The sequence below is a fragment of the Carcharhinus amblyrhynchos genome, chromosome 7 (assembly GCF_965287045.1).
Source record: "Carcharhinus amblyrhynchos chromosome 7, sCarAmb.v2.hapA, whole genome shotgun sequence".
Lineage (NCBI taxonomy): Eukaryota > Metazoa > Chordata > Chondrichthyes > Carcharhiniformes > Carcharhinidae > Carcharhinus > Carcharhinus amblyrhynchos.
This window is the reverse complement of record NC_137330.1, coordinates 78522182-78666360: the sequence shown is the minus strand read 5'-3', so window position 1 is coordinate 78666360 and position 144179 is coordinate 78522182. Positions and strand designations below refer to the sequence as shown.

The 144179-nt window shown below is 42.3% G+C and overlaps 1 protein-coding gene across 1 annotated transcript; it reads right to left on the bottom strand.

Moving 5' to 3' along the window:
- Nucleotides 1-67512: 67512 nt before the first annotated feature.
- LOC145345514 (four and a half LIM domains protein 2-like) lies at nucleotides 67513-143824 on the bottom strand. Its single transcript, XM_080193339.1, has 6 exons — nucleotides 143772-143824; nucleotides 81408-81582; nucleotides 80860-81034; nucleotides 75418-75587; nucleotides 71523-71709; nucleotides 67513-68264 (listed from the first exon to the last, which is right to left on the bottom strand). The coding sequence occupies exons 2-6, from the start codon at nucleotides 81561-81563 to the stop codon at nucleotides 68113-68115; spliced, it is 840 nt and encodes a 279-aa protein (XP_080049465.1). The 5' UTR covers nucleotides 81564-81582; nucleotides 143772-143824; the 3' UTR covers nucleotides 67513-68112.
- Nucleotides 143825-144179: the final 355 nt, after the last annotated feature.

The following is a 144179-nucleotide window of genomic DNA, read 5'->3' as shown; positions in this document are numbered from 1 at the left end:
AGTTCTTATCATCAGCATTGGCACAAAGTATGCTTTAAAGAAGTTGAATCGACAGGATTATGGCAACTGTGGCACGAGAGTAACTGGTCTTACATTTAAGTTGGCACTAATGGATTTTTTGCAAAAATGCAGTTCAGATTAGTTTCTGTGTGGCATAGTAATGGTAGTAATAATTAATTAATTGTCCTACCCCTCCCCCCCTTCTTTCAGTATAAAAAAGTACATGCACAACCTTGTACAAAGCACTTCCTGCAGCAGTTCTTTCTAGTAATATGTCAAATATAGTTCCTAACATGTTAAAGATATAAATAGTACTTGTCCCAATGTTACGATTTCCCATCAGAAAAAAAATTTGACACTATTTTAACAAACCATTCTCACGCGATTTTAAGCTTGCATTTAATATATGGAGTTAGTTTTGAACATTGTTTGTTTGAAACACCCCTTTGATTTGAGAGCTTTGATTTTACTGCAGTTCTCAAAGTCGAGCTTTATTGGTAGGCTCCAGAAGGTGATATTGATTGCTTTTGTCTCAATATGCATACATGTCACAGAATGACAGAATGGTAACAAAGCAGAAGCAGGCCATTCAGCCCATTATGTCTGTTCTGGCTCTCTGAAGGAGCGATTTACCTAATGCCACTCCCCTTTCTTCTCCTCATAACCCAGTATATTCTTTCTTTTCCGATAATAATACAATTCCCCCTTGAATGCCTTGATTGAATATGCCTCTATCACATTCTCAGACAAATCATTCCAGATCTTAACCACTTGCTGTACGTAAAAGTTTTCCCTCATGCCTCCAGTCTTATTTTTCCCTAATTACTTTAAATCATTTGCCATCTTTCCACCAGCGGGAAAGGTCTTCCCCTATCTACTCTATCCAGACCCCTCCAGATTTTGAATACTTCAACAAAATCTTCTGCCGAACCTTCTGTTCACCAGGGAAACAGTCCCAACTTTTCTAATGCACACAATCTATTTTATTAACTGAAGTTCCTCATCTTCGTATCATACACAAATTTTGAAATTGTGTCCTGTATACCAAGGTCTAGATCATTAATATATTCCGGGAAAAGCAAGGGTCTGAAAACCGTCCCCGGGACACTCAGCTACAAACTTTTCTCCAGTCTGGGAAACATACATTAACCGTGCTTAAAACTTTTAAATGAAGATCTTTTATTTAAGTAGCATGAAGCATGATGTGCTGAGGTTTTGGTATGTCAAAAGGAACCTGGTTTACTTGAGTACTCTTGTCAAGTTGCAGTTTATTTTTAATAATAGCTGCCTCTGTCTTTTTCAGGTGATTGAATTATTTTTCTAGATGACTCTTAAAGGCTTTGAAAATCAAAGCAATATTTTACTTTCTGTCTTTCCAGCTGAACGCTTCCTGTCTTATATGGGGTTAGAAGGACCAGGAATACAATTTTCGTGAGCTGTTTCAGAAATTTTGATGCTAGAATCATGGTAGACAGAAATTATGAAGAACCCAGAAAGAATTAGAAATGTATTGCCAGAACTGAGCATGTGTCTAGAGTTGGTGAAGCTGGTCTACCAGACTCTTTCACATTATTCTCATCACTGTATTTCTATTTTTGTTTCAGTATCCCTCTAAGATCTTGCATTGATCTTGCTTCAAATCAGTGTAAGTTCAACTGGCGTCACTTTTTATCCAGTGATTGGTGACTTTGCTGGTTCCCATGTGCCATCATACTTTCTAGTGACTGAACAGAACTGACTCAGAGTATGAAGTCTTGGCACATATCATCCATAGTGATGCAAATGGACAGTGTGATTGCTTGCTCACTGTTTGCCTTGCTACACATCTGTTGCTGGTAGTGTACAGCTAAGTGCAATTTGATGACAGTAAAATAGATATGACATTCACACGACACTGATAATTAGAGAATAATGAGGCATTAAAATGACCTACTTAGATGGACAAATGACAGATTTGCATTTGTAAGGGGCTAAACTCTATGCATTAGTTTTGCTATTTAAAGATGCCTTCCATGTAACACACATCAGTGAAAACAACGATTATTATTGCAGAAATTTGCATTCAAGAAAAATTCATTTTAAATAAATATTGCCCTTTTTGGGGGAAAATACATTCTCAATACTGCACTATAAAGTTCTGGAAAACGTTCATCTCCTAACTCACTGAGAGAGTGTCCTGTAAATAACTATTTTTCATGCAATGATTGAATTCCCAAGAACATTCGTGAAAATGCAGGGGCTGATGAAAATGTGTTTGGCCATTTCTTGTAATTTCCTTATAAACATGAAACTGTAACATTAATCTAGTGAAATTGTACCTGTGGCAGGATCCGATCTTGTCTGTTCTTGCCCTGCTGCCATGGAGAATGGAGAGTTTGACACTCAAGACAAAATGCCATTCACTGCAGTGGCACTGGAGAATCCCAGCCACAGATGAGTTTGGAGGATTTCAGTGTGTGTGTAATTTCTGTGCATTATTGACATAGCAGAGATAGTGCACAATCCACAAAATGGCCCTTTCTCCATCTCCAGCAATCAAACATGTTTCTTCTCAACTTCCATGATAATGTTACTCAACATTAATTTCACAAGAGGATTTTCTTAACTATGCTTTATGATCATCTCGTAGTCAACAACTTGATTATTTGTATCAAACCCAGCCAAGTGATCTGGTAATGATTATACCATCTCACACTTTTGGCTATGTCTATGTACAAATATCTTGCTTAAGTGATTGAATTACTTGGTAGTTATAATTCATAGAAACCTATCGTGCAGAAGAAGGCCATTCAGCCCATTGAGTCTGTACCTTCCACATTCCCACCTATCCTCATTTACCCTAGCTAGTCCCCCTGACATTAAGGGGCAATTTAGCATGGCTAATCCACCTAACCCACACATCTTTGGACTAAAACTACTGGGAAGAGGATAGCTTTGGAGTAGACATGTCCTGTATGATAGAATATGCTGGAGAGCTACTGCTAGTTTAAGCATTAAAATCTATGTAAATTAACATGGGATTAAGTGATTTACAGTTGGAGGGATGGAATGTGGGTGGGGGCAGGGGGAATAGTACATAACTCCTTTCTTTTAGACATGCTCTGTGCTGTGTCAGGAGCTCTAGGGCACTACTGGTATCCTGAATAACCGCATTTTCAGTAATTGCTGTCAGCTGGAGGAGATCGAACTTTGGTTTTTGGAGCTTGAAGAGCAGTTAACATCACTGCAGTGCATTGTAAGACTGGGAGCTGCTTGGATAGTATGTTTCACAGGGTGCTCAACATGCAGCTTGAATGTGCAGGCAGAGAGTAAATAGACAGCTGCTAGACACAAAAAGAGGGGCAGACAGGTGCTGCAACTGGCTCTCAGAATACCACCGTATTCCATCCTGAGAGCCACAGCCTAGTTCATTCCCCACATGTAGCTCAGTTTACAGCCTGGAGTCACATCTGCTGCCATAGAAGCATCTGCCTGCTCCTGTAGCTGTTGAATCCCCTGTGATGCTTGTTTTCTGACTTTCCTCTTTTCCCCACAGTACAATTCTGTTTATTTACTCTTACCTCCAATTTCTTCTGTGTGTGTGTGTGTGTGTGTGTGTGTGTGTGTGTGTGTGTGTGTGTGTTGGGGGGGGGCACTGGGAGTAATCTGGAGATCATTAGCTTTGAAGTTCAGTTTATTCATTTCCTTCCGAGCTCCCTAAAATCTGTTTGCACAGCCTCATCCTTCTTTCAAAGAATCATAGAATCTTACAGTGCAGAAGGAGGCCATTCGACCCATCAAGTCTGCACTGACCACAATCCTACACAGGCACGAACCCAAAGCCCCATGCATTTAGCCTAGCTAATCCCCGCTGACACTATTTTAGCAATGGCCAATTTTAGCATGGCCAATCCACCTAACCAGCACATCTTTGGGCTGTGGGACGAAACAGGAACACCCGGAGGAAACCCACGCAGACGTGGGGAGAATGAGCAAACTCTGCATAGACAATGACCCAAGCCAGGAATCGAATCCAGGTTCCTGGTGCTGGGAGGCAGCAGTGCTAACCACTGTGCTACTGTGTTCCCTACCACCCCCCCTCCCCCTTTCTACCCTTATTGTTGGCATGGATATGGATCATAACTGCCAGCTGTTCACCCTCCCCTAAGTGACGTTCTTGACACCAGCACAAGGGAGACAACACATTGGCCTGGATTCATATCTTTTGCCACAGAAATATCTATCTCTTCTAACTGTAAAGTTCCCTATTAGTTCTGCATTCCTCATCCTCCTCCTTTGAAACTTTCTTTAGAAATGTGCTATTTGCAAAACTGGATGCAAACTGAAGATGCCACCTGCTGCTACTCGAACACTGAAATCTAGAGCTCAATCTCCATCAGAGAGTTGGATGGGATAAGTGGAGTGAAGGCAGAAATATTCAGAGATTTAACATCCTTGAAATGGATAAAACACTGGGCTTTAGTGAAATGGTTTCCAAGCTGTAAGAGAATTAAGGATAAAAATAGTGCACCATCATCTTCCAATCCCCTTTAGCTGTAGGTCAGCTATTGGAATGCTGCTGACTCTTGTTTAAAAAGGGAGAAATGGATGAAGCAAGGAATCAAAGGCTAGTCAGTCATGAGCAAATCATTGAAAAATAATTCTGAGCAACAATATCAATCCAGGAAGATACAGATTAAACAGTCAATGTTCACTTTTAAAGGAAGATATATTTATTATATGACTAACTTGATGGATTTTTTTTGAGGAGCTATTGAAGGGGATTGATGAGGGGTAGTGTTTTTGATGTAGTCTGTATGGCATGGATTTTAGCAAGAAATTTGGCAGAATACCACCTGGCAATCTGGTCAGAAAAGTAAAAACCCATGGAATCCAAGGGAAAATGGGCAAATTGGATTCAGAATTGGCTTAGTGGCAGGAAGCAAAGGGCAATCATTGACAAATGCTTTTATGACTGCAAGGCTGCATGCAGTGGGGCTCCAAGGGCTCAAGGCTAGTTCTCTTTCTTTTCAAGATATAGATCAATGGTTTGGATTTAGATAGGAGGTATCATTTTTTAGCTAACAGATTATGTAAAAATTGGCCATGTAGTTGATAATGAGACCGCAATCGATTATCAATGCACTGATCAAATGGATAGAAAGTGGCAAATGGAATTTAGTCCAGAGAAATGAGAGGCAATGTGTTTGGTAAGGGCAAACAATGTAAGGGAGAATACATAATAAATGTTAGGCAATGTGTAGAGGACATGAAGGATCTTGGAGTGCAAATCCACAGATCCATGAATCCTACAGTGCAGAACAAGGCCATAAGGCCCATTGGTTCTCTACTGACCCTCTGACAGAGCATTTTCCCCAGGCCCTGTTCCCATAATCCCACATTGTACCCTGCTAATCCCTCTAACTTGCATATCTTGGAACACACAGGGGCAATTTAGCATGGTCAGTAAACTTAAGCTACACATCCTTGGACTGCAGGGATTGGTGCTGGGGCCTCAACTGTTTACCATATACATAGACGATCTGGAGGAGGGGGCTGAGTGTAGGGTAACAAAGTTTGCTGATGACACAAAGATGAGTGGAAAACCAAATTGCGTGGAGGACGTGGAAAGTCTGCAGAGAGATTTGGATAGGCTGAGTGAGTGGGCGAGGACCTGGCAGATGGTGTATAACGTTGGCAAATGTGAGGTTATCCACTTTGGAAGAAATAATAGTGGGAAGGAATATTATTTAAATGGCGAAAAGCTGCAGCATGCTACTGTGCAGGGGGACCTGGGGGTCCTTGTGCACGAATTGCAAAAACCCAGTCTGCAGGTGCAGCAGGTGATCAAGAAGGCAAATGGAATGTTGGCCTTTATAGCGAGGGGGATAGAATATAAAAGCAGGGAGGTCTTGCTGCAACTGTACAAGACACTGGTGAGGCTGCAACTGGAGTACAGTGTGCAGTTTTGGTCCCCTCCTTTGCAAAAGGATATATTGGCCTTGGAGGGAGTACAGAGAAGGTTCATCAGGCTGATATCGGAGATGAAGTAGTTAGCTTATGAGGAGAGATTGAGTAGATTGGGCCTGTACTTGTTGGAGTTTAGAAGGCTGAGGGGGGATCTTATAGAGACATATAAGATAATGAAGGGGCTAGATAGGGTAGAGGTAGAGAGATTCTCTACACTTAGAAAGGAAACCAGAACTAGAGGACACAGCCTCAAAATAAGAGGGGGGTGGGTGCAGTTTAGAACAGAGTTCTAAACTGCACCCACTTCTCTCAGAGGGTGGTGAATCTCTGGAATTCTCTGCCCATTGAAGTAGTGGAGGCTAACTCGTTGAATATGTTTAAGTCACAGGTAGATAGATTTCTGATCGATAAGGGAATTAAGGGTTATGGGGAGCAGGTGGGTAAGTGGAACTGATCCGCCTCAGATCAGCCATGATCTTATTGAATGGCAGGGCAAGTTTGAAAGGCTAGATGGCCTACTCCTCCTATTTCTTACATTCTTATGTTCTTACAGTGTGAATGTAAGCCTATTTGTAACTAATAAATAAAAACTTTCTGTGCTGAGAACTCATCTTTTTCCACACTATCAACACTGTTAGAAACCTCATAAATGTTACAATTTGTTCAAATCCTTGCATTTTTAATGAATACCTGAGTGATAACTTTTACAGTGTAACTGATCTGGCCTTAATAAAAATAATTTTATATTTATAGAATGTTGTTAAAAATGTCTCAATTATGATTAACTATTCCAGGTTTTTTTTTAAACTCAATGTTTTAAGATAACTTAAACGAGAAGCTTTCTCGTGGTATTTCTGCTTCTGTCTTTATCCGTGAGTACGTCCCAATCATTATTTTGCTTTATGTAAAATTGATTTCGGTGCTTCTCATTTCCAGACTAACTGTCTGTGAATGTGATTGGCTGCTTTGATGGCTCAATTACATACCTACACTGGCAATCCCCTGAGTGGCAATAAGGTGCTCATTACAGGGGTCTCCAGATCTCTTCAGTGAGCTTTCTGTCTTCAAGGTCAGGCACCCTTGCTTTAGTTTATACATTAATTCTAAAGCAGCTTAGATATAAATGCAAATTCTATCTTTTGGCTCTAAATTCCAGAGTTACGTGTGGCCTTTTTGAATCTGAATAATAATTTAGCACTAGTTCATTTTTAATTTATTGTACTTAATGTTGTACATATATAATCACTCAGAATACTTTTGAGTTTAGGGAGAAGATATTACTTCAGATTAGTTTGAATATCAATCTCAATTCCAGAGGCAAATGTCAAATTTCTGTATCACCCACTAATCTGGATGAAGTGATCGCTGGAGGAATTTATGGCATAGTTGATCATTTTAGTTTTGGTTATGTTTTTATGATTCATATTTCTTCTGTTTTTAAGCCCTATGTGACAGATAATGCACAAACAGGTGATCCATTTGAAAGCCGCTGCTGCTCTTAATCTAACTATTGAGTGTCTAGAGTTAATTCTCTCCTTATTTCCTCTTTTCTTGGGCCATTCCAGGCCTCCATTCTGTGCTGTCTTCTGCTAACTGACAATGGGAATTGCCTTTGCAAGGAAATCACAGCCTATCCACTCTTTGCTGGAATGTATTGGTGTTCCAATGCATAATGCCTTCACTCCTGGTGGAATCATACACCAAATGTACTTTCACTTGTATACTGTAATAACAATTCTCTGGATATGTTTTAGCACATTGGGGTGTCCCAACTTTTGGTCCAGAAGCTCCAGGTTCAAGTCTAACACCAAGACTTGATGGCCACAGAAGGAGCATTCATAATGTGGTTCAACAGGCTGATCATCAGTTCCAAAGGGGGAAAAAAACAGTGTCGGTGTGAAGACATGTTAAAAGAAAATTCTTTAGATTGCAATTTATTAGAGTCTGATTTCAGTGGTTTTAATTATAATATTGCAATTCAATTTCAAAACCCACTCTTCAGAATGCCAGAGACCGCAGTGTATCCACCATATCATCTAATCAACGGGATTTTAAATACAAACTTAGGACATTGGAACACTGATGTGAAAAGGTTTTGATTTGGTTTTGTTTGGCTTGATGAATCTAAAACAGGCAGAATTGTACTGCAGATGATCTGGGGTTAACTCTATTCTTATTTCTCTTCCTCCTTCTCACAATCAGGAAGCACTGCATTGTTTCTGATCTCAGTAACTGATATGGATGAAAGGAAACTGGCTTCTATATGGATTTCTGATTAGTAAATTGGAAAGTTATGAATTAAAAGGCTAATTAAAGGTCAGAAAAATTTGGATAACTAGGGATGTAACTGAGTTCAGACACAATTTGCAAAGTGAAAATATTTATATTAAATTTCAGACTTACAAAACATCGCACCACCATCACAACTATAATGAAGATATTTGGATGGGTTTTCTGAGGTGCAGTACATAGCCCAAACCATTAAAATTCACCTCGGAAACCTGAGTAAAAACCCCATTCCCCCATTCAATACCTGAGTAACACTGCCACTGATGGGCAGCATGGTGGCAGTGCGGTTAGCGCTGCTGTCTCACAACGGCAGGGACATGGGTTCAAATCTGGTCTTGGGTGACTGTGTTTGCATGTTCTCCCTGTGTCGGTGTGGATTTCCCCCGGGTGTTCCAGTTTCCTCCCACAGTCCAAAGATGTACAGGTTACATGCATTTGACATGCTAAATTGCCCCTTAGTGTCAGCCGGATTGGCCAGGCAAATATGTGGGATTATGGGGATGGGGTCCTGCTAAGATTGTTCTCAGTGCAGACTCGATGGGCTGAATGGCTTCCTTATGAACTGTAGGGATTCTATGATTCTATAATGATATATGGCTCTTCTGATGACTACACCTTGTATAAATTACATGAAAAAGAATGTTGGTCACCTTTGCATGCAAATGCCTTGCAATAGTTAATGGGTCCACACCAGGCAAATTACCACCAAGATTAAAAACTGACATTACAGGGTGCAATCTATTTTAAGAAGCAATTAGATATTGTGAATTGTTGCTGACTTTTTGATCACAAACATTCTTGCTGTTTCAGGGTTTGTAAAATGTCACTCATCTTTTACTTTCTTTTAGCGCTATGCCAACCTCCAATCCCTTTTGCAATATGACTTATTTGGAGGGGAAACAGCCACAAAACCCTTTGATTGTTGCTGAAGCTACTCTTCTGGCCTACTCCTTCTCCACTGACAGACATTTATCCTCCATGACTGCAGTACAATGCCTCTTACAATAAAATGATAAAAAGTCAGACCAGTATCTGTATCCTATTTCTGTCTCATCATTCTTCAGATCTACACTTGTTTTCCTTGTTTCTTCACCTACTTCTTGGCCTTTTTCCCTGTTCTCTCTAAAACACACTTCAGAGATGCATGGACTGCTGCTTAGGGTGGGGGGAGGTGGGGGGGGGCGCTGTCTTTTGGGTGGACTGATGCTTAGGGCACTATTGTCAATCTCGCCATGGCTTCGAACCACAACCAGATTCACAGGGGGTGGCACCTCCTTAAATCTGATGGTTGTCAACCTGCAATATAACAACTTCTGTTGGGCAGAAGTTACATTTAAAACTTCACACTGTTATCAGAAACAGTTCATATAAAAATTCTCTTCCAATTACCTGTCAATGTCCTTTAGGCTCTTTATGGAAGTTCCATTATACCTGCCCTTTTAAGGCACAGAGATCAGACTTCTTTATCCCAATGGGGCCTCCCTAGTGCATGCTAAAGGTGTTGCATTGTTGCAGAAAGGAAAATGAAGTATTACATTTGCTGAGCTTCACTCAGATTACCCCAGCACCATACTTGACAGAAAAGCTGACCTTATTAACTCTAACAATTTAACTTGAAAAATATTTCAAATATTCCCCTTTACTGCCCAGTATTGCTTGCTTTCAGATCTGGGCAGAATATTACAGTTCTCTAATTATACAACAATAACTTACACTAATGCTTAACTTTCAAAGGAAGAGACAGATTTTTATATTCCTGGATAAATAAAGCCCTGTGCAGCTCATTTTGTTACTGAGTCATTCAGATTTATTACAAAATATAATATTATCTTTACTTATATTCTCATTGAACCTCTTGTCAGTTCTCTCCCTAAGGGGCAGCCAATTCCTCATTAGTGATTACTATGGTTGCTATGCAGTTACTCAAAAAGAACCTTGTGACCAGGGAAATACTTTCTAATGATCATATTCTTGGTTAAATGAGTATGTTCCCAAAGGGAAAGATTTACTTTGCAATCTCATGCTCTAGTTGTAGCTCACAGACAACAATCAATCACACTGAATTCTATTAATTAAGGAGGAAGGGCTGTTACTAGAATGTGATGTCAAATTGTCTATCATAGAATCCCTACAGTGCAGAACATTTATATATATTTTGAGCAATGCAGGAAAGTGTATATTTCTTTTAAAATCAAAATTAGCCTATTAACATTGTGATTTCTTAAACTATATTGGTCTGTAATTAGTGGTCAAAATGTCAGTTAGCTTTGTTATTTATGCACGGTAATTTCAGGCGAGAGTAGTTACATGGGGAATCCAAAGATTTTTGCCCTAGAAACACCACTCCACTGTTACAGCTTCTCACCGTCCAGCTACCATTGGAATGCATTGACTGTGTTGACGTGGCTGTTGTTATACAATTGATGTGACCTCAGCTTGCCACAATGTTGAATCTTGGTCATTTCAGTCTCAGTATCCCTTTTCGCAATGTGCTGCATACTAATTACTGCTAGTTAATCATTCTGTCACTGAAAATTCATTTGTGTGATGTCTATTCTTTCGTGTATGAATTATTGGAGATTTAAAAACTAAAAATTGAACATTTAATTTTTACTTTTCCCTCTTTGCTTCTTTTTCTACAGTAGAACTACAGCATAGGAACAGGCCCTTCGGCTCATGATGTTGTGCCAAACATGATGCCAAATTAAGCTAATCCTTTCTCTCTGCCCTTGTTCCATATCCCTCTATTCCTTGCATATTCATGTGCTTATCTAAAAGACTGTTAAATGTTCGTATTGTATCTGCCTGCACCACCACCCTGACACCATATTCCAGACATCTACCATTCTCTGTGTAAAAACAAACTTGTTTCTCGCACCTCCCTTGAACTTTCCTCCTCTTATGCCTCCTAGTATTAGACATTTACAATCTGCGAAAAAGATTCTGACTATCAACCCTATCTATACCTCTCATTTTATAGGCTTCTATCAGGTCTCCCCTCAACCTCCACTACCCCAGAGAAAACAACCCTAGTTTGTCCAACCTCTCCTTATAGCTCATACCCCCTAATCCAGGCAGCATCCTGGTAAACTTCTACTGCACCCTCTCCAAAGCCTCCACGTCCTTCCTATAATGTGACAACCGGAATTGAAGACAATCCTGTAAGTGGCCCTGACCAATAAAGGCAAGCATGCCAAACATCTTCTTTACCACTCTAACTACTTGTGTGACCACTTTCAGAGAGCTATGGACTTGAACCCCAAGATCCCTCTGTACATCAGTGCTCTTCAGGGTGCTGCCATTAACTGCATACTTGCCCTTAACATTTGACCTTCCAAAATGCAGCACCTCACACTTGCCTGGATTAAACTCATCTGCTGTTTCTCTGCCCGTATCTGTAACTGACCTATATCTGTATCTTTTAGCAAGTTCCTGCATTATCCACAACTCCACCTATCTTCTTCTCTTAACTCAATTTTTCTTTCCTCTTTATTTTTCTGTGCTGAATTTGACTTTGAATTAATTTTATCTTGCAGTTTCTTCATCCTTGTTCTGTTACTTTCACAATTCCTCAGTAAATCCTAATAAAGGGGAGACACAGTTGCTGTTGACTGATGTTCCAGGTGTTTGGTTTTCCACACAGTGGTAAATTCAGCGCACGATTTCAGCAACTTGCCATATGAAAAATAAAACAAAACTCTAACTGCTGAAGGCTAAATCGAACTAATAGCAGGTGTCTTTAGATGCCCCATTTTAGTAAATTGTGGTCCACTGAATTTTTGATTAAAGAATAACCTTTCACATTATCAGGATGTACCAAAAAATTGCACAATGAGGTATTAGTAAAATACAGCCATTGTTGTAACACAGGCAGAAATGACCATCAATTTATACACAGCAAACACAGATGACTGAGCAGATAAAGGTCCAAACCTGATGACTGGAATGGCAAATTGTGGACTTACTTGCACGTCAGCACCATGTGGAACAAATATAGGATCTATTAGATTTAGGAGGAATAGCTACCTAGCTAACAGTCTCTATCAATTAGATAAATCTTGGAAGCAGCAGTTGGAGATTCTGCCATTTGCAAGGTACTGAAGAAACTCCCAGAATTAGTTTTAACCTGAATAGGTCAAACAATCAGCTCTGGACAATTTGCCTGTCTGCCACTAGAGGTGCAACAGGATAATGGCAGCCCCTCTGCAGAATTAATGCACCCTTATGATCAGTAGTCTCTACCTCCTTTTTTTGACTTTTATGCTCAGGGATCAATCTTTCTGAGGCTAAGTTTGTAAAATAGGCCTTCTAGTGTTATCCAGGCCATCAGTCAATTGTAAAGTAGCTTGTTGATACTCAGTGAACCAGAATTTGGACACTTTGGCTGAAACTGTATCACCTTGTCTGCCATGGAATTGGAGCGAGTGAGGGGCCGACCATGGAAATCTCCACTGATCTCGGGCAGGAATTTTCAGTTTTGTCTAAGTGAGGCTGTAAAATCCCACACAATGTGTCAGTCCTTTTTGGGTGCTTCGAGTGCCCATCAAGCCTTAAAATGGCCTCCATGGTGTGTGTGCATGTTTCTGGGAAAAACACATCAGATGCCTTATTGGTGATCTTTACACAGCTGAACATTTTATTTAGCAGCAGGAAGAAACCCCAACAATGCTATTCTAAGGGGTCAATTACATTCAGGCTAATTGCTGGTTGAGCATTTTTGGTTGTTGCTCTGATGGTACAAGTGGTTTCAGGTGTAAACATCCACAGAGAGTGCTTGTACAGATGTTAAAGGACTTTGTCCTGACTTCAGGGTTTCCCCACAAACTCTGACATGGGTGCACTTGTATGCATCCCATTGGAATACAGCTCAACTGTAAGAATGAACAGAGGGCACACCAAGGAGGACTAACTCTGGGAAGAGGAAACAGGAAGGAGAGAATGGCTGTCAGCTGGAAACCACATTCTTCCAAGACATTAAAGAAACAATTCTAAACACTTGAATCCCAGTGAGGATCAAGATGCAAAGCATCTGCCCTTCAATGAGGATATCCGCACTGAAATCCATCATGTGCTGCAATAACAATTGTAACTTAGAGCTGTGACTGTGAAGGAGATCGTGGCTTTGAATCTTTGTGTCTGAACTCTTTCAGACTGGAGCTGGAGGTATTTGCAAGATCTCGCAGTTTGCTGTTTACTGTTGCACAAGGGAGGCGACTGAGCTTCTCTACTCAGTGAGAAAGAACTACATTTCATTCTCTTTTGTCAGAGACAAGGAGGTGGAGTGAACAGATGGCTTTGGTGCTGTTAACTGCACACATGTCACTTTGAAGGAGTTGAAATATGTCTCCTCCAGTTTTCATGTCATAGCCACAAAACATACAGCACAATAACTTCTGCAGCAGAACCCATGTACAACCTTACTCTTCAGTGAGCTGGCACTGCACAATTCTTGTCCCGTGTCCTGGCTGCCCACTGCTCACACCTCGTGCCTCACTACTGGCAGTAGCTGCTGCTAATGTATTTTCTAAGTTATTCAGTTTCAGTATCTATACAGATGGCTGCAATGTGTGAAATCAAGTGAAGAGGGTGTGGCTTATTGGTATTCCTGTACTGCCAGGCCAGGCGTGTTTCCTGAGCTATTACAAGTACAAAGTCAAAAAATAAACTTATCTGTAAAATCTATATTATAATCTAACATTCATAATGAACATGACATAAATATGAAATAACAGGTAAACTGCAGTTTGAACACACCACATTGGGTATTGAATGCCAGATGTAGCAGAGCCAGATCAGCAACCGTGCCCCCCCCGCCACCCCGAGATGTAAGTAACCATGGTGAGTCACAGTATCTCATTAAACATCTGTCTCCCTCGTAAGAGATTTCAACTTCTCATTTTTGAAAATGTAGCTTCTGAATTCCTGTGAATGCTATCCCAACTCAGACAGTCTCAACAAGTGTTCACCTCCCAAAGGTTCAATCTCTCCTCCTTTCACTGCACTCCATGGGATGCACAACACTATAACTTCTGCCTCTAATTACTAGCACAATTTCAGCTCTTTCCCAGACTGTTAACTTCACTAAGCTGGCACTGCCCTGGATTTCTCCAAACTCCAGTCTCACAGCTGCATTCAACTATGCTCTCTCAATTCCCCTGATCCTTAACTGCCTCCAGCATAGAACCAGCATCCTTCTGCCACCTTCTCAGCTTTCCAGGACGTCTTTGAACCACATGAACCACAAACTAGATATATGTCACGCGCCCCCTGCTATGGAAAAATATGAAAATATGTCACAAATATGACGTGCTTTCATTTATCATTTGAAATATAAGAACTGAAAATGTTATATATCTTAAATGTGCAAAACACACTGAATGGCATGGTGGCACAGTGGTTAGCACTGCTGCCTCATAGAGCCCGGGACCCAGGTTCGATTCCCTGCTTGGGTCACTATCTGTGTGGAGTCCACACATTCTCCCTGTATCTGCATGGGTTTCCTCCGAGTGCTCCAGTCTCCTCCCACAGTCTGAAAGACATTCTGGTTAGGTGCATTGGCCATGCTAAATTCTCCCTCAGCGTACCCGGACAGGTGCTGTAGTGTGGCGACTAGGGGATTTTCACAGTAGCTTCATTGTAGTGTTTAAGTAAGCCAATTTGTGACACTAATAAACTTTAAATGTAATAATCCCCCCATTGTCCAATGGGATTCACAAATCCATCTGTGCTCATCAGGGAATATGAAAAGCTAGCAGCTAAATTAAGAAGCAGAACCAAAAAGGTAATCATCTCTGGATTACTATCTGAGCCATGAGCGAATTGGCAGAACGTCAATAAGATCAAGGAGGTAAATGCGTGGCTCAAAGATTCGTGTGGGAGGAATGGGTTTGAATTCATGGGACACTGGCATCAGTATTGGGGAAGACGGGACCTGTTCTGATGGGATGGTCTTCGTCTGAATTGTGCTGGGACCAGAGTCCTGGCGAATCGTATAGCTAGGGCTGTAGACAGGGCTTTATACTAAATAGTGGGGGAGAGGGTTCAGTGGTATGGAGAATTATAAAGTCAAAGGTAAAGGAGAGGATACGAGAGCAGGTTAATGATGAGGACTTTCAACTATTTAAAGGAGTTGAGGACTCAGGAGAGGTCAGTAACATTTCCAGCCCATGTAATAGGACAGAGAGTACAGAAGGTGGCAGGAATCTAACATGAGGCAGAGTAAAAAAGGTGATAAGCATGAAAAGGGAGGTGGTCAACGCAATGCAGGGAGATAGTCTGGGGAAGGATAACCAGTCTGTGACAGGAAGGAGCAGAGCGTGCAAACAAAAGAATGCACTAACAAATTGGGTCCAGATAAGAAAGGCTAACATAAAGACACTTTACCTGAATGCACATAACATTCGGAACAAAGCAAATGAGTTGATGGCACAAATCAGTACAAATGGGTGTGATCTATTGGCTATTACAGAAACGTGATTGCAGGGTGACCAGGGCTGGGGACTGAATATTCAGGGGTATCAGACATTTTGGAAGGATAAACAGGAAGGAAAAGGAAGTGGGGTAGCTCTGTTAATTATGGATAACATCAGGGTGGTAGTGAGAGATGATATGGGCTCTAAGGAGCAAAATGTGGAATCAATGTGGGTGAAGATAAGGAATAGTAAGGGGAAAAAGTCACTGGTGGGCATAGTCTATAGGCCCCCTAATAATAACTTTGAGGTGGGGCGGGCTATATATAAACAAGCAAATAACAGATGTATGTAAAAACGGAACAGCAATAATCATGGGGGATTTTAACCTACATATTGATTGGTCAACTCAAGTCGGATGCGGTGGACTTGAGGAAAAGTTCTTAGAATGCTGTTGAGAAAGTTTCCTCGAACAGTATGTTACAGAACCTACAAGGGAGCGAGCTATCTTGGATCTGGTCCTGTGTAATGAGACAGGTAAAATTAGTGATCTCCTTGTAAAGGATCCTCTTGGAATGAATGCTCACAATATGGTTGAATTTCCAATACAGATGGAGGGTGAGAATGTAGGGTCCCAAACCAGTGTCCTCTGCTTGAACAAGGGGGAGTACGATAGGATGAGGGCGGAGTTGGCTAATGTAGACTAGGAGTGCAGACTAGTTGGTGGGACAGCTGAGGAACAGTGGAGGATTTTTAAGGAGATTTTTCTCAGTACTCAGCAAAAATATATTCCAGTGAAAAAGAAGGAATGTAAGAAAAGGGATAACCAGCCATGGATAACTAAGGAAATAAAGGAGAGTATCAAATTAAAAACCAATGTATACAGAGTGGCCAAAATTAGTGGGAAACTAGAAGACTGGGAAAGCATTAAAAAACAACAAAGAACTACCAAGAAAGCAATAAAGAAAGGAAAGATACTTTATGAAAGCAAACTAGCACAAAATATAAAAACTGATAGTAAAAGTTTTTACAAATATATAAAATGGAAAAGAGTGGCTAAAGTAAATGTTGGATCCTTAGAAGATGAGAAGGGGGATTTAATAATGGGAAACGATGAAATGGCTGAGGCTTGAAATGAGTTTTTTATGTCAGTCTTCACAGTGGAGGACACAAATAGCATACTGATAATTGACGGTCATGGGACTTTAGTGGGTGAAGAACTTAAAATGATCATTATTACTAAAGAGGTAGTGCTGGGTAGACTAATGGGACTAAAGGTAGACCAGTCCGCAGGTCCGGATGGAATGCATCCCGGGGTACTAACAGAAACGGCAGAAGTAATAGCAGATGCATGAGTTACAATTTATCAAAATTCGCTGGACTCTGGGGAGGTGCCAGCTGATTGGAAAACAGCTAATGCGACGCCCCTGTTTAAAAAAGGAAGTAGACAAAAGGCGGGCAACTACAGGCTGGTTAGCTTAATGTCCGTAGTTGGGAAAATGCTGGAATCTATCATTAAGGAATAGCAGGACACCTGGAAAAGAATGGTTCAATTAAGCAGACGCAGCATGGATTCATGAAAGGAAAGTCAGGTTTGACGAACTTACTGGACTTTTATGAAGATGTTATGAGTCCAGTTGACAGAGGGGAACTGGTGGGCGTGGTGTTTTTAGATTTCCAGAAGGCATTTGATAAGGTGCCTCACAAAAGGTTGCTGCATAAGATTAAGATACACGGAGTTGGGGGTAAAGTGTTAGCGTGGATTGAGGATTGGCTATCTAACAGGAAGCAGAGAGTTGGAATAAAATGGTGCTTTTCCAGTTGGCAGTTGGTGACTAATGGCAGGGATCGGTGCTGGGGCTTCAACTGTTTACCATATGCATAGACGATCTGGAGGAGGGGACCGAGTGTAGGGTAACAAAGTTTGCGGATGACACAAAGATGAGTGGGAAAGCAAATTGCGTGGAGGACACAAAGTCTGCAGAGAGATTTGGATAGGCTAAGCGAGTGGGCAAGGATCTGGCAGATGGAGTATAACGTTGGCAAGTGTGAGGTTATCCATTTTGGAAGGAATAATAGTAAAATGGACAATTATTTAAATGGTGAAAAATTACAACATGCTATTGTGCAGAGGGACCTAGGGGTCCTTGTGCATGAATCACAAAAACTCAGTTTGCAGGTACAACAGGCAATCAAGAAGGCACATGGAATGTTGGCCTTTATCACGAGAGGGATGGAGTATAAAAGCAGGGAGGTTTTGCTGCAATTGTACAAGGTACTGGTGAGGCCGCACCTACAGTACTGTGTGCAATTTAGTCCCCTTATTTGCGAAAGGATATATTGGCTTTGGAGGGAGTGCAGAGAAGGTTCACCAGGTTAATACCAGAGAGGAGCAAGTTAGCTTATGAGGAGAGATCGAGTGGACTGGGCCTGTACTCATTGGAGTTTAGAAGGCTGAAGGGAGATCTTATAGAGACATATAAGATAATGAAGGGGCTAGACAGGGTAGAAGCAGAGAGATTATTTCTACTTAGAATGGAAACAAGAACTAGAGGGCACAGCCTCAAAATAAGGGGGGAGTCAGTTTAGAACAGAGTTGAGGAGGAACTTCTTCTCCCAGAGAGTAGTGAATCTTTGGAATTCTCTGCCCAATGAAGCAGTGGAGGCAACCTTTTTAAATGTGTTTAAGTCACAAGTAGATAGATTTTTGATCAATAAGGGAATTAAGGGTTATGGGGAGCAGGCGGGTAAGTGGAACTGAACCATTATCAGATCAGCCATGATCTTACTGAATGGTGGGGCATACTCAAGGGGCTAGATGGCCTACTCCTGCTCCTATTTCTTATGTTCTTATGTTCTTCGTGCTCTGCTGAGTTTCATATCTAACTTAAGATGAAAATTGTTACTTCTTATGGTGGTTTCTTATAATAATTATAGTCCAAAGGTCCATCTGCAAATGAAGATTCCTCCGTATTGTGCACAGATGAATTTTCAGGTTCAGTTTTTAAATCTATCCGTATCGATTTCTGCTTTTGAACCTTGTTGTCCTCTCTGTCTTTAATTTTCTCATTTTTAAGCTTTGTAAAGAAGGTCATAGTTAAGTCCACGGTTAAATTGTCTTCTTTAACTTAGGCATAGCTTCATTTAAAAGTCAATTGCTCATACTCAAACATTTTAAATTCTCTTTTTGAGATCACTGGCACCGACTTGTACCAACAACTCGCTCCTTTGATCAAAATCATCCCTAACCACATTAAGAATATCAGTTAGATGATTTTTATGCTCATGCAGAAAAGGTTTGATCTTGTTTGGTTTGATCTTTAAACAATTTGTAATCTTTCAATTTCTCCTGATTCCATTCATGTTGAATTTTATTGCATTATTTCCGAGCAATATTAACAGTCTCCTCATTTTGGGACCTTGAATTTTCTTTCTAAGACTTGAATCTTCCACACAATTCACAAATGACTTTAACCCAAGCATGTTGAGTTTATGAATGGATCTTTTGAATTTAATCCAGTTGCCTGGATTTTTCCAGCGATACCCTGTACCCCAACTACCCAAGGCTCCATTGGCACCACCTTCCAAACCCACAACCACTATCACCAAGAAAGACAATAGACACATGTCACCTAGAACATCCCCTCCAAGACACTCGCCATCCTCACATGGAAATATATCACTGTTCCTTCATTGTCATTGGGTCAGAATCCTGAATCTCCCTCCCCAGTGGTATTCCAAAACCGCATGGACAGTAACGGTTCAAGAAGGCAGCTTTCCACCACCACCTTTAGCGCAATTATGGAAGGGCAATGAATGCTGACTTAGCCAGAGAAGCCCACACCCCTTGAATTAATTTTTAAAAAAATCTGTCCGCTTCCTATTCTAACTTGTTTTTCTTGTCATACTGAATGATTTTGTATAAAATAATTTAGGGGTAAAAATACATTTTGAAAAATGTTGCAATATTTAAACATCTATAATAATCATCTAATGTTGGATGATGATGCAAGGTAATCTAACGACAGAATTACCATGTTGCCCAAACCCATTCTTCTGTGTGGTACAGCTGTGAATTTGTTATTACCATTTCAAGGCAGATGAAGGGCTTGTGCACAATATACCAAATTATAACTGAGGCACTTATAAGATCACTACAGGGAAAGAATCATTATCTTTATTCATTTCACATCCTTTTCTTCTGTTTCTCTGCCATGTCCCTCTTAATCATCTCAGTTTTTGTTCTTGTAATTACAATTTCTTCAGAACATTATGATGTGTGATTTCCTCAGATTGTGCTGGGTGCCAGTACAATAGTTATAGCTGATGAAAATGTCAAATGTGCTACCACCTCTCTGGAAGTAAGGGATAAGCAAAAACTGACAATGTGGGTAACTATGGAAAATGTCACATTTTACTTAAAATTTTGCCAATAATTTTATATAATGGGTTTAATGAATCAGCAGACTATTGGACAGAATTCTGTGTTCCTCCAAGCATGGTTTGTAATTAGGGGCGACTGTGAAATTTCTCTGTGGCGTTTCCACCTTGCCTGTCCTAGCCCTCCATAATTTTACACTTGGATTTGCGAGGCCTTAAGCCATCCTGCCTGTCCTTGCTCAGATTGAGGCCCTTCTGTGACCAATTACTGACCATCTCAAAGCCATTTCCCACCAGCCTCAATTTTCAGGCAGATGGCTGGAATTCAGGGGCAGGAAGGAAGCCCAAAAATGAACTGTGTTCAGGCCTCAAACGGGATGTCAGGGGGCCGCAGTGTTGCTTCCATCAGCAGCTTCGCCCCAGAATGTTTCCAGCCCCTGAAGATCATCCCTCCAAGGCCTCCCCCCCACCCCGCCCCCCCACTTCTGCCACCCACTCCCCAGGCCTTATTTCCTATTCTGCTCTGAGATCCCCTTACCTACCTGGTCCTGGACTCCTGGGACTTTGTCTTCAAGGACTGCTTGCTTTTCTAATTCTGTCCTCAGCAGCTTCTTGTGCAGATTGGCCAGTGGCTCTCTGAGATGGTACTTCCTCCTGTGTGATGGGCGTAAGTCCTGTTTCCAGATAATTAACATCTTATTGAATACCATGGTGAGATTGGAACCTGGGTCCACAGACCATTACTTTGAGTCTCTGGATTACAATACCATGATGCCACTGCCTCCCCAGTACAAGGCAGGCAGTAACAGTGGGGATGTGTTCTCTGTCAACTTTTCAGGTGATGGGCAGGGAAGCCTCACCATTCTAAAAGTCCTGGCCTTTGAATCAATTGTAAGGAAGCGGATCACATCCACTTGAATAATAAACAATTTCTTTTCTGTTGCTGAGGGTGCTAAGGGGAAAGAGGTTCTCATCTTTGGGAGGAGACGGACCTGCGAGGGAGACTCAAGGGCAAATGAAAAGTAGAAAAAAATTGAACTGTGCCATCAGAGCCAGAAGGTAAGAGATTGACTGGTAAGTAGTTCTTCCTTTCTTTTTACTCTTTTTCTTCTCTTGGCATTGTAGTTGTTGTTAAGTTGACTTAAGGGTAAGTCGTGGCAGGAGATCCACTTGTACGATATGGGGATTCAGTGATCCTTCTGCTGTCCCTGGCCCCTTCACGTGCAGGAAGTGTGTCCAGCTGCAGGTTCTGTTAGATCGCCCGATGGCTCTGAAGCTGCGGACGGATTCACTTTGGAGCATCTATGATGCTGCGGAAGTCGTGGAAAGTGAGTTGATCATTTGCAGACAAAAATTGCTGAGGGAGATAGGGAATGGGTGATCATCAAACAGAGAAAAAGTAGGCAAGCAGAGGCGGGGGGTGGGGGGGGGGGGGGTGGCCTGCAGTCACCTCCCTCCAAAACAGATATACCATTTTGGATACCGTGAGGGGAAAATGTCTCACCAGGGGAAGGTGAAGCAGCCAGGTTCATGGCACCATGGCTAGCTCTGCTACACAGGACGGCACGAAAAAGAGTGGCAGAGCTTTAGTAATAGGAGATTCAGTTGTAAGGAGAACAGACGTTTCTGCGGATGCACACGAAGCTCCAGGATGGTATGTTGCCTTCCTAGTGCAAGGATCAAGGATGTCTCGGAGCAACTGAAGGGCATTCTGGAGGGAGTGGTGAATAGCCTGCTGTCATGATGCATATAGACATTGAAGATACAGTTAACAAATGGGATGAGGTCCTACATGCTGAATTTAGGGAGTTAGGAATTAAACTAAAAAGTAGGACCTCAAAGGAGTAATCTCATGATTGCTACCTGTGCCACGTGCTAGTCGGAGTAGGAATGTCACGATAACTAAATGAATACATAGCTTGAAGGATGGTGCAGGAGGGAGGAATTCAAATTCCTGGGACATTGGAATTGGTTCGGGGGGAGATGATACCTATGCAAATTACATGGCTTGCACCTGGGTAGGACTAGGGAAAGTGCTTGCTAGTACAGTGGGAAAGGGTTTAAATTAATGTGGCAGGGGGATGGGAATCAATGTAGGAAGTCAGAAAGAAGTGGGGACAGAAACAAAAGGCAGTAAGGGGAGATGTGGATGGCTGAGAAACCAAAGGCAAAAATCAAAAGTGCCGCATTATATCGTAATTCTAAGAGATGAATAAATGCCAGAAAAAACAAGCCTGAAGGATCTGAGTCTCAATGTGAGGAGCATTTGTAATAAGGTGGACGAATAAAGTGCGCAGATGGTCATTAATGGATATGATGTAATTGGAATCACGGAGACTTGGCTCCAGGGTGAGTAGAGATGGGAACTCAACATCCAGGGATATTCAATATTCAGGAATTGTAGATGGAAAGGAAAGGTGGGGTGAGGTAGCATTGCTGGTTAAAGAGGAGATTAACGCAATAGTAAGGATGGACACTAGCCTGGACGATGTGGAATCTGTATGGGTGAAGCTGTAGGACATCAAAGGGAAAAAACGTTAGCGGGAGTTGTGTACAGATCATCAAACAGTCGTAGTGAGGTTGGGGATGGGATCAAGCAGGTAATTAGAGATGCGTGCAGTAAGGGTACAGCTGTTATCAAGGGTGGCTTCAATTTGCACATGAATTGGGCTCATCAAACTGGTAGTAATGCGATGGGGAGGTTTTCTTGGAATGTATAAGGGATGGTCTTATTGATCAATTTGTCGCCGAACCAACTAGAGAGCAGGCCATCCTAGATTGGGTATTGTTTAATGAGGGAGGATTAATTAGCAATTTTGTGGTGTGGGATCCTTTGGGGAAGAGTGACCATAATATGATAGAATTCTTCATTAAGATGGAGAGTGACACAGTTAAGTTTGAGACTAGGGTCCTGAAATTGAGGAAAGCTAACATTGATGGCATGAAACATTTATTGGTCAGGATAAGCTGGCAAAGGATACTTAACAGGTTAAGAGTGGATAGGCAATGGCAAACATTTAAAGAACACATGGATGAACTTCAACAATTGTACATCCCTGTCTGGCACAAGAGCAAAACAGGAAAGTGGCTCATTCATGGCTTACAAGGGAAATCAGGGATAGTGTTAAAGCCAAAGAGGAGGCATATAAATTGGCTAGAAAAGGAAGCGATCCTGGGAACTGGGAGAAAATTAAAATCCAGCACAGGAGGACAAAGGGTTTAGTTCAGAAGGGGAAAATAGGATACAAGAGTAGGCTTGCAGGAAACATAAAAATTGACTGCAAAGGCTTCTATATATAGATATGTTAAGAGAAAAAGACTGGTGAAGACAAATGTAGGTCCCTTACAGTTAAAATCAAGTGAATTCATAATAGGCAACGAAGAGATGGCTGAACAAATACTTTGGATCTGTCTTCACTAAGGAGGACACAAATAACCTTCCAGAAATATTAATGGACAGAGGGTCTAGCATAAAGGAGGAATTCAGGGAAACCCTTATTAGTAAGGAAGTTGTATTGGGGAAATTGCTGGGATTAAAACCTGATAAGTCCCCAGGGCCTGATGCTCTGTGTCCCAGAGTACCCAAGGAAGTGGCTCTAGAAATATTGGACACATTGGTGATCATTTTCCAGCATTCTATAGACTCTGGAAGAGTTCCAGGGGATTGGAGAGTAGCTAATGTAACCTCACTTTTTAAAAGAGGAGGGAGAGAGAAGATGGGGAATTGTAGACTGGTTAGCCTGACATCGGTGGTGGGGAAAATGCTGGAGTCACTTATTAAGGATGTAATGACTGAGCATTTGGAAAGCAGTGACAGGATCAGTTCAAATCAGCATGGATTCACTAAAGGGAAATTGTGCTTGACAAATCTTCTGAAATTTTTTAAGGATGTGACCAGTAGAGTGGACAAGGGTGAACTACTGGATGTTGTGTGTCTGGACTTTCAAAAGGCTTTTGACAAGGACCAACACAAGATATTAGTGAGCAAAATTAAAGCTCATGGTATTGGGGGCAATGTATTGACATGGATAGAGAAGTGGTTTGCAGACAGGAAGCTGAGATTGGGAATAAATGGGTCCTTTTCAGAGTCACAGGCAGTGACTAGTGGGGTACTGCGGAATTTGGTGTTGGGAACCCCAGCTATTCACGATGTACATTAATGATTTGAATGAAGGAATTGAATGCACCATCTCCAAATTTGCAGATGACACTAAGCTGAGTGGCAGCGTGTGCTGCGAGGACTTTGCTAAGAGGCAGCAGGGTGAATTGGGCAGGCTGGCTGAATGGGCAAACACTTGGCAAATGCAGTATAATGTGGATAAATGTGAGGTTATCCATTTTGGTGGCAAAACAGGAAGAAAGATTATTATCTAAATGGTGGCAGTTTAGGCAAAGGATAAGTGCAACATAACCTGGGGGTCATGGTGGAGCAGTCACTGAAGGTTGGCATGCAGGTACATCAGGCAATGAGGAAAACTAATGGCATGCTGGCCTTCATAGAAAGAGGATTTGAGTATAGGAGTAAGGATATCTTGCTGCAGGTGTACAGGCATTGGTGAGGCCGCACTTTTGAGTATTGTGTGCAGTTTTCATCTCCTAGTCTGAGGAAAGACATTCTTGCTACTGAGGGAGTCCAGCCAAGGTTCACCAGAATGATTCCCAGTATGGCAGGACTGGCATATGAAGACAGACTGGATTGACTGGGTTTGTACTCACTGGAATTTAGAAGAATGAGAAGGGATCTCTTAGAAACATATAAAATCCTGTTGGGCTGGAGAGTCTAGATGCAGGAAGAATGTTCCCGATGTGGGGGAAGTGCAGATCTTGGGTAAGGAGTAAGCCATTCAGGAATGAGATAAAGAAGAACTCCTTCTGGCTAAAGGGATCAAGGGGTATGGCGAGAAAGTGGGAGTGGGATACTGAAAGTGCATGATCAGCCATGATTATATTGAATTGTGCTGCAGGCTCAAAGGGCCAAATGGCCTACTCCCGCACCTATTTTCTATGTTTCTATGTTTAACAATGCATTATACCACATTTGACCTAGAATTTATTGTGGACAATGAAATTAACTGTGATTCGCTGTATGGAAAAATGGTAGCAATGTACAAGATGCATTCTACAAGATGCATCCCAGCAACTCATCAATGCTCCTTTGACAGTACCTTCCAAACCTTAGGCTTTGCCACTGAGAAGGCCAAATGCAGCAGATTTCTAGAAATACCACCATCTGTAAGTTCCCCTCCAAGCCGCGCACCATTTTGACTTGGAACTCAATCACCACTGTCGCTGGGTCAAAATCCTGGGAATCTATTTCCAGCAAAACTGTGGATATATCCACACCACATGTAGCTGCTCAAGAAGGCAACTCACCACTGTCATCTTTAAGGGAAATTTGGGTCTGAAATCCACCCATATCTCATGAAAGGATTTTTTTAAAGTGGTCTCCTCCTATTGATTCAAATCCACAATCAGATCCTGGAAAATGAGGACCATTTTCTGTTTTTTGGGAGCCTCCTCTGGACAAAGGCAGACATAGACAACAACATTTTCGATCAACTGAAGGAAAAAATAATTGAGGGTAAGCATCTCTAACATTAGGCTATGGTTTGCTGGGCAACAGTGATTCCTGCTTTCCTACGTACTTCAGGGACCTGGCCAACCTACAGTAGACATCTCAAAGCACTGGATTAGTAATACCAGCAGTGTCTTCGCAAGATTCTCTACATACTGTGGCAAGAAAATTGGTTGAACAGCAGCGTCCTCTCCCAAACCTAACATGAAGCTGCTAATCACCCAAAACCAACTCCACTGGACAGACCGTGTATTTTGTACACCTGATTCCAAAGATAAAGGGGTTGTCTTGCAAAAAGAGACTGGTTAACTTCGGTCTATACTCTCTGGAGTTTAAAATAATCATAGAACCCTACAGAGCAGAAGGAGGTCATTTGGCCCATAGAGTCTTCATCAATTACAATCCCAACCGACCCCGATCTGCATAACCTCGTACATTTACCCAAGTAATTCCCCCGACATTAAAGGGCAATTTAGCATCACCAATCCACCTAACCTACACATCTTTGGAGTATGGGAGGAAACTGGAGCACCCGGAAGGAAACCCACGCAAACATGGGGATCGAACTCGGGTCCTTGGTGCTGTTAGGCAGCCATGCTGGCCACTGTGTCATCATGCCAAATAAAAAGAAATCTAATTGAGGTCTACAAGATGATAAGGCAAATTGACCAAGTAGATGTGTAGAGTATATTTCCTCTGTGGGGCAATCTTGAACAAGTCATGGTTTTAGGATAAGGGGTGGCAGAATCAAAACCAAGATGAGGAGAAATTACTTCACTCAAAGAGTCTTGATTTACAGGATTCACTACCCCAGACTGTGGTGGATGCCAGGACTATGAGTAAGTTTAAGGAAGGGATGGACAGATTTTTTATTGGTAAGGTTTGAATGACTTTGGTGAATGGGCAGAAAAGTGGGGTGGAATTGAGATTAAGATGAGGTCAGCCATGATCGTATTAAATAGCTGAGCAGGTTTGAGGGGCTGAATTGCCTACTCCTGCTCCTAATTCTTGGCCGGAATGTTCCCCCTGTTCACGCCAATGGGATTTTCCCATCCGACTGCAGTGAACAGAGATTTGGGCACCAAATTCTCTGACCTCACAGTAGCGGGAGTGTGGCATGAAAGGCCAGTAGATTCACACCCTTTATGTTCTGACACTAGATTCCTGAAGTTGAATGTTGGAGCAGCCTCAAGGGGCCAAATGGCCCACTCCTGCTCCTACTTCCTATGTTTCTGAATTTCTATGCTTGGCAGTGATTGCAGTGTTCAGTTCAGTTCCATTCACAGATCCTCAGATAATGAAGCAGCCTGTGCACCATGCAAGACTTGGACAACATTCAGGTTTGAGCTGATAAATGGTACACGGCATCTGTGCTGTACAAATGCCAGGCACTGATTGTCACCTACAAAAGAGAGTCTAACCACCTCCTTGTGACAGTCAATGGTGTTATCATCATTGAATCCCCAACACCAACTTCTGGGGGTTACCATTGACTAGAAAATCAGCCAGCTGTGGCTAACAAAGCAGGTCAGATGCTGGGAAGTTTGCGCCTTTTGGCTAGAAAGCACGAATCAGGAGTATGATGGAATATTCTCCACTGAGATGAGCTCCAACAACACTTAAGAGTTTTGACACTATTCAGCACAAAGCAGCTTGCTTAGTTGGCATCCTTTTTACTACTTTAAACATTTATTCCCATCATTACCAGTGCACCATAGCAACTTCAGTCATTGAGCATCAGTATGCAGAAGATCCTTGTACGTGTATTCTCACTCCGAAACTGAGCTCCAACTCAGTCTCAACACCTTCCTACAAAATATATGAGAAAAGAAGCCTTCCACAAAGCATCCAAAAAACTTGGGTCCTCTTCCAACCAGCTCCCACAATGCAACACCTCCTCCATTGATTAAGATCAACGATGAGATCCTGGAAAGTATGCATCATTTCTTACCTTGGGACCTTCTTCTTAATTCATGCAGACAAGGAAAACAAAATTCATCACTGCCTCCAATGTGACAGCTCAGCCCTTGGCCAACTGAGGAAAAGAATAATTGAGGATGAGGATCTCACAGCTGAGACTTATGGTTTACTGAGCAGCAGTGATCTCCTCTTTTCCATGTTCTTTGGGGATGTCACCAACCTACAATAGGCACCTCAAAGTACTGGAAGAGTATAACCAGCAGCGCTTTCACAAGATTCTTCAAATTTGGTGGCAAGAAAGGTGGTCCAACAGCAATGTCCTTCTCCCAGCCAATTTGCCCAGCATTGAGATGAGAATCGCCCAAAACCAGTTCGACTGGGCAGGGCAGGTAGGTTGAACGCCACAGAGAGTTCCTGAAGTGACTGCTGTACTTAGTGAGTCACAGCAAGAGATTCCCAGCAGGACAGTGGAAATGCTTCCAGAATATCCTCAAAGCATCCATGAAGAGGTCAAACATCCCTGCCAACTCCCTGCTTTTTGACAGGTTATAATGGAAAAGGTTTGGGAAGTCACAAAACACACCAAGGTACTTTGTCAGGAATGTGTAAAGACAAAGTTAAGGTGTTAGGGGGAGTGCAAAAACCAACCCATCTACCCAACCCTACATGTTCCACCTGCCTCACATATGGCAGAGTCTGCAGATCATGCATTAGGCTTATCAGCTATTTCAGAATCCATTGAACCAAAATGGAAGCAAATCGTCCTTGATGTTGAAGGACTCTCTGAGAAGAGAAGACCATAGTAACCATATGTACAGATTTACTTCAGTAACTTTCCTTCAATAGTATGTCCTATATCTACTGCTTAAAAAGGGAAACTAACGTGTGGGAACATCACCAACTACACGTTGCATTCCAAGCCACACAACATCTTGACATGGATCTACATCGCTGTCCCTTCATTTGTTGCTAGGGCAAAATCCTGGAACTCATTAGTACCCACACCACATGGACTTCAGCCGTTCAAGGAGGCAACTCACCTGTTGAAGTATCGGCACTGGACAGGGTGGGCACAGTAAGAAGTTTCACAGCAGCAGATTAAAGTCCAACAGCTTTATTTGGAATCACATGCTTTCGGATCGCTGCTCCTTCATCAGGTGATAAAGGAGCAGCACTCTGAAAGCTGATGGTTCCAAATAAACCTGTTGGTCTTTAACCTAGTATTGCAAGCCTTCTTACTGTACCTGCTGAAAGGAATGAGGAATGGATAACAAATGCTGGCCCTGCCAATTACACTCACATCCCATGAATGGATCAGGAAAGGAGTCATTAATGACTGATTATTAACCATATTTGTCTTTTGCTCGAGACAGTTTCAGGCACCAGAGAATAATTTTGTTACCATTGATCAGAGAATAACATTCACACTTGTTCAGGAGATTACAGCTATTTGTCGCAGCGATCAGTTAGTAAGTCGATCTAAATTCCCAGCGATCCAGAGAAAAACAAGGCCAGACAGGATCATTTTTATTCCATTACTTATTTTCACGCAGTCTTGGGTAAGAGATGGTAGAAGAGGGCAAAATATGCTAAGGTGATATATGCAGCAACATTCCTTTTTTTGGCAAGACGGACAATGTTGCATATCACCCTGATCAAAGGCACATTTCAAAGTTCAGCCTAACATAACCTATTCGATCGGAATTGGTTACTTCAACAAGATATTTAACTGCAAGTCTGACGTTTACAGAGATCATGTGAATGTCAATGCGGATCTTCACAATTTCTGTCCTCGAAAGAACACTCGCACATCAAAGTGAACAATATAGAAGTTTATCTGATTTATCAGAAATTTATCTGATTTCTATCCAGTGCAACTTTGAACAATTAAAAGATTCCGATGCAAGATTCATGAATTAAGGTGAAATATTGCCAGTGTTCTGTGTCCTGTAATTCTTTGCTCATTCATGGAATGTGGGCACTGCTGGCTAGGTCAGCATCTATTGCCCATCCCTAACTGCCCTTGAGAATGTGATAGTCTGCTGCCTTCTTGAACAGTTCAATTGCAATGTCTCTCAAAATAATTAAAAGTCGTGTGTCTCACACCTGTCACATCTTAAATCTGAATATCACTTGAAACTACTTTACATTCAAGTGCTTTCTTTCAATGATTGGCTTAAATAGCCAGTACCTAATTTGCTGCAACATCTGAACAGGTAGGCACAGCTGGCACTGCCAACCAAGAATGAGGAACTTACATAAAACCAGAGAACCACACTTCACCCATCTTTATGGCCCATATTTAATGTTTGTGGCGAGGGATCTGACCACTTGCCGGAAATGTGTTTTGCAAGGTCCAAAAGAATTTTATAACAATGTGGCACCTGCCTGAACAGCATTGAGCCTCTTCCATTAGTGTTGAACATGCTACAGGGTGGAAGTCCCACACTCTTTTAAGGGCTGTCAATCAATCAGGTAAGTTTGGACAGGATGGGAGGGGGCAACAGGGAGGAGGCCACTGACATAGCAATGGGAGGGATATCAGTAGCAAAGGGCTGCCTTCCTGTGGGCCCTCTCTGCCCCCTCTGCCCAATGCCCAGTTCCTTTTGTGGGCACTGAGTGCCTGATTATGAGGGACCCACCACCCCAACCCACAGGAGACCATAGACAAACCTGACAGATTTCTTTGGGTGACTATCCCTATTGTGAGTTTCCTCATTTTCAAATAGTTTAATTGGCATCCAGGCAGGAAGGTTGGCCTCCACCCTTCCTACTCAATAGTAGTGGAGTTAGGAAGGCAGCAGGTTCTCCACTCCACAGTCTCCCACCTAATATCTCTTTCTTTGTCTTGACATCATGAAATCTTTTTATGTCACTGGGAAGAATAATAGTTGTTGCTTCTTCTAACTGAAACAGCAACTTCATTGAACTTCTTTCAATTTAGTGCACTATTTTCACTGCTTTGAGTGCAATCTCCTTACATTAGAGAATCCATATGCTCATTGGGCGACCACCATGTCAAAAACCTTCATTTAGATTTCAAAGGTATCTCTGAACTTCAGATCATCTGGTGTTTTTGTACTCCATAATCTGACCTCTCTGAACAGGTTCCCTACACTCTTCCAGTGAAGCTTCAGGAACCTCTCCTCATTTTTTGAGTAGGCACTTCACAGCTTTCAACATTGACTTCAAAAGCCCCCATCAACCAGTAGCTATTAGCAATAATTTTGCTATATACATGTCCTCTAGCTACTTCTTTTGTTTCTTTACATCTCCCATAATCATCTCCTTTTGTCTTGCAAAAATCCCTTTTGTCATTTAGCCTCCCCTGTCTTCAAACAGACCTTTCCTTTCCTTTAAACAGATTCCCTATCTTTGTACTTCCTGAAAACATGTTACATCTCTAACTGTTGCCAGTTCTCATGAAAGGTCAACTGCCTGAGACCCTGGCCAAAAGGCAGGAAATCCCTCCAGTGGGACCAAAAGTGAGACTCAAGCCTTTGTGGGAGGGTGGCGGCGAGACCCTAGGTGACATTTTACTGGCTTTGGCTAATTAAGAAATTGCTGCCATAAAGGTCCTCCAATTAAGGACAACAACTTACTTCCCAGAGCTGTGGGCTAAATCAAAGAGCCAGGAGCTGGGTAGACTTGGCAACACCAACAATAGAGGTGGCTACTATTGATAGTCATGATGTGGCGTTGGACTGGGGTAAAACAGAAAGAAATCCCCCAACACCAGCTTAAAGTCCAAACTGGTTTATTTGTAGCAAAAGCTGCAAGCTTTCGGGACAGGCTGTCCCTTCGTCAGGTGGCTAGGAACTCCTGTCCCGAAAGTTTGCAGCTTTTGCTACAAACAAACTTGTTTGGATTTAAGCTGGTGTTGTGGGATTTCGTTCTGTTTTACTACTGATACTACAGGAAGAAGACTGTACTTCTCAGCTGAGGCACCCGTGCAGCAGAGGAATTTTCAATTAAAATGCCAGGGACAGCCAGGCAGGCCCCAACAACCTGGTGGTGCACCCTCCAGCTGCAGGATTTGGTGTCGTGGGAATAGCCATTGCTGCCAAGAGCCCCTCCATGGGCCATGGCATAACCACAAAGTGGGACCCCCACCTTGAATCTGCGGGAGGCCACTAAGGGTATACTTGATGGTCTCACCAAAGCCAATAACATGGTTATGGGAAATGTCCCTTCATTAGCTACTTATTTGTTTAATTGGCTGCTCATCTCCACTTAGCAGGCAGCCACACTGCTGAGGTTCCTGCTGCTGGTAATTATCCACCTTTTGGCTAAGTTGAAGCATCATATCAAGCCCAAGATGGAGTGCAATGCCTTCACCTTGTGAGCTCGGATCTTGTTTGTCTCTCTCAAGGGAATCTTGAATTAGATTCAATTGGATTTTGAATTTGTCTTTTTGGCGTAAGCAAAGAATGGATTTGGGTTTGCCCGGTCCATTCTGAATATTGGATTTGTAAAATCCCACAGAAGCAGCAAGATGTCAGGCTCCTCTCCCAACATCTTCCACCATAAAATACTCCAGCCTATCGGTCCACTAACTCTGTTTCTTACTCCACAGATGCTATGTGGCTGGAGGAGTATTTCCAGCATTTGTTTTTATTCACTCATGGGATGTGGGTGTCACTGGCTAGGCCAACATTTATTGCTCTTCCCTGAGTGCATTTAAGAATCAACCATTTTGCTGTGGCTCTGGAGTGACATGTAGGCCAGACCAGGTAAGAACAGTAGCTTTCTTCCTTAAAGGACGAGAGTGAACCAAATGGATTTTTACAACAATCGACAATGCTTTCATGGTTATTATTAGACTTTTAATTCCTTTTTTTTTTACTGGATTCAAGTATTACCATCTGCTGTGGTGGGATTAGAACCTGGTCCCCAAATTCTTACCCTCAGTCTCTGGATTACAAATTCACTATGCACTGCCTTGCCCTATGTTTATATTTTCCTGCATGTTACATAATGTAATTATTTTCCTTTTACATTTACAGATGTGTAAATTTGCAGGATTCTATGGATATGTTACTCTGTAGAGGTGAATTCAATTTAGATCAGAGCTTTCCCCAGTGCAGTTCAGTCTGTGTTTCAGCTTCAGATATGCTCAGCTGTCAGAACCATTTTCTATTCAAGTGCTATGAGTGCTGGTTAAGCAATCACCTGGGATATGTTTCAATGGAAGTTGTCAATTGTAACAGGCAGGCTTTAATGCTCTAGTAGAAAATGTAATTCATGCTGATCACTGCCCATTTATCTCTAGTACTAAAAGGCCCAGAACGAGGGCTCAATCACAGAGCTGTGGAAGAAAGAAGAGCCAATCGGGATCCATTACCTCTAATCTTACAAAACTCATGAGATTCCATATTGGAGCTGACAGGTTGAATATAAAATATTCCTACTGGAAAATGAGGACGAGCCAGTAACAACAGTCAGTGGAAAACTACTTGAATCCGTTGTCATGCACAATATCATAGAATTCTACAGTGCAGAAGGAGGACATTTGGCCCATCAAGCCTGCACCAACAACACTCCCACCCAGGCCAATTCTCACAATACCACACATTTAACTCGCTATTCCTTCTAATCTACATATCCCGGGACAGTATGGGGCAACTTAACATGGCCAATACGTCTAACTTGCACATCTTTGGACTGTGGGAGGAAAGTGGAGCACCCAGAGGAAATCCATGCAGACAAGGGAGAACATGCAGACTCCATATAGACAGACACCCAAGCCGGGAATCGAACCTAGGTCCCTGGAGCTGTGAGGCAGCAGTGATAACCATTGTGCCACCCTGCCACCCATCTAATATAATGCCACAGTAAGGATTAGATCTGCAGCAGAAAGAAGGTGCTGAGCAAAATAATGTGGCTCAGCGCACTGGTGCCTGGGACAGCCAGAATCTGGCATAATTTAGTTAGTTTGCTTCATTGCTTCCATCTGGCAACCACATCCTGCACCCATTTTACCCTCATCCTACAACCTCAACACAGAGCTGTCCTATAATTATCTCTACCGTAGACACCCATTGCTCAAATTTAAGACTTGTCTTACCATTCGTCACAAGTTAGAAGGCCATTTGCGAGGCAGAAATAGGAAGAGGGAATTTTTAAACAATTCAATATGAATGAAAATTGAGCAGAACTGAACGATATACACATAGTATTAAATGCCCATGTGCATACTTCTGTGTACCATGCATCTTTGCTCTTCTTTTTTTTGCTGCTACTAAATAGAGCGACTCCTGAGCTGCAGCATATCTGGAGACAGTCTTATATTTATGCTCTGTCTGCGAAGATGCTTTTGGTCAATATTTTTTGGGTTTTGTAACCCATGAGAACTATACCAAAAAACTTCTTCACCTATACCTGTGCAGGAGGAGCCACCACCGGGGCAGAGGGCAGCATGTGGTGCACTGACAGGGGATCAGGATGGCAAGGGAGGTGTGGTTATGAGTAAAAAATTGAAGCATTTTGAGTCGAGTCTCTACTTCTGTGTATCTTGGTTCCATCTTCCCTCTCACACTTCCCTTCTGGTAATGAGCCACAGCAATATGGTGCTCAAGGCCAAGGGAAAGTTTTCAACAATCCTATTTAAGGTGGCATTCAGAATGTGCAAAGCATTGATCAGGGCTTGTATGCATTCATTTTACTGTTGTGTTGAATACTCCATGCAGGTTGCCACTCTTTCCGTGGATGAGACCACAAAGTCCTGAAAGCTCATTTCACTCATATTTGAGGTGAACTCTTCCAAATTTTCTCCAGGTACGCACAGTGCAGCTGGAAATGCAGCCATCATCTCATAAACTATTTGCTGCTGCTTTGGAATGATCCTTTTCATCAATGACCCCAGTGGTTCAGCATCTGCGTCCAACTGAGCAGAGCTTGGAGTATCCTGTGCCCTCTGACAGGAACTCTACACTGTTGTCCCTGCCTCCACTACCTACTCATGTTCACTTGTGATGTATGAGACATCATGTGAAAATCCAATTACCTGTCACATCAATCCCATGGAGAAATCTACCTCAGCCCTCAGAATGTTTGATAGGTCTTTGGGAGATGAAAATCATAAATTAGAACTGTCAAGTAAAGAAAGTGCTAAGTCAGCATTGCCTACATCATCATATTTCATTGGTTATGTTATGTCAATGTGAGTGATTGTGATAATTAATTCTGCAAAACACCCATCTCTCTATCTACAACTGTCGAGCATTTTTCAAGTTGTCTACTTGCCAATGCCTCCTCCTCTGTAACTGTTTCTGTGGAGCTGACTGGAGGGCCACCCTCAGTTCTCTGCAGCTCACTAGGGCTCTGTGCTCTCTACCCCTGCACAGAGGGAAAGAAGAGACATATGAATGAAAGTAATGAAATATGGATGTATGAATGAACAACATTTGTTAAGGGACACTGCAAGGGATTGGTGTGACATTGTATTAAAATTAATATGAATGTTAGTGATGGATGGCCAAGTGGGGAAGTGAGAACTTAGAGAGGGATGGGCACAACTGGAAGGTAGGTCAGTGAGAGCAGTTCTGTACAGGAATAGATGTGGGAAAGTAGAGTAAGAGAAAGTAGAGTAAGAGCAGATCTAAGATTAGACATACACATATATGATTGTGTCATTGCATTCACATGTTAACCTCATTAGGCTATCTAACCCCTGCATCCAGGATTGTCTCACCAGTTTCCAGCCATACCTTCTTGTCCTCTGGGGCAGACAGGCATTCTTTTATCAGCATGAAAAAGGATCTCCATGACGGCGCTTACAGTCCACAGCATCAACTCTAGAGAGGTATCAGTGAAGCAAGGTGCTGCCTTGCAGCGGTTTCTCCCTCTGTTGTTCCACTTTCATAACATCCCTTTAAATAGTTCAACTAAAATATTCACACGGGATATCACTCACGTTAATTGGTCAGGAAACCTGCAAGTCCACTGTTACGTTAATAAGTTAAAAACCTACTCAACATGGACACAGAACCTATGGTTCCTCATGCACTGCCTGCATTCCCCCACTTCCAGCATATTGCCAAGTTAAAATTCAACCCAACATTTCAGATTGATGGTCTTTCATTGGTTCCAAATAGAGGAAGGTTGCAATAGAATAACTTACAGCTAATTAAGAATTAGTAGTGTGCACCCAAATATATATATACAAACAAATGTAAAAGCAGGATAAAATTACAGCACCGTTAGATGGAAAAACAGACAGAAATACACAACTAGTGCTGATATCTCTCTACTTGTAGCATCTCAATAAAGAGAGACAGAAGCAGAAAATTCTGCACCAGGAGAGTAAGGCACTGACAAATTGCACGGAAACAAAACTTGTGTAGAGATCTATATCTATAACTGGTTAAATTGTGAGGCCACATCACTGTTGAACTGATGTGAATTTTGAAAGAAAATGTTTTTCCTCAGCTGTGACCTCAACACCTCTCCTGTGCCTTCTCTCTGCATTTGATTTTAACAAAAGGTGACAATACCATTTGCAGGTCATTTTCCATGTGTAATCTTCAGAAAGTTCACTGACTCAAAAAAATTAATCATTTACAAATTGAGAGAGGACGAGTATGTATTCATTCACCGGCAATGAGGCTTCAACTCTTTCACCCCCTAAACAAAATCTAAAGAACATGTGGATATATTTTTTACATCTTAGTTGGAATTACTGGCCATCCACCACTTCAGAATGTAAACTCAGATTTCAGATTCTTTCATTTCTTGCTTTGTGCTCTTTGCAATTAAAAGTCAGACTTTTGACTGCTTCTGCAGCACTTCACAAAGGTGCGAACTGTGACCTTTATTCCTGAATGAAGAGGAAGGAGAAGCAATTATTATGATAGAAATATACAAAGCACGTTTGGCTGATTATATGGAGCACTTCCTCTGGATTTTACTCGGAAATTGACTCAGTGTCTTAGGCTACATGGTGACTATGGCAACATGAATATATAATTCTTTGCACCCACACTGAATCCCGCTGTGACTAATACCCTTGAGTAACAAAGATAAGTGGGCATTGGAGTTAAGTATGCTGTTATTTCTACAGTGTTAGCTAAACCTGAAAGTAGAAGAATAGGCAATGCCAGATCTGACCCACACCACCACATTTAAGAATGATGGTTTCATTTTTAAAATAATCATGAATGCCAAAGATCAACTTCACATTATTTGTGAACAGAGGGAGGTGCAAGCTCAGGAAAGGTAAACTTGTTGTAACTTGATAAAAAGCAAGCACCCGAGTCTCAGTATGATTAGATGTACACATGTATCATTTTCAAATGGAAACAAATTGTTTTAGCTGGGGTATAATTAGATTTTCAGTTATTTTCATGTGTTTTAAGATGTGTGTTCAGTATGGGAATCCAATATTTATTGTCTCTCCCTCACTGCCCCGAGAGCATTAAGAGTTAATCATATTGTGTGGGTTGGGGGTCAACAGTAGGCTGCTTAGTTCAGGCCAAACCTGCAGCCCCTGGTTACTCAATTCTGTTTAAAGTTTAAAGTTTATTTACTAGTATCACAAGTAGGCTTGCATTAACACTGCAATAAAAGTTATTGTGAAAATCCCCTACTTACCATACTCCAACGTCTGATTGGGTACACCGAGGAAGAATTTAGCATGGCCAATGCACCTAACCAGCATGTCTTTCAGACTGGTCACTGACCCTTGCAGCTAGCTACCTGACCCATGCTTTACTTTCCCTGAGGTGGATAGCCTTTCTTTGTGGTGGCCATTACGGAAACTTGGATGTCTCAGGGACAGGACTGGGTACTTCAGGTGCCAGGATTCAGATGCTTCAGGAAGGACAGGGAGGGAGGCAAAAGAGGTAGTGGAGTGGCACTGTTGATCAGGGACAGTGTCATGGCTGCAGAGAAGGAGGATGCCGTGGAGGGACTATCTACAGAGTCTCTGTGGGTGGAAGTTAGGAACAGCAAAGGGTCGATAACTTTGCTGGGTGTATTCTATAGGCTGCCCAATAGTGACAGGGAAGTTGAGGTGCAGATAGGGAAACAGATTCTAGAGAGATGTAGTAATAACAGAGTTGTTGTGATGGGGGACTTCAATTTCCCAAACATCGATTGGAATATCCCAAGGGTAAGGGGTTTGGATGGGGAGGAGTTTGTTAGGTGTGTTCAGGAAGGTTTCCTGACACAGTACGTGGATAAGCCTACGAGGGGAGAGGCAGTACTTGACCTGGTACTGGCGAATGAACCAGGACAGGTGACGGATCTCTCGGTAGGAGAGCATCTTGGGAATGGTGATCATAATTCTATCTCCTTCACAATTGCATTGGAACGAGATAGGATCAGGCAGGCTAGGAAGGTGTTTGTCTGGAGTAAGGGGAAATACGAAGACGTCAGGAAGTTAATTGGACAAATAAACTGGAAGAAGGCATTCTTGGGGAAAAGTACCGACGGAAGGTGGTGGATATTCAAGGAATGTTTGTCTGGAGCTCTGCACGACAACGTTCCGATGAGACAAGGAGGTTTTGGTAGGTCGCGGGAACCGTGGTGCACGAAGGCTGTGGTGAACCTGGTCAGGAAGAAAAGGAAGGTGTACAATAGATTCAGGGAGCTAGGAGATGTTAAGGATCTTGAGAAGTATAAGGATTGTAGAAAGGAGCTTAAAAGGGAAATTAGGAGAGCCAGAAGGGGTCATGAGAAGACCTTGGCAGGTAAGATTAAGGAGAATCCCAAGGCCTTCTATAAATATGTGAAAAGTAAATGGATGAGAAGAGAAGGGATAGGACCTATAAAAGGTGAAGGGGGAAAGGTCTGTGTGGAACCAGAAGAAATGGCAGAGGTGCTTAATGAGTACTTTGTCTCAGTATTCACGGTGGAAACTGATCTGGGAGATTTTGCTACAGGTTTGCAGCAGATGGAAAAGATTGAGTATGTGGATATTAAGGAAGAGGATGTGTTAGAACTTTTGAATTCTATCAAGATAGATAAGTCGCCGGGACCAGATGGGATGTACCCCCGGTTACTGTGGGAGGTGAGGGAAGTGATTGCAGAGCCCCTGGCGATGATCTTTGCGTCGTCGATGGAGACGGGAGAAGTTCCGGAAGATTGGAGGATTGCGGATGTAGTTCCTATTTTCAAGAAAGGGAACAGAGATAGCCCGGGAAATTACCGACCGGTGAGTCTGACCTCAGTGGTTGGTAAGCTGATGGAGAGGCTTCTGAGGGACAAGATTTATGAGCAGTTGGAGAGGTTTGGCGTGATCAGAAATAGTCAGCATGGTTTTGTCAAGGGCATGTCGTGCCTTACGAGCCTAGTTGAGTTCTTCGAAAATGTGACTGAACACATTGACGAAGGAAGAGCAGTGGACGTGGTGCACATGGACTTCAGCAAGGCGTTTGATAAGGTCCCCCATGCAAGACTTCTTGAGAAGGTGAGTGGGCATGGGATCCAAGGGCCTTTGGCCTTGTGGATCCAGAACTGGCTTGCCTGCAGAAGGCAGAGAGTGGTTGTGGATGGGTCTTTTTCTGCATGGAGGTCAGTCACCAGTGGAGTGCCCCAGGGATCTGTTCTAGGACCCTTGCTGTTTGTCATTTTCATAAATGACCTAGATGAGGAAGTGGAGGGATGGGTTAGTAAGTTTGCCGATGACACGAAGGTCGGTGGTGTTGTGGATGGTCTGGAAGGATGTCAGAAGTTGTAGCAGGACATAAATAGGATGCAGGACTGGGCGGGGAAGTGGCAGATGGACTTCAACGCGGATAAATGTGTAGTGGTCTATTTTGGCAGGACCAATGGGATGAACGAGTACACTATCAAGGGCAGGAGTCTTAACAGTGTTGAAGAGCAGAAGGATCTTGGGGTCCGGGTCCACAGGACTCTTAAATCGGCCTCGCAGGTGGAGGATGTGGTCAAGAAGGCGTATGGTGTACTGGCCTTCATTAATTGAGGGATTGAGTTTAGGAATCTGGAGGTAATGCTGCAACTTTATAAGACCCTTGTCAGGCCTCACTTGGAGTACTGTGCGCAGTTCTGGTCGCCTCACTATAGGAAGGACGTAGAAGCTATTGAAAGGGTACAGACGAGGTTTACAAGGATGTTGCCTGGATTGGGAGGCATGCCTTATGAAGATAGGTTGAGGGAGCTGGGACTCTTCTCCCTGGACAGACGAAGGTTGAGAGGCGACCTGATAGAGGTTTATAAAATGTTGAGAGGAATAGATAGGGTGGATTCTCAGAGGCTATTTCCCCGGGTTGAAATGGTCGCTACGAGAGGACACAGATTTAAGGTGCGGGGAGGCAAGTACAGAAGTGATGTTAGGGATAAGTTTTTCACTCAGAGGGTGGTGAGTGAATGGAATCGGCTGCCGTCAGTGGTGGTGGAGGCGAACTCGCTGGGGTCTTTTAAAAGACTTCTGGATGAGTATATGGGATTTAATGGGATTGGGGTTTATAGATAGGTCTATGGATTGGTAGGTATTGATTTGATCAGTGCAACTTGTGGGCCGAAGGGCCTGTTTGTGCTGTAGTGTTCTATGTTCTATGTAAAGCTAAAATGACCTGAACTGGTTGGTGAAAGATAGTTCACCAAGCCAAATTTAGACATTGTTAAATTCTGTGTATGAAAATGGATGGTAAACCCAGACAGATCCTTGGTGAGGTGCTGTGGATAAGGTAGCATCTAATGTTCATGATGAATATCCTGGTCATGACTTTGATCCCAGTATTCTTATAGTTAGAATATGAATTGACACATAACAGGGACACTGAGACTAAAAGGTTCCTAAAGATAAGAAAGTATCCTTTGCAACCACACAGTCAGTTCAGGCAAAACTTTGTGTTTGTGCCATACCATACCACCACACTATAAACTGGAAACAGCAGCAGATGTTTACTTGGACAAGTTTCTTCAAAATACTGAACTTATTCTCCATCCATAAAAGAGATGGCGTTTTTCTTCAATATTAATTCTGGGAGTAATCACATTGCCTTTTAGTGTCCCAAAATGTGTAGATTAAAGGGATTAGTGTGGTGAATAGGTGAGGTTATGGGAAGAGGGCCTTGGTAAGATGACCTGTTGGAGAGTCAGTGCAAACCCAATGGGCTAAATAGCCTCCTTCTACATTGCAGAGATTCCATGTTGTTTCTCTGTGATTTGAAATACAAAAAGATTGTAATGCCTTGTAGTTCTATCTTTCTCTCTTTTCGTAGCTGACCTTGTCCTTTTACAGTTTCCTGGATATCTCCATGCAACATTCAGCATATGGAGAGAGCAAATTTTGCATTTCTTCGTTTGGTGTGGATTGGTGTGGCCTTAGATGTTGCCACACAATGCCCCATCATCAGGAATGCCTGTAACAATAAAACCATCTGTTGTAACTTGTGCGTGTTCTTGCGTGTCAAGAAAGGTAACCTTCAATAAAACAGTGCATGCTAAAGCCTGGTTATGTGAACAGCAGATTAAACAAATACGGAGAAAGTAAGCACTAATTAGTTGTCAAATTAGAGCTAGCAGATGCCAAAGTGACTGATGACAGCAGGACTCCAGTGGGTGGATAGGTGAGAGAGATTCTGAGGAAGAATATTAATTTGGATCCATGGTTTCTGTAAACGACACTGAGTAGCAGCTCGTAAAGTGAAAGAATAGAAGCCCCAAGGAACCTTACTTAATAGCATGAGATAATTCTAACCTTTTGTATTTCAGTATTAAATCTGTGAAAGATGAAGGAAGTGTTTTCCACCATGCCATTTATTATTACTTTGCGAACAGATTTGATAGCACCTTTGGAGCATTAGAACCCAATGTGACAAAACACAGAAGTAACACTAAACAAGAAATGCTTTGACAGGTAACTGGTTAATCTACTGTTGGTGGTAGTTTAGTTGAGGAAAGGGTATTTACTCGGATTTTGAAACAATTCTTTGCCATTCTTTGAATAGTGCCATGGAATCCCCAACAGCCAATGAGCAAGCAGACAGAACCACAGTTTAATAGAGTAATATTACGCACCAATGATAACATAGAATACACATTGGTGTCTTACTTAAAGTCACACATTTCTGACATGGGCCTGCATATGCTAACAAATTGAGCCAAAATGAACGAGGCAGTATGAATCATTTCCATTTAGAGTTGAACTAATTATTTGCATTCCAGTTTAGATATAGAAATTAGAAGAAGGCATAGGCCATTTGGCCCTTTGAGCATGGTCTGCCATTTTGGTCATGGCTGATCATCGAGTTCAATATCTTGATTTCCTCTTCACCCCCTTGATCTCTTTAGCCCCAAGAGCTACATCTAATTTCTCCTTGAAATCAGACAACATTCTGGCTTCAACTACTTTCTGTGGCAGTGAACTCCACACATTAGTTTACCATTGGTCTTTTTAATGCACCTAAATTTAGCTCTTTTTCATTGAAATGCAGCTCTGTTTTTCTTACCTTTTTCTTCAATTTTAGGTTTTTTCCATGTTTCTCTCTACCTAGTGGAACAGTTACAAAATATCCCCAGGATAGTATTCTTCTTTTGAAGCTGCAAAAAGTTGATTTGTATAACAGGAAGCAATGTGCCTGTACACCACACCAGGTGTACACACCAGATTTGTATAACAGGAAGCAATGTGCCTGTACACCGAGGCCTTAAACAAGTCTTTTGTGTCGGTCTTCACAGTAGAGGACACAAATAGCGTACCGAACATTAATGGTCGTGGGACTGTAGGGTTGAGGTCCTTAAAACGATTACTACTACTAAAGAGGTAGCGCTTGGTAGACTAATGGGACTAAAGGTAGACAAATCCGTGGGCTCGGATGGAATGCATCCCAGGGTACTGAAAGAAATGGCAGAAGTAATAGCAGATGCGTTCGTAGTAATTTATCAAAATTCGCTGGACTCTGGGGAAGTGCCAGCTGATTGGAAAACAGCGAATGTGACGCCACTGTTTAAAAAAGGAAGTAGACAAAAGGCGGGTAACTACAGGCCGGTTAGCTTAACATCCGTAGTTGGGAAAATGCTGGAATCCATTATTAAAGAAGAAATAGCAGGACACCTGGAAAAGAATGGTTTGATCAAGCAGACGCGACATGGATTCATGAAGGGAAAGTCGTGTTTGATGAATTTACTGGATTTTTATGAAGATGTAACGAGTGCGGTTGACATAGGGGAACTGGTGGATGTGGTGTTTTTAGATTTCCAGAAGGCGTTCGGTAAGGTGCCTCACAAAAGGTTGCTGCAGAAGATTAAGGTACATGGAGTTGGGGGTAAAGTATTAGCGTGGATTGAGGATTGGCTATCTAACAGGAAGCAGAGAGTTGGAATCAATGGGTGCTTTTCCAGTTGGCAGTTGGTGACTAGTGGCGCGCCGCAGGATCGGTGCTGGGGCCTCAACTGTTTACCATATACATAGACGATCTGGAGGAGGGGACCGAGTGTAGGGTAACAAAGTTTGCTGATGACACAAAGATGAGTGGGAAAGCAAATTGCATGGAGGACGCATAAAGTCTACAGAGAGATTTGGATAGGCTAAGTGAGTGGGCTAGGATCTGGCAGATGGAATATAACGTTGGCAAGTGTGGGGTTATCCACTTTGGAAGGAATAATAGTAAAATGGACGATTATTTAAATGGTGATAAATTATTGTATGCTACTGTGCAGAGGGACCTGGGTGTCCTTGTGTACAAATCGCAAAAATTCAGTCTGCAGGTGCAGCAGGTGATTAAGAAGGCAAATGGAATGTTGGCCTTTATCGCGAGAGGGATGGAGTATAAAAGCAGGGAGTCTTGCTGCAATTGTACAACGCACTGGTGAGGCTGCAACTAGAGTACTGAATGCAATTTTGGTCCCTTTATTTGCGAAAGGATATATTGGCCTTGGAGGGAGTGCAGAGAAGGTTCACCAGGTTGATTCTGGAGATGAGGGGGTTAGCTTATGAGGAGAGATTGAGTAGATTTGGTCTGTACTTGTTGGAGTTTAGAAAGCTGAGAGGTGATCTTATAGAGACATATAAGATAATGAAGGGGCTAGATAAGGTAGAGGCAGAGAGATTCTTTCCACTGAGAAAGAACGAGAGCACGCAGCCTCAAGATAAGGGGGGAGTCAGTTTAGAACAGAGTTGAGAAGGAACTTCTTCTTTTAGAGGTTGGTGAATCTCTGGAATTCTCTGCCAGTTGAAGCAGTGGAGGCTACCTTGCTGAATATGTTTAAGTCACAGGTAGATAGATTTCTGATCAATAAGGGAATTAAGGGTTATGGGGAGCAGGCGGGTAAGTGGAACTGATCCACTTTCAGATCAGCCATGATCTTATTGAATGGCGGGGCAGGCTCAAGGGGCTAGATGGTCTACTCCTGCTCCTATTTCTTATGTTCTTATGTTCTTATTACCATCAGTACGTAACACTTACTTTCTGTGACTGTCAACATTTTCTTAAATAATAACAATTTGTGTTACACTCACATCATTGTATTCAATTGCACTTTGCTTTGCATGTTTTGCTAGAATCATAGAATCCCTACATTGCAAGAAGCCATTCGGCCCATCGAACCTGCAATGACAACAATCCCACCTAGACCCTATCCCCGTAATCCATGTATTTACCCTGCTAACCTCCCTGACACGAAGGTTGGTTAATCTACCTACCCTGCTTATCTTTGGAATGTGGGAGGAAGCTGGGGCGCCCAGAGGGAACCCACGCAGACACAGGGAGAACGTGCAGACTCCACAAAGACAGTCACCCAAGGCCAGAACTGAACCCAGTCCCTGGCACCGTGAGGTATAATACTAAGCACCGTGTTAAAGTTAATTTAAAGGTAAGGAGTAGCAACTCAAAATGCCTTCCCCGAATGGATACCATTTGTCCCTTCAAGCCTTCCCCACCATTTATTATGACAGATGAACATACATGCTGTACAAATAATGTTGTACATCATTTGAAGGATCTTTGAGAGAAATAAGAGATAGAAAGTCTCTGGATGTGTAAGGCCACACTTGGAATACTGTGTGCAATTCTGGTCACCCTATCATAGAAAGTATGTTATTAAACTAGAAATAGTGCAGAAAATATTTACTAGAATGCTACTGGGACTTGATGGATTGAGTTATAAGAGAGATACAAAAATGTCCAGAGGGGCAATTTTTTCACACAGAGTGCTGAATGTCTGGAACAAGCTGCCAGGAGTAGCAGTAGAGGCGGATACAATTTTGCCTTTCAAAAAGCATTTAGATAATTACATGGTATGATGGGTATGGAGAGATATGGGCCAAATGCAGGCAACTGGGACGAGCTTAGGGGTTTTCAAAAAAAAGGGTAGCATGGACAAGTTGGGCCGAAGAGCCTATTTCCATGCTGTAAACCCCTATGACTCTATGGCTTTATGGATGTGGGCAGTGGCGGATTAACCATTAGGCTGAATAGCTTAAGCCTAGGGGCCTGGAAGGGAGAGGGGCCTGAGAGCAAAAAAAATTAGTTTAACCCTTTTAAGGGTGAATAAATTTTCATAACTATACCCCATGAGTGAATTAATATAACAAATACCTATAAATAGAGGAACTTCTTATACTACATGCAAATAAATGCAAAATAAAGGCAACGAAGAGTTTATTGTCATGTTATAACATGTATACATACTTACTTTAGTGCATACTTAGTTACATATCGTACTTTCTTCAACATTCACCTCACATAGTATTAGTCCCACACCACAGCATGATGACTCCAGTGCTATGAATGTATTATCAAATTCACGATCATCATCTGATAATTCACCAATATCAACATCAAAATCCTCAGCATCTAAATCACTGCCACTATCATCACTGCATTATCCATCATCAAAACAGTTATTGAGTACATTTACCACCTGTGAAAACGTCAAAACAGACTTTCATTTGCGCGCCGCCACTGTTGTTTACAACACGATAAATGACTCGCCATCACCACTCACCAGTCAAAGAGTTTGAATTCATTATCAGAATGCATTAATAACACGTATGACATTATAATGAAGCTGAAGAATGATCACTATCTGTTCAGGTGAGCGTTCATTTTCGGCACTGAACAGGATCAAAATCTATTTGCGCTCAACAATGAGTGATGAGAAACTTAGTCATCTGGCACTCATGCGCATTGAATCAGATATGTTTCGATCTGTTGATTTACATGCTGTTATCGACAGTTTTGTAAACCAAGAAAAATGGAAGCTTTTTAAAGTACAAATGTAAAGAAAATGAAAAATAAATGAATAAAAGGGCTGTAATTGATTCATATAACTTTATGATATTATACATGTTGTACATTATACATAGTACAACGATATAAGTTATCTAACGTCACTTAATGTCACTTTATTCTATTCAATGAAGGGTGGGGCGGGGGCAAGGTCAGGGGGCCTTACTAAAGCTCAGAGTAGGGGTCCGGGTGGCAGTTAATCCGCCACTGGATGTGGGGGTCTTTGGCTTTCATGTCCAGAACCATGACTGGTTTCCTAGTATCACCACTGATTGAGCTAGATGGTTCCAGAAGGCCATAATTGTCAGATTTGCTCACATCCAATGGTAAGGTAAGCAACAAGAAACAATAATCCACTTGACCTAGATGCAACTGTCCTCAATAAAGTTTGTAGGAGTAAGCACAGCACAGGCCTTACGAAGCAAATTCTCATTTCTGCACTGGGGACATATTCCATCATATTGTGTTGTTGACAGATATTGAAGCACAGAACTGAGAAACCATGTGTGACAGGATCATTAATATCAGCAGAATTTTCCAGAGTTCACCACAGTTTTCAACTTCAGGCATCCTTTGCATGGGGAATCGATCTTGTAAAGTTGCTACAGAAGGCTACCTGCAAGTTACACACTGAGCTAAGTGGTCAGGTAATTAATGGAGCAGAGAAATTTTTTCTAGCCCTCATCACGTTTGATGGAAATTGATGGCTGACCAGCAGCAAATAAAAGAATACTCAACAAACATCACCATCTTTGATCACAGAGGAATTGATTTTTTGATTGCAAGGGGCTGAATTAAATATTTTAATCTCCTTCAGAGAGACATGAAAGCACGAGATAGCATTACAATACTGGGTTGTGGTAAACCAGGAGCCAGTATAGGTTGATAATTAGGATACGGACAGTAGAGTTCTAGAGGAGCTTAAATTTATGGAGTGTGAAAAATGGGAGATTAACCAAGAGAGCATTTGAATTGTTCCATCTCGAAATAACCAGTATTCCAATAGCAGGCACATGCGAATATTATTTCAAGTTTTCCTGTGAAGACTGATTCATTTCTAGCCATTGAGCTACCTGTGAATTACTTTGCATACACAAATTGCATGTCAGTGTCTGCCAGAGGAATTAGTGAAGGAACTTGCAAGGCTGTGCTGCTCAGTAAACTGCTCAATTATGTTATGAATAGAATAGAAGTGTGAGGTAATTCACTTTGGTAGGAATAACAGATGTGTCGAGTATAGGGCTAACGGGAGGACTTTGAATAGTGTGGATGAGCAGAGGGATCTAGGTGTATGTGTACATAGATCCCTGAAAGTTGGGAATCAAGTAGATAAGGTTGTTAAGAAGGCATACGGTGTCTTGGCGTTTATTGGTAGGGGGATTGAATTTAGGAGTCGCAGCGTTATGTTGCAACTGTACACAACTCTGGTGCGGCCGCACTTGGAGTACTGTGTGCAGTTCTGGTCCCCACATTACAGGAAGGATGTGGAGGCTTTGGAGAGGGTGCAGAGGAGGTTTACCAGGATGTTGCCTGGTATGGAGGGGAGGTCCTATGAGGAGAGGCTGAGGGACTTGGGGTTGTTTTCGCTGGAAAGAAGGCGGCTAAGAGGGGATCTTATTGAAACATATAAGATGATTAGAGGTTTAGATAGGGTGGATAGTGATAGCCTTTTTCCTCTGATGGAGAAATCTAGCACGAGGGGGCATGGCTTTAAATTAAGGGGTGGTAGTTATAGGACGGATGTCAGGGGTAGGCTCTTTACCCAGAGGGTGGTGAGGGATTGGAATGCCCTGCCTGCTGCAGTTGTAAATGCGCCTAGTTTGGGGGCGTTTAAGAGATCCGTGGATAGGTTTATGGACGAAAAGGGATTGGTTTAGGTTAGTGGGTCATTGTTTTGTAACTGGTCGGCGCAACATCGTGGGCCGAAGGGCCTGTTCTGCGCTGTAATGTTCTATGTTCTATGTTCTATGAATGTCTGTCCTATTAAGAGTGCGATGACAAGAATTTGCAGGGGTATTTTACACATGGTAATGAACTGAGCATAGATCAAGGTTGTCTTCTGTGGAGTTTAAGTGTCATTATTTTATCAAGGTTTGAAGAGACAGATAGAACATAGAACATAGAACATAGAACATTACAGCGCAGAACAGGCCCTTCGGCCCACGATGTTGCGCCGACCAGTTACAAAAACAATGACCCACTAGCCTATACCAATCCCTTTTCGTCCATAAACCTATCCAGAGATCTCTTAAACGCCCCCAAACTAGACGCATCTACAACTGCAGCAGGCAGGGCATTCCAATCCCTCACCACCCGCTGGGTAAAGAACCTACCCCTGACATCCGTCCTGTAGCTACCCCCCCTTAATTTAAAGTCATGCCCCCTCGTGCTAGCTTTCTCCATCCGAGGAAAAAGGCTATCACTATCCACCCTATCTAAACCCCTAATCATCTTATATGTTTCAATAAGATCCCCTCTTAGCCGCCTTCTTCCCAACGAAAACAACCCTAGATCCCTCAGTCTCTCCTCATAGGACCTCCCCACCATACCAGGCAACATCCTAGTAAACCTCCTCTGCACCCTCTCCAACGCCTCCACATCCTTCTTGTAATGCGGGGACCAGAACTGCACACAGTACTCCAAGTGCGGCCGCACTAGAGTAGTGTACAGTTGCAACATTACACTGCGACTCCTAAATTCAATCCCCCTACCAATAAACGCCAAGACACCGTACGCCTTCTTGACAACCTTATCTACTTGATTCCCAACTTTCAGGGATCTATGTACACACACACCTAGATCCCTCTGTTCATCCACACTATTCAAAGTCCTCCCGTTAGCCCTATACTCGACACATCTGTTGCTCCTACCAAAGTGAATTACCTCACACTTCTCCGCATTAAATGGTCAAAGGAACTTCATCAAGAGCACACATAGATGTTCCATAATAAAGCTGTAGCAATATGCTTATTCTTGCTATCCCTGGGGAGGCTGCACAGAAAGCTGAACCAATCAAGGGCTAGGGCTCAGGGAGGAACTTCAGTTGAAGCCAGAAAGGAGAAGAGAGAAGATGTGTACTGCAGTTCTATCAGACCCTTGAATGTACAGACAAAATATTGTTGTTAATAAACCCTTTATAACTTGCAGCCACAACAAATTGCCTCTGAAATTAGTGCACTCGTCATTCGGGTTAGTATTTAAACACACTCCCAGGACAAGGTTTAATTTGCTTAAGCCTGATGTTAAAAATGAAGTCATAGAAAAACAAGACAAATTCAAGATGAGTCATGAAATCAGACTTGAAACTTAGAGAGTTGGATTTAATCAGGATCTCAGTGTTTTACCCACCAGCTGAAAAGCTGGCAGGTGCCCCGCATCACTTCTTTAAGGGAGGGCCCACTGAATTAAATGACAGTTAGGACTTAATTGAAGAGTAGCACGCCCTTGTCAGGATCAAGATCTTAGGGCAGAGGTCCCACCTGTTACAGTTTTAACTGGGGGCAGAAAGGTGGTGTGATCCCCATCTGTCACTCACCTCCTTCTACCCCCGACCCCTGATTGAGTGTATCCACTACCAAACTCACCTCAGAGGACCACACTCACTTCAGCCCAGAGAGTTCAGTGCTGGTCAGAAGGTCATGGTGAAAAATCACCAAGATGATAAAGAGAAGTATCTGATTGGACTTGTGAAGAGACTAAGTGAATTCACCTATCTGGTGTAAATTGGAGAGACTCCACCAGTGCCATGCTGGTCATTAACTTGAAAAATGGAGGGCAGGAGAACCCTCCTACGATGAAAATTCCACCTATAGTCCAAAGTGAAAGTCACAAAGAAACCTTAAAGGTTTGCTAGTATCACAGAATCTGCTGTTACAGCAAAGTGAATCAGGGTCTTTGATTGAGAAAAACAAATCAATTAGTGTCATAGTCCCAGCCATTAAGTTGATTTGGAAGTCAAAGTTGAAGTTCAGATTTGACCCAGTCAGAGAGGCTGGGAAAGCAGAGACAAGCTAATGGAAATGGAAGAGGATATCCAGACAGAAAGAAGAAGAAGCTAGATAGATTAATTGAAAATATGTAGGAAGGAAGAGAAATAAATTTGTTCTTATCCTTCCTTCATATCAAGTGATGATACTTCCGTTCAACACATGCTTATGCTGAGGAGAATTTCTTTTGCAGCAAATTACTCTGGCTTTATCACCCATATATGTTTTAGTTGTGATCATAGCAACAAACAAGCATGCAACCCAATCTGCTAAATTTATAGGTATTGTTGATATTGGTTTAGTCATATTGCATTCTGGGGATGTATGTACATGTACCATTCTACATTTCAATTTATACCTTCTTTAACTGAGGAGGGAGTATATCTAGTCAATTGCAAGATCTTGGCATTTTGTTATTGTGGTATCTGGCCCCTTTAAGGGGCATTCATCCATTCGGGTCACATAACCTGGGAGTCCAATCGAGATCCAGGGTAGGGGAATCACCCTAGTGTAGTGCAGGCTTTTGTCTTAGTTCGATCCAGGAGGCAGACTGGCAGCATTGAAGTTGCACTACTCTGCAGATAGCACGTTGTGTAAGTAAACATTGGGGGGAGGGATTTTACAACCTCGCTTAGGTGAGATGGTAGAATTCTGGCCTTGTAGTTTGCACCAAACTGGTGGAGCCAAGTTATTACAGTTACTATCCTCTCTGCTGCCCTCTCTGTTGGGAAGGTGTAAATGAAGCTAGATTAATAATGACCCCCGACAACTGAGCCACGCACAAGGATCTAATGTTGTTGCTATGGAAGTACCTTTAAATTTCTGCCATCTCCTTAATTTGTCTGATGTCTACGTGTTATTGCTGACATTCAAAGGGAACACTGGCTGAGAGATCTCAGATATGCATGGCATGATTTTCTACCAATTTGCTTGGATAGGTGAAAAATTGTGTCTGAAGCAAACCAAATTTTCTAATAAACAACCTGCCTTGTGCAAGGCCCTGCCAGTGGCACAGGGTCTCAAGAAACATTGCCCAGAGTATGAAAGTGATCAGAGATAAGACAAATCCAAAATATAATATTAAATTTAGCCTGGTAAGAAAGAGAAAAAGATGTAGAATGAAATGAATATAAAAGCTCTCTCAAGAATTATTTTATTACATAGGTTGTGATAAATTATTATAACACTCTACTTGGTAAGACAGTGGAGGCTAAAATTTTAAATGCTTTTTAAGCAAGGTTGGACACTAAGATAATTAACGGGTTAGGCTATGTTTGGCCAAATGCCCTTCATTTATCTTATTTTCATCCTTCCTTCCTTCCTTACCCCCATTGCCTGCGTCTCTTATTTATAAATCACTCCAAAAAAATTCCTGAATTTTTCCTTAAATTTAAAAAAAAATTCCTGAATTTCCTGAATTTTTTTTTACATTTAAGGGTAAGCTTCCATTTTCCTCTATTTTATTGCACCTACCTGGGCTGTACAGCACTAGTGGCCAACATGGAAGTGGTCGCAAACAATAAATAAATGATAATCTTGAATTGCAACAACATACCTTTAAGTGGATAGCAAGCCTATTTAGTGCCCTACTTTACTGAATTGTTAAATTTGCATATCTACCCTTTTAGGTACATGAATCTCCTCCTAGCTGTAGGCTTTTTATAGCACGCAGAATGTATTTTATGTTGAGAATACTGGGGCCCTCTACTGGTGTTTTGCTTTTGGGCAAAGCAACAAACTCTACTCAGTGTCATTATTTCTCAATGACAATATTATGGAAAGAAATCAAACAACTCTGTTATTGATCAGTGGAGCTAACAATGCAGGATAAGATACTCAGGATGCACGATGGTCAAGGGAAGAGAGTTATCCCGAGCAGCAATTCTTTAAATTTCTTAAGCTGCTCCTTCTTTTAAACTGCTCAACTACTGAAGACTTGACTGTAGGGAAAAAAGTAGGCAGAACTGTTCTATTTAATATAAAAATCTTACAGTCATGCCAATTGGTTAATTCAAAAGTTAACTAGCAGTTTTGAAAGATTTGACAAATTCAAAAAGACTATCAGCAAGACAAATTCACAACACAAACACTGGTTAGCACTGCTGCCTCACAACACCAGGGACTTGGGTTCAATTCTGATCTTGGTTCACTGTCTGTGTGGAGTTTGCATTTTCTCCCCATGTCTGCATGCGTTTTCTCCCACTGTCCAAAGATGTGTGGGTTAGGTTGATTGACCATGCTAAATTGACTCTAGTGTCAGGCGGGACTAGTAGGGAAAATATGTAGGGTTACGGGAATGGAGACTAGGTGGGATTGTGGTCGATGCAGACTCAATGGGCTGAATGGCCTCCTTCTGCACTGTAGAGATTCTATGATTCTATGAAATTCTCTCATGCTAGGCACCATTCCTTTGGATTGAAAAATTACGTATGTTACACTGCCAATTAAGAAAGGTAAGGGGGGGGGATCCAGGGAAATATAGGCCTGTTAAACTAATATCTGTTGTAAGAAAATTACTAAAGTCTACAATTCAAGATGGAGAGATTGAACAGTGTGAAATGTTTCAGCTAATCAAAGAAGGCCAGCATGGATTTGAAAAGGATCAGTAATTCCTGATAGAGTTGATTGAAACTTTGAAGACGTGACTACAGTAAGTGTTCTGGTGAAACTCTACAAATGTTATTCATATGACATTATTTGGTTTGTATTGGTTTATATTTATATTGGTTTATATAACCCATTTACTTTATGAATATTATTTATATGGCCTCCTGGCATTTGATAAAATGCTTCATAAGAGATTGTTTGTGAAAGTTGAAGCTCATGGAATTGCAGGCAAATTGTTGACCTGGTAAAGAAATTGGATGAATGATGAAAGACAGGGGGCAGAATATTATTGATGGGTTTGCAGAAGGGAGAAATTTCCTTGGGTAGCCTTCTCATCAGCCTTCAATCTGTCTATAGTTTTACAGGGCCAGTGGGTGGGATGGAGGGTTGGGGTGGGGAACAGGTGACGTACTGGTTTAGCTGCCTGTCTTTGCCCCAGCTGAAGCCCTTAAGTTGCCAAGAATTGCTTTTCATCCTGCCACAATTTTTCAGCTGGTGGGTGGCGTTCAGGGGCAAGGAGGGAAAGCTTGACAGATTTTGGGTTGGCTGAAGGCTGCTTTCTTTGTCTTTTCACAGTTATTTTCCAGTGCAGAGCAACACTCCAGGAGGTCTTACATGGCCACTCTCCAACATAGCTCACATATCCCTTCTTAAGTGGTCTTTTTTCTTATTTATCTTATTTCCATTCTCCTTGTCCTTCTTCGAAACTTACCTTTCGCATAATATAATTTTTTAAATGTTCCCCCTACAGCCCCCACTTTTGCGTAAAATAAAATTTAAGAACATTGCTTTATTTATTTATGACATTTTCCAAGTTGTAAAGCTTTTTTTAGTATCCTTTGAAATTTAACAACTGGACGCAACAAACATTCTTTATCTCCTAATGCAAATTATCAAATCCATGGTTCATTTATTTGTAGGATATTTCACTTGGAAATATATACTTCAAATGCCTACATTTCACATATAGATTCATTTTATGTCCTCAACCCTGTAAACAAACTACTTTCAGTTTAATTAAAATATGTGCATGTGCACACACACACACATACACACAAAATAAACTCCAAAAGTATTAAAAATAATACCATCCTTCTGCACAATACATACAAAACTCTTTTGACTGATGTAGATGTATTTGTGAATTGGACAGTAGGTCTCTATATATTCCATGTTCTGTTCTGGGTGGCCACAGAGGCAGACTTGAAAATATTTAATTCTTCCATTTTATATGATCATAGAATCCCTTCAGCCCATCAAGTTTGGATCAACTTTCTGACTAAGCATCTTACCTATCCCTATAACTTTGTGTATTTACCCCACTAATCCCTCTAACTTACACATCTTGCGACACTAAGGGGAAATTTACCATGGCCAAACCACCTAACCTGCACATCTTTGGACTACGCAAGCTACTGTGCCATCATGTCACCCTTCATCAAGTATGCATATCTACCATGGTTTGTTCAGTGCAGTTTCAGATTCCCCATGAACTTCATGGAAGAAAACTTCACTGAATGGCACAGTGGTTTTGATTCTGACCTTAGGTGATTATGTATATAGAGTTTGCACATTCTCCTCACGTCTGTGTGGCTTTTGTCTGGGTGCTCGTTTTTTCAAAAACCATGTTCTCCTTCATCAATCGAGGGATTGAGTTTAGGAGTCGGTAGATAATGTTGCAGCTTTATAAGACCCTAGTCAGACCTCTTTTGGAATATTGTGCTCAGTTCTGGTCACCTCATTACAGGAAGGATGTGGAAGCTATTGAAAGGGTGCAGAGGAGATTTACAAGGATGTTACCTGGATTGGGTGGCATGCCTTATGAAGATAGGTTGAGGGAGCACAGTCTTTTCTCCTTAGAGAGATGCAGGATGAGAGGGGACCTGATGGAAGTATATAAGATGTTGAGAGGTATAGATCGAGTGGATTCTCAGAGGCTTTTTCCAAGGGCTGGAATGGTTGCTACGAGAGGATGCAGGTTTAAGGTGCTGGGGCGTAGGTACAGAGGAGATGTCGGGGTAGGCTTTTCACTCAGAGGGTGGTGGGTGAGTGGAATTGGCTGCCGTCGGTGGTGGTGGAGGCAAATTCGATAGGGTCTCTGAAGAGACTTCTAGATGAGTACACGGAACTTAATAGAATTGAGGGTTATAGGTAAGCCTAGTAGGTATGGATATCATCGGTGCAACTTGTGGGCTGAAGGGCCTGTTTGTGCTGTAGTTTTTCTATGTTCTATGCTCCAGTTTCCTCCCACAGTCCAAAGATGTAAAGGTTAGGTGGATTGGTCATGCTAAATTGCCCATTATATAGGTTAGAGGATTAAGCGAGGTAAAATGCATAGGGTTACAGCAATAAGGCAGTGAGATAATCCTGGTTAAGGTGTTGGTACAGGCTTGATGGACCAAATGGCCTCCTTCTGTACTGTAGGGATTTTATGAAGGTCAAAGCTGGAAACCTCTGAATTGGCTCTTACATGACGTGTTTCTTTGAGATTTCTTATGAACTCCGTTTGCTTTTACAGGCTTCATCGGCTGAATGCCTCGCTAGATATTTTTAAGACGCGGGTTGGTGGGTTTTTGATAAGCGAGGGGATTAAGGGTTATGGGGAGAGGGCGGGAATGTGGAACTGAGCCACGACAGATCAGCCATGATCTTATTGAATGGCGGGGCAGGCTCGACGGGCTAGATGGCCTACTTCTGCTCCTATTTCTTATGTTCTTGTGTTCTTATGAATTTGCATTGTCAAAGATTAAGCTTGTTGATCCAAAAGGACACTCATGGCTTCAAGCAGGAAATTGTTGAAGCCCTGGTGGAAGGAGAGATGTTAACTTTCTTGATTCATTGAATTCCCCGGAAGGTTGTGGCATCAAGGCGACTGGATGGGATAATAAATTGTGACAGCCCAGATAACTGGGTGTTGGGTTCAACTTGAGGGCTCCAGTGAATGTTGTGATATTGGGTAGAATATCAACAAAGGGTGGGTGAATTTTGGAATTCTCTTTCATAAGACTGATAATAGGTCAGTTGTAATTTTAATTTCATGATTGATGGACTTTTGTTAAATAATGGCATTAAGTGAAGTTGTGTAAGGGTGGGTAAATGGAGTCAGACCACAGATCATCCACAATCTCAATGAATGATGGAACAATCTTAGGGACTAAATGGCTTGTTCTTATATCAATAATCCTATAAATAGGCACATATATGCTCAGTCCTCCAATATGATTCTATAAAGCAATGTTCCAAGCTGGGACAGAATCCAATGCTACATTAATTGGCTTTTTGAGAAGGCAAACCCTATTTCTGCTTGGAGGTGAGATGTTCTATACTTCTTTTCAAATGATGGTTGCTATGCTTCACTTAACACTTGAAAATTCTCATGTATACATGTAAATGTACTGATTTCAGTTTCCTTAGGGCCTTGAATTAACATAGAACATAGAAGATAGAACATAGAAGATAGAACACTACAGCACAAACAGGCCCTTCAGCCCACAATTTGCACCGATCACATCCGTACCTACCAAGCCATAGAACTATTTGTAACTCCCAATCCCATTAAATCCCATATACTCATCCAGAAGTCTTTTAAAAGACCCCAGCGAGTTCGTCTCTACCACCACTGACGGCAGCTGATTCCACTCGCTCACCACCCTCTGAGTGAAAAACTTTCCCCTAACACCTCCTCTGTACTTGCTTCCCAGCACCTTAAACCTGTGTTTTCTTGTAGCGACCATTTCAGCCCTGGGAAATAGCCTCCAAGAATCCACCCTATCTATTCCTCTCAACATTTTATAAACCTCTATCAGGTCGCCTCTCAACCTTCGTCTCTCCAGGGAGAAGAGACCTAGCTCCCTCAACCTATCTTCATAAGGCATGCCTCCCAATCCAGGCAACATCCTTGTAAATCTCCTCTGCACCATCTCAATAGCTTCCATATCCTTCCTATAGTGAGGCGACCAGAACTGTGCACAGTACTCCAAGTGGGTCTGACAAGGGTCTTATAAAGTTGCAGCATTACCTCCCAACTCCTAAACTCAATCCTTCGATTAATGAAGGCCAGTATACCATACGTCTTCTTGACCACATCCTCCACCTGCGAGGCCGATTTAAGAGTCCTATGGACCTGGACCCCAAGATCCTTCTGCTCTTCAACACTGCTAAGACTCCTACCCTTGATATTGTACTCCTTCATCCCATTGGTCCTACCAAAACGGACCACTACACATTTATCCGCTGTCAGAACTCCATTACAATCACTTTCATCTGTGCCACAGGGATGGAATTTCCAGGCTAACAGGATGTAAACCCAGTGAAAAGAAGCACATCAGCCTCCGCAAGGGAACAACTGAGCACAACTAGGATCAATACATGGGACTTGTCCTGCGCTCCAGAATATTTTGGCATTGGATATATTTTATTGTTATCCTTACAAAGTGGGTGGGTGCGCTACATCATATGTGACATGTTTCCTTTATGTCTGCAGCTGAGACATGCTCCTAGTGACCTAAGTGCCCAATATCATTGCTGAACTCAAGGAACTTCCTGATATCCTGGAAAGAATGGTGAGCAGAAAATATGGGCCCAATCCTGAATTTGTACCAACATCACTGGCCCGTGGATCTGCACTCTCTGTTAAGCATGTGTGTACAAAACATATCGTTACAAAAGAGAATGCTGTTTGATCAAAGAAGTTTGAGTTTGCACAATTAATCCTGCCAAAATATGAGGCAGCACGGTGGCATGACAGTTAGCACTGCTAACTCACAGCATCAGGGACCTGGTTCAATTCCGGCGTTGGGTGACCATCTGTATGGAATTCACACTTTCTCCCCATGTCTGCATGTGTTACCTCCAGATGCTCTGGTTTCCTCCCTCTGTCCAAAGATGTGTGGTTTAGGTTGATTGGCCATGCTGAAATGCCCGTCAGTGTCAGGGGGACAAGCAGAGTAAATACATGGGGTTATGGGGATAGGGCCTGGGTGAGATTGTTGTCAGTGCAGGCTTGATGAGCTGAACAGCCTCATTCTGTACTGTAGGGATTCTATGACTCAATGAGGTAGTATAGGTGAAGTTTGAAAATTAAGAGGCAGGGTAAACAATAAGGAGCAAAGAATCCAGACTCAGAGCTTTTCTAAAACAAATTACACAGTACTGAAACACTTGCTAAGTATTTTACATTTACCAACTATGTTGATAAATGTAAAATATCTAGCAAGGGAACAAGAAAACATTGGACAGGGTTTTATAGCCTTGATTGTCCCAAAACTGTAAAATCCCGCCTGCGGTCAACGGACCTTTCCATGACCCATCCGTCACCCGCTCTGAGTGCCATGGTGGGTGGAATGGTAAAATTCCAGCCAATGTTTAATGACAATGCAGTTAATCATGTTGATCCTGATCTAAGAATAATGAATACATCCATGAACCTGCCAGTACACTGCAGTTAGAGAATAGGAAAATGAGGGACAGAAGTAGCAGAAGCCTACAATATAAATCTAATCTGGCTGTAATGTTGTGGTAAGGGATTGGTCAGAAGATTCCATGTTGAGTATTATGTCTATTGAACCAATTTTGTTGTGAAAAAAAATGAAGAAAAGGAAAGATTTGCATTCATTTTCCACTTTTCATGACAGCAGGATGCCCCAAATCTAACAAAATATTTTTGAAGTGTAATCACTGTAGGGAAGATGGCATCCAATTTCCAAAATAATCAATAATGATCTTAATTTCCTCCAAATAATAGAGAAGGCCAGGGAATCTAGCAGCACATGTTTGATTATTATCGTAGAAGTGATGAATGTCTAATAAATGTATGTTATTAGGTTAAATGTGGCACTGCATCAAGTGCACAGAATTGGAATCTGACATTAGATTATTGTTTCCAAAATCTGTGACTGTCACAACCTCAATGTAAAGTTTTTTTTTCCATACATGATGATCTTCATAAATTATGCCCTCAGAGTGTAACTGTACAGCAACTTTTCATTCAAGTGCTAACTTCACAAGTATTCTATAGATTGTCATGATGATGTGCTTTGTGCCAAAAATGATTTTCAATCCATTGGATGAAAACATGAATTGAACTTTCAAGTACAGATTTTTCAAATGACAGATTAATGTGACTTGAACTCACAGCCGAGGTAGCTACCTCGTATGTATTACTGTTCATTCCAGCCCCATTGAAATGAAGACAGCGGGCAGGATTTTACAGCCTTGCTCGTGCCAGAACTGTAAAATCCCGCCCGAGGTTAATGGACCTTCCCATGCTCCACCCCTCGCCTGCTCCGATTCCCGTGGAGGGCAGGCCCGTAAAGTACCAGTCGGCCTGTCTGCAAAAAACTCACAAAAGACAATGACCTTGGCTGCATGTAAATGAACAATGTTTCCTATTCCATTGGTGCAACTCCCAGATACTTACCTTGATGGAGACAAACTATCAAGCTGTATCAATTTAACTTTAGAATCTTGGCTAAGTGCGGTATTTCCGGAGTTCGCCTAATTCATTTATACTTAGAATGCAAGGTCATGCTTGGATTACTAGTCAGTTGGAGAGGACAGTCAGATGACAAGGTTTGCATGTTTGAACCATATGTTTTCTCAGCAAAACTAAACATGCAAGTGAAAAACTGAAAAAAAATTCTTCCTCCAAATCTCCCCTACCAACTTGTGAGTTTTTGGGCCATGCCTGACTCTGCCTCTGCCACAAACAGAGATTTTAAAGGAAGAACTTAACTCCATAGCTGTGTCTCCTGAAGAACAGATAGATAGATCATCCATCTGCAGGTTTAAACCACCTTGACTCAGAAAGCAGCAAACCATGGGGTGAAAACAAAACAGCAAGACCACTGGAAACCACAGGACGGCATGGTGCCACAGTGTTTAACACTGCTGTCTGACGGCGCCAAGGACCAGGGTTTGATTCCCAACTTAGGTCACTGTCTGTGTGGAGTCTGCACTTCTTCCCCGTATTTGTAGTGGGTTTCCCCCGGGTGCTCCAGTTTCCTCCCACAGTCAAAAGATGTGTGGGTTAGGTGGGGATTGGCCATGCTAAATTGTCCCTTAGTGTTAGGGGCAGTAGCACGATAAATGCACAGGGTTATTGTAGACAAGGTGGGACTGTGGTCAGTGCAGACTCGATGGGCCGAATGGCTTCCTTATGCACTATAGCATTCTGTGATTCAGCCTGAACCCAGCTGGGTCATCAAGCTACAGGCTGTGAATTCCTTTTAAATTTTATGGACTCTAACTTTGTCAGCCTATGCTTCTCCATCTGTAACTGTGTGTGTGTGTGTGTGTGTGTGTGTGTGTGTGTGTGTGTGTGTGTGTGTGTGTGTGTGTGTGTGTGTGTGTGTGTGTGTGTGTGTATACGCGTGCGTGTATTTTATTAGTTTTACTTTGATTGGTTTATGTATAATAAAGCTAACCTCTTTTGTTGTTAAATTCAAGAATACGCCATCTTGTTCGTTATAAATAGGATATGATATGCCATCATTAACAGCTAAGTACACAATGATCTTGCAAGTATATCTTTTTCAAACAAAGGAAATCCTGTTTGGGTCAAATGGGGAGAGGGCATAAATGGGAAGAGCCACTCAAACCTCCCCAGCTGGGTATAACAATATATATTCAATTGTAACAATTGTCGATTGGAAAGAATAAGGAAGAGAAATACACACACATCTTTTAAGCATTTAACATTTTATTAGTTTATAACTTTTCTCTAATTTGCCAACAATTTCAATTGCACAATATTTAATCTGACAGACTATATCCACTCTTAATTATCTTAGCACCTTACAAAATGTTCCTCCTTTACATGCAGCTGATAGTATTTACGCTGCACTTCAAACAGTACATTTGAGCATATCAACTCTACTGTTTGTCACAGCAAGGCATGATTCTTGACTACTTTATGCCTATCACAGTTCTTCAGACTGCATTAGTTTAGTTGCTTCCAAGGATACTGTGAATTAACACTGTAAAACATTCTATAGTACATTCCTTTAATGCGTAATATCCATCACTTAAAATGCAAAATATTTTAACTTATTAAGCGGATCTATCGACTATAAGGAAAGCTTTGGGGTAGTCAGATCTGGAATAAAGCAGGTATTCTTTTAAATGAGATATATTCTGTTCTGCAGAACTAAATTAGGCAAAAATTAAAATAAAACAACAAGCATATTCAAGCGACACATTTTCCCAACAGCATCAAGCAGTAACAGCAAAATGTGTGTCTGATATCACACAAATGATGTCTCGTTGTTTATCACATGACTGAAGTGTTCAAAAGCAGTAAGTGCTGCATCACAAAGTGCTTTCACAGGAGGAACTGTCCGTACTTTTCAGTGTGTGCCCTTTGCTTGAATCAAAAAAACATTCAAGGCTTGATGTTTAGGATCTAAGCTGCTATCGCTTGCCAAAGTGAATAAGAGAAGAAATGAAATCATACATTTATATCAATCTCTAGCACAATAGGACAGACGTATTGAATTGCAAAATGTGTGTCAGCTGTTTTTCAGGCAGTCAGTCACAACATATGCTGTAAATCACAGCTTTTTTTTAATAGTAGTAATATCTAAAAAAATGTCTGACAGGAATGAGGCAGTTGGGCATTTAGTCTGTCAATTACAACCTTCTCATGGCTCTCTCCCAGTGCTAGGCCTACTTTTATTTTAGTGACACAGTTGTTATATTTGGAAAAGCCCCAGATAACAGTACTAAGTAGGACGAACCCAGGACAGATCCAGCAATCCAAAGACAGGGCACCCATGAGGTGCTGTGGATCATCATCAACAGCAGAATTTATCACAGTTTGTGATCTCCTGGCCCAGCCCTGATTATTATTCAGCTAAGAATACCTCATTAAAGGAATTGTAAAAGCAAATGTCAGGAACAGCAATAAGCACAGTTTAGAATAAAATGCCAACCTTTTCAAATTGCCGCTCCCACCCACCCCCTACCCACCCACGACTTAGATCAAATAATTTGCAAAGTGATGGAAGGAGTCATCAGTAATTCCACTATTCAGCAATAGTTTACTTACTGACAGCCATTTTGGTTTCTGTCAGAACCATTTGTTTTCAGAGCTTGATATAGCCATGATGCTGACCTGGCAGAGTGAAATGGAGAGTAGCTTGTCTTGAGCTTAAGGGTTGGCAGACTGCAGACCACACTAAGGGCATTGAGCAGATCTGTGGTTACTTTGGGGGAAGAGGGGGGGGGTGGGGGGGGGGGAGGAGGTTGGGGACATTTAAAAGAAAGGTCAGTAGGCTGAGTCAAACTAATCACAGCCCATGGCCATGGCTGTCAGAGGCCAATCTTTACAGCCTTGAGTTCCACACAGCCACGTTCTCACCACAATCTTAACTAGCTGCTTGATCAATAACCTTACCTCCATCACAAGGTATGGAGTGAGGCAGTTAGCTGACAATTACACAGTGCTCATTGCCAATCGCAGCTCCTTAGGGAGTGAAATAGTCACTGCTAAATTCGAAAAGGACTTTGGGCAGGTGACAGGTAACCACAGTGCAGATAATGTCAGAAAACACTCAACAACCCCCTGTGACATTCAACATGGCCACATCGAATTGACAGATTTCCTGCCATCATCATTATGGGGGCCACCAGGAGCTTATCTTGACAGGAATATTGACACCATGGTTACATGAACACGTCAGAGGTTGGGTACTCTGTGATGACCTTTGAAAGTCTCTCCACTCACTGCTGGGGGAGCGCGTTGGAAGGTAGGTCTGCTGAGGAGCAGTGGAGGATCTTTAAGGAGATCTTTCTTGGTGCTCAGCAGAAATTTATTCCGATGGTTAAAAAGGACAGTAGGAAGAGAGGTAATAAGCCGTGGATAACGAAGGAGGTGAAGGAAAGTGTTAAATTAAAAGCGGAGGAATTTAGAGTAGCTAAGAGCAGTGGGCGAGAAGAGGATTGGGAAAGGTTTAAATGTCAACAAAGATTGACAAAAAAGTTGATAAAGGAGGGTAGAAGAAGCTATGAAGCTGGGCTAGCGCTTAATATAAAAAAGGATAGCAAGAGTTTTTATAAATATATAAAAAGGAAGAGGCTGGCTAGGGTGAACGTTGGTCCCTTAGCGGATGAGAAAGGGGACCTAGTGGTAGGGGATGGGGATATGGCTAAGGTCTTGAATAACTTTTTTGTTTCTGTCTTCACGGAGGAGGACGTGAATAATTTGCCGGGTGTTAGCGATGGAAAGGTGGTAGGACTGGAGGGTCTTAATGACATTACTGTTACTAGAGAGGTGGTGCGCGACAGACTGGAGGGGCTGATTGTGGACAAGTCCCCAGGACCGGATGGAATGCATCCGAGGGTTCTGAAAGAAATGGCGGAGGTGATAGTGGATGCCTTGGTGGTTATTTTCCAGACGTCGCTGGATTCCGGGGAAGTGCCGGAGGATTGGAAAACGGCTAATGTTACGCCGTTGTTTAAGAAGGGTGCCAGGCAAAAGGCGGGGAATTACAGGCCGGTTAGTTTAACGTCTGTGGTAGGTAAAATGTTAGAATCCGTCATTAAGGAGGAAATTGCGAGGCATCTTGAAGGGAATTGCTTGATAGGGCAGACGCAACACGGTTTCATTAAAGGGAAGTCGTGTCTGACAAATTTACTGGAGTTCTATGAGGATGTGTCTAGGGCGGTGGATAGAGGAGAGCCGGTGGATGTGGTCTTTCTGGATTTTCAGAAGGCGTTTGATAAGGTACCTCACAAGAGGTTACTGCAGAAGGTCAGGGGACATGGAGTTGGGGGTAGGGTGTTAGCGTGGATAGAGGATTGGTTGTCAAATAGGAGGCAGAGAGTGGGGGTCAATGGGTGCTATTCGGATTGGCGGTTGGTGACTAGTGGGGTGCCCCAGGGGTCGGTGCTGGGGCCTCAGCTATTTACCATTTATATAGATGATCTGGAGGAGGGAACCGAGTGTAGGGTGTCGAAATTTGCTGATGACACCAAGATTGGGGGAAAGGCAAATTGTGCGGAGGGTGTGGAGAGTCTGCAGAAGGATCTAGATAGGCTGGGCGAATGGGCCAGGAAATGGCAAATGGAATTTAATGTTGGCAAGTGTGAGGTGGTCCACTTTGGTAGGAAGAATGGTAGGAAGGACTATTACTTACGTGGCGAAAAACTGCAGCAGGCGACGGTGCAGAGGGACCTCGGGGTCCTTGTGCATGAGTCGCAAAAACCCAGCCTGCAAGTGCAGCAGGTGGTCAGGAAGGCGAATGGGATGCTGGCCTTCATAGCGAGGGGGATTGAATATAAAAGTAGGGAGGTCTTGCTGCAGCTGTATAGGGCATTGGTGAGGCCGCAGCTGGAGTACTGTGTGCAGTTTTGGGCGCCGCACCTGCGCAAGGATATTTTGGCCCTGGAGGGAGTGCAGAGGAGGTTTACTAGGCTGATACCGGAGTTGAGGGGGTTGAGCTATGAGGAGAGGCTGAATAAACTAGGCTTGTACTCGTTAGAGTTTAGAAGAATGAGGGGAGATCTCATTGAGACGTATAAGATGATGAATGGGATGGATAGGATAGAGGTGGAAAGACTCTTCCCGCTCAAAAAAGACAGTAGGACTAGGGGGCACAGCCTCAAGATAAAGGGGGGGCGGTTCAGAACGGAGTTGAGGAGGAACTTCTTCACTCAAAGGGTGGTGAATCTCTGGAATTCTCTGCCCGTTGAAGTGGTGGAGGCTGCCTCGCTAAATATTTTTAAGAAGCGGGTTGATGGGTTTTTGATAAGAGAGGGGATTAAGGGTTATGGGGAGAGGGCGGGAAAGTGGAACTGAGCCACGACAGATCAGCCATGATCTTATTGAATGGCGGGGCAGGCTCGAAGGGCCAGATGGCCTACTCCTGCTCCTATTTCTTATGTTCTTATGTTCTTATGTTTAAATAGAACAGACAGAGATAAATTATTTCTGGTTCTGAGTAGAGAGAAAAAAATACATAAATTACCAAACCCACAAATAAAGATGATTTATTCACATAATTTACCTGTGGATATGCCTAGACTAAATAAAGAAATCTACATATTTCAAAATTCTAGCTTATTTCTTACATTCCATTGAATTTCTAAATTTGTGAAGACACCTCCACAAATTAATGTTTCATATTCCAGCCCAATTTACTATCACTAATAAGGACTGTGTACTCTTACTGTTAAATCCACATCTAATGCCAAAAGAACATCTGGAAAAAAGAGGTGTGAGTTCCATAAGAATAAAGGGGATAGACAGTATATAAGACAGCATTCTGGATCTGTACATTCAGACATATGACTTTCAAAACTGACTTATAGCTCAATTGTACAATGCAGCTTTTTGATTTGGATTCCAAAATCAGATATTGCGAAAGTTTCATTGATCCTGGTGTGGGATTGCTTTTTTTGTGTCTGATAACTAAAAAAGCCCATCAATGGGCAAGAAGAGGTAAAACTATACAGAAGTACAAGTTAATTTATGCAGATGAGATGTGCAGCTGCACTAGCTGTTTATTGCATATTTCAGAGTCATGTGTAATGTATTTGTTATAAACTTATGATTGAAAATAATCTGGCGTCTGAAAGCATGATATTCTTATTGTTGAAGTTTACGTTGGGGGGAATTTTTGGTGGGGGGGGTGGCAGGGCCGTCTTAGCCAAAAGATTTTAAGCCCCAAATGAGTGTGGAAATGGGAGAGTTTCAGATTTTTTTTGGCAAGGCCACAAGTCCAATCTTCTGCCACTCTGTGCAAAAAATAATGCACAATCTTTAGGGGTGGGGTGCTGCCTAAGCTCACTGGAAAGTCAGCAACTTACAGTAGAGGACAATCTTACTACAAAACAGAGAGATCTGTCAGTCACCTCCAACACCTGAATATTACCCGCCTTCCCCACATACCCCCTGCCCCCACGATCACTGGCCTCCCCAGCCAATTGGCCCCCAACTCCTGGATATCACCTCCCCCCCCGCTCCCTCCCCCCACCCCCATGCGAACCTGATTTTATGCCCCTTGCGCAACCTTACCAGCTCGCCTCCCCCACCCCCCCACCCCCCATCAATCAGCATCTGAGAATGGGCAGTTTCAGAAATAAAGAATCGAACATTCATGTCCAATTCAGATACAACAGAATGCATCTCATGTGAAAATCCCATTGTGTGTCAGAATCACATTACACTGCAGTTTAAGTTCAAAATACACTGAAATGAATCCCCACTCATAATCTTGATTTAAAGAGATTGCTTGAAACGTCTGGTGCCAAACGAATTATTATTTCCCAAACCTAACCATTTGTAGCAAAAATAGTAATTGTGTAATTGCCATTAATGTTACAATCAGTCTTGTAACACATCTTACTGGTTAATATGCATTTTTTCATGCCTATTAGTTTTCCAGTGTACTTAATTTTTTCTTGTGATGATATCAGTTTTCCCATTTTGTTTAGTCAATAGAAGGTATGTTTTCTTGTGCATTGTATTACATTTGTTATATTTTATCTGATTGCTTCAACAAAGTAAAAACATTTTACTAGAAAGCTTTCATTAAAAGCAAGAGGAAATAAAGCTTGGTCTGCAAGGATGATTTGTTATGGTTCTGCTGAGAGCTATAAACAAAAAAGAACTTAGATCAGAAATCGCAATGGCCGGATTTTTAGGTGATAATAATTAATGATAATGAAACTGTGACCTTTCATCATTATTACGCCACTGAAACTGACAGCAGTTTCTGGTACCCACACAACTTACCCCTCTTTCTGGCTAGAATATCAGTGGTAAGCCTTCCCACAACCTTGATGTCTATCCCATTGCACTGAAGTGAAATGCTGGGAGCAGCATTACATCTTGTTGAAAAGGGTATGACTGAGTTTTTAATTAAGCTCTAATTTTATAATTACAGATAAACACCTGAGGAGCTAGTTCAATATTTGTGGAACATGAAATTTCTGAATTATTTAAAAATCCACGTATTTTCAAAATACTTATTTTTAAAGTTTGCTTACCTTTATTTTAGCTTTGATCTCAATCTATTAATCATTTCGCTGTCTGAAAATTAAATCAATAGTGAAGGATGTTAAGTACTTTTAACTCCTCAGTTTGAAGTGTGTGGATACTTTACCATTAGCTCTGACGAAGGGTCATCCAGACTTGAAACATTGGCTCTATTTTCTCTCCACAGATGCTGTCAGACCTGCTGAGATTTTCCAGCATTTTCTGTTTTTGTTTCAGCTTCCAGCATCTGCAGTATTTTGTCTTTATAATACTTGAATGTGATTGGCTGCTTACCTGCTTGTTGACATCATTGCTGCTGCATGCTATGAAACCCTTTTGACTTGGTACCATATGCTATTGGGGAAGGGGAAAACTGTGCCACAGAGGTCCCTAACGGGGCGATTTTACCATTTTCATTCCATGTGCTGGGCAGACTTGAAACTTGGAGTGTTTCAGATCTCATTTTCAGGCCTGTTTTTAGACCACCCCCTCCCTCATTATGTCCTCTGCCTGCAAAATCTTGAGCCACATCAGATTGACGCTGCAGAAGCCACTGGGCAGGGCTTAATGCACCCGAAAGTCTGCAGAGGGAGGTAGTTTCTTTTTTGATGCAATATTGAATCACACATTTTAATCTCCATTATTGTACAGCTGGTAATCAAAGGGACAGAGACAAGTGATACAATATTTGCAACATTTGAAATTTCAGCAGAAAGGAAAGATTGGTTGTTAGCATCTGATTCCCATTCCAATCGCCATGAGGGAGGTAGTACGCATGTGCAAGCCTCTGATGCTGCACATGCACATTAGCAGTAGCAGGGGTCTAACAGAAAAGGGAGAGCTGTCGGGCCCCTGCTACTGCAGGCAGCCTGAAGCAGCTATCTCCCCTGGCAATCGTGGGAGCCCACAGCCAAGATACAGCTCATGCTGACCACCTGCTGCACTCCCCCCACTCCCTCAACCGATTGTAGATCGCAGTGTGGCAGCGGGCCCCCTCTCCCTCCCTACCCACCCCCCACCAATCGCAGTGTGGCAGCAGATCCCCTCTCCCTCCCTCCCCTCCCACTGATCCCTGCAGAGTGACAGCAAGCCCCCTCCCCCCCATTATCTCTCCCCCATTGGCCCTGCCCCCATTGGCCCTGCCCCGACTGGCCCCTCCCCATTAGCTCCACCCCTGGTACTGCCTGGTGGGCACTGCCCAGGTGCCAGGTGGCACTGCCAGTCTGGCACTGCCCAAGGGGCACCCTTCCTCTTGCCCTCAGCCGTCAGGGGAGGGGCTTAATGGTCTCTGGTTCCACTAGTGAGGCCAAGTTGACTGCTCCCTGTTCATGGGGAGCATGGCTATTCCTCGCTGACATGAACCTTTCCCAGAGAGATCATAAAGGGAGGGGGGGACATGGGTGCCACGCCCGGACAATTGAGCTCTGGGCTCGGTAAGCAGGTGCAAATCTTCATTTCGTAAATTTATGTATATTAATCTGCTTCTTGCCCATTTCCAGCGACAGGCTGACTGCGCCAGATATCCGGTGGTCATAAAATGGTGCCTGTCATGAAAATCAGCGCCGGTCGCGCTCAGCGCTTTACAGCCCACTTTACCACTGCTTCACGCCCAATAACGGATGCAACGCAATGGTAAAATCGCCCCCTAAATCTTTGATGGTAGCTTTCTTCTGATTACAAAATCTGCATAATTGTATCTGAGTGCCTGACAAAGGGTGGTGACGAATGCTTATATTCTTCACTGAATGCTACATATATGTTTTGGCTTATGTAAATGCGCTACCATTTATTTCCAAATCCAGGTTTGATTTGATTTCCCAGTTTAAACATCCCGACCACATTCGGGGCAGAGGACATCATCTCGTTTTGTGAGGAATCCCCGGCCAACCAACGAGATGGCACACTTTTTGCAGTTGAAGCAGTCATTGTGCCACTGGCGATCTTCGAAGGAGATATACTTCGAGCCTCCAAGCCCTGAGTAAGGAAAAAGATATGAGTGGATATTCTCATTCTGATCTTTTTATGAAGCTGCAAACTTGCTTTTACTTTATCACTGTATTGATTTTTCTACACGTTCTTTCCTCCTGTAGCCCCGGCAAACCTGGGAAGATACCATCATTTTAGCTCTGGATTTGTTTGTGGTTGCTGGGTTGCAGTGAAGGCAATCAATAAGCTGCTGTAGGAGTCAAGCTCCTTCATTTTCCACCCTTCCTGCATTTGGGGTAAAATGCGGCGCTTGTCATGTACCGAGAACCTGAATATCAGTCAAGTCCAGGCATAAAAATTGAAACCATTCAATGGATGATTAAACTTAGCTTTAAAACTAGGCACTTTGTCAAAACAAAATGGACGACTTTTATCCCAAAAGCAGTGAAACTACTTTTTGGTGATAGCCTTGGCTCAGTGTGAGCACTCATGCCGTTTACTGGGAATGCTGTAAGTTCAAGACCCAGAATCAGAGGTTTACACACAGGTTAGAGGGAATGCTGCACAGTCGGAGTTTGATATCTTTCAGATGTAGCATTAAACCAATGCTCTATCTGTCTTTTTGGGTGCCTGTAAAATAATCCCATGGCACCATTTGAGGGAGAACTCTTTCACTGTTCTGGCCAACATTTATTCCTACCCAACATCACTAAAACTATTTAGTCACTTGGCTCGTTCATGATTATCAGACTTAAGGGAGGCCATGGCATTGTCATTGAACTAGCATTTCCTATATCTGGAGCAAGATCTGGGGGCCCCATGTTCAAATCCCACCCTGGCAGATGATGAAACCTGAATTCAATAAAAACTTGAAATTAAAAGAGATCACAAAACCATTGTTGATTGTAATAAAAAACCCATCTGGTTCCCTAAGGAAATCTGCTGTCATTACCTAGTCTGGCCTACCTATGAGAAGACCCACACCAATGTGGTTGACTCTCAAATGCCCTCTCCCTCTGAAATGTAGGGTAGTTGGGACTGGCAGTAAAATGCTGGCCGCTCATGTCATGTAAAATGAATTAAAAAAGACCTTGCTATGAATAAATTATTGCAGTGACCATATTTCCTTTGTTATTTATTTAAGTACTGAGGATGCATACAAATGCGAGTTCTTGCCTCAATATTTCTACCAACAGTCTGTCTCAAATGCGACCTTCCTAAATTGTCTTTCGATAGGAAATGCATTTAGTGCCTTCGTGATACAAAGTAATTTTACTGAAAACTCAAAAAAGTTCAAACATTTTGCAGAACACATTTGGCAGATGTGAATAATTATCCAAGACTTAGGTCTTAGCACATGCGGAATATTTTCATGTGGGAACCAGCAGAATGCTTTTCAATTACACAGAAACGAGCATATTGAATCTTACTTTAGCATTTTGATTCCAAGTGCTGAGCAGAATTGAAACTGGGAGTGTTTCAGATCCAAGTTTTAGACCCATTTGTCAGGTGCCCCTATACACACTCTGCTTGCAAAAATATCAGCGAGTTTGAACTGTGCTGCAGAAGCCTGTGGGTGGGGCTTAACGCACCTGAAATCCTGCAGCTCCGATCGGTGCCTTCAACATGCGTAGCAAAAAATAATAGAATAACGCTTCCCCGCCACGTGCCTCCTGGGCCGGATAATGCTTCCCCCTGGCCCCTACAGACATTGCCCCACCCCACATTACTGACCCCCTTATCCCCCCCACCACCCAAATCGATTGCGCCCCCCCCCCTCCCTCCCCCCCAACCGATCTCAGGTAGTGTGGCAGTGGACCCCCCCTTTTCCCCCTCTGATCTCAGGCAGAATGGCAACAGATCCCCCCTCCCCCGCAACTGATCTCAAGCAACGGACCCCCTTTCACTCCCACTGATATCAAACAGAATCTCAGATAGAGCGGAAGCAGACCCCCCCCTTCACCCCACTGATCTCAGGCAGAGTGGCAGCGGACGCACCTCTCCCCCACCCGCTGATCTCAAGCAGAGAGCTGTCAGAAGCTTGGCACTTACCTCCTCACTAACTGGAGTGCCCTAATCCGACTTTTGAAAAGCATGTCTGTTTCACCCCGATTCTGAATGGGTGAGTGTAGTGGTAAAGGGGTAAGTGCCCGTAAGGTTGAACATCCAGCCCATTAAGTCAATTTAAATGCAAACAAATGCATTTAAATGACGTTGTGCCCATTTTGGGTGCAGTCCTGATTGATGCCATTTTTGGGCCTTGGTAAAGGGGGAATCAGCACAGAGGTGGGCGTGGATCATACTATTCACCTCACACCCAACTTCACCAAGTTTTTGCGCCAGGAAATGGGCACAATGCGATGGTAAAATCAGGCCCATTGATTCTGAGCTGTGCGGTAACTTGGTTTACATTTAGCTTAAGTATGTGTTATCATATCTTTATATATGTATGTACTTGGGTACAGAATGAATTGAAAAAGTAGGCCAGAATTTTACCAGGCCCACTGGTGACAGACTAGGAAGTAGGAAGGCTGTTAAAATGGTAGGAAGGCGTTAGGTAATGTGCCCAATATCTTCCTGCTGACGGTCCATTTCTCCAATAGGTGGAAAGTTGGCATTCAGACTACCAGTTGGAAGCCCAATTGCGCCATTTAAATGATAAATTAAGAGCCTCTTCCCACATCCCCTGGGATTTTCCCACATTGGGAGGGCCTGCAGCCATGTTGGGAGACCATCCAGTGAACCAAGTCTTGAAAGGGCCTCCTTTTCGAGCACTCTATGGGCCACAGAGAGATCCTTTGGTGACAATGGATGCCTCCAGACAATGTCACTACCTTCACTCAGCATCCCCTCCTTCCCCTAACCACCACAACTCTGATTTCTGGGGATTGCCTGCCTGGCACAGATGCTACTTACTTGTCTTTGAGCTGTCCAGCCATCTAAGCACCATCGTCCTCTGAATGCAGTTCCTACAATGGTCATCACCAGCAGTGTTATGACTGGCGTTTCTGAACAACCATTGATTGGGCTGCCACCTCTACCAAGTGAGTCAGTGTCCTTAATAAGACAGCAGACCTGGGGTCAGCCATTTAATTGTCCCCTGCTGACAAACCACAGCCCAGGTTCTGCTGTTGGTGGCCGAAGCAGAGTGACTTCCCACAGCCTCCTATTACTGACCCTGCAGTGCAATTCTGAGGGGGTTCCAGATTGTCAGAAGTACTGATCTTTGCTTATATTCTGGAAATCTTATTAATCGGAGTCTATTTTAATGCAAAAAAATGTGCCTATAATCATACTTTGACTCACCAGCGATTGCTTTGCCGCAGGCTGTACATTTTTTAGCATAGAGATTGCTGAAACAATCCAGGCAATATGGGAAGTCATCCCTGGAGGTGAAACGTTGACCAGCCAGTTGCATTTTGCATCCAGTACACAGAAAGCACTCCTTGTGGCATGGCATGTCATGGTAAGTCACCCCTCCAGTGGTTATTGCCTGGAAAACATGTTTAAAACAAATATAGTCTATGGAAATCAATAAATGAACTGATCATTCTTGTCTTTTAGAGCTTGCTGTATACAAAATAACTATTACGTTTTCTTAGACCTGTAAGTACTTCAACTTCCTGTGTTGATGGATCTTTTTTCTAATAAATTATTAATCATAGGTTCTTTCAGGTACCATCCCCCAAACAAGTATTGGTGACTCTGATCCTCAATAATAATCTTGCTCTGGAGGTGTGGATCACCTTGGTTAGTACATTCATCTGGTTTATGAGGTTCTTTAAAAAATTCATTCTTTATCTACCTTGATTATTTTTTGCCATTGATATTTTCTATTAGCATCAGGCTTTCTAAATCATGATTTCTTATTACCTGCCCAAGAAATTCCAACTATCTCTTCCTGATCTTAGTCAGAAGAATTTTTTGGTCTCAGATGTCACTATTACAGACTCAGGGGGCCATAGCTTCCAATGAGCATCAGGAAGTGATTGTCCCCTATAATTAGAAGAGTTTAAAGAGCACTTACCAACTCTTGTTGAAGCCTCAACTAGTCAGAGCTCACAGGGCACGCAGTGAAAGAGTTCCCGCAGGCCCACAGTGCAGTACAGCAGTGTCGACCTCAGGGAGGCCAGGCCCCTTTTCTACTGCACTGGCTGCCATAAAGCTGGTTGATTTAAAGGGCATGATGTGGATATGCCGGCGTTGGCATACTGGTTTTACTGGTTTAAAGGGCCCAATAAAAATTGGGACACGTACCAGGGTCAGGTACGTGTCCAAGGTAAGTGGATGGGATTTGGGTAGTTGTGGGGAGGTTGGACATTGATGGCGGGGGAGATGAGAGGGAGTCAGATGTCGGAACGGGGTGGTTCAGATGTCAAGTTGGGGTGATTCAGATGTCAAGTTGGGGTGATTGAGTTGGGGGGGCGTCTGACTGGATTGATGGGGCATGTTGGGGGAGGGCAATTGTTGGGGGTGGGGAAGATGTCTGAGGGGTGGGGGTTTTGAGCATCAGGGAGGTTTGGGCTTTGAATGTCAAGAGGGGTGGAGGGGTATTTTGATCAGGGAGGTGGGGTGGGGGATGAATCGGATTGGGGATTTGGAGGGGAGTATGAGTTGGGCTTGTGGGTTGGAGTGGGAATTCTATGTAGCTGTGTCTTGGAGGTGGGGGGACAGCATTGAGAGGTGGGGAATATATAGTGAGTGATTAGTCAGTGGGTGGTGAAGGCTTCCCCTGGGGGCTAGGGATTGTGAAGGTGTCCTGTGCAGGGCTTTGTCTGGGCACTAAAAATAATTACACTGAACTTCAAAATGGGTTTTATTTCATCTCATTTTTTTTCAAAGTAACTATTAGCACAACATGTGATAGAACCCTCCAAAGTGAGTGATTTAAATTGCTTTGTTAGATGGCTCCCAGCACAGAGCGATTGTCCAGGGGAACTTAGCAATTCTGGACACTTGCTGTGTAAACCCTTACCTGGGAATTTCCAAGAGGAATTCCCCAGCAAATCTTTGGGTTACCTCCCAAATCTAATGTGGGAGAGCCTGGAGGCTACAGATTCCATGAAAAGCATGTTTTATAATGATTTTAAGAAAATAGTTATGCATATACAGATATATTATTAGTAAGGTGAGAGTGCCAGTTTCTCAGACTCTTTCAGAGAATGACTATCTTTAGGCACTTCCATCCCCTGAACATTACCCTGTGCCTCTGGATTACTAGTCCTGTGATAATAAGAACATAAGAACATAAGAAATAGGAGCAGGAGTAGGCCATCTAGCCCTTCGAGCCTGCCCCGCCATTCAGTAAGATCATGGCTGATCTAAAGTGGCTCAGTTCCACTTTCCCGCCTTCTCCCCATAACCCTTAATCCCCTTGCCTATCAAAAACCTATCTACCCGCGTCTTAAATATATTTAGCAAGGCAGCCTCCACCACTTCAACGGACAGAGAATCCAGAGATTCACCACCCTTTGAGTGAAGAAGTTCCTCCTCAGCTCCGTTCTAAACTGCCCCCCCCTTTATCTTGAGGCTGTGCCCTCTAGTCCTACTGTCCTTTCTGAGCGGGAAGAGCCTCTCCACCTCTATCCTATTCATCATCTTATACGTCTCAATGAGATCTCCCCTCATTCTTCTAAACTCTGACGAGTACAAGCCTAGTTTATTCAGCCTCTCCTTATAGCTCAACCCCCTCAACTCCGGTATCAGCCTAGTGAACCTCCTCTGCACTCCCTCCAAGGCCAAAATATCCTTGCGTAAGTGCGGCGACCAAAACTGCACACAGTACTCCAGCTGCGGCCTCACCAGTGCCCTGTACAGTTGCAGCAAGACCTCCCTACTTTTATATTCAATCCCCCTTGCTATGAAGGCCAGCATCCCATTCACCTTCCTGACCATCTGCTGCACCTGCAGGCTGGGTTTTTGCGACTCATGCAGAAGGACCCCGAGGTCCCTCTGCACCGTAGCATGCTGCAGTTTTTCGCCATGTAATTAGTAGTCCTTCCCACCATTATTCCTACCAAAGTGGACAACTTCACACTTGCCAACATTAAATTCCATTTGCCAGTTCCTGGCCCATTCGCCCAGCCTATCTAGATCCCTCTGCAGACTTTCCACACCCTCCGCACAATTTGCCATTCCACCAATCTTGGTGTCATCAGCAAATTTCAACACCATACACTCGGTTCCCTCCTCCAGATCATCTATATAAATGGTAAATAGCTGAGGCCCCAGCACCGATCCCTGGGGCACTCCACTAGTCACCAACCGCCAATCCGAATAGCACCTATTGACCCCCACTCTCTGACTCCTATTTGACAGCCAATCCCCTATCCATGCTAACACCCTACTCCCAACTCCATGCCCCCTAACCTTCTGTAACAATCTCTTGTGCGGCACCTTATCAAACGCCTTCTGAAAATCAACAAACACCACATCCACCAGTTCTCCTCTATCCACCGCACTAGACACATCCTCATAGAATTCCAATAAATTTGTCAGACACGACTTCCCCTTAATGAAACCGACAATATCACCGCATCACCACCTCCCCAAATGGTTTTAGTTATATTTTCTTGAATTTTGGTTGTGTTGAAGATCTGAAATTGCATCATGGACCAAGAAGGCAGCCAATGCCTATTCAGTAGTAATCAATTTCAGGTGGACTTGCTCAGTACATCATTCTGTGAATCTTTTCCTGCTGTAACAAGTCTCCATGAGGAACCTCATTAACTGAGGAAAATTGGGTTTAACTCATGTCCTTTTAGGACGAATTTGGAATTCGATTCCATTGGTCTGCAGTTGCAGTTTCCATTAGCCCTCATTTCAAAATGCATTTGAAAGGTATAATTGCACATGAAAGTGGAATGATAGGTGGTACTTAATAGAGGTGACACTCAAATAAGTATTAATTGGCTATTGCTGAGGCTTTCCACCATAAATGGAGTCAGGGCCAAGGCAGAAGGCAGCCACCTGCCACCTTCCTGCTTGATTAAGTGTCCCTCCCACCACAAAACTGCCACGGGGACGGCATTAAATTCTGCCATCAAAGCAAATTTTCCTTGTGATGTTTCTGAGACTTGTTGCTCAATTTTCCCAGAGGTGAATACTACTTCACTGCTTAGCTCAATGTTATTTGCAGACTAAACACTGGATGATCTTGGGGTAAAAGATATTACACGGCCATCTTAAAACTATGCTGTACCTTCTTGCAGGATGAACAGTGTTGAGCAAACTGCTTCTCATAGCATGGGACACAGTAGCTATCACTTTCCCTGGGGATGAAAGGCTTGGTTCCCATTGGCTGTCTGCAGCGTTTGCAAGTGAAACAGGTTTCATGCCAACTGTTTCCCCGATACTCCATCTTACGAGATCCTATCATTAGAAAATGTTATTTTTAATCGCAATACAAATTGAACTTTGATTATTTTATTCAGACTCATTTCATTTCTTACAGAATGCAGGATCATACACGGTTCAGCATGTGTATGCATGGTACAGGGATATCTTCATTGTCGCCCCAAAATAATAAGGAGAAACTCATTAATTCATTTCTTAACATTAGTTGTATATTTTATCACACAATTTACTAATTCTCATGCAACCATGTTCATCATGCAAATGGACACCTATCAATATTGAAGGTCAATTGATAAATTGTATCAAAAAGAACCAACAGCCAGGTCCAGATTTTTAATGTCATCTGGAAATGGGAAACCTTGGTGTTTTCCACCACCACAACAACAAACTCACTCTCCAGTCCCACCACCGCTACCCACTACAACCACCCCCATTACCTTTGTGTGCTGTGGAAGCCTAAAAACCCTATCTTGGTGAAGAGCTCATGACCACTGGGGGAAGTCTACTGTGGAGTCAAACATTTCTAACAGGTAAGTGCTAAATGTTTTGATAACGTTAGATGTTACTTTTATATGCAGCATCATAATGTAGATGCATTTTAATTGTAGTGATTAATTCTGAGGCTCAGTTTTGAAAAGGTAAGTTGTTGACCATTACATTGATAAGCATTGTGTAAGTGTTGAGATGCACTAGAGTACTCTATTCCTTGGACAAGTGCCCTAATGCATTCAAATGTAAAGGCAGCACTGTTGATACTTCTCATGTTATAAGCTGATGTGAGTTAAAGAATAGAACCCAGTTACTTTAAAAAGTAACTTTAGCCAATTTTACTGCGGAAAAAGAAACATCCAGCTTTGACTTATTATTTATTGGTAACTATAGACCTGTTAGCTTAGCCTCTATCATTGGGGAAATGTTAGAATTTTTTTTATTCATTTGTGAGACTTGGGCATTGCTGGCTGGCCAGCATGTATTTCCCATTCCTAGTTGCCTAAGGGCAGTTGAGAAGCAACCACATTGCTGTCTCTCTGGAGTCATATGTAGGCCAGACCAGATAAGTTCAGCAGATTTCCTTCCCTAAAGGATGCTAGTAAACCAGATGGGTTTCATGACAATCAACAATGGTTTCGTAATCATCAAAGGATTCTTAATCCCAGATTTTTTTTACTGAATTCTATGTGTGAATCCACAAGACATGGGTGAAATCCTAAATGAATATTTTTCATCAGCATTTACTGTTGAGAAAAGCATGGATGTTAGGGAAATTGGGGAAATAAGTAGTGATGTCTTGAGGAGTTTATGTATTACAGAGAAGGAGATGCTGGAAGTCTTAAAGTGCATCAAGGTAGATAAATCCCTGGGACCTGATGAATTGTATCCCAAGACATTGTGGGAGGCTAGGGAGGAAATTTCGGGTCCCCTAGCAGAGATATTTGAATCATCAATTGTCACAGGTGAGGTGCCTGAAGATTGGAGAGTGGTAAATGTTGTGCCTTTGTTTAAAAAGGGCTGCAGGGAAAAGCCTGGGAACTACAGGCCAGTGAGCCTCACATCTGTGGTGGGTAAGTTGTTGGAAGGTATTTTGAGAGACAGGATCTACAGGCATTTAGAGATGCAAGGACTGATTAGGGACAGTCAGCATGGCTTTGTGAGTGGAAAATCATATCTCACAAATTTTATTGAGTTTTTTGAAGGGGTAACCAAGAAGGTAGATGAGGGCAGTGCAGTTGATGTTGTCTACATGGACCTTAGCAAGGCTTTTGACGAGGTACCACATGGTAGATTGTTGCACAAAGTTAAATCTCATGGGATCCAGGGTGAGATATCTAAATGGATACAAAATTGGTTTCTTGATAGAAGCCAGAGGGTGGTTGTACAGGGTTGTTTTTCAAACTGGAGGCCTGTGACTAGTGATGTGCCTCAGGGATCAGTGCTGCGTCCATTATTATTTGTCATTTATATTAATGATTTGGATGAGAATATAGGAGGCATGGTTAGTAAATCTGCAGATGACACCAAGATTGGTGTCTTAGTGGATAGTGAAGAAAGTTATCTCCAATTGCAACAGAATCTTGATCAATTGAACAGTGGGCTGACAAATGGCAGATGGAGTTTAATTTAGACAACGCATTTTGGTAGATTCAACCAGAGCAGGATTTACTCAGTTAATTTGAGGCCACTGGAGAGAATTACAGAACAAAGAAATCTCGGGGTACATAATTCCTTGAAAGTGGAGACACAGGTGGACAGAGTAGTGAAGAAAGCATTCTCATGCTTGGTTTCATCGGTCAGAACACGAATACAGGAGTTGGGGCATCTTGTTCAAGTTGTACAAGACATTGATAAGGCCACACTTGGAAAACTGTGTACAGTTCTGGTCACCCTATTGTAGAAAGGATATTATTAAACTAGAAAGAGTGCAGAAAAGATTTACTGAGATTCTACCGAGGCTTGGTGGTTTGAGTTATAAGGAGAGGCTGGATAGACTGGGACTTTTTTTCTCTGGCCCATAGGAGGCTGAGGGGTGACCTTATAGAGGCCTATAAAATAATGAGGGGCATAGATCAGCTAGGTAGTCAATACCTTTTCCCAAAGATAGGGGAGTCTAAAACCAGAGGGCATAGGTTTAAGGTGAGAGCGAAGAGATACAAAGGTAACCAGAGGGGTAATTTTTTCACACAGATGGTGGTGAGTGTCTGGAACAAGTTGCCAGAGGTAAAATTTTATCTTTTAAAAGGCAAGGGTAAAATGTGTATAGAAGGATATAGGCCAAATGGGGGCAATTGCGATTAGCTTAGGGGTTTTAAAAAAAAAGGGCGACATGGAAAATTTGGTCCGAAGAGCCTGTTTCCATGCTGTAAACCTCTGTGACCCTATGACTAATTCAAATTCCATTCAGAGTCCGTTATAAAGGATTTAATGTGGAGAAGCTGGCGTTGGACTGGGGTGGGCACAGTAAGAAGTCTCACAACACCAGATTAAAGTGCAACAGGTTTATTTGGAGTGCTGCTCCTTCACTGCCCTGCTACTCGCCTGATGAAGGAGCAGCGCTCCGAAAACTCATGATTCCAAATAAGCTTGTTGACTTTAACCAAGGATTTAACAACAAAGCATTTAGAAATACAGAGGTCTGCAACTTCCTCAAACAATTTCCAGCAGATTGCAAATCTGGATGGATTTACCCATAGTGGTATTTCAAAGCCCCTATCTTGTCCAACCTTTCTCCCTCAGGCTAGATGAGACAGAAGTAATAAAGCATGCCACTGCAGCATCAGCGCAGAGTAACTGGGGCACAGAGAAGATAGGCATGACCCCTTTTGTAAAGGGAGTGTTTCAAGGGAGAAGGTAAGTAGGGGTGATGTGCAGAGGAGAGGGGTGGACTGGGATGGGAGGTCAGAATGGTGGGGAAGGTCTTGGACAAGGTGGAGGGAAAGAGGCGTTACTTGGGAATCATACAGGGAAAAGGGGGCAGTCCAGGGAAGATTCACTCAGTTGATCCTGGGTATGGAGGGATTTTTTTATAAGATGTGGTTAAGTAGATTGGGTCTATACTTGTTGGAGTTTAAAGAATGAGAGGTGACCTGATTGAGACGTACAAGATTATCAGGGGGCTTAACAGAGTAGATGCTGAGAGGTTGTTTCTCTTGTAGGAGAGCAAAATCTCAGAGTAAGTAGCTACCCATTCAAGACATAGATGAGGAGGGATTTCTTTTCTCAGAGAGTAATGAATCTATGGAATTTACTGTAGAGATTGTGTTGTTAAGTATGTTCAAGGCTGAGATAGATTTTTAATCAAGAAGGGAATCAAGGATTATGGAGACAAGGCAGGAATGTGGAATTTTAACATATCAGTCATGATCTCATTGAATGGCAGATTCGATGGGCTGAATGGCATACTTCTGCTCCTATGTCATATGGTCCCATTGTCTTATGGTCACCTGCTCCTGGAATGCTTGCTTGATAGTTCATCTTGTATAAGTTAGCACATAAAGGCTATCTGGTTTTCAATTTCAATAGACTCCATTGCTTAGGTTTCACAGGGTTTGTTTTTACAGTTAAATGAATTATGAATATTTGGCTGAGTTTCAAAACTGATAAATTATAAACAAGCCCTGCGGCTTAACAGTTTTAAGAGGTAATTAAAGGATTATCTGTCTTTGATGTTATAAGTGGCTAAGTGCTTATTTTTATAACAAATTAACCACTTGTGGGGATTTAATTTTTAGTGGCTTTTATTCTAAAATGTTTCGGTATGAAGTGTGTTTGAATGATGGCTCTTTAGATGTTGAGATAAATTCAAAGACAACGACAACGATGTATTAGCTTAGTTTAACAATCTAATTATCACCCAGAAGTTATTTCCACATCTCTGTTACTATTTTTAATAAGTCTTATATTGTGGAATTTGTGTTTATTTTTTCTATTTTAATTTTGTGGTATTTGGCACAGACAGATATGGACCATTAAGGAGAAGGTCTATTACTGCCAACTCAATCCTATCTGATTTGCCTGAAAACAAGTTTTGACAAATGAGACTCAGATGCTCATTAAATAATGAGTGCAAGTTTAGTTGTTAATGGGTGGGAAGAAGTATTTGTGGGGAGACAGTAGGCTTTTAAATGATGTTAGTGTTTTGCTCACTCGCAGTGGGGAGTAAAGAGGAGGAGAGATAGAAGTAGATTACATTAAAGGAAGGGAGTTGTGGAAATTTGATGTATAATGAATGAAGAGCTCCAAATGAGGGTGAGGGCCAATACCTCTAAGCTGCATGGATACACAGCTATGCAACAATTAGCATTGTACCTTGTGTGACAAAAAGACACAAACAATGTTCACTTTGAGATGAGTGCAGCTGTGGCTAAGTGTCTGTTGTAAAGGGATCGCCTTGTGCAGTGAAGCTACCACGCACAGAAATTAAAGTCAGGAGGAAGGTTGGCGAGATATGAAAAAGCACTGAAATAGTTATCACTGTAATGGAAGAAGTCACCAGGGGAGGAGACCTGAGAAGTGTTCAACATACCTTGCTAAAGCACAGGCATGTCAGGTTTCCATAGCAACACCTTTTAACTAGAAGAGGTGAGGATAGTTAACGGAAATATTGTTCACTGTGAGAACAAGTCAGCTACACGAAGGTGAACAATGATTAATGGTCTGATTTAGTGTTGCTATGATAATTAGGAAGCGGCAACCTCAAACTTATTTGGGGGACAATTAAGAGGATAATTTCAAAGGAAATGAAAATGGACCACAATGCAAATTATAAACTGGTTGAAAATCCAACTCTTACCAGGCATGATGGTCTTTTTGCAGGTGAAGCATTTTGAGGAGTACTCGTTAGAATAGCACTCAGTACACAGCAGGTTTTCATCCTTGACAGCAAAAGCTTTTTCAACCAGAGAGCGGCTACATTTAGCACAGTTGAAACATTTTTCATGCCAATGCAGATCCTTATAGGACAAATCCTAGGAGGAGATGATGAAGGGAAATACATTTGTGAGTGTATACTACAATTACAATATACTACAATTGTGTTTCTGATATTCAGCATGACCAATTACAACAATTGCACGGCGCTGAAGTTACATAGATCTACTTTTAGCCATAAGTAAGGGATTGACCTCAATAGCTATCTTCAAATGTAATTCTAACACATTCTGAATTATATTCATATTTACATGTTTAGTGGCTACTTACACATTTCTGTGGCTTTCTGCCAGTCTGGAAGTTAGCCTATTACAAAGCCATTATTAATTTTTATGACATTAATTTGGTATGTTTAATAATTTAGGGCACATTTAAAATGCTTTTGTTTCATTAACCCAAGAACACTTTTACCTTGGAGTCACTGCCGATGGGTGCCTTGCATTCTTCACAAATATTAGAATATAGATTCTCATAGCATCTGACACAATACTGATTGTTATCTCGCAAGATATACTTCTTCCCAAGGAGGGACTCCTTGCAATAATGACAATCGAAGCGTTCCCCCATGATCTTTAACTTTCACTTCCTAGGTGAAATAAAAAGGTGATCCTTAATGAAAGGTGAAATTCTGCTCAGCATTCAGCCAAACAGGAAGTGAAACCTTTGCAATGAGGTACTATTAATGCATTCTTGGAATCAAATAAAAAGATATACATTTTTCTCTTCAAAGTTAAAGCACCATCGTCTTATTAGAACATAAAAACATAAGAACTAGGAGCAGGATTAGGCCATTTGACCCCTCGAGCCTGCTTTACCATTCAATAAGATTGTGGCTGATCTTTTCCTGGGCACGGCTCCGCTTAACCGCCCACTCATCATAACCCTTAATTCCTTTATTGTTCAAAAATCTATCTATCCTTGCTTAAAAACATCCAATGAAGTAGCCTCAACTGCTTCACTGGGCGGGGGATGCCACAGATTCACAATCCTGAAGAAGTTCCTCCTCAACTCAGTCCTAAATCTGTTCCCCCATATTTTGAGGTTATGCCCTTTGTTCTAGTTTCACCCACCAGTGGAAACAACCTCCTGCTTCCATCTATTCCTTCATAATTTTATATGTTTCAATAAGATCCCCTGTCATTCATTTAAATTTCAATGAGCATAGTCCCAGTCTACTCAGTTTGTCCTCATAAGCTAACCCTCTGAAGTGTAAAGGAGAATATGCCCCTGTCCACATCAACGGGAACGAAGTAGAAAGGGTCAAGAGCTTCAAGTTTTTACATGCCCAGATTACCAACAAGCTGTCCTAGTACCCCCAAGTCGACACAGTAGATAAGAAAGCTCATCAATGTCTCTACTTTCTCAGAAGACTAAGCAAATCTGGCATGTCAGCTATGATTCTCACCAACTTCTACAGATGCACCATTGAAAGGATTCTTTCTGGTTGTATCACAGCTTGGTATGGCTCCTGTTCTGCCCAAGACTGCAAGGAATAATGAAAGGTCATGAACGTAGCCCAATCCATCACGCAAACCAGCCTCCCATCCATTGACTCTGTCTATACTGCCTGTTGTCTCAGCAAAGCAGCCAGCATAATTAAGGACCCCATGCGCTCTGGACATTCTCTCTTCAACCTTCTTCTGTTGGGAAAAAGATATAGAAGTCTGAGGTCACGTACCAAACAACTCAAGAATAGTTTCTTCCCTGCCGCCATCAGACTTTTGAATGGACTTATTACCTTGCATAAAGTTGATCTTTCTTTACACACTAGCTATGACTGTAACATTACATTCTGCATTCTCTTGTTCCCTTCTCCATGGACAGTATGCTTTGTCTGTAAACTGCGCAAGAAACAATACTTTTCACAGTATGTTAATACATGTGACAATAATAAATCAAATCAAATCTCAACTCCAGAATCAACTTCGAGAATCTCTTCTGCATCTCCCCCAGTGCCAGTACATTCTTTCTCAAGTAAGGAGACCAAAACTGTACACAATACTCCAGATGTGGTCTCACCAGTACCTTATACTGCAGCAGAGTTTTTATACTCCATCCCTCTGGCAACGAAGAACAAAATTTCATTTGCCTTCTTGATTATCTGCTGCACCTGCAAATCACCTTTTGTGATTCAGGCACAAGAACACCCAGGTCCCTCAGCACAGCAGCATGCTGCAATTTTTTACCATTTAAATAATAGTCCATTTGCTGTTATTCCTACAAAAATGGATGACCTCACATTTACTAACATTGTACTCCATCTGCCAAACTCTTGTTCACTCACTTATCTATATTCGTTTTAGATTAATTCTCTATCATTTAACCTTTTAAAAAGTCATTAGTTGTGAATGGGGAAGTTTACGTTTGTAACTGTATTTTACAATTTGCCCCTTGATAGCCTCATATTATCAGCTTGGCACTCTTAGTAACTGATATAATTTCTGAAGAGCTTACCTAATTTTTTTGGCCATTTTTATAATTTTTTTCTTTTAGTTTCCCCTCATGTTTATAATCATCTAAGTAGACTGTAAACAATTGCGGTCCCAAAGCTCATCCCTAAGGAAGGCCACTAGTAACCGATTACCAACCAGAAAATACCCATTTAGAGTCATAGAGGTTTACAGTATGGAAAAAGGTCCTTCAACCAAACTTGTCCAAGCTGCCCTTTTTTTAAAACCCATAAGCTAATCCCAATTGCCTGCATTTGGCCCTTATCCCTCTAAACCCATCTTACTGATGTAACAGTCTAAATGCTTTTTAAAGGACAAAACCGTACCTACCTCTACTACTACCTCTGGCAGTTTGTTTCAGACACTCACCACCCACTGTGTGAAAAATCTACCCCTCTGGATCATTTTGTATCTCTCCCCTCTCACCTTAAACATATGCCCTTGAGTTTTAAACTCTCCTACTTTGGGAAAAGATATTGACTATCTAGGCAATTTGTGCCACTCATTATTTTATAAACCTCTGTAAGATCACCCCTCAGTCTTCTACGCTCCAGAGGAAAAAGTCCCAGTCTATCCAGCCTGTCCTTATAACTCAATCCATCAAGTCCCGGTAGCATCCTAGTAAATCTTTTCTGCACTCTTTCTAGTTTAATAATACCTTTCTATAATAGGGTGACCAGAACTGCACACAGTATTCCAAGTGTGGCCTTGCCAATGTCTTGTACAACTTCAACAAGACACCCCAACTCCTGTATTCAATATTCTGACCAATGAAACCAAGCATGCCGAATGCCTTCTTTACCACTCTGTCCACCTGTGACTCCACTTTCAAGGAGCTATGAACCTGTAACCCTAGATCTTTTTGTTCTGTAACTCTCCCCAGTGCCCTACCATTTTCTGAGCAAGTCCTATCCTGGTTAAATCTATCAAAATGCATCACCTTGCATTTGTCTAAATTAAACTCCATCTGCCATTTGTCAGCCCACTGGCCCAATTGATCAAGATCCTGTTGCAATTGGAGATAACATTCTTCACTATCCACTATGCCACCAATCTTGATGTCATCTGCAAACTTACTAACCATGCCCCCTATATTCTTATCCAAATCATTAATATTAATGATAATATTAATATGTTTGCTACGGCTATTTATCCCCACCCTTTGCTTTCCGTTACTTAACCAATCTCCATGCATCTTTACCTTATGCAGCAGCCTTTTGTGTGGCATCTTGTTGAATTAAACTGTCACAAGAAAGCCACTAATGGCCCTTACCACATATTAAACTTGCTATGTGCAATTACGTTTGAAAACAATAATACATATTAATTTCACAATTAACATCTCACCCATACCAAACAGGAAGGAATCATGATCTGTTTTTTGATAAATAAAGTAGTGATTCTCAAGTTTGTTGCAAAGCAGCTTGAGTTCCCGTACATTTATTTATAAAATGGATTGTATTTGGACCGAGCATGTGATCAAAACAGAATCAAGCACCACAAACACCACGATTGCCAGCTCTTCAATCATTATTTGCACCTAAAACAGAAGCAAGATTAGCTGTTGAATCGTCCCAAGGATTAAGTCACAAGTGCAAACATTAAAATTCTTGGACCAGAGGTTCATTGGGAACATTATTTAACTTTAATTTGGCACAGAATCCATTGGTTTTCTGAGGGATATAAATTGCACTGGAAATGTAGATCATCACACATATACCCATCCTTTTCCATGTAGATGACACCGAAACAGCCATGGTCCACGAGATTGGTTGGAATTCCTGCAAGTTTGCAATCATTTGTCTCACCTCATTATATACCTGCATGGAACAGTGACAGTTTTGGGTCATGTAGAAATAGGCTCAGTGAAATTTACAGCGGCCAGTTTCCCTACAGCAATTGTTCACAGACTGATTGGGAAAGAAGCATATTCAAACACAGAAGGGGTCACTTTTCAAATTTTTTTGCTATTTTATCCAGGAGCAAGAGTCCTGGTTCAAGATGCAATGTAATACAAGTATGAAGGCAAATCCAAGAATTACAAACGTTGTATCTATTTAAATTGGTATTGATCATCAGCTAGGACTAGGACGGAATTTTCCTGTCATGTCCGCCATAGGAGTCATAGCCCCGGGTGGAGCACAGACCATGCAAAGGTCAAATGACCTCAGGTGGGCTTTTCCGACTTTGGGGCAAGTGCAGCCGGAAACACTACAGCTATCTTCTCACTTCCCTCCTTCGCATGTCCCACTTGAACTAAAAATGGCAAGGATGTTCAGAATGGGAACTGCATTGCTTCCACAGGAAGTATTCTTCTCTTTCCAAAATCCCACTGAAAAATATTCTGGGCTCAATATTTCGGAGTTTAAACTGCTCAAACTACCTTCAAATGAGATTGTTACGAATTAATCCTCCTGATCCCCTGCACTATACTTGAAATTGGATAGTAAAGCGACATATAAATTCACATATTGTCAGCGTTGACTTAATAACATTTATACTTCTTAAAACAAGAGATGGAAATGTGCAAAGGGTAAGAAGTAAAAGCTAAACAAATAAAAGGGGTGAGAAACTCTGTTTATGTGGAATGACTGGGACAATTTCCTCTTGAGCAGAAAGGGATAAGAGAAGATTTCATATTTTCTTGTAATCTGGAAGAATTTTGATGGAAAGGTTATTTTCTCTGTTTGGGGAGTTAGTTTAAAATTGTTATCAAGCGAATGAGAAGACAGAAACCAATAATGAGTGCAAGAAACAATAACATAGGAATGTAAGGTTGTTCCAAATAAATCAATTTGAAATGACCGAATGTTCTTCTCATATGTAAGTGTGATTACAAAAGAATCCAGTTATTCCCCTGACTATAGCATCTCCCATTGTGACTGTTCAGTTATTCTTGTAATTTGTCTGCCTTTAGCTCCAGGATTTTGCCTTGCTCCATTTGTCAAGGTGCTGCTTAGGACTACTGCATCTAAGTTAATTTCACTGTCCTCTAATCTGTTCCATTTCATTCATATCTTTTCATAATTGCATGTCTGTTCAGCTCCTGTTTAAATAAAGTTGATAACAATAATACATATTGGCTGGAATTCTCTGGTCTCTAGGAATTCTCTGAGTTTCCTGGCCTCATTCACCCTGCTGAACTGTCAGTGAGAGCAGAGAATTTGTTACAAATCTGCATTCACCATGGCGGGACAGGAGAATTCCAGCCACAGGCAAAGTTGGAGAACTTCGGCCTTTACGTGCAATTTATTCCATTTGCCTTAGTATGTTTTTCAAAATCTATGCTACTTAATGTGTTTAAAGGCCACGAGTCGGAACTTCACATTGTCTGACAACCCAAAATGGAAGGTATTGAATTGGTATATACGATGTTCTATATTTGGTTCTATTGCAGTCAACAAGTCTGTATTCAGACTGGTTATATAACGGACAGCCACTACAACACTATACATTTCGTCTGTTGTCCAAGAACAACTTCTACCTCTCTGCATTTCTAATTTCATCACTATCACCGTAAAGATCTACATCATATCTTCAATCTTTACTCTAAAGATAAGCCATTCCTCAATTTGACATTATTGTCCATCAATTATATTTGTTCGTCTTCTCTGATTTGTTTCTGCTGTCTCAAACTAAGACATCAAAGACTGCAAACTCGGGGAGTGATTCTTCCAGTCCGCTGCACTGCGCTAGCAGCCGTGTAGCAGGCTCCCCGCTAGGTGCCTTGGCCACCTCATATTTCCGAGGCTAAGATTTTTGGATGATGTGCAGATGCCGGTGTTAGACTAGGGTAGGCACAGTAAGAAGTCTCCCAACACCAGGCTGAAGTCCAACACGTTTATTTGGAATGCCTTCAGAGCACTGTTCCTTTATCAGATGAGTGGAGAGGTAAGTTTCACAAACACACAAGCCTGCCACAGCAACCTCTGCAAGACATGGATACCACTATCACACGTGAGAACACCATCCATCAGGTACACAGCACATACTCTTGTGACTCGGCCAACGTTGTCTACCTGATACGCTGCAGGAAAGGATGCCCTGAGGTGTGGCACATCAACAAGACCATATAGACGCAACACAGGTGAATGGACACCATCAATGCTCACCAGGCAGGAGCGTGCCCTTCCTGTCAGGGAATATTTGGACATTCAGCCTCCGACCTTCAGATAAGCATTGTCCAAAGCGGCCTTCAAGACACACAACAATGCAGAATCGCCGAGCAGAAACTGATCGCCAAGTTCCGCACACATGAGGATGTCCTCAACCCGGATCTTGGGTTCATGTCACACTACATGTAACCCCCACCATTTGGCCTGGGCTTGCAAAATCCTACTAACTGTTCTGGCTTGAGACAATTCACATCTCTTTAACCTGTGATTATCCCTCATTCCACTTGCACTGTTTGTACCTGTAAAGACTTGGTTACCTGAAAACACTCGCATTGCAGCCATTATCTTGCAATTGTGTCTTTGTCTATATATGCTATATTTGTGAACCTACCTCTCCACTCACCTGATGAAGGAGCAGTGCTCCAAAAGCTCGTGATTCCAGATAAACCTATTGGACTTTAACCAAGGTCTTTGGAGTCATCCAGCCCTGCGTCGATTTCCAGTGGATGACCCCACTGGAGGGAAGCAATGCCATGAGGTCCCCCCCACCCCATAGGAGGTCGGGGTAATTGGGGTGCTCCCTGGGTAATGCCAGCCTGGACTAGGGCCAGCCCAAGGGGCACCTTGGCACTGTCCAAGGGGCATCAGTTCCAAGGGGGCCAGAGGGGATGCGACATATTGGGGGAGAGCCCATTGGAGGCCAATCAGTGCTGGTGGGGGTTCCTGCTGCCAGTCTGCCAGAGGAGCAGTGGGAGAGGGAGGGGAAGGAGTGATCAGGGCTGGCCAGCAATTGGGAGGCAGGCAGTGCAGGGGCTCCTGCGCATGCGCCGATCTTGGCGCTGCAGTGGTCTGCTCAGCGCTATGCTGCTGGCCTCTCAGGTGGGAATAGGCCCTGCCCCCAGGTTTTCAGCATGTCAGAGATTCATTCCGAAAATCCTGCTTAAAAAAAATCAGCAGGAGTTACTCCATTTTTCATGCAAATTTGGCGCTCAGATTTTTTGGGGAGAATTCCCATATTGCAATAAACAATATTCGTCTGAAAGAGTTTTGTGCATCATTTCATGGTGGTGATGAAATATCTTGTTAACACCTTTGGACAGAACAATTCAGATCACAGGAGAATCTGTTAGCTAATTGTGAAAACACTACACGTATGTTATGCTAAAGATAAAGTGTAATTCTAGTAGGTAGCTGGCACGGCCAATGGGGAATCTTGATACTGCAGTGTTCTCATTAAGTGATCTTCTCATATAGCAAGAGAGTAAGTTCCAGAGATTATATATCACATGTTCATCTATGCCGATTTGACTTTTTGCCAGCATTTCCATCCAACAGCATTCGGTGGGTCTATTTTCAGGTGATGGGGCGGTACAGGCACTTTTTTTGGGAAGCAGTGCTGCTCAGTTACTGCTGAAGACTGTGTGCAATCTTAAAGCCACAAAGCTACTGGGGTTTGCCCAAGGACAACTGATGGCCACAGACTATAACCTCTCGTTAACTGTCCCCAGTTTATTTTCTGTTGCTGGGATTGTCAGGTTTTTGAAATGATTTTTACGTAAGTCAAGGAGAAGCACTTTCCACAAAAGGGTTTGCAAGCAACACTTAAACCGAAATGTACTGACTGGCTGTGCCAACAATACGTGTGCCCTTTTAAAATTGTTGCTGTCATGCCCCAACTCGTCTGCCAGAAACACATTCCTTGGGGGACCTCGGCCAGCCTTCGGGTGTCAGGGATGTAGCCGTGCCACTCTGTTCATCCCGCTGCCCGTGACATTCACCGGTGTCAGGAAGCGGGGATTCTAAAGGGCTGGGGATTGCCAGGATCATCAGGGTGGAAGGCCCCAGCATGGGCTCCAGTGTTTCCTCCTACTTCAGAGTGCTCGTTGGCCCCTGGGACATTCCATGATGGAGGGGCAGCTCCTGCTCACCTGCCTCTGCCAGTCCTGGAGGTCCAACATTGGCTGCACTGTGGTGTCTGAGTCCTCGGAGATAGGCCTCTGAGTCCAGACCAAACTGTGGAGCCTCTGCAATTGCCTGCTGTGACTGGGCCATGCACACAAGGCCCACAACCATGGCTCTCTGTATCTCCATTTTGCTCCCAGGGCCTGCAACCATGGCCTCTGAGATTCGGCCACACCTGTACTCTGTCACCCATGGTGACCATTTCCTGCCCCAGGCCTTGCGCTGTGGTCACCACCCTTGGATGCCACATAATGCCAGCATCGTCTCTATCACCTGAAGGCTGTTGGACTCCACCAAACATCCTTGCAGTTGCAGGAATGTTGCTGACAATCTCCGGCTCTGCTTCAACATTTTCAGCAGCTTTGGAGGAACTGTTCCCAGCAACTCAGCAACCGGCTGGGTGCCAGCAGTACCCCTGCATCCAGCAGACCTCCACCGGCCCGATTCCTCGGATATTCCCCCTAACTACTATGCATAGCTCAACTAGTTGTGGGCAATAGATGCTGGCTAGCCAGCAATGCCCATTTCCCACAAATGAATAAAAACAATGTCCCATCGAGGTGACTATCTGTGCTGGTGGGTGGTGCAGGTAATGCTGATTGGTCGGTGGTTTCCTTGAAGGTTTCCTCCAAGATGTTGACAGGCGTCACAGTGACGCCTGGGGGTACAACCTCATCAGGTTCCACCCCTGCAGAAGAAGGCACATGGTTCGGTGTATGGGAGGGACACGTATCTGGGCATCTTGCAACTTACTTGGGAAAGGTGATATGAGTGAAGGTTTTGTGGCTCCTCACTTCTGTGGTGCATGTCAACCTGCCGATTGGTCCCGGCTCTTTTGGCTGCCACCCCTGAGAGCTCCGCGACTTGCTCTTCAAAGGGAGTCAAGAGAGGCCGATCAGGGACTCCACTGCCAGTCTTCTCCCATTCCCTTCGATTATGTGCCATCTAACTCTGTGGAGACAAAAGGGGAGGGATTGAAAGCCTGATGGCTGGAAGACTGCGGGGTGTTGGGGGAGGGGAAGGGTGATGTATTTTGGCACTGTGTCCCAGCAAGCTGGGGTTGGGATGGAGGTGGGGGGTTGGTGCTAGAGGGGTTTGAAGACAATGCTGGGGGGGCTGGATGTCCACAGAGTCTGGCAGGGTGGGGAAGGGTCAGTCGGGGGTGGGTGGGCAAGGGCAGAAACAGGATGGGAAGGACACTCAGCCTTGCTACACGAGCAAGCTTGTTCATTTCCTTGTGGTACTGTCTGCTGGTCCTCCGTGTCAGTGCACAGATGCTGACTGCTGAGACATGGCATCCTAAGTTGCATTGCTGTCCAGACTCCTGCTTCGTCTGTCTTCTCAGGGGTACTTGATGGGCCGCCTCTCCTCCATGGTATCCAGCAGCCATCCAAGCTCTCCCTCCATTATCTGCCGAGGTAGTCTACAGTGACTGACTGTGGGTGCATCATTAGTGCTTAAATGCAGCTCCCCCGCTTAACAGTGCATAACTGTGGCCACTTAGGGTGAGTCACACGCCTGGAGCCTCCATGACAGTGTGTTCCATGTGATGGCTTTTTCAGTGTGTCAAAAAATCACGATGCTGAGCACTCGTGAGAGAGCGGCACAAAACACTCAATCATTCTCTCAGTTTTGATTTGCTGATCACGATGCCCTAACTAAATTAAAAAAAGCTTTCTGCCTTTACTCAGTTTGTATCCCTCTATTCCCTCCCTACTCATGAACCCATCCAGATGCCTCTTAAATGTTGCTAATGCTTCAGCTACTTCCTCTGGAAGTGCATTCCAGGCACTCTCCACTCTCTGTGTGAGAAACTTAATCCGCCCATCTCCCCATAACTTTCCCTCTCCCACCTTGAACCTGTGTCGCCTTGTAATTGACACTTCTACCCTGGGAAAAAGCCTCCGACTATCCATCCCCTGTCTATGCCTCTCATAATTTTGTAGACTTCTATCAGGTCTCCCCTCAGCCCCTGTCTTTCCAGTGAAAACAATCCTAGTTTGTTCAACCTCTCCTCATAACCAACACCCTTCGGACCAGGTGACATTCTGATGAACCTTCTTTGCATTCCCTGCAAAACTTCCATGTCCTTCTGAAGTATGGTGACCAGAACTGCACACACTACTCCAAATTTGGCGAAACCAATATTTTATATAGTTGCAACATGATTTCCCAACTCTTGTACTCAGTGTCCCAGCTGATGAAGGCAAGATTGTCATATACTTTCTTAATCACCTTGGCCACTTGTGTTACCACTTTTATGACATTGTGAACCTGCTCGCCCAGATCCCTCTGTATGTTAATGTTCCTAAGGGTTCTGCTATTTACAGTATAATTCACACTTAATTTTGATCTTTCAAAATGCAACACCTCACATTTGTCCAGGTTAAACTCCATTTCCATTTTTATGCCCAGTCTCCAATCTATCTATACCCTGTTTTATCCACTGACAATCCCTGGCACTATCAGCAGCTCCAGCAATCTTCTTGTCATCTACAAACTTACTGATCTGACCACCTATATTTTCCTCCAGATCATTTATATCTACTATAAACAACAGAGGTCCCAGCATTGATCCCTGCAGAACATCACTAGCTACAGATCTCCATTCTGAAAAGTCTCCTTCTACTGCTACTCTGTCTTCTAGAACAAAGCCAGTCCTGTATCCATCTTGCCAGCCCACTCTGAATCCCATGTGATTTTCGTTTTTGTACCAATCACCATGTGGGACCTTGTCAAACGCTTTACTAAAGTCCATATGAACTACACCCACAGTCCTTTCCTCATCAATTACCTTTGTCACTGCTTCAAAAAACTCAATCAAGTTGGTGAGACATGACCATGCCCAGACAAAACCACGCTGCCTGTCACTAATTAGTCCATTTTTTTCCAAATGTGCATATATCCTGTCCCTCAGTATCTTCTCCAAAAACTTCCTACCACTGATGTCAGGCTCACCTGCCTATAATTTCCTGGATTATCCCTACTTCCCTTCTAAAACAAGGGAATAACATTGGTTATTCTCCAGTCCTCTGGAGCCTCCTTTGTGGTCAAAGAGGATGTGAAAATATCCATTAAGGAAATTTAGAAACTTTTGGGAAACTTTCGCCCCAAATGTCTTCACCACCCAACCTGCCCTGCCCACCTCTCACCCCATCATCATGCTCCCTCCTCTGCGCTAAAAAACTTAGAGGTTTAAGACTGATCGTATGGGGTGGGTTGCTCGTTATATGGTCCACCTTACTTTCATTTTGAAGTCAACAAAATGGAAATTCAAAGAACGGTGGAAATTAAATCATTGCCTTAAGCAAATCACATGTAGACACATTTTCCAGCAGGGGTCACTCAAAACCAATCAAAATGAAGAAGCCAGTTGAGTTTTTCCCCTCGTTACTCTGAGAACACTGAATGAAAGCAACTGCAGTAGTCCATTTCTTCTGTAGCTGTGATCAACTAAATCAAATACAACCCAAGGGTCAAACTTTCAGATCTTGATGTCCTTCAACCAGGTAGAACATTTGTACTATTTGAAAAGTAGTGATGCACTGTCTAATGCAATATTGTAAAAAGTCTCACAACATCATGTTAAAGCCCAACGAGTTTATTTGGTAGCACTAGCTTTTGGAATGCTACCCCTTCATCAGGTGAGTTTCTGAAAGCTCGTGCTAAAAAAAATGAACCTGTTGGACTTTAACCTGGTGTTGTGAGCTTTCTTACTGTGCCCACACCCTAGTCCAAGGCCAGCATCTTCACATAATGCAGTATTGTCAATAGTTAAATAAAGTGTCAAATTTGTTCTATATGCCTTTACCTTAATCAGTAAGATAGAACATAGAACATTACAGCGCAGAACAGGCCCTTCGGCCCATGGTTGCTACTTGGATACTTAAAGCTTTCTGAACAAGTTTTGGAGTTCTGATCAAATTAAACAGGACAGAAAAATGAAAACAAAAATCAGTAGTCCACTTTTGTGATAAGTGAAACTCGCCTTAACAGTAACGATTTAAAATAAGTAAAATTGGAAGAAATCAAAATCTTGCTAATTGTGTAATTATTTTTAAAGCAAATTCAAATGAAAAGTATATATAAAATCCTGTTGCTTCAGAACCAATTTCTTAGTTTATGCAAGTTTTTTTCCCAATTGATTTAATGTATAGTAATAGGTAATTAGCCAAAGTCCACTGAAAACCAAAGGAATCTCTGTTCATTGGAGACGGACAATTGGTCACAAGTAGCATGAGGGGTATTGCTTTGCAGGTATGGGGCAAGGTGGGGAGACAAGCTTCCATCAACTTCCACAGCTAATACTCACACAGTGGAACTCACACAGTGTTAATTTACATCACACACGAGCCATCAAGCTAACTTATACCCAATTTATTGTATTAAATAATTAATCACGATTACTTAGCTCAATTCTCTTAAATGATGTGGAGAAAATGTCATGCATTACCTGATATGAGTAAAGCTTGTGCAGTGATCGACGTGAGATGCCAGAAGGTGAAAACTGCTGCCTTTATACAAGGACAATGTGTCCACTACGTTCATTAGACATCCAAAAGACAGACTATAAATACTATATATACTATTCCCCTATATCTCAAGGGATAAGAAACATGTCTCCTGCAATGATTGATGCCTTTTAAGGTAGTGTTTTCCCAGCATTAGCCACAGATGAGCACCAGCTTATCGCTCTGCCTTGATACTCAGTTCAATAACATATGCAAAACTTAATTAACTGGCAATAACAAATTCAAAATCATATTCCAAGTGTTTAAACAGTGCAGAGGGGGGAATAAAAAATCAAACTTTCTCCTTTACATCATACACACTAGTTTGTGATAGTGAGTTGCAAATTAGTTTGTGTTTATTTTTTCACAGTGCTCAGTTTTAACATTTCAATAGAGTAAAAGATTTAGCAATTAACAGTATCAGTGCAATACCCAGTGGGTGTTTTTGCATCAATTCTGACTCATTTCCACTGCAGTTTAATGTGTAGAAGGCAAATGCAATTAAGAACATTTCTTTTCCTTAGTCTTAATTATGTACAGTTAATTTACAAAACTTATTCACAGAGGGAAGTAACAAATAAACATCAACATGGCTACAGTGTTTGCTAGTGCTGTTGGAGAGGGTTTAAATTAATGTGGCAGGGGAATGTAACCTGTGCAAGATGTCAGAGGGAATTGAAGTGGGGACAGAAACAAAAGGCAGTAAAGGGAAAAATGGAAGGCAGAGAAATCAAAGAAATAAATCAAAAAAGGGCCACAGTACGGAGTACAGAGACAGTGGAGAACTCAGTGAATGGGTCCAGCAAGACCAAGAGAAATAAAACACAGGAAAAGTATACAAAATATGACTGAACAATGGTCTGAGAAAGCAGGGCAGAGAGCAAGAGAAGTCAAGATTAAACTGCATTTATTTCAATGCAAGAATCAAGAAATCATGCAGTGCAGAAGGAGGCCATTTGGCCCATCAAGTCTGCACCAATTACAGTCCAACCAAGCCCTATCCCTCAAACCCCATGCATTTACTCTAGCTAGTCCTCCTGCTGGGCAAGGCAGATGAACTCAGGGCATGGATGGGTACATGGGATTGGGATATTATAGCTATTACTGAAATATGGCTAAGGGAGGGGCAGAATTGGCAGATCAATGTTCCAGTGTACAGATCTATAGGAAAGATAAAACAGGAAGTAAGAGAGCAGGGGGAGTTGCGCTTTGCATTTTTGATTAGGGAGAATATTACATCAGTACTGAGTGCGGATATGTCCGAGGGTTCACCCACTGAGTCTACTTGGGTAGAACTGAAAATAAGAACGGAATGATCACTTTGATAGGATTGTACTCAAGATGGGTGAGATCCTAAATTAATATTTCTTATTGGTATTTACTGTTGAGAAAGGCATGGATGTTAGGCAATTTGCGGAAATAAATACTGATGTTTTGAGGAGTGTACATATCACAGAGAAGGAGGTGCTGGAAGTCTTAAAAGGTCTCCCATTGAGATATTTGACTCATGAACAGCCACAGGTACCTGAAGATCAGAGGATTACAAATGTTGTGCCTTTGTTTAAGAAGGGCTGCAGGGAAAGACCAAGGGACTACAGACCGGTGAGCCTAATGGCTGTAGTGGGTAATTTGTTAGAAGGTATTTTAAGAGATAGGATCTACAGGCATTTAGAGAGGCAAGGACTGATTAGGGACAGTCAGTGTGGCTTTGAGAGTGGAGAATCATGAATTTGATTAGAACATAGAACATAGAACACTACAGCGCAGAACAGGCCCTTCGGCCCACGATGTTGCGCCGACCAGTTACAAAAACAATGACCCACTAGCCTATACCAATCCCTTTTCGTCCATAAACCTATCCAGAGATCTCTTAAACGCCCCCAAACTAGACGCATTTACAACTGCAGCAGGCAGGGCATTCCAATCCCTCACCACCCGCTGGGTAAAGAACCTACCCCTGACATCCGTCCTGTAGCTACCCCCCCTTAATTTAAAGCCATGCCCCCTCGTGCTAGCTTTCTCCATCCGAGGAAAAAGGCTATCACTATCCACCCTATCTAAACCTCTAATCATCTTATATGTTTCAATAAGATCCCCTCTTAGCCGCCTTCTTTCCAACGAAAACAACCCTAGATCCCTCAGTCTCTCCTCATAGGACCTCCCCACCATACCAGGCAACATCCTAGTAAACCTCCTCTGCACCCTCTCCAACGCCTCCACATCCTTCTTGTAATGCGGGGACCAGAACTGCACACAGTACTCCAAGTGCGGCCGCACTAGAGTAGTGTACAGTTGCAACATTACACTGCGACTCCTAAATTCAATCCCCCTACCAATAAACGCCAAGACACCGTACGCCTTCTTGACAACCTTATCTACTTGATTCCCAACTTTCAGGGATCTATGTACACACACACCTAGATCCCTCTGTTCATCCACACTATTCAAAGTCCTCCCGTTAGCCCTATACTCGACACATCTGTTGCTCCTACCAAAGTGAATTACCTCACACTTCTCCGCATTAAATTCCATCCGCCACCTCTCGGCCCAGCTCTGCAACCTATCTAAGTCTCCCTGCAGACTATGACACCCTTCCTCACAATCTACCACACCTCCAACTTTGGTGTCATCAGCAAATTTACTAATCCACCCAACTATACCCTCATCCAGATCATTAATAAAAATTACAAACAACAGTGGCCCCAAAACAGATCCCTGAGGCACACCACTCGTAACTGCACTCCATGATGAATATTTACCATCCACCACCACCCTCTGTCTCCTATCTGATAGCCAATTCCTGATCCAACTTCCTAGATTACCCACAATCCCATACATCTGCATTTTCTGCAGAAGCCTACCATGGTGAACCTTATCGAACGCCTTACTAAAATCCATGTATACCACGTCAACTGCCTTACCCCCATCCACCTCTTTGGTCACCTTCTCAAAAAACTCAATAAGGTTAGTAAGGCACGACCTACCTGCTACAAAACCATGCTGACTATTTCTAATCAATTCATTACACTCCAAATAACTATAAATCCTATCCCTAATAATTTTTTCTAAAACCTTGCCCACAACAGAAGTAAGACTCACCGGTCTATAATTCCCGGCAAAGTCTCTGTTCCCCTTCTTAAACAATGGGACAACATTCGCTATCCTCCAATCCTCCGGGACTACACCAGAGACCAGAGATTGAGTTCTTTGAAGGGGTAACCAAAAAGGTAGATGAGGGCAATGCAGTTGAAGTTGTCTACATGGACTTTAATAAGGCCTTTGACAAAGTAGCATGGTACGTTGTTGCATAAGATTAAATTTCATGGGATCCAGGGTGAGGTAGCTAAATGGATACAAAATTGGCTTGATGACAAAAGATAGAGGATGGTTGTAGAAGTTTGTTTTTCAAACTGGAGATTTGTGACCAGCAGTGTGCCTCAGGAATTGGTGCTGGGCGCACTGTTGTTTGTCATTTATATAATGATTTGGATGAGAATTTAGTAGGCATGGTTCGTAAGTTTGCAGATGACACCAAGATTGGTGGCATAGTGGACACTGAAGAAAGTTATCTAGGATTGTAATGGCATCCTGATAAATTGAGCCAGTGGGCCCACGAATGGCAGATGGAGTTTAATTTAGATAAATGTGAAGTGATGCATTTTAGTAGATCAAATCAGGGCAGGACCTACTCAGTTAATGGTACCGTGTTGGGATGAGTTATAGAAGAAAGAGATCTAGGAGTACAGGTTCTTAGCTCCTTGAAAATGGAATCACAGGTGGACTGGGGGTGAAGAAGGCATCCGGCATGCTTGGTCTCATTGGTCAGTACATTGCGTACAGGAGTTGGGTTGTCTTGTTGCAGTTGAACAAGGCAATAGTAAGGCCACACTTGAAATACTGTGTACAGTTCTTGTCACCCTATTATAGAAATTATATTATTAAACTGGAAAGAGTACAGAAAAGATTTACTAGGATGCTACTGGGACTTGGCAGTTTGAGTTATAAGGAGAGGCTGGATAGACTGGGACTTTTTTCCTTGGAGGGTGGCAGGCTTCGGAGTGATCTTACAGATGCCCATAAAATAATGAGGGGCATTGATGAAGTAGATAGTCAATATCTTTTCCCAAAGATAGGGGAGTCTAAAACTAGAGGGCATAGATTTATGGTGAGTGGGAAGAGCTGCGAAAGGGTCTAGAGGAACAATTTTTTCACTCAGGATGGTGAGTGTCTGGAACAAGCTGCCAGATGCAGTAGTAGAAGTGGTTACAATTTTGCCTTTCAAAAAGCATTGAGATAGTTATATGAGTAAGGTAGGTATAGAGAGATATGGGCCAAATGTCAGCAACTGGGACTACCTTAGTGGTAAAAACTGGGCGGCATGGACAAGTTGGGCCAAAGGGCCTGTTTCCATGCTGTAACCCTCTATGACTCTAAAGACCATTTCCCAGTTCAGGAGGAAGGCACAGAGGTGAATAATCATTAGACAGCTGGAAATCAATCATATTAAATATAGATAACCCTGAGGAAGACATTCCTTTGTCATTCACTATGGGACTTCCTTTGCTGCAGATGTTTTTTTCTCTCTCTAATCATTTTTTTTCAGCCAGTTCTCCCCTCTTCCCCCTGTAAAATCATTGATTCTTTTCATAGAATCATAGAATCCTTACAGTGAAGAAGGATGTCCATTGACCCTGCTCTGACAGCAATCCCACCCAGGCTGTATCCCCATGCAATTCCCCTGACACTAAATGGTCAATTGAACATGGTCAATCAATCTAACCCACATGCCTTTGGAACGTGGGAAGAAACCGAGCACCTGGAGGAAACACACGCAGACACGGGGAGAACATGCAAACTCCACACAGACAGTCAACCAAGGCTGGAATTGAATCCCAGTCCCTGGCCCTGTGAGGCAGCAGTGCTAACCACTGTGCCACCATTTTCTGGAATGTAAATCCCCAAGATCTGTTCAGTCCTTTCCTACTTCAACTAATTACACAGAATGCATGTATGACTGTGAATGTTCTTAATTTCAAGAACAGAAAATGTTGGAAAAACTCAGCAGCACTGGCAGCGTCTGGTGAGAGAAACAGGGTTAACATTTTGAAACATTAACTGTACTTCACTCTCCACAGATGCTGCCAGACCTGAGCTTTCACAGCGTTTTCTGTTTTTGTTTCAGAAGTCCAGCATCCACAGTATCTTGCTTTTATTTTAATATTATCAGTTTGTTCAGTTGTCCTAGTCTAAATTTATCACCCTCGATGTGCACAGACTTGTGGCAGATGGACAGTGATCAGGATCAGAAGACCATAGCTAATTTTCCTTTCCCTAATGCAACAGCACTCTGAGCAGCTATAGTGCCAACAACACTGACACTACTAAGACTAATTAACTACGGAGACTGGTGATTAAACCTATGTCTCACTTGCCTCTATAGCCTGACTACTCAGCAGGTTAGCTCAGAACACTGTAGGGGAAGATATTAATTCTATTACTTAAAGTTAAATACTACAACTATTACCATTTATGGTATCATAGAATCTCTACTTGCAGAAGGAGGCCATTCAGCCCATCAGGCCCTCAGCCACAACAATCTCACCCAGAGCCTTATCCCTGTAATCCCAATTATTTATCCTGCTAGCCCCCTGACACTAAGTTGCAACTTAGCATGGCCAATCAACTTAACCTGCATATCTTTGGACTGTGGAAGAAAATCGGAGCACCCAGAGGAAACCCATGCAGATACAAGGAGAATATGCAAACTCCACACAGACAGTCACCCGATGCTAGGTCGTGGAGCTACTATGTTTTAGAAAGTGATCTTTGACTGACAAGGTGGTGAAGGAGCTGTGGTTTGAAATAAAAATCCTCTTTGAAATACGAATGGAATGGTCACCTCGTGTAAAGTACAATTTGTATCAAATAGTGATACATCACTAAAACAACTTACTTGGCTGAGAAAATATGGCATGTGGGGATGCAGAGTAAAGAAATTTGCAAAGCATTTAACTCCATTCTTATTCTTTGTCCCTGCCTATTGCCATTTTAATACCTGGAGTGATTTGATTATTATTGTCACGTATAGGGATACAGTGAAAAGTATTGTTCCTTATACACACAAAACATACTGTTCATTGAATACCTAGGGAGAAGGAAAGGAGAGGGTGCAGAATATAATGTTACAGTCATAGCTAGAGTGTGGAAAAAAAAAGGTAGGCCCATTCAAAAGTCTGATGGCAGCCGGAAAGAAGCTGTTCTTGATTTGGTTGAAACATGACCTCAGACCTTTCTATCTTTCTTCCGATGGAAGAAGGTGGAAGAGAGAACGTCTGGGCTGCATGGCTGCTTTTCCAAGGCAATGGAAAATGTAGGCAAAGTCAATGGATGGGAGGCTGGTTTGCAAGATGGTTTGAGTGAGGCAGGCTCAGGCGCTTGGCATAAGCAGACGTCATCACTGTGCAGCGTCAAAGATACATGTCATAGATAAGACCTCATGATGCACCTTTTCCTGACATCTACTTGCATAAACAGTCATAGTTGTTTAATTCAAAGATACTTTTCCAAAACAATTCTTCCTGGCCTATGTTTTGCAAATCTTTTGAAGGGTTGATTAAATAACAGCTACCCTTCTGTGCTCCAGTTAATGGATCTGTCACCTATGTTTATACTGAAGTTATACCTTAATCACTCATAGTTAATGTCATTCCTATCACTTATTTCCATGCACAAGCACATATATATACTACTCAGACATTCAAAGCAGTGATAAATCATGTTTTCTTGCCATTGCCCTTCAAAGTCATCCTAATTATCTTAGCGCGTCTATTACTACAAGATGCAAAAAAGCTTGATTATTAACCCTTAAGTGGCAGGATATAACAAACAACTCTCCCAAAATATCCAATAGTTATAGCTTTATGCTCAAAAGAAAATGTTTCACCCTTCAAGGATGAGAATACCTCACTTTTTGACAATCTCAAGTGTTTGATAATTTTGAAGCTTTATTGAGATTCAACCACCACTCGGTTAGTTATACTTGGAATCGAACAGGGTTGGTAAACTATTTATCCAGTCTTAATTGGCCTAGGGTAGCACAGTGTAGCCCCATTGCTGCAGGGACCCACGTTCAATTCCAGCCTCAGGTCAGTGGAGTTTGCACGTTATCCCTGTGTCTGCATGAGTTTCTGGATGCTCTGGTTTCCTCCCACAGTCCAAAGATGTGCTGGTAGGTTGAATGGCCATGCTAAATTAGAGGAATTAGCAGGATAAATACATGTGATTACGGGATAGGGCCTGGTGGGATTGTTGTTGGTATAGGTTCGATGAGCCAAATGGCCGCCTTCTGCACTGTATGGATTCTATGATCCTGAGTTTTGACTCAGTATGTAGATAGGCCGACTAGAGGTGAGGCTATATTGGATTTGGTGCTGGGTAATGAGCCAGACCAGGTGCTAGACTTGGAAGTTGGTGTGCATTTTGGGGATAGTGACCACAATTCGATTACGTTCACCTTAGTGATGGAAAGGGATAGGCATGAACCTCGGGTCAGTAGTTTCAGCTGGGGGAAGGGTAATTATGAGGCTATTAGGAGAGAATTAGGAAGTATTGGTTGGACTAGGAGATTACAGGGACTGGGAACGTCCGAGATGTGGAGATTTTTCAAGGAGCAGCTACTGCGGGTCTGTGATAGGTATATCCCTGTCAGGCAAGGAGGATTTGGTAGGCCCAGGGAACCGTGGTGCACTAAAAAAGTTGATTCGTTGGTTAGGAAGAAAAAGGAGGCTTATGTTCGGATGAGGCTTGAGGGCTCAGGTAGTGCATTAGAAAGTTTTAGATTGGCTAGGAGGGAGTTGAAGAGGGAGTTAAGAAGGGCTAAAAGAGGACATGAGATGACTTTGGCTGATAGGATTAAGGAGAACCCTAAGGCGTTTTACAGGTATGTCAAGAACAGAAGGTTGGTTAGGGCAAGATTAGGGCCAGTTACAGACAGTAGAGGGAAGTTGTGTGTGGAACCGGAGGAGATTGGAGAGGCGTTGAACCAATATTTCTCTTCGGTGTTCACGCAAGGGGACATGAATGTAGCTGAGGAGGACACTGGGGTGCAGGGGTGTAAAATAGATAGTATTGCAATTGATACGGGGGATGTGCTGGATATTCTAGAGGGTTTGAAAATAGACAAGTCCCCTGGTCCGGATGGGATTTACCCTAGGATTCTCTGGGAGGCAAGAGAGGTGATTGCGGAGCCTCTGGCTCTGATCTTCAGGTCGTCGTTGGTCTTTGGTATAGTACCGGAAGATTGGAGGACAGCAAATGTTGTCCCATTGTTTAAGAAGGGGAGCAGAGACTTCCCTGGGAATTATAGACCGGTGAGTCTTACTTCTGTGGTGGGTAAGGTTTTGGAAAGGATTATTAGAGACAGGATTTATAGTTATTTGGAGAGTAATGAATTGATTAGAGACAGTCAGCATGGTTTTGTAGCGGGTAGGTCGTGCCTTACTAACCTTATCGAGTTCTTTGAGAAAGTGACCAAAGAGGTGGATAGGGGTAAGGCAGTTGACGTGGTGTATATGGATTTTAGTAAGGCGTTTGATAAGGTTCACCATGGTAGGCTTCTGCAGAAAATGCAGATGTATGGGATTGGGGGTGATCTAGGTAATTGGATCAGGAATTGGCTAGCAGATAGGAGACAGAGGGTGGTGGTTGATGGTAAATATTCGTCATGGAGTTCGGTTACGAGTGGTGTGCCTCAGGGATCTGTTTTGGGGCCACTGCTGTTTGTAATTTTTATTAATGATCTGGATGAGGGTATAGTTGGGTGGATTAGTAAGTTTGCTGATGACACCAAAGTCGGAGGTGTGGTAGATTGTGAGGAAGGGTGTCATAGTTTGCAGGGTGACTTAGAAAGGTTGCAGAGCTGGGCTGTGAGGTGGCGGATGGAGTTTAATGTGGAGAAGTGTGAGGTAATTCATTTCGGTAGGAATAACAGATGTGTTGAGTATAGGGCTAACGGGAGGACTTTGAATAGTGTGGAGGAGCAGAGGGATCTGGGTGTATGTGTACATAGATCCCTGAAAGTTGGGAATCAAGTAGATAAGGTTGTTAAGAAGGCATACGGTGTCTTGGCGTTTATTGGTAGGGGGATTGAATTTAGGAGTCGCAGCGTCATGATGCAACTGTACACAACTCTGGTGCGGCCGCACTTGGAGTATTGTGTGCAGTTCTGGTCCCCACATTACAGGAAGGATGTAGAGGCTTTGGAGAGGGTGCAGAGGAGGTTTACCAGGATGTTGCCTGGTATGGAGGGGAGATCCTATGAGGAGAGACTGAGAGATTTGGGGTTGTTTTCGCTGGAAAGAAGGCGGCTAAGAGGGGACCTTATTGAAACATATAAGATGATTAGAGGTTTAGACAGGGTGGATAGTGATAGCCTTTTTCCTAGGATGGAGAAAGCTAGCACGAGGGGGCACGGCTTTAAATTAAGGGGGGGTAGTTATAGGACTGATGTCAGGGGTAGGTTCTTTACCCAGAGGGTGGTGAGGGACTGGAATGCCCTGCCAGCTGCAGTTGTAAATGCACCTAGTTTGGGGGCGTTTAAGAGATCTGTGGATAGGTTTATGGACGAAATGGGATTGGTTTAGATTAGTGGGTTAGTGTTTTTTTTAAAAGCTGGTCGGCGCAACATCGTGGGCCGAAGGGCCTGTTCTGCGCTGTAATGTTCTATGTTAATTGTGATGTCGCTCTATGAGATGTGTGCTCCTTGATTAGCCCAGTCATGAAGTGCTACTACTTCTCATCTGTGTACATTTTCAGATAATATTGGTTACAGTTCAAAATTTTTATGTGACTTAATTTCCAATAAAGGTAAAACATCATCCAATTTACATAGAAATCCAGCGCTGTCACTTAAGGACATAAATTTGTTCTTTGAAATAGGGTTTCTGCTGTTTGCTTCAGATCAAATTATGGTATGTAAGTCATATTTGTCCTTCTTGTTTGTTCAACCTTCTGTGTTGCAATGGAATACAGGACTTAATAACAAATAGCTTGAGTCTAGGATGAAAGGTCAACACTACTAATGAAGTAATTTTCCACATCAGCCTATTTGATCTGACGTATGATTGCGAAGATCTTTATGATTCTTTCAGCTGTTTTGCAAGTGAAGCACTGCGATATGATTCCAAATAGTATGTCACATCTCACTCCCGTGTTACAAACCTCATGACATTACTGTGTAATATTAGATAGTGGCTGAGATTCAAAAAAAAAAGATTGAATTGAGACTGATTACTCCAAGCCATACCTTTTTATTCCACCACATCTCCCCATCATCAACAAAATGTAGTCCAATTTTACTACACAGTTTTACCTTCTAACCAGTGTGAGGAAACTGCAATTTTCTTTACAAAGTGAGACTTGTATTCATGCAGTGCTTTTGATGACCAGTGGACATCTCAAAGCATTTTGCACCCAATTGGTATTTTTTTAAAGTATAGTCACTTGTAATGAGGAACAAAGCAGACAATTTATACATAGCAAACTCCCACAAAGCAATAATGACCAGACAATATATTTTTGTGATCTTGGTTGAGGGATGATTATTGGCCAGAGCTCCAGGGGTACCCCCACTCTTTAAATTAGTGAAATGGGATCTTTTACACACATGTAATTGGCAGCAAAACGGGGCCTCGGTTTAACATCTCATCTAAAAGAAGACACTTCCAACAGTGCAATACTGAAGCGTTAGTCTGCACTTTTGTGTTCAAGGGTTGGAATGGGACTTGAAACCAGAATTTTGTGACTTAGAGCAATGTGCCATTAACTGAGTCAGAGCTGACACTAAATGCAGGAAGAACATTCAGTTACAGCTGATACTAAAATCAAACTGCGATAATTCAGCTACTTTATCGATTTCAAGTTTAGTTATAAAGTTTAAATAGGTCAGAGTAGCAATAAAAATAGGCTATGATGTCTCATCTGGTGCTTTATAAAAAACCATATTAAAAATAGACATTTTTGTATTAAAGATACCCCTTGGAGTATTATTACTGTTGTATAAATTTTGCCAGAATTTCAGCTTTACCTTATGGGGAAAAGGCGGGAGAAGGGGGATGAGAAAAAAAATCAGCCATGATTGAGTGTTGGAGCAGACTTGATGGGCTGAGTGGCCTAATTCTGCTCCTATGTCTTATGGTCTTATGGACTTGAACTTCTAGTCCAAAGGAGCTGCTGTGTCACAAGACCTCCTCTTGTAGGGTTACTGTTCCAATGAATATTTTTTCCACTTGTCATTGCAACTAGCTAAAAATCAATGTCTTCACAGCCTCAGTGCTTAACAAGAAGTAATCTTAAACATAGTAAGGCTATCTTTTTGTGTTAAACAAAAAAAAATTAAAATAATAACTTTCAAATACCTGACAGCCAACTGCAGTGTACTTACCACCTCTGTTAAAGGATGGTTTCAGGATATGCAGCTATAACCTTGTAATCCTAGTTATTGAACTCAGAAGACTGTGTTTTAGATACAGCAGTTTCAAATATTTTCCTGCAGCCACCTCATCTGGGAAATTTGAATGCAAACTTTCTGCTTGCAACCAAGCAATATAAGACCACTGCTGATGTACAGGAAGCAATTGTGTTTTTAACACTGCATCACTGAAAGAGATAACGATCAACGCAACATTAATGTGGTTAGGAAACAGATGTCATAGAAAATTCCATAGAATAGGAATATAATTGAACCATGCTATACATTGGTTTACTGTAGTTATTTATGTCTTCTTTTATTTTAATTAGATTTAGTTATGAGGTAAATCGCTAGTTAAACCACATACTTGCAGTTTCAGCCTTTTATTTAATCAAGTTTTAATGGATTCCTGAAACGAAATGTTCCAGAAGCAATCCTTTAATCTTGTGAAAAACACATTGACTGGTAAATTTTAAGGAATTTCCAGCATTTAAATGGGCCTACACACCTCACTGAGTACAGTTATGAAGATTATCAAACAAAAACATGCACCCACATTATGAATAGGTTCTTGAACATCCTGAAAGCTTCAACAGGCAAGTTCTAAGCCAAAGCCTAAGGGGGAAAAGACATGCTTACAGAATAACTGAACTTCCATTCTCTTCAATTACATATATACATGGCTGAAACCTCCCAGCCTTTCATGCCAGTGGGATCCTCTGGTCCTGCTGAGGGAGCACCCCCTCTACAGTTTTCCAAGTGGCAAGAAGTAGATGCAATAGGGAAAGAAATGATGCCTCCACCAGTGAATGGTATGCTGCTTCCTGCCATGAGAAACACGGAGCGGCAGCGGGGTTGGGGGAAGAAAATCTCACCCTGACTACCCTAGGAAGTTTTGACAACTGGCCCCCCCCCCCTCAACATCCTGACTATCGTTCCCACACCCTGACTATCCTCTACCCACTCCTCACCATCCCCACTCCCTCAGCTACTAACCAACTGTCCCCCATCTCCTTCAAACTACCTGCTGACAACTCCGACTATCCCCCACAATGCCCCAACTACTGCAACAGCCCCCTAACTACCCCAACCCCAATTACTCTCCTCACATCCCAACTACAGCTCCACCCCTCAACTATCTCAATTACCCTCCAACCTTGACTAACCTCCACCTCTCTAACTGACTACCAATGTCCCCGATCCATCCCATCCCTGACCCATCCTACCTCTCTGTGGGAGATCTAGACATTGGGCACTACTAGGTACTGTAGTCGACTTGGGTATAAACAGCACTAAACTCAATCAGTACCCAATCTTACAAGCTTTAATTACTTGTGGAAAAGGAGAAACAGACTTGCAGCCCCTCTGCAGAGTGTTTCTAAAGTTACATACAAACAACTTGGCAATTATAGCTAATTGCAGCAAATGAAAAACAAGCAATTTTTCTAATCCTTCATTTGCATACATATTCACTAATCATACCCTAGCTTTTTGTCCTTTCTTAGTCGATGAAAAGTTGTCTCTTACTAATCCTTCATTTGTATAGCATGTCCCTACACCTTGCCTTTGGTATTCTGTTATGGAAAACTCTGAATTTTCTCATCCTCTGGTAAAGGTTGAAAACAGAATGTTTACAGAACTTATGCAGGCGAAGATTAGCTATTCATGCTGAATATGCAAGCACTGACCTCATTGAAAGTCTATATGCTGATAAACAATTTCCATTACTTGGCAAAGATTTATGGAACCTTAATTTTAAGAATTTAACTTACACGGTTCCCCCCCTTTTTGTCCTCTAAAGACAACCTCCAACCCACCCTACCCTCCACACCTGATTCTACCCATTGATCCCTCCACTGGCCTATTCTACCACTCTCCCATCCTACCCACTTTCCTTATATAGTAATCTTCTCCCTGCTTTCTCAAAGTGATTGGTATCTTTAAACTGCAATAATTCTATAAAAAATGGGATCGTGGCTTCACTTTACATCCCAGGAGCTGGTACACTGCACGTTTCTTAGCAGGCCCTAGTCGGAAGATCAGGTGAGAAATGTATGGTTCCCAACAAATGCAAGTGAAAAGGAGCAGAGAGACAATTCCACTGTGTTGCCAATCCTCAGAAATTCTGGCTCAATGATAGTCTTCCTGTTGCATAACTATCTATTACCTTACATAGTTTTTTGGTTTTTAGGGTCATTCATAATATGGCAGTCGGGTCTTAATGTAGCATCACCCTGTAGCAATGTCATGTTGAGGTCTTAATTCTATATATTTTTGTCTAGTAGATACTAAAAAGTGAAACAAAAGAGAATGCTGACTGTCACACAGCAAATATTCAGATTCAGTTTTCTGAACTTCAAAGTTGCAGTTGAAAGTTGATCAATTTCAAAAGAGCAACCTGTCCTCTTAATTGCACTATTCAATGCCCTCCCCTAATACTCTGTTTTGGGTAATATTGAAGACACCTCCACAGTATGCAGCTAAACACAGACTTCCAGCTTTTCTGTCCAAAACTCCACCCTATGACCGTCACTATCTCCCCCATTCTTCACCTCAGTAAATATCCAGGCCAATGTTTCAAGTCAAAAACCTTTAATCAGAATTGGAAGAAGTTTGTGATAAAACAGGTTTTAAACCAGTACAGAGGAAGAGAAAGGAGAGAAATGAGGAAAGAACAAAAGGGAAGGGCATGGATGGAGAGATTAAGTGACAAAGGGGATGATGGGGTAGGCAAAGTAATGGGGTAAGTCAAGAAACGATAGATAGGTTTCCAGTGCCAGTAGTGGGCAATCAGAAAAACACCACCAAAAGCAGCTGTCTGAAAAATTCAAGGTTGAGTCCAGAAGACACCACCATTCCTTTAATCTTTCCTTCCACTTCATCTTTTTTTTACTTTCTCCTCCGCTCCCTTGGCTTTTGTGTTTGCTTAAATTCAGTCCTGATTAAAGGCCATCGACCTGAAACGTTAACCTTGTTTCTGCTGCCACAGATGCTGCGTGACCTGCTGAGTATTTCTGGCATTTTCTGTTTTTATTTCAGTGTCGAATCATCAGTGTGGATCAAGGTTCTTGCCTTGAGCACCATTCATATTACATTTTGGCAGCGCTCACAAAAAAATCCTTTAATAGATCTTTGTATCCTGGAATACTGTCTCAACGGACTCATCTGTCATAGAAGCCTAGATACTGCAGCCAATGTAATTAACACTATGTTTCACAGCCTGATGATTCAAACATGTCCTTGAAAAGAAATATTCGAGGCAGAGAGCAATGCCGTACAATATTTGAAGGGTTGAAAGTAAAGTACTGCAACAGCTGCAATGCTATCATTCTGCATTAACATATTATCAGGATTGGAATTTTGAAAGCATGACTTGGCAGATGACAGAACAGGCAGAAGTAGTAGAATTCAGGAGGACAAAGACCGGTGAAATGGCCAGATGCATGAAATTTAACATTGTTAGTTGTGAGTGAGGAAAGGCAATATAAACCAAATGTTATCATTTTAAAGGGAGTCGGGGGGGAGGATGGGGGTAGGGAGTGAGGGAGATTTGTGCTGCAGAAGCAGAGAGACCTGCAGAGAGGGGGAATTTTCACAGTAACTTCACTGCAGTGTTACTGTGAGCCCAGTTGCGACACAGATTAAAAAAAACTTTTACAAAACTTAAACTCTTATTGTGTAAAAGGTGGCAGGAATAAGTAGATAAGGCTGGTTTGAAAAACAGCACATGGAATTGTTTGCTTTATAAATGGAGGAGAGGACAAAAGCAAGAAGAATTAGCAAACCTTTGTACAGTCCATGACTGGTTAGGCCTCAGCTGTTCAATTCTGGACAGTACACTTTAGGAAAGATGTCAAGGCTGAGACAAATTTGCACAGGAGACTTACCAGAACATTACCAGGGTTCTTAGCATAACTCAGTGCAGAAGGAGGTAATTTGGTCCATGAGCAACCTCATTTATGTGAATAGACAGGGAAAGCTGGGGTTGTTTCTATTAGAGTTAAGGGGTGATTTAATACAGTGATTCAAATTTCTGAAGTGTCTTCAAACAGCAAATAAGGAGAAACTGTTTCCACAGCAGAAGCAGTGATAACTGGAGGACACAGATTAAAGTGAAAGAGCCAGAAGTGAGATGAAGAGGATGATTTTCGACGCAGCAAATTATTATGACCTTCCAAAGTACAAAACACAAGATAAAAGTAAAGTACTGCAGAGGTGGCTTGGTAGCACAGTGATTAGCACTGCTGATTCACTGCCAGGGACCCAGGTTCGATTCACAGCTTGGGTCACTGTCTGTGTGGAGTTTGCTTGTTCTCCCTGTGTCTGCACGGGTTTCCTCCAGACGCTCCGGTTTCCTCCCACATTCTGAAAGATGTGCTGGTTAGGTGCATTGACTTGAACAGGCGCCAGACTGTGGTAACACTGCAATTAACTTTGTTGCAGTGTTAATATAAGCTTTACTAGTGACTAATAAATAAACTTTAACTTTAAACTTTTAAAAACAAAAATTGAAGGAAAAGCTCAACAGGACAGCAGCAGAGAGAAACAGAGTTAAGATTTTGGGTCCAATGTATCTTCTTTGGAACTAAAGAGGTTGAATTATGATGGACTTAATGTTTTTGAAAAAATGAGAAAGAGTTAAGTGGAGCAAAACAGAAGGTCAGGGATAGGTTAGAGGGTGGGGAAGATTAAATGACAGAGGTGTACCTCAAGGATCTGTTTTGGGGCCACTGCTGTTTGTCATTTTTATAAATGACCTAGATGAGGGTGTAGAAGGATGGATTAGTAAATTTTCTGATGACACCAAAGTTGGAGGAGTTGTAGACAGTGAGGATGGATGTTACTGTTTGCCAAGGGACATAGATAAGCTGCAGAGCTGGGCCGAGAGGTGGCAGATGGAGTTTAATACGGAAAAGTGTGAGGTGATTCACTTTGGTAAGAATAACAGGAGTACAGAATATAGGGCTAATGGAAGGACTCTTAGTAGTGTTGACGAGCAGAGAGATCTCAGTGTACATGTGCATAGCTCCCTGAAAGTTGGCACCCAGGTTGATAAGGTTGTTAAGAAGGTGTACGGTGTGTTAGCTTTTGTTGGTAGAGGGATTGAATTTTGGAGTCGTGAGGTCATGTTACAACTGTACAAAACTCTGGTGCGGCCGAACTTGGAGTATTGCATACAGTTCTGGTCGCCGCATTATAAGAAAGATGTGGAGGCATTAGAAAGGGTGCAGAGGAGGTTTACCAGGATGTCGCCTGGTATGGTGGGAAGGCCTTATGAGGAAAGGCTGAGGGACTTGAAGTTATTTTCATTGGAGAGAAGAAGGTTACGAGGTGACCTGATTGAGGCATACAAGGTGATCAAAGGATTGGATAGGGTGGACAGTGAGAGCCTTTTACCTCGGATGGTGATGGCTAACACAAGGGGACACAGCTTTAAATTAAGGGGTGGTAATTATAGGACGGATATCAGAGGTAGGTTCTTTACTTAGAGGGTAGTAAGGTCGTGGAATGCCCTGCCTGCAGCAGTTGTGGACTCGCCAACTTTAAGGCCGTTCAAATGGTCAGTGAATAGACATATGGATAACATTGGAATAGTTTAGGTTACAGGGTCATTAGATTGGTTCCACTGGTCAGTGCAACATCGAGGGCCGAAGGGCCTGTACTGCGCTGTTATGTTCTATGTGTTATGGAAATAGGATAATGAAAGAAACAAACTATTGATCTGGAGAAGGTGTTCATAGTAGAATAAAGGTCAGCATTGTCCGAAAGGATGAGCAGGCTGGCAGATGAGAGGCAGAAAAAAAAATTAAAACAGGAGACAGAGTTCATGGTCAAAGTTGTTAAATTCAATGTTGACTCCAGAAGACTGTAAAATGCCTCTACCCTGTGTTGGGTTTCATTGAAAAATTGCAGTAGGCCTAGGTCAGAATTGTGGGCATGAGCGCAAGATGATGAATTGAAATGACAAGCGACCAAACAGGTCGGATCATGCTTGTACACTGTGAATGCATTCCACAAAGCAGTCACCCAATGTGTTGTATCGTTCTTATGTCTTCCTTGGTCAAACTCAATTTTACATGGCTATTCCATCCCAAATGCAAAGCTTGTGTCTTGCTTGGAAGCATTGGACACATTGGGCAGGAGTTTCTGGCCATTCCCACCGGTCCCACTGAAGGCCATCCCAGCCTTTTGGTGGAGGGTGAAAACAATGGAAAGCCCCATTGACAGCGACAGGACCTGAATGTTCTGTCACTGGCCAATGGTGGGCCACTTCCACCATCACAAAACATGCTGGGGGGGGGGGGGGTGGAGGGGGGAAAGAAAATCCCATCCACCATAATTCCTATTTCTGAGCCTTAGATAATTTTTCAGCCTCCAGTCCTATGGCCTCACTGAAGACATTGTTTGAGGTGAAGTTTTTTTGAGTAATACTTTAAACCGATCTTTTGTTTTCCTGAAGAGGTGGTTATAAACAACTGTCCCTCTCTGCCTTGCTTTCCTTCTTTCAACACTTCTTAAAATATGGGCCACACAAGTAAATAGGGTGGTAAAGAAGGCATATGGTACCATTGCCTTTAAAGGTCATGGCATTAGTCCGGATGTCATTTTGCAACTTTATAAAACTTTGGTTAGACCACACTTAGAGTATTGCATTCAATTCTGATTGCCACGTTGGGCTTAATTGGGTGGCACAGAGGTTAGCACTGCTGCCTCACAGTGCCAGGGACCCGGGTTTGATTCCTGGCTTGTGCCACTATCTTTGCAGAGTCTGCATGTTCTCCCCACGTCTGCTTGGGTTTCCTCTGGGTGCTCCAGCTTCCTCTGGGTGCTCTGGTTTCCTTCCACATTCTGAAAGACATGCTGGTTAGGTGCATTGGCCATACTAAATTCTCCATCAGTGTACATGAATAAGCGCCAGAGTGTGGTGACTAGGGGATTTTCACAGCAACTTCATTGTAATGTTAAAGTAAGCCTATTTGTCATACTAATAATAAAATAAACAGGAAGGATGTGGAGGCTTTGGAGAGGGTGTAGAAGAGGTTTACCAGGATGCTGTCTGGATTAGAGGGTAAGAACTATGACAAAAGGCTGGACAAACAAGCATTGCTTTCTCTGGAGCAGTGGAGGCTGAGGGGAGACCTGATAGAGGTCTATAAAATTGAGAGGTATAGATAAGGTTGACAGTCAGAATTTTTTTTCCAGAGTTGAAATGTCTAATACTAGGGAGCATGTGCTTAAAGTGAGAGGGGGAAAGTTCAAAGGAGATATAAGGAGCAAATATTTTACAGAGTGATAGGTGTCTGCAACGTGCTGGCAGATACAGTAATGCTCACTTAAGGGGCTTGAATAAGCACATGAATATACAATGAATAGAAGGATATGGACTAAGGGCAGGCAGAAGGGATTAGTTTAATGTGGCGTCCTGTTCGGCACAACATCTTGGGCCAAAGGGCCTGTTCCTGTGCTGTACTGTTCTGTATTTTATGTTGTATGGGTGGCATAAAATTTAGCCCAATCTTATTTATCATCTCAGTTGAAAATACTGTTCTCATGGTGGACTATGCCTCATTTTATATGTGGGATATAGCCAATGCTGGAATTCAGAATTAAAAACAGCAATTAAAAGAACTTCTGGTAGATTGGCAAATGCTTTCTAAATAGCACTTCAGCATGGAGGCTGATGCAATGGGTACACATTTTGGCAATTGGACATGGAAGTCAGTGCAGTTCACACTTGATGCAAATCACCACATGTCTGGAAAGCAAGCTGTTTAAGAAACCCCGGCATGGAGATCTCAGTGTCCACCATGACTTTCAACCTGTAGGTGATAGGAAAGCTTTATGTGAGCATGCTGGCCTTCACACTCTAATTCCTCATACGTGCATGTTCCTACTGTGTCAAACTGTGCCGCAAGTACTAATATGTAAAATGAATGAAGTAATTAATAATTAAAATGATTCTGCCCCTTATTTAAAAAAGAGTTTGAGTTGTATGACATCAAAATCCATTTACGATGGTTCACACAGTTTTATTACCTTATAGCAAAGTGACAATATTTTCTTTTGGTCATTTGATCATGTTGTACACAAACCTGCTGAGATCTGCTTAAGCCAGACCTTCAGCAAGATATAAATGTGTTTGACAGCATACCATTTTACTGGACACAGAGACCAAAGAAAATCTTTTCAACAAAATTATTAGGAGACAGGAAAGTGCTTCAGGCAATATGATACTATTGGCTATTGGATTGCCCAGAAACAGGACCTGGAAGATTGGACTGAATGCTTACAGACACATGTTTTCAACAAATATTAAGTTTCTCAAATCAAATTAATGTTAGGTTGTGATTTAATGGGATTATTGAATGATAGAAGGCTGCTTTGATGAATTATATTGGATGCCATGCATTTATCAGAAACTGGTATGAGCATGATGTTAATATATTGAAAACACAAAAAATAATTTGATCCAATGAACTTATGGAAAATTAAATGTAATTGAATTATATTTATTCAAAATAAATGGAAAATAGGAACTTGATAATCAACAGATGATTGATTTGCCAGAAAATAACTTGAAATAAATATGAAGCATCTATTTGGCAGCAAACTACTCATTTTCTTTTTATTCATTCATGCAATATGTGTGTCGCTGGCTAGGTCAGCATTTCTTGCCCACATCTAATTGCTGTTGAGAAGGTAGTGGTGGGCTGCCTTCTTGAACCACTGCAGTGACTGTGGTGTATCTGCAGTGCGAATTAGGGAGGGAGATCCAGGAATTTGACCCAGCGACAGTGAAGGAACGGCAATATATTTCCAGGTCAGGATGGTGAGTGGCGTCGAGGGGAACTTCCAGGGGGTGGTGTTCTCAGGTATCTGCTGCCCTTGCCCTTCTCAGGTATCTGCTGCCCTTGTCCTTCTAGATGGTGATGGTTGTGGGTTTGTAAGGTGCTGCCTCAGGAGACTTGGTGAGTTCCTGCAGAGCATCATGTAGATGATAAACATTGCTGCTTTTGTGCATTGGTGGCAGAGGGAGAGAATGTTTGTGGACAGGGTGCCAATCATGTGGAATGCTTTATACTGAATAGTGTTGAGCCTCTTGCATGTTGTTGGAGCTGCACTCTTCCAGGCAAGTGGAGAGTATTCCATTATACTCCTAACTTTTGGCTTGTCAATTATGGACTGGCTTTGAGGAGTCAGGAGCTGAGTGACTCTCTGCAGGATTCCTAGCCTTTGACCTGCTCTGATAGCCACAGTATTTAGATGGCTAGCCCAGTTCAGTTTCTGGTCAATGTTAACCATTAGGTTGTTGACAGTGGGATTCAATGATGGTAATGCCATTGAATGTCGAAGGGCTATGGTTAGATTCTCCCTCATTGGAGGAGATAGCTATTGCCTGGCACTTGTGTGGGGTGAATGTGTCTTGCCACTTGCCAGCCTAAGCCTGGCTATTGTTTAGGTCTTGCTGCATTTGCACATGGACTGCTTCAGTATTTGTGGAGTCATGAATGTTGCAGAACATGGTGCGATCATCAGCAAACATCCCCATTTCTGACCTTATGTTGGAAGGTAGTTGTTGATGAAGTAATTAAAGATGGTGGGCCTACGACACTGTCCTGAGCAACTCTTGCAATGATGTCCTGGAAGTGAGATGATTGACGTCTAACAACTAAAATCATCTTCCTTTGTGCCAGGTATGATTCCAACCAGTGTACAGTTTTCTCCTGAAGTCAGGAACAAAGTGGCCCTGGCAGTACCCAGACTGAAGGTCAATGAGCAAGTTATTGCTGAGCAACTGTCGTTTGATATTACTGTTGATTGCTTTATTGATGATCGAGAGTGAGACTGATGGGTGATAATTGGCCAGGTTGGATTTGTCTTGCTGTTTTTACAGGACCTACCTAGAAAATTTCCCATATTTCTGGGTAGATGCCAGTTTTGTAGTTGTACCGGAACAACTTAGCTAAGGGCGTGGCTAGTTTCTGGAGCACAAGTCTTCAGTGCTATTGCCAGAATGTTGTCAGGGTCCATAACATAAAACACAGAACATTACAGCACAGTAAGGGCCCTTCGACCCTTAATGTTGTGCCAAGCTATGTCCAAACCCAAGATCAAGCTATACCACTCCTTATCATTCTGGTGTGCTCCATGTGCCTATTCAATAGCTGCTTGAAAGCTCCTAAAGTGTCTAACTCCACTATCACAGCAGGTAGTGCATTCCACACCCCAACCACTCTCTGAGTGAAGAATCTACCTTGGACATCCCTCCTATATCTTCCACCATGAACCTTATAGTTATGCCCCCTACTAACAGCTACATCCACCCAAGGAAATAGTCTCTGTGCATCCACTCTATCTATCCCCCTCATCATTTTATAAACCTCTATTAAGTCACCTTTCATCCACCTCCGCTCTAAAGAGAAAAGCCCCAGCTCCCTCAATCTTTCCTCATAAGATCAACCCTCCAAACCAGGCAGCATCCTGGTAAATCTCCTTTGTACTCTCTCCAATGATTCCACATCCTTCTTATAGTGAGGTGACCAAAAATGAACACAACGCGCCAAATGTGGTCTCACTAACATCCGGTATAGTTGCAATATAACCCCATGGCTCTTAAACTCAAACTCCCTGTTAATAAACGCTCACACGCTATAAGCCTTCTTCACGGCTCTATCCACTTGAGTGGCAACCTTCAGAGATCAATGGATATGAACCCCAAGATCTCTCTGTTCCTCCACATTCCTCAGAACCCTGCCATTGACCCTGTAATCTGCATTCAAGTTTGTCCTACCAAAATGAATCACCTCGCACTTAGCAGGGTTAAACTCCATCTGCCACTTTTCGGCACAGCTCTGCATCCTATCAATGTCTCTTTGCAGCCTGCAAGAGCCCTCCAACCCATCCACTACTTTACCGATCTTGGTGTCATCAGCAAATTTACTTACCCACCCTTCAGCCCCCTCCTCCAAGTCATTGATAAAAATCACAAATAGCAGAGGACCCAGCACTGACCCCTGTGGTACACCACTGGTAACTGGCCTCCAGTCTGAAAATTTTCTTTCCACCGCCACCCTCTGTCTTCTATGAGACAGCCAGTTACTTATCCAATCGGCCAAATTTCCTTCTATCCCACACCACCTTATCTTCTTCATGAGCCTACCATGGGGAAACCTTATCAAACACCTTACTAAAATCCATGTACACGGCATCAACTGCTCTACCTTCATCTACACACTTAGTTACCTCCTCAAAGAATTCAATCAAATTTGTGAGGCAGGACTTACCCCTCACAAAACCATGCTGACTATCCAGGATTAAAGAGCATAAAACTTTTGTGGCTATTTTTTGATATCACATGGAGTGAATAGAATTGGCTGGAAACTGGCATCTGTGATGCTGGGGACCTCTGGTTGAAGGTCTTAGCAAATGCCTTTGATTTTGCACTAATGTGCTGGGCTCCTCCATCACTGAGGATGGGAATATTTGGAGCCTCCTCCTCCACTGAATGTTTTAATTTTCCACCATCATTGACAGCTAAATGTAACAGGACTGCAGAGGTTAGATCTGATTCATGGGTTGAAGAATCGCCTAGCGTTATCAATCATTTGCTGCTTATGCTGTTTGATATGAAAGTAGTCCTGTATTTTAGCTTCCCCAGGTTGAGCTCAATTTTTGGTTTGCCTGGTGCTACTCCTGACATGCTCTCCTGCACTCTTCATTGAACCAGGGTTGACCCCCTGGCTTTGTGGGGGATATACCAGGCTATGTGGTTACAGATTGTGGTCGTGTACACTTCAGCTGCTGCTAATGGCCCACAGTGCCTCATGATTTCCCTTACCTTGTAGCTGTTCAACATAGAGGGCTACTGATTCAGCAACTGATAGTATATGATACCGGAGTTTTCCTTGCCCATGTTTTATCTGGTGCCATAAGACTTCATGAGGTCCAGATTCAATGCTGAGGACTCCCAGGGCATCTCTCTTATGACTTTATAGCACTGTGCCACCACCTCTGATGGGTCTGTCATGCCAATGGGACAAGTCATGTCCAAGGAATGGTGGTAGTGGTGTCTGGGACATTGCTGTAATGTATGATTCCATGTGTAAGACTGTTGCTTGATTAGATTATGAGACAGCTCTCCAAATTTTGGCACAAGCTCCCGGATGTTAGCAAGGAGGACTTTGCGTGTCTACAGGGCTTGTCTACAGGATTTGTGCTTATCATTTCCGGTGCCTAGGTCAATGCTGGGTAGTCCATCCAGTTTCATTTCTTTTTATTACCTTTGTAGAAGTTTGATATAACTGAGTGGCTTGCTAGGCCATTTCAGAGGGCATTTAAGATTCAACCACATTGCCCTGGGTCTGGAGTCACATGAAAGCCAGGCCAGGTAAAGATGACAGGTTTGATTCTCTAAAAACCCACGTGGGTTTTTACAACAATCGACAATGGTTGGATTTGAACCCAGGTACCCAGAGCATTATCCTGTGTCTCTGGATTAGTAATCCAGTGACAATACCACTACACCACTGTCTCCCCTGATAGATTCATCAGGCGAAGGGGCAAACCCCGAAAGCTTGCGAGTTTACTGTCAAATAAATCGGTTGGATTTAAACCTGGTGTTGTCAGACTTCTTACTGTGTTTACCCCAGTCCAACACCAGCATCTCCACATCATGTCCCCGATAGATACAGATTTTCATCTCCCCTTTCATGTATTAGCAATTTTTTACCTATATATTCATGCTAACTAACTTGCATTTTGTCTTTGCTTCCTTTTCTTTAATCTCAATGATCATACAATCATACGGTTTAGTTTAGCATGGAGAAATCTAGAATTCAGATATGTAAATGGGAGAGGGCTAATTTCAGTGGGTTGAGAATCGCATATTAGAATGAAATATTGGCAGGTAATATTTTAACAAACAACATCTAGCTACCTGTAAGCTGCCTTAAGAGGAACTGGTTTGACTAAAGTTTTGGACATGATCAACATCCTGGAGGTTACCATTAACTCGAAACTTAACTGGATTATCCATTTAAATGTCATTGCCACCTAACATCAGACCTTGGGAATTCTGCACAAGTAACTCACCTGATTCCCCAAAGCCTGTCCAACATCTACAAAGAACAAATCAGGAGTGTGATGCAACACTTGCCGGATTGTGTGCTGCTCCAGCAACACTTGAGAAGCTTCACACCATCCATGACAAAGCAGACTACGTGATCGACATCTCGCCCACAACCGTAAACAATCACTCGTCCACCACCAGTGCTCATTGAAAGCAATATGTGCCATCCACAGGAGACATTGCAGCAAACCACTTAGGCTCCTTCAACAGCACATTGCAAACCTGTGATCTTTACCGTGTGGGGATAAATGCAGCAGATGCATTGCAGCACCACTTGGTGTGAAGATTACACACCAAGTCACTCCCATCCTGAAGTAGAACTATAATGTTGCTGTGCCAAATTTCTGGATCTCCTTCCCTAACAGTGTGGTACCTAAACTAGATGGACAGCAATGGTTCATGCAGATAACTCCTTGCCTGTAACCTTTATTTTGTGTATGCAAATAGTTTTAGTTGTTAATAAAGATTTACAGTTAACTTACTGAAGGATATAAAGACTTCTTTAAGAGACATGGTTTTGTAACCAACAGCCTCCCAACAAATTCAACAGTTAAAAGCTGCGGGACAGCTGTAAAAACCCCTACCAAATTGGTCTAGGTTTGATTGCAGTCCCAGACTCGGTGGTTGGCTCTTTGAAATTGCCAAGCAAACTATTTCAACTAAGAGCATAGCCTCAAAGTCACAATAAATCGACAATAGATAAAACTTTGCCAGTGCTGTTTATTTCCTGAGAATAAATCACCATTTCACATTATAAAATGCGATAGGAAAGGGGATTTCCAGCTATTTTGACCTCTTGGGCTGAATTTTCTATTGCCAGAGGGGGCAGGAATGGGCGTGAACACAATTTGAAAACTGCATTCCTTGAGAACAGCACAGGTTCCCTCTGCTTCTGGGGCCACTTGCACTTTTCAAAGAGCTGGCAGGGAGAAGGGAAGAGGAAACATGGTCACCGCTAATTAAATCCTTAAGCTCCTTAAAGAGCTTGTTAAAGTTTAAGTCAGGAACAGAATGGGATTTTCAATCTTTGTTTTCTAGACCCAGTCAAATAAGTTGGTGCACGCAAATCCAGCTGTTGGGGTCATTGTAGGGTAAATGAAAGCTTGATTCCATCTGTGTCTTATTTTGTGAAATTTAAGGGATCAACTAGAGCCACGTTTAACATTACATCAGGATGTGGCGTCCGTGACCACTTTGTGCCATCTTTATCCTCCGCGTGGTTTCATGAGCTGTATGCTCTCCTTGTCAAGGCAGCTGCAGCCCTTAATATGGTTGTCATCTGCCTTTGTTGCAGGCCCTAGACAGAAGAATGCTACCCTACGGAAGTAGTCAGCATATCTAATTAGGTACTGCATTTGACCCCTGCCCAATTAACCCATTTGCATTTCAAAATAACATCACAAGTGATGCAATTCAGGTGTGGGGTCAGAACCCGCAATGCATCTGGGTCTCATGTTCCTGACATAACCCAGCTGAGTCATGCAGCTGCCCTGAACAAGCTGGAGCCATGTTTTATCTGGGACATACACCCTAGCTGCAAGATCCCAGTCAGGAAGGTGTCAAGTTCACAAAACCTATCTTAGTACAAGAGTAAGGACAAGGTTTTCCACTATTGTCTGTTATGTTCAATGTCTATTAATGATATATTGGTGGTGTTACAATCCCAGCTGATTTTACTACTGGGTGGCCAGCTTGTTGGATTATAACTTTTATTTTTTGTTTAGAGCCGTGAAGAGTAGAGTCACAGGGTTAATTTTAACAAAAGAATAAACCTTTATTAAACAAGAAAAGATTAACCATAATACACTACTTCTTCCACCCCAGCTATGTCTTTTTATATGTACACAAATCTTTATGGATAATGCAAGTCACAGAATATATCTTTCACTCTAATGTTCTCAGTAAATACACAGTCCATGTAAAGCAACAGGCCAACTGCGGTCAGACGCATGACACTCTGAAGACATGTGACAGATGTCACCAAATACAACTTCGTTGAATTTCTCATGAAATTCCCCAGCTGCTTGTAACAATGGGCCAGATGCTGCGACCTCACCTGCAGCTGGGATTCCCTCATCCTGTTACAGTAAACAGAGATTTAGCTGAGCACCAAATTCTTCAAACTCACTGGCAATGGCAGCAGGGGTACAAACAGCCAGAAAATTCTGGCCAATGTGAGCCAAGTGGTCTCATTAAAATTCTGAATTCCACATGAGTTTTTCCAAATTCCATTCTCAAAGAATGTGCTTGGAATCTTCCCTCAAATAACAATTGCTCTCAGGTGCCTTCACCAAGGATCCACATCCAGGATTTCAGTCTTTCCTTTCAGTATTCCTCTACCTTGGACTGCCAGGTCCTTCCACACAATCTCTAATGTACCCGGCTACACCAACAAAACACTATCATTTCATGAGCTCTATTAAGATGTCACAAAACTTTTGATTTACCTTGGATGTCTGGCTTCTTTTCTAACTGACTTTAAATCTGTTTCTAACATCAGAACCACAGGAACATCAAGCTTGAAGAAAATTATTGTGTAGTGGTAATGTCACTGGACTAGCAATCCAGAGGCTGAAGCTAATGTTCTGAATCATGGGTTAAAAACCCATCATGGGAGCTGGTGGAATTTAAATTCCATTAATAAAGCTAGTCTCTGTAATGGTGACCAGAAAAACCCATCTGGTTCGCTGATGTCCTTTGGTGAAGAAAATCTGCAATCCTTACCTGGGCTGGCCTACATGTAATTCCAGATCCACAGCAATGTGTTCACTCCGAAATAGCTAAGCAAGTCACTCAGTTCAAGGGCAATTAGAGATGGACTATAAATGCTGGCCTAACCAGCGATGACTACATCCCATGAAAGAATAAAGAAATAAAAAAAACCTATAAGTTCCTCTCCAATCCGCATATCATCCTGACTTGGAAATATGGCTGGAATTTTCTGGTCTCATACACCATCCAACACTGACAGCGAGAACAGAAAATTTGGCGCTCAGCCAAATTGCCATTCACTATGGTGGGACTGAAGAATCCCAGCTGTATGCAAGGTCAGAGAATTCCAGCCTATATCACCATTCCTTCATTGTCACCTGGTCAAAATCCTGGAACTCCCTTCCTAATGTCTGTGTGGGTGCACCTACCCCACATGGACTGCAGTGGTCCAAAAAAGGAACTCGTCACCGCTTCTCAAAGGCAATTAGGGATGGTCATTAAATGTGGGCCTAAACAGTGATGCTGACATCCTGTGATGAATTAAAAGTATATTCCTTTTTGCAGATGAGACTCTAGTAGACACGTACACCTAACAATGTGTTTCACTCAGCTTCTTAAACAGGAAGCTGAGTAAAGGGGTGTAGTGTTGGATGTTCCTAACAAATATGTTGTGGTTTGGCATGACTGAAAAGGGGATCTTAGAGCCACTTATTGGAAGAAACAATAGGCATCTATTCCAGCTGTTTATTATATAGATACTCTGGTGAATGCTAGTTCAGCTGGACATGGTCAGCTGAAATCACACTGTGAAAGAATTTAATCTTTCAACTATGACAAGCAAATGTGGCACTGTTGCCTCACAGTGCTGGACACCCGAGTTCGATTCCTGGTTTGGGTCACTGCCTGTGCAGAGTCTGTATGTTCTTCCTGTGTCTGCGTGGGTTTCCTCCAGGTGCTCCAGTTTCCTCCCACAGTCCGAAAGACGTGCTGGTTAGATATATTGGCCACACTAAATTCTCCCTCAGTGTACCCCACCAGGCGCTGGAGTGTGGCAACTCGGAGATTGTCACAGTAACTTCATTGCAGTGTTAATGTAAGCCTATTTGTGGCTAATAAATAAACTTTTTCTTTCTTTCAAATACATTATATCAGCTGTTATTAAAAACGGACATACAAAAAGTTTCTAGTTGGAAAGTTTTTTTCTGGTCCCTGTGTGAGTTCCAGCACCAAGCAGTGGATTTCTAGCTAAAAGGGGAAATCATTAAAAAGGATAGCTTTCCTGTGGTTATGACACGGGATATTAACCTCATGCTGTTTAAATGGTCGTGTATGTGCTCAATGTGATCTGCTGTTTTTGATCCCTTTTGAGTCTTGTACCTGTATATGCTCTGTGTCATTGTTCTGTTTCTGAGTGCTTCCCTGAAGGTGATGCATTAGCAGTGGTGGACAGCAGCTCAGCTCACCAGCAAGTTGTAAGGGATACTGTTCTTTTTGTTCCTCAAGGAGAGCAGATTTTACATTATGGGACCTAATGCTGTGAGGTGCAAGGATGGCTACAACAAAGATGTTCAGTTCTTAAATATATCAGATGGTTAACCATCTGTCGTACTCTTGGCCTTTTCACTACATCTGAGTTTTGCTTTAAAACATAACATAGTGGTTTAACATAGGCTAGTTTGGCAAGAGGAAATTCATGTTTTCATGTAAGTAATATCATTTTTGAAAATATTGATAAAATTATTATTAAGGTGACATCATTGCTCCATATGGCTTTACTCATATTAATTCAGGGTGTTTTGACATTTGGAAATTAATTTATTTACTAGCAATTGTATTTCTCATAAATATTGTGGGATCATTGTCCTCACAAAATATTTATATTACTGATTGATTAATACATTCTTGACATTTATACTAATTATGAAGCTCGTTAACTTCTTCTGAAGAATTGTTATTACCAGAGAAAAATAGATGACACCTATTTTTCATGACTGATAATAAACACATAGGAACTGCACTTTTCAAAACCTTCCTGCAATTTCTTCAGTGGATCATCACCTAACAAAACAGTCAATTCTCCCAGATTTTTTAGCTGAAAGAACATTTGGTGGTTATTTGTGTTATTGCCTTTCACAAGTCATTGAGGATGGGTTCATAAGCACCACTGGGCACGGAACACTGCAGATTCCTTTTGCTGCCAGTAAATGGGTTGCAATAAACTCTACTGAGTTGGTGTTGGGTGGTGGTGATGGTGGGGGGGTGAAATGATCTCTTAGCCTCACTAGTGCTACTCTGGGTATTCTTGGGACACTCATTAGAGGAAGAGGATTTGGAAATGTGGTGTCGACTCGCTGCTGTCCCTATGGGCTTCCAGTGGTGGTAGTACCACTGCCACAAGAGGAAAAGCAGCTCAAGGAGCAAGTTGCTCACACAGGCAAACAAACATGACAATCAAAGCACCTTCATCATCCACATCCTGATTACAAATAGCTAAGGAAAATATTCCACCAGGATACCACTGGTGATTGGGAATGGATGGGAAGGGAAAAAGAATGCTGTCCTTCAAAGACAGTGGCCAGAGGAATATACCTTTGGGGTTGGATAAGCATTCTAGTGTTTAGTTTCATTAGTTTGATTAGAATATAAGAACATAAGAAATAGGAGCAGGAGTAGGCCATCTAGCCCTTGGAGCCTGCCCCGCCATTCAATAAGATCATGGCTGATCTGTCGTGGCTCAGTTCCACATTCCCGCCCTCTCCCCATAACCCTTAATCCCCTCTCTTATCAAAAACCCATCAACCTGCATCTTAAAAATATTTAGCGAGGTAGCCTCCACCACTTCAACGGGCAGAGAATTCCAGAGATTCACCACCCTTTGAGTGAAGAAGTTGTTCCTCAACTCCATTCTAAACCGCCCCTCCTTTATCTTGAGGCTGTGCCCCCTAGTCCTACTATCCTTTCTGAGCGGGAAGAGTCTCTCCACCTCTATCCTATCCATCCCATTCATCATCTTATACGTCTCAATGAGATCTCCCCTCATTCTTCTAAACTCTAACGAGTACAAGCCTAGTTTATTCAGCCTCTCCTCATAGCTCAACCCCCTCAACTCTGGCATCAGCCTTGTAAACCTCCTCTGCACTCCCTCCAAGGCCAAAATAACCTTGCGTAAGTACGGCGCCCAAAACTGCACACAGTACTCCAGCTGCGGCTTCACCAATGCCCTATACAGCCGCAGCAAGACCTCCCTACTTTTATATTCAATCCCCCTCGCTATGAAGGCCAGCATCCCATTTGCCTTCCTGACCACCTGCTGCACCTGCAGGCTGGGTTTTTGTGACTCATGCACAAGGACCCCGAGGTCCCTCTGCACCGTCGCCTGCTGCAGTTTTTCGCCCCGTAAGTAATAGTCCTTCCTACTATTATTCCTACCAAAGTGGACCACCTTGCACTTGCCAACATTAAATTCCATTTGCCAGTTCCTGGCCCATTCACCCAGCCTATCTAGATCCTTCTGCAGACTCTCCACACCCTCTGCACAATTTGCCATTCCACCAATCTTGGTGTCATCAGCAAATTTCGACCTTTTGGCTCAACTTGTCCATGCCACCCCATTTTTAACCTGTAAGCTGGTCCCAATTGCCCACGTTTGGCCCATATCCCTCCATAACCATCTTACCCATGTAACTGTCCAAATGCTTTTTAAAAGACAAAATTGTACCCACCTCTACTGCTACCTCTGGCAGTTTATTCCAGATACTCACCACCCACTCCATCCACCATTTGTCAGCCCATTGGCTGAATTAATCAAGATCCCATTGCAATCCTAGATAACCTCCTTCACCTTCCATGAGGCCACCAATCTTAATGTCATCTGCAAACTTACTAATCATGCCTGCTAAATTCTCATCCAAATCATTAATATAAATGACAAACAACTGTGGACCTAGCACGAATCCCTGAGGCACACCACTGGTCACAGACCTCCAATTTGAAAAACAACTCTCTACAACCACCCTCTACCTTCTGTCATCAAGCCAATTTTGTATCCATTTGGTTACCTTACCCTGGATCCCATGAGATTTAATCCTATGCAACATGTGGTACCTTGTCAAAGGCCTTGATAACATTAACTGCACTGTCTTCATCTACCTTCTTAATTACCCCTTCAAAAATTCAATCAAATTTGTGAGACATGATTTTCCACTCACAAAGCCATGCTGACAGTCCCTGATCAGTCATTGCCTCTCTAAATGCCTGTAGATTCTATCTCTCAAAATACTTTCTAGCAACTTACTCACTACAGATGTAAGGCTCATTGGTCTTATAGTTCCCTGGGAACTATAAGAACTGGGAACTGCAGCCCTTCTTAAACAAAGGCACACCATTTACCGTTCTTCAATCTTCAGGCACCTCATCTGTGACTTTCGACGGTTCAAATACCTCTGCTACAGGACCCATAATTTTCTCCCGAGCCTCCTGGGATACACTTCATCAGGTCCCGCAGATTTATCTACCTTGATGCGCTTTAAGACTTCCAGCACCATCTTCTCTGTAATATGTACACTCCTCAAGACATCGCTATTTATTTCCCTTAAGTTCCCTAACATCCACACTTTTCTCAACAGTGAATTCTGATGAGAAATATTCATTTAGGATTTCACTCATCTCTTGTGGGTCAGCACATAGATGACCTTGTTGATCCTTAAGACGCCCTACTCTCTCCCTTGTTACTCTTTTGCCCTTTATGTATTTGTAGAAACTGTTTGGATTCTCCTTTGCCTTATCTGCCCAAACAATCTCATGTCCCCTTTTTGCCCTCCTGATTTCTCTCTTAACTCTACTCCTACACCCTCTATACTCTTCAAGGGATCCATGCGATCCCAGTTGCTTCTGCATGTCATGTGCTTCCTCCTTCTTCTTGACCATGGTCTCAATATCCCGAGTCATCCATGGTTCCCTACTTCTACCAGCTTTGCCCTTCACTCTAAAGGAATGTGTTTACTCTGAACCCTGGTTAACACACTTTTGAAAGCTTCCCACTTACCAGACATCCCTTTGCCTTCCCACAGACTCCCCTAATTAACTTTTGAAAGTTCCTGTCTGATGCCATCAAAGTTGGCCTTGCCCCTATTTAGAATTTTAACTTTTGGGCCTGACCTATCATTCTCCATAGCTTTTTTAAAACAAATAGAATTATGTTCACTGGTCCCAAATTGATCCCCTATTAACACTTCTGTCACCTGGCCTTCTTCTCAGGAGGAGTCAAGATTTGCACCCTCTCTAGTCAGGCCATCCACATACTGAATGAGAAATTCCTCCTGAGTACAGTCAACAAATTTCTCTCCATCCAAGCCTCTAATACTATGGCTGTCCCAGTCAATGTTGGGAAAGTTAAAATCCCCTATTATTACCACTCTATTTTTCTTGAAGCTATCTGTAATCTCCTTACATATTTGCTCCTCAATTCCTGGTGACTATTTGGGGAATAGAGTACCACCCTTTCAAAGGGTGATTTCCCCCTTCTTATTTCTCAGTTCAACCCATATAGACTCAGTGGGCGAACCATTGGATATATCCCCTCTCAGTACTGCTGTGATATTTTCCTTAATCAAAAGTGCAACTTCCCCTCCTCTTTTACCCCCTTTTCTATCTCTCCTATGATTATAGAATCATAGAATCTACAGTGCAGAAGGAGGCCATTTAGCCCATCAAGCTTGCAGCAAAAACAATCCCATCGAGGTCCTATCCCTGTAACCCCACATATTTTTAGTGTCCCCCTGACACTAACGACAATGTATCATGGCCACTCAACCTAACCTGGACATCTTTAGACTGTGGGAGGAAACCCACACAGACAAGGGGAGAACGTGCAAACTCCACACAGTGACCCGAGGCTGGAATTGAACCCGAGTCCCTGGCTCTGTGAGACAGCAGTGCTAGCCACTGTGCCACCATGCTGCCCTTAAATCAGGAAATGGATATATATATATAACTTTCTTTCCAGAGCCACTGCAATTATACATTTTTTCTGGAGAAGCAGTGTTTTTTTTTTACTTTTGGCCCTTTTTTTAACACTTTTTAAATCACTACTATAAACAGGTGAATTCTGCTTAAATATTTCCTGAAAAATCATAAAGACCTGGATTCTCTGGTCCCGTTGCTGTGACTGGAGATTTAGCTGAGTGCCAAATTCTCCATTCCCACTGGCAGCGGCAGTGGGGCATTAACCGCTGGAGAATCCTGACCAGAGTTGCCAGATGACTTTCATTTTCAATGTCATGTTTATTTTCTGTCCCAGGTTGGCTGTGGCTGTTTTTGCAGTTGTTTGATGCATATTTAATTTGCTACCAAATACAATAGTAGAAATCAAGAATGAAATGTAAAAGACAGAATTTTAGAAGTTTTAGACAGAGTGTGAATATCATATAGGCAATGTTAAGTAAGTAGAATATATTGGAACTGATCATGCATGCATATCTGGTGGCATGGTGGGACAGTTGTTAACACTGCTGCCTCAGAGCGCCAGGGATGCTGGCTCAATTCTGGCCTCGGGTCACTGTGTGGAGTTTGCACATTCTCCCCGTGTCTGTGTGGGTTTCCTCCAAATGCTCCAGTTTCATCCCACAGTACAAAGATGTGCAGGTTAGGTGAACTGGCCATGCTAAATCGCCCTTAGTGTCCAAAGATATGTGGATTAGCCATGTAAATGTCCACGGTTTTGGGGATAGACCAGAGGAAATGGGCTTGGGTAAGATATTCTTTTGGAGAGTTGGTACATACTTGATGGGCTGAATGGCCTACTTCTGCACTGCAGGGATTCTACGGAAATATATATACAAACGTATGAATCAGGATCAGGAGTAGGCCACTCAGCCCCTCAAGCCAGCCATTCAGTAAGATTGTGGCTGATCTGATTGGTGTCTCAAATCCTCATTCCTGCCTACCCCACACAACCTTTCACCCCCTCATTAATCAAGAATCTATCTAGCTTTGCCTTAAAAATATTCAAAATTCTGCTTCTACTGCCTTTTGGGGAAAAAAGAAAAGTATTCTCCTTTCTCAGTGTTAACTGAGTGACCCCTTATTTCTAAATAGTAAACACATGAAGGAAGATTACACGTACATCAACAAGTCTTATGTTAAGCAGTGCGTCAGTAAAAATTTAGCTGTCGGGTAGACATAGCTAGGAAGAAACCTGCTGAATGCTATCATCCTTTACAGCGTCATGTCAAATAAAACTGCATCCCTTCTTGTGCGTTAAGATTGCAGAATTTCGTCAGTCTTTATGTTACTGCTATTTCTTAATCCATCATCCTGCATGGGCTCGAGGTTTGAAGGATTTAGTGAGAGGTGATATCCCCTGGCAAAGGAACCTGTAAATCTTCTGGGACATTTAAAAGCTTCTTTGACATAAAGCAGCAACAGCTGCAATGCTCTACTCGGGTCCAGAATTTGCCCAATGTGCAAATGGATTCTACTTTTAACAACTGGAGTAGTGCCACTGGGCCGAAAGCAAAATATAACCTTCCCTCGAATGCAACCTCTGACCTACAAATACTTACAAAATAAATGAAATAATTTGTCAAAGTGACAGGATTCCATTGATCTATTCTTGCCAGAAGAAGTGCCAAAATGTATTTCAGCCTTAGCACAATGCAGGGGGTTACAGTGACTATGTTTTCAGTTCAGTGAAATTTTGTTACTGCTCACTTGCACCTGAAGTTAAATGATGTGGAGAAAAGTACGGTTAAATTCAGTGCTACTGTATTCCTGAGACGAGTATGAGAGGAGAACTGTCCCCAAAATACTACGGAAAATATGCATTACTCTCATTTCCATCAAGTACGGCTCGATATTGCCAGAGAGTATGTAATACTTTATCGGAAAATACTGTTTTTGATTATTTAGGTACTTTTATCTTTCAGGATTGTTTGGACAGGCAACTCAATGGGCTAATTCCAGTCTGCACCAATGTAGTCAGCTGCTGTGTGCATGTCAGGAATTTATGAACTCCTCTTTCATTTTACTCTTTCCTTTCTTTGAGACGTTGAGCTTCCTTTCAGCACCTCCTTGTTTGGCACATTTGGAACTGAGCGGACTTGAAAGACCCTACAAGCACTTGTTCATAGCACTGAGTATTTGATACTTGTACTGTACTATCCAGAAGTATTTTCTATTCCGTCACGTAAAACATGCCTGTTACATTTTGACCAGATTTTCAATTGTGCATTTTTTTGCCATCAGGCTAGATTCCTCAAAATGTAGAGCAGTACGAATTGTACAAAATAGACGTGGATTCTTACTCTCTTTTTTTTTTACCCTCTCTTCCATGCTGCATAAGTTGTGGAGATGCCAGCGTTGGACTGGGGTGGGCACAGTAATCAGTCTCACAACACCAGACTAAAGTCCAACAGGCTTATTTGGAATTATGAGCTTTTGGAGTGCTGCTCCTTCACCAGATGGGCATCCATATCAAGTCCACTCATTTGATGAAGGAGCAGCACTCCGAAAGCTCATGATTCCAAATAAACATAGAAACCTGTTGGACTTTAACCTGTTGTTGTAAGACTTCTTACGGTGCTACATAAAGTGAGCTAGTCAGTGAGTGGGGGTGAATCTAAGATAGATTTGCTGAATATTACAGCCTAAGATCTCTATAATTCCCATTGGTGAGAACAGAGATAGGAGCAAGGGAAGTCATGAAATAGCAATAGATAATACTATTCCCTTCCAATGATAGCAATTTTGCATTGTTCTGCCAACATTCTCCTCCCCTCCCCCACAAGACCATTTGTAAATGACAGAACTTGAGAAAGTCTGTGACAGGATTGTTACCGACATATGAACAAATACAATGGAAGTGGATGCTATGGTAACATTCTTAACCCTGAGTCTGAAGGTTAGAGGTTCAAATCCTTGGAGTCAAACTTGAGCACAAATTCTAGATCAGCACTACGGATTCTCGAACACACTGTGGATGGACAATAAATGTTGGTCTAGTCAGCGATACCCACATCCCAAAAATTAATTTTAAAAATCATTGCCAGACTGAGATGTTAAACTGAACCCTTTCTGCTCTGTCAGACAGACATAAAAGATCCCATGACAGTACTCAAAGAAGGGAAGTTCTCCTAGTAGATAATTATCTCTCAACCAGTATCTAAAAAACATATTATCTGGTCATGAGAACATTGCTGATTGTGGGATAGGCTGTGCATGAATTGGATGCTGGCTTTCTGCAATAGTGACCACACTTCAACTGTACTTAATCGGCTATTAGGCACACTGCAACATTCTGAGGTTGTGAAAGGTGCTAAATAAATGCAGGTACTTTATTGAAGCATGACCAATTTCAAGTTGTCCCTACAAAACCTGTCGAGTAAAGGGGAAAAAAACAATGATTGCAGCATGCTTACAGCTGAAACTAAGTTTAAATTACAGCTGCAAGTTTAACTTTAAGTTAACTGTAAGGAGCAAACATTTTGTATAAACACACAAGACAAAAATGTCAATGTATACAGGCATCAGAGGAATGCAATGGTGGAAAAAGGATATGGAACTTGGAATAATTAAATCCTGAAGCTCCCAGCAGGCAAAGAATTCCCTGCACCTCATTGCCCATTAGAAGTGCACGATTTGCAAAAGGTAAATGTGTTATGGGTGTTTGGCCTTTATCTGATCTATTACGTGCAAGATTGATACTTACAGGGTGTAAAGAGCACAAAGATCAACTCAAAGCTATGAAATTTTGCGTAGCTTCACACTTCAGAATCTGCAGCCACAGAGTCTGTTGACTTGCTTACAAACTAAAGTATGCAATCCAATTTAAGAGTAAAGAAATTACTTGCCTGAGTGTAAAGCAATCAAAGCTGTTTGCCACATTCATTTCACATCTACTTTAGTGCCGTTTAAACAGATTTAGAAATTGACCATCTCAAAATATTACTGTAATTTGATATATTTCTGCCTGACATTAGAGCCATTCCACTGTCCCATAAACAAAATTCCAGATGCACAGATTTGTCAGACGTTACAGAGTAAAAGATTGCATTCTGACTTAGGAACTTCACCATTTTCAGTTAAAAGTTAATTATGATCAGATGTTTGACCTACTTTGAAGAGTTACTGATCGTTGTATTAAATGACATGTCAGCCAAAAGTAATTTTAAGCTCTGGACTGCTGTAATAGCATTTTACTTCGAAGAAAAGCTGATTTTAAAAAAAAAGCCACACAAATTTCACAAGCTATTGAAAGATTTGGAATGCTATCTGCGAGCAGTCAAAATCTGAAGTCTGTTCATAGATTACTCTGTTACATAGAAGCATAGAAATTTTATAGCACACTCTCTCCTTTCCTTCTCTGTGTATGGAATGCTTTGTCTGTAGAAAACAATACTTCTCACTGTATACTAATACATGCGATAATTATAAATCAAAGAAAGCCACATTGTTACGTGCCCTTGCCCACTGAAAAATAAGTGCTTCATTCTAATCCCACTTTCCAGCCCAGTAGGTAACCTCACTCGATACTGAATTTAATTCTATTCACACTGTAGGAGCAGGATAGTTGATGGAATGGGGACGGTACAGAGGGTGGGTGCTGAAAAATTGGGAGGCCAGATAGGGGTTGGAGTGCTTGCTGCCTTTTGCCGCCATGGTATTTGTTAGCAGCGAGAAAGTGGAGGATTGGCAAACTTTTTGTAGGTTTGTGGGAGGGAAACTCCTATCGTGTACTCTATAACTGACGGATAAGCTACCCCCACACCCTCCCCCTCCCCCCCCCCACTCCATTGCAATCTTCTCGCCATATCAGCTGTGCATAGCCACAGTGAACACCAAGAACTCTCTTATTGGAGACTACTGACTCAGCTTGACCTCACTTACCTTGCTGCGAGGCTGGTGACCCTCTATTTTCCTCTACACATGCCAGTATCCTACTATTTATTGTGTGATCCCTTGCCTTGTTTGTCTTCCCCAAATGCATTAACTTACACCTCTTCACATTAAATTCCATTTCCCACTCTTCTGGCCACCTGACACATCAATTGATATGTGCCTCGAGACTACAGCTTTCTTCCTCAATATCAGCTGTGGTCGTTGTGAGGAGGCAGGGGTGGGGTGTGGAGGGGGGGGGAAGGAAAATTTGGAGAGTGGCTAGAATCAATGACAATGATTTCCATCACTGGCAAGACCATAGCTATGGTCAATTCTTGAATCATCTGCAAAGTTCTTATTCCTGCCACTTACATTTAACTCTTAAATCATTGATATATACTTCAGAAAGCAAGAGACCTAATACTGAACTTGTAGGACTCCACTGGAAACAGCTTTCTAGTTACGAAAACACTTATTGAGCATCAATCACCCTTTGCTTCCTGTCACTGAGTCAATCTTGGATTCCAATTACAATGTGCTCTTGAATCTTATGGACTCTTATTTTTCTGACCAGTCTGCCACATGGGACCTTGTCAAAAGCCTTGTTAAAACCATGTCAACTACATCAAAAGCATTACATATCCTCCTTAATACCTTCTTGTAAAATTCAATAAAGTTAGTCAGGCACATCCTTCCCTTAACAAAACTACGCTGACCATACTTAATTAATCTGTGCCTCTCTAAATGCCTTAGCTAAACCTAACTTTACCATATGCTCATTCCAGATGCTAAATATTGTTCCTCAGAATTTTTTCCAATAATTTGCCCACTGCCAATGTTAAGCTGAATGGCCTCTATTATATGGGCTATCTCATCCTTTCTTTTTTAAACAATGATACAAAGTTAGCATTCTTCTGATCCTCAGGCACCATGACTGTAGACAAAGGGAATTGAAAAATTATGGTCACAGCTTCCTCTACTTCCTCGTTGCATTTCCTGCAGCCTGGAATACATCTCATCCTACTGTGGTGATTTATCCACTTTCAAAGATCATAGAATCACAGAATTGTTATGGCACAAAAAGAGGTCATTTGGCCTATCATGTCATAGAGTCATAGAGGTTTACAGCATGGAAACAGGCCCTTCAGCTCAACATATCATGCCGCCCCTTTTTTAAACCCCTAAGCTATAGTCCCAATTGCCCACATTTGGCCCAAATCTCTCTATACCTTCTTACCCATGTAACTGTCTAAACGCTTTCTAAAAGACAAAATTGTACCTGCTTCTATTACTACCCCTGGCAGCTTGTTCCAGACACTCACCACCCTCTGTATGAAAAAATTGCCCCTCTGGATACTTATGTATCTCTCCCCTCTCACCTTAAACCTATGCCGTCTGGTTTTAGACTCCTCTGCCTTTGGGAAAATATATTGACTATCCAGCTAATCTATGCCCTTCATTATTTTATAGACCTCTATAAGGTCACCCCTAAGCCTTCTGCGCTCCACAGAAAAAAGTTCCAGTCTATCCAGACTTTCCTTATAACTCAAACCATCATGCCCCGGTAGCATCCTGGTAAATCTTTTCTGCACTGTTTCTAGTTTAATAATATCCTTTCTATAATAAAGTGACCAGAACTGTACATAGTAGTCTAAGTGTGGCCTTACCAATGTCTTGTACATCTTCAACAAGACATCCCAACTCTTGTATATCCGGCTGAGAGAGCCTTGGTTTAACGTTTTGGAGCCACGTGTCCCAATTCAGTTTGTTTTTCAGTAATGATTGAAATCTATCCTTGGAATCTCATTTGTTAACAGGATTTTCAAAGTTCCTGAAGACCAAATAAAAGCTTTTAATGTGGATATAGTTCCAGGGAGAAGTAAGAACAGCCTTCTCAGAGGCACCCTGCAGTGTGCCAAGAGAAGTAGGTCACCCAGATGTAGCAAGAATGCACTGAACAATGCCATATCCACAAAAATGAATGTGCTACTTGTCAAGCTATGTCACTGAATTACCAAATTTGGGCAGGCTTTGCTCTACAGTCAAGATGGAGAATGTATGGATATATTTAATCTTTGATCACTTATTAGCTTCTGCAAAGTACTTGCTCACTAAGCCTTTAATTTGCTGTTACCTAAAATTAAGTTTTATAATTCTCCCTGCAACTTATGTGATGCCAGAAGTGATTGTTCACATAGCAACACATTCCTGAAATGTGGACGGATTTTACTACAGCTGATAATGTGTATGTAAAAAGGGGCATTTGCTGATTAGTAAATAGGGATCAGCCTGTATAGCTTACAGCAGACACAGACAAAATAGTGAAATGTTGCACGTGAAATCAAATAAACAACCAGAATATTATCAGAAACCAATCGTAGAGAAAGAGTCAAGAGTAGAAGAGAAGCAGAGGAAAGGTTGAATAATTCATTGAATCATTACAGCCTTAGTCTAAATATGGACAAAGTAGCTGAACACAAGAGGTGAAGTGAGAGCGACTTTAACATGAAGGTAGCATTTGACCAAGTGTAATATCAAGGAGCCCCAGTGAAACTGAAGTCAATGTGAATCGGGAAAAACTCTCTGCTGGTTAGAGCAATACCTTGCACAAAGGAAGATGGTTGTAGTAGTTGGAGATCAAGCATCTCAGTCTCAGGACATCACAGCAGGTGTTCCTCAGGGCCTGAGGCCCAAACACCTTCAGCTGCCATAGCAATGGCCTTCCTTCCATCATAAGGTCAAAAATGGAGACAATCATTGATGAGAGATTTCCCCCTGATTCCCATTGACTTCAGTTTTGCTAGAGCTCCTTGATATTACACTTAGTCAAATGCACACTATTCTGTACCACTCATGACTCTTCAGGTGCTAAAGCAGTTAGTCTCATGCAGTTATGCAGCAAGACCTGGGCAATATTCAGATTTGGGTTGATAAGTGGCAAATAACATTTGCACTGTACAAATGCGAGGCAATGGCCATCTCTAACAAGAGAGAATCTCATCATCACCCCTTAACATTCAATCATTTTACCATCGCTGAATCACCCCTAACAACATCCTGGGGGTCATTATAGACCAGAAACAGAACTCTACTAGCCATACAAATACTATGGCTACAAGAGGTGGCAAGGGACTGGAAATTCTGTGGTAAGCAGGAGACACTGAGGCACAGTGGTTAGCAATGCTGCTTCACAGCGCCAGAGAACGGGGTTCGATTTTCGGCTTGGGCTACTGTCTGTGTGGAGTTTGCACATTCTCCGTGTCTGCGTGGGTTTCCTCAGGGTTCTCCAGTTTCATTCCATAGCCCAAAGACATGTGGGTTAGGTAATTGGCCATGCTAACTTGCCCCTTAGTGTTAGGGGTTCCAGCGAGAGTAAGTATGTGGGGTTATGGGGATAGGACCTGGGTGGAATTGTGGTCAGTGCAGACTTGATGGGCTGAATAGCCTCCTTCTGCACTGTAGAATTCTATGAAGTAACTCACCGTTTGATGCCCAAAAACCTGTCCACAACCTACAATGCATAAGGCAGGAGTATGATAGAATACTCCCTACTTGCCTGATGAGTGAATTTCCAACTTGACACCCTCCAGTATAAAACAAGCAGTTTGACTGCAACCCATCCACTACATAGAACATAGAACACTACAGCACAAACAGGCCCTTCGGCCCACAGGTTGCGCCGAAAATCTATCTTAAACATTCAATCCCTCCACCACTGATGCACAGTGGCAACAATGTATACTACATACAAAATCCTGGAACTCCCTAACAGCACTCTGGATGTATCTGCATCAAAGGGACTGCAGCGATTCAAGAAGTGATGATGTAGAGATGCCAGCGTTGGACTGGGGTAAACACAGTATGAAGTCTGACAACACCAGGTTTAAGTCCAACAGGTTTATTTGATAGTAAACTCACAAGCTTTCGAGATTAAACTCTTCGTCAGGTGAATGGAGAGTTCTGTCCTAAAGCACAGACAGTTTACAGATTACTGATTAGAATGTGAATCTTTACACCTAACCTATTCAAGTCTTAAAGTGGCTGACAATGTGAGTGGAAGGAGCACTGATCACAGGTTAAAGAGATGTGTATTGTCTCCAGACAGCACAGTGAGTGAGGTTTTGCAAACCCAGGCAAGTCACGGGGCTCACAGATAGTGCGACATGAACCCAAGATCCCTGTTGAGACCATCCTCCATGTGTGCGGAACTTGGCTTATCAGACTCTGCTCAGCGACTCTGCACTGTCGTGTGTCGTGAAGGCCGCCTTGGAGAATGCTTACCCAAAGGTCAGAGGCTGAATGCCCGTGACCGCTGAAGTGTTCGCCAACAGGAAGGGAACAGTCTTGCCTGGTGATTGTCGAGCGATTTTCATTCATCCGTTGTCGTAGCGTCTGCATGGTCTCCCCAAAGTACCATGCTTTGGGACATCCTTTCTTGCAGCATATCAGCGAGACAACGTTGGCTGAGTTGAAAGAGTATTTACCGTGTAACTGGTGGATGGTATTCTCACGTGTGACGATGTCATCCATGTCGATGATCTGACATGTCTTGCAGAGGTTGCTGTGGCAGGGTTGTGTGGTATTGTGGTCACTGTTCTCCTGAAGGCTGGGTAGTTTGCTGCGAACAATGGTCTGTTTGAGGTTGTGCGGTTGTCTGAAGGCAAGAAGTGGGGGTATGGGGATGGCCCTGGCGAGATGTTCGTCTTCATCAATGATATGTTGAAGACTCCGGAGATGTCATAGCTTCTCCGGTCCGGGGAAGTACTGGACGATGAAGGGTACTCTGTCCACCGTGTCCCGTGTTTGTCTTCTGAGGAGGTCGGTGCGGTTTTTTGCTGTGGCGCATCGGAACTGTCGATCGATGAGTCGAGCGCCATATCCTGTTCTTGGGTTCATGTCGCACTATCTGTAACCCCCTTGACTTGCCTGGGTTTGCAAAACCTCACTTACTGTACTGTCTGGAGACAATACACATCTCTTTAACCTGTGCTCAGTGCTCCTTCCACTCAAATTATCGGCCACTTTAAGACTTGAATAGCAGGTTAGGTGTAAAGATTTGCATTCTAATCAGTAATCTGTAAACTGTCTGTGCTTTATATGCTCTGTCTGAGGACAGAACTCTCCATTCACCTGATGAAGAGTTTAACTTCGAAAGCTTGTGAGTTTACTATCAAATAAACCTGTTGGACTTAAAGCTGGTGTTGTCAGACTTCGTACTGCGATTCAAGAAGGCAGCTCACCACCACCTTCTCAAGAATTATTGGGGATGGGCAATAAATGCAGGCCTTGTCAGTGATACCCACGTCTGTGAAAGAACAAAAAAAAGAGGAGCAGCAAGACTCTGAGATCATGTAAATAGTCTTTTGTTCTCATGTTCCAGGAAAAAGAGAAGGTCATTCAGTTTCTCAAGTCTGTTAGGATTTTTGTAAAGTTGCCCCAAGGAACTTTACTGCATTACTGTGCTAATAATGAAATTCCAAAGTAGAACTCCTGTAATATAATCCAACTGAAGTTTTGAAGATGTTTGTGATCGCTGCATCATTCTGGTTGCTTTCCTCAAACTGCTACCTAATTCTCAGTGGAAGAAGTTATGCTAATTCTTGCCAGAGCACAATGCAGTGCACTGCCTCGAGGTGACAGATAAATCCTGTTGTGAGAGACCCATGACAGTTTCTATTACTTTACCTGCCATAGAGATAAAGGCAAAGTAAGAAAACTATCATTAGAACAAATTTCTGGATGTTGGTTTTAGCTGATTTTCCTGAGCTTGTGTTAGTAAATAAGATATGTATGCTAGGAGAGATGTACTAACTCAGACATGGCCCAGGTCACAAACCCTGATCTTCTGTTTGCAGGGCCTACTCTTCAAACGCTGCTTCCTCTCTGGTGGTAGAATTTTTGCCTTGTGTTGTGTATTCCGTTCTCTGAAAAAGAGAAGGCTTAATTTCCATATCTGACAATGGTTGCAATCTTCATACACAAAGAAGTAGTCTATAGGGTTTGTGAAGACTAATATATATGCCATGTAAGTGAAGTTCAATGTATTTTCCTGACATCTTTGTTCAGAATGAGCTGGTGCTGAACAAGGTGGATGGGAGGGGAAGTGCAGAAATACATGGCTAGGAGGTAAGGGTTAATGCAGATTGGTACATGGTACCTGCTTTCTTGGTCCTTCATGTGGTTGTTGAGTTTTTCCCTACACTTTTTCCATTATCTCTGATCTTTGTTGCAGACATGAATTGCATACCACTCCTGCCCTTATTTTCAATCCATGCTTTGAATCTTTGTGACCATGTAAAGAAGTAAAACTTCACCTCATTCTTGTGCAGTAGGCTCTCTGTGACATCCTTCTCACATAGGTGGCCCTATCCTCCATGGGAGAAATGAAGAGGAGAGGATTGAACAAGCAAGTTATCGTGATCTGGAATTCACTGTCTCAGCTGATCATAGAAACAGGTTCAATAGTAACTTTCCAAAGCAATTGGGTATGTACTTGAAATTAAAGAAATTGTTCAGACTATGGGGAAGGGGTGGGAGACTGGACCTCACTGGGTAGTTCTGTCAAAATGCCAGCATGACGAGATGGGCTAAATGGCCTCCTTTTACACAGTATAATCCTTCTACCAACACTGCCAGTTATATCTTTTTCAGGACAAAAAACACTTCCACAGCACAGGCATCACAGAAAAGGGGAAAAAAATAATCAAAATTCAACCAGCAAGGAAAGAAAACGAACAGTGAATCCCAATGATAGCTATCTATATAGTCCTTTAAACTGCTGCAGGTATTTCACTATGTTACTGTTTTATGGCCCTCACAGTTTCTGTGCATATGACTGATGTATTCCCACAACACAGAAAGCATCTTTCTCCAGAAAACCTGACGGGTTCAGCTGCTTTTGGGTGGAGCATAGAAGTTTAGAAATTTATTTATTAGTGTCACAAGTAGGCTTACATTAACATTGTAAGAAGTCTCACAACACCACTTCTTACTGTGCCTACCCCAGTCCAATGCTGGCATCTCCATATTAACACGGCAATGAAAAAAATCCTCTAGTTGCCACACTCCAGTGCCTGTTAGGGTACACAGAGGAAATTTAGCATGGCCAATGCAACTAACCAGCACATCTTTCAGACTGTGGGAGGAAACCAGAGTGCTCGGAGGAAACCCACACTGACATGGGGAGAATGTGCAGACTCAAGCCAGGAATCGAACCTGGATCCCTGGCACTGTGAGGTAGCAGCAACAAACACTGTGCTGTCGTGCCACCCCTTTGTGCATCATTTATACATGCTTGAGGAGAGACAGAATAATTGGATCCTACATCCGGAATGAGATTTCTCTGCAGTCAAGGATCAGCAATTTGCATCTTGGAATTAATTGGAATCTATTCATGATAGCTCAGTTCAAGGAAGATATCCTCTACTTATTCCTAAGCATTCAATTACTCCAAGCCCAGCTCCACGAAGAGCCTTATTTTTTTTCTGTTTTGAATGGAGGAGCCTGGGCTCTGATTTTAATTTCTTCTGCTTCTGGATATATGCCGAGGCAGTCTGTACAGATTAGTGAGAGTTTTAACACTAACATAACATAAGAACATAAGAAATAGGAGCAGGAGTAGGCCATCTAGCCCTTCGAGCCTGCCCCGCCATTCAATAAGATCATGGCTGATCTGTTGTGGCTCAGTTCCACTTTCCCGCCCTCTCCCCATAACCCTTAATCCCCTCTCTTATCAAAAACCCATCAACCCGTGTCTTAAAAATATTTAGCGAGGCAGCCTCCACCACTTCAACTGGCAGAGAATTCCAGAGATTCACCACCCTTTGAGTGAAGAAGTTCCTCCTCAACTCCGTTCTAAACCACCCCCCCTTTATCTTGAGGCTGTGCCCCCTAGTCCTATTGTCTTTTTTGAGCGGGAAGAGTCTCTCCACCTCTATCCTATCCATCCCATTCATCATCTTATACGTCTCAATGAGATCTCCCCTCATTCTTCTAAACTCTAACGAGTACAAGCCTAGTTTATTCAGCCTCTCCTCATAGCTCAACCCCCTCAACTCCGGTATCAGCCTAGTAAACCTCCTCTGCACTCCCTCCAAGGCCAAAATATCTTTGCGCAGGTGCGGTGCCCAAAACTGCACACAGTACTCCAGCTGCGGCCTCACCAATGCCCTATACAGCTGCAGCAAGACCTCCCTACTTTTATATTCAATCCCCCTAATTGGAAGCTGAATTATTATCAGGCTGGTATAAAATTAACTTTCTGTCAGATAGGGCCTTCAGAAAGTAATTTCCTTATCCAATTAATTTGCAAGGATTTCAACGACTGAGTTTGAAGATTTGGCCAAACTTCAGGACCGTGATCCCAATTTGACCATTAATCAGCTTAATTCTAAATTGCCTTGCTGTTGCGGTTTGCAGAAGTTGCCAGACATAGTTAATTTTATATTATGGACGAGGTGTTCATTTTCAATTAACAGTGAAAATCTAATTGGCTACACTGGATTCTGAGATCTATCAAATGTCTGATTTTCCCTCAATAGTAAATTATGTTGAAACCACTCCTATTTCATTTGTTAATTGCTCGATCAATTGTTTAGCTCTCAAACTGCCCCTTCCTCTGAGCACTGAGAGATTAAGGAGACCCTTGTGGACATTCACTTCTCCAACAAATATATCATATTAGATACTGTTGGTGGGGTGGGGTGGGGGGGGGGGGTGATGTGGGGAGAACAACTTCTCAGGGCGTAGCAGTGGATGCCAAGTCCATGGCCCCATGGGTGTCTCTGCTACACAAGACGGAAGGAAGAATAATAGCAGGGATTTAATGATAAGGGATTCAACAGTCAGGGGAACAAACACATGCTTCTGCGGCCACAAAAGAGATTCAGGATGGTATGCAAGTAAATCCTTCCTTAAAGATAGAGACCAAATCGGTACATGGTACTCCAGGTGTGGTGACACCAAAGCCCTGTATAATTGTAGCATGTCTTCTTTATTTGTGTTCTCCAGTTCCCTTGCAATAAAAGTCAACATGTTATTTCCTTTCCTAATCACTTGCTACACCTCTAAACTTTTCTGTTGTTTGTACATCCAAGTCCCTCTAAGTATCAACACTTACAAGTTACACTCCTTTAAAAAAAATTCTGCTTTTTTATTCTTACTACCATAGTGAAGAACCACATGATGCTCCATTTGTCATCCTGTTGCCCACTTACTTCACCTGTTTATAATTCCTGGCAGCCTCTTTGTGTCCTCCTCTTGGCATGTATTTTCACATGGCTTTGTACTATCAGCAATACTCTCTATTTTTTTGTCTAAGTCATTAACATCATCCTTAAATAGCTGAGGATCCAGCACGAATCCTTGTGTGACCTCCACTGGTTACAGCTTGCCAACTTGAAAGTGCCTCATTTATCCATCTGTTCAATTTTTGTCGACTAACCAATTGTCTATCCATGCTAATGTATTTCCCTCAACTCTGTAAATACTTGCCTTTTATATTAATCTTTTGTGAGGCGCCTTGTCAAAATGCCTTCCAGAAATCCAAGTATTCTACATGTGCTGTTTTTCTATTCATCTGCTCTGCTAGTAACATCCTCAAAACATTATTAAATCTGTCAACCCTGATTTTTCTTTTGTAAACCATGAAAAATGTAATATACAATGAACTATTTCTGAATAAGGAATTCCAGTAAGTTGCAAATTGACTGATGTCAGGCTAACTGGCCTCTAGTTCTATATTTCTCACTCCTTTTTTCTTGAACAGCAGTGTTACATTTGCTAACTTCAGGTCTGCTGGGACCACTTGAGAAACTAGGGCATTTAGAAAATCAGAACCAGTTCATCCTGTATTTCTGCAGTTATCTCTTTTAGAACATTAGGATGCAGACCATCATATACTGGCCTTTAGTCCCTTGAGTTTCTTTGGTACTTTTTCCTCTGCTGATATTAATTACTTTAATCTCCTCACTCTAATTAGCCCCTGGGTTACTTTCTACTTCTGGTATGTAACATGTGTTTCCTACTGTGAAGATGTATTTATTCAAAGTCTCTGCCATTTCCTTATTCCCTGTCATAATTGCTCCTGTCTCTGCCTCGAAGGGACCAATCCTTACTTTAGCTATTTTCCTACTTTTATGTACTCGTAAAAGCTCTTTCATGCTGTTTCTATATTCCTGACTTGTTTAATAGAATGGTACCAGACAGGAAAACTATGAGAGACTGAAGAAGCTGCAGTTGTCCTTAGGCCAGAGAGACGAAAAGGAAATTTGATAGCAGTGTTCAAAGTCACAAATGATTTTGATAAATAAGGCAAAACTGTTTTTAGCGGCAGAAGAGACACTAGCCCTAGGATACGGATTTCAGATAATTGGCAAAAGGGTGAGGGATGACATAAAGGAAACATTTTTTTTACATGTTGGGTTATTATAATCTGGAATAGGAATGTAATCTGTCCGATAGGATGGAGGAAGTAGATTACACAGGAACTATCAAAAGAAAACTTGCAAAATATTTGAAGGGAAATAATGTACAAGAATCTGGAGAAAGGGCAGGGGAGTCAAGTTAATTAGACAGCTCTGCTGGAGAATTGGAATAGACACAACGGGCTGAATAGTTTCCTCCCATGCTGTGTCTTCCAATGATTCTATGATAAGTGGATGAAAATGTAAGTAAATGCACTTTCAATTTCTTATTCCCATAAACCTCTCTCAGCCAGAAGAAAAAAGGAGTCTGAAAGTTCGTGATTGTTGCTAATGGTAATTCTGTAATTACCAGTAACTGACCACCTTGGCAGGTTTAGCTCTGAGATGTGGACTTTAGCTAAAATAATGAACATACTTGTTGAATCACAACCCAACAGATTTAATTCATTTTAACCCCATAGTAGATTCTTCCAAGAATAAAATTAGAATCAAACAGACTATGGCATTTCTTTCCTGTGATCTGTGTTACAGCACAAAGTACTTCACTCTCTGACGCCACAATGAAGACTATTGATGTTTCTAAAAGGTATTGACTTGATTGCATTTGATTTGTAACTTCAAAGACGACAACCTCCTGGGTACATTCCTTTTCCAGCTACAAAAATATCCTTGTGTGTGCCCACACATTTCTGTTTTCATCTTAGAAAAATGACCACTGATCACATTGCAGTTTCTAGATTAATAATTTGAACAACTAACCATGGTGGTCAGTCTTCACACATATTTTCTTAGTCACTCCTTACGATTTGATATACAACATGCTTTACGATCGACATTAAGTAGTGCACATAAAATCTAATTTACATCCAGGACTTCAGTATATCTAACACATTAAAACATTGTGACAAAGAGAAATGCATTCTGTTAGTAACCATTATGGATCTGATCTGTAACACCTAAAAAGAATACTATAGTTTAAAATAGCATTCACAACTATCAACTACTTACTTTCAGGGAGATTCAGAAACTTGCAGCATTTTCCTCAAAAGGTTATTCTCAAACTTTAAAAAAACTTACAAGGTAAAAGTTCTTTGCAAAGATATCGTAAACATTGTTAGTGCTGTACTCACAAGCTCTACCTTTGGAACAGGAATCAAAACGAGTAACACAAATTTGTTCGCTCTCTACCAGATTCCCTAGTAAATCTGAGAGAACCAGAAATGACTAGCCAACAAAATGTGACATTTACATCTGTGTCCATTTACAGAAGGTCAAAGGAAAGCTTTCTAATTCCATTCATATTTTAAACCAGCCAATGGTTTGCTCTGACTGAATGCATCAGGAAAATAAACTTTGTATTCTGGCATTAATAATTCCCCATTGACCAAAAGAAAAGATTTACATTGAAAGACGAAGCAGATCCAGAAGAACAACCTTCCTGTGTTTGGCAAAAGACCAATAAGCTGGCTTTAAAGAATGCCAAAGAGGAAAGATATGTCTGGAATGTATGGTAGACATAAATACACAATATTTAGTGA

Bases quoted from the DNA above. Each gene is read 5' to 3' on its own strand.
- LOC145345514 (XM_080193339.1), bottom strand. From the start codon at position 81,563: ATGGGGGAACGCTTCGATTGTCATTATTGCAAGGAGTCCCTCCTTGGG. The intron at 81,035-81,407 runs GTAAAAGTGTTC...ATCTCCTCCTAG, and splicing joins CCATCGGCAGTGACTCCAAG to GATTTGTCCTATAAGGATCT. The intron at 75,588-80,859 runs GTAAGAGTTGGA...TTCTAATGATAG, and splicing joins CAAAAAGACCATCATGCCTG to GATCTCGTAAGATGGAGTAT.